Here is a 144,179-nt window from a genome sequence, read left to right as displayed (position 1 = left end):
ATAAAAGAAGCTTGAGCAAAAGTCATCTGTGGTGATCCATACCTGTATGTCTAGCATCTTGGAAGCAGAGGCCAAAGGATCATGAGTTCAAGGCCATCCTCAGCTACACAAGAAGTTTAAGGTTAACCTGATCTACATGAAAGCCTGTCTCAAAACACTTAAACAAAACGGGAAAGGGGTGAGAAGAAAAATGAACAAAAAGAAAAAAGAAAAAGAAAAGAAAACATTAAAAGAGAAGCAGGAATGAAGGGGACCCTGTGGGAGACAAGTTGATAGCTGAACTCCAGCATTAGGTAATGTAAGGGGTCACAGCACCTTCAACTCCTGTGTTTCGTAATGTAATGTGGCCACAATACTTTGCATACGTGTGGTAGTTAATGTAAAGGCCACAGCACCTTGAACACTTTCATTTCTCAGATCTTATAAATGTCCTATAAATCTCATTAACTTAGTAAATCTCTTTAATTTATACTGTAATTCCATTGGAAAAATTGCATTGATTGTTTTTAAAATAGGGCTGGTAAGATGGCTCAGTGGGTAGAGATGCCAGCCACCAAGTTTGATGGTCTAAATTAGATTCCTGTGATCTACATGGTGTAAGGAGAGAACTAACTGCTAAAAGATTTCCTCTGACCTCTACCACCCTTGAGTTTAGCTAACTGTGGGAGACTTTCATTTCACCCTAATTACTGGTTTTAGTGGTGGTTTGAATAAAAATAGCTCAATAGGTTCATTTATTTGAATGCATAGTTAACAGGGAATGGAACTATTTGAAAGGATTACAAGGATTCAGTTTGTGGCCTTGTTGGTAGAAGTATGTCACTGGGGATCAGGATGCCAAGCTGGGTCAGGATGTAGCTTTCTGATACTGTTCCAGTTCCATACTCCCTACCACAATAATAATGGACTAAGCTTCTAAAGCTGTAAGCAAGCTCCCAATTAGATGCTTTCTTTGGTAAGAGTTGCCTTGGTCTTCATGTCTTTTCACAGCAATAGGACAATGACTAGGATATTACCCTAATAAGGTGTATTAGGCGATTTACATTGTCCCAATATCCCTTTGGGATAAACCAGCTAAGGAACCTTAAGGCAATCTGTTGTCATTCTTGGGTAAACAAAGAGCACAGTGATTGGCTATTCCCAGGACTCTTTATAGCAATATAATTCCTGCGCCTGTGGGTACCCTTGAGTGGGTCATAAAATTTAAATGGCAAGAAATTCTACAGTAGAATAAGTGACCATAATTGGAAGTAACTTAAGTAGAAGGGGTATAAAAAAGTGACCTTTATTATTAATTTTCTTCCTTTTATAATGTAAATGCTCACTTGTAACATGGGTATATTTTGACGGTAGTCCAGGACTTTAAAAATGGCCCTATGAGCGGGATATAAAATGTGATCATCAATTTCTTGGTGATTATACTGATTAAGAAGATTATTCATGTACTATATTTTTCATCTAGGATATTTTTCAAACGTCACTTAAGCCTCTTAAGCTTAAAAATCTTGCCATCAGACGGTCCACACAGTAAATGTAAAACTGATGGCACAAATATTATGAGTCGTGCCTCTTAGGACAGATTTGATTTGTTTGAAGGTAGATGACATTATAAAGTATAGTCAGGATGTCAGGAAAGCGACTTGGTATGCAACTTGATTTACTTAGCATCTTTGTCACTTTATAGATTGATGTTTGATTGATGACAACATTAATATAGAAAGTATGTTAATATTAGAACAGGCTTTAAGATTACCTACCAGAGGATTCTCCCCTTCCTCAAATTGCTATAATTTGCAATAAGATGCCCTAAGGATACAATGATTCTGAAGCTTGCTAACCCTCTTGATGTAAGCATTCTTAAAAAAAAAAATAAAAAAGTTAAATCGTTTTTTTCTTCATATACAATAAAATGTAACCATTTTAAGTATATATATATCTCAATAACTTTAGACAAATTTATATAACCATGTTACCACCACAAAATCAAAGTATAAAACATTTTATTACCCCAAAAGTTCTCTTTAGTCCTAGCTCCTATCCTCCCTCAGCCATAACCAACCAAGTACTATGCTATCTTATCACCAAAAATTGGGTTTTTCTTTTCTCCAGTTTTATACAAAGATGTCTGGCTTATTTGACTCAACAAAATCCTCTTGAGACTCAACCACATTACTGTGTGTATCAGTAGGGTTTCCTTGGTGAGGCAAAAGGGCTTTAATTTTTATTAGGTACCTACTGTTTGCATGTTTTTGATTATCAATATTCTTAGTTTGCTTAATGTAGAGATTATTATAAATGAAATTACTTTATATCTCCATCAGAATTTTTTGTTTGTTTGTTTTTGTTTTTGTTTTTGTCTGTTTGAGAAAGAAACAATTTCACTAAGTAGCCTGGGCTGGCCTTGAACGTAAGATATTCTGACATCCACCTTGCAAGTGCAAGGATGCTTGATCATACCCATCAGGGCTGAGTTTTTGCATGGACACACGTTTCTACTTCTCTAGGACATGTGCATAGAAATGGTGTGGTGGAGTTATGGTTTGTACAGAAATGCCCGCTACAGGTTCAGATTTTAAACACTCATTGCTCTAACTGATGGCTCTTTGAGGACACTGAGGAGTCCTTGAAGGATGATTCTGGCTGATGAAACCAGGCCACTTGAGCAGACTCTGAATGGTTCCATTTACACTATCCCTGCTTCTAGTCTGGGCCGTAGGAACCAACTGCCTCATCTCTAGCCATCAGGTCATGACAGCATCTCTCTCTACTTTGTTTTCCCTTCCATAATGGACTTTAACTCTCTCTTTGAGTTCCAGTAAGCTTTCCATTTTGAGTTGTTTCTGTCAAGTAATTTGGTCACGGAGACATTAAAGCAATGAATATAGTTGGGTACAGTAGTGGGGTACAGCATAACCATGGATTTAATTTCATAAGATACTTCCAAATTTCAAGTTGGACAGTTTTATATTCTCACCAGCAGTGAACAAAACTCTAGTTTTATATATATATATAGTCATATATATATATATATATATATATATATATATATATATATACATTTGCTTGCACTTGATGCTTCCATTTGTTGTTGTTGTTTCTAAATTTGGTTCTTCTCAGTGCAGTGCAGTGTTACCTGATCATGGGTACCAGTAGATTACTTTGTGTGTATTTTCATGTCCTTATTTATCATGCATATGCCTTCTTCTGAGTGTTTCTATCTTCAGCTCATGATTTTAGAAGAAGAGATATAGCCAAGTATGTCAGATATGCAGTATATAGTGCAATTGTTTTCTTCAGGCTGAATATTGCCTTTTTTTGTTTTTTAAACATTGAAGACCAATGTTTTTGCATTTTGAAGGAAAGTTGTCTTTTTTTTATGTCTCTTTCTTTGCCTCTCCCACTGCTTCAAACTTTGAACACAGCTTTTTGAGCACAAAAGTCAACCCCCAAAACACATTAGCTCTGAACTTAGAGCTGTTTTAAATACTGACATTTGGAGCCCTCCAAGTAAATTATGCGAATGTTTGAGAGTAGGCCATGAGGTAGAAAACATTAGAAAAAAATTGTTGTTCCCATTTTATAGGCAAATAGTAGGAGGGGTCAAAAACGGAAGACTATGTGGCCCAAGGTAATGAAAATAGTCAAGGTCAAGAAGGAACATGGTGAGACTAATTGATCACAGTGATGGGTCTAATCTAAGCCCTTTGAGGGTCCATGCCTATTGCTCGAGCCCACTGATCCAAATAATTACAAGAGGACTGGGGCCTGAGGGGATTAACTCAGGTCCACTGCTATTGACTCTCCTCATTTCACTTTGCTTCCTTTGGAATCCACACTCCCTGGCTTTTTTGTCTCTGTGCATCTTTTTTCGGGTGATTTTGGTTGTAGTTCTTGCTCCTTCCTCCTTCTCCTCTTCTTCCCTCTTCTTCTTCCTCCCTTCCCTTTCCCTGTCTTTTATCATTAGCTGAAGCTCATTCTTACATTGTGCACATGAGCTACATTTACTTAGGTCTGTACAATCTCTTGGTGGTGGTGGAGCCAAAAGCAGAGGCCAGCATCCACTTCAGTACTGCAGGTCCTGGTAAAGGTGAAAGTTCAGGCTGTAGAGCCATGCCCATGACTAAAAATATCCCACTCATTTCAGGGAAATTTCTACATGCTCTACATATTTGTCTTTATATTGAATTTACTAGAAATGATCATTTTCCTACTACTAAAACCTTGACAAGGTAGCAGCTGCCTTAATAGATCTGAACTGCAAACTCATGCAAATTGCATTAAAAATCTACACATCTTATTTCTAGTGTGGATAAACTGCCAAATCCTTAGGACACCTGCAAGAATCTGTATAAGTAGGATCTCTCTGCTCTCACTTCCCATTGACCAATCCCTCACAGGCCCTCTGTGGGCTCCATTATTTAATTGTTATTTCTGTAGGATCTCTCTGCTCTCACTTCCCGTTGACCAATCCCTCACGGGTCCTATGTGGGCTCCATTGTTTAATTGTTGTTTCTGTTTGCTATTTTCCCACCAAGCCCCTTCTACTACTGCTCCATCACTCCACATGACTTTTTTCTATTCTTTAGTTGACTTCCCAGCCATCATTCCTTTCTTAATGTGAGAGAGAGAGAGAGAGAGAGAGAGAGAGAGAGAGAGAGAGAGAGAGAGTGCACATATGCTAGAAACAAACTCAAATATATACAGTTTAAAAAATCATTTAACTCCAGTTGGGTCCATCTGGAGCACAACCAGCAAAGCCAGGAGCCTAGCATAACTGTCCTCTCAGTGGCTCCATTCAGCAGCCAATGGAAAGAGATGCAGAGACACACAACTGTTGTGTCTGGCCAGCAGACCACAACCTGGGTTCTAGCCTGGAAAGGCATTTTGGAAACCTGGAAGAGAAGAGGGGCTAGGTGGCGAGAGAAAAGAATGTAGCCAAGACAGTTACTCTGATCAAGGCTCAAATTTTATTGTTGCGACACTAGTTATGAAGGAAGGGGGAGGGGACCCGATTCCCGCCGCCGATTCCCAGTAGAAAGGTGCACGTGTGTGGCTCCGCAGGTTCCAGCAGTGGGCGTGGCAGAACGAATGAGCAGGAAGCTCCACCCCTGAGCAAGCAGGTTTCAGGCTGGGGGAGGGGAGACTACACACAACTAAACATAAGATGAAGCTTAAGGAGGCATTGAAGAGTTGAGGGGAAGGATTGAGGGACCCAAAGAGGACAGGGACTCCATAGGAAGACCAACAGAGTCAACTAACCTGGACCTTTGAAGACTCCTAGAGACAGAACTGACAACCAAACACCTATGAAACTGTGCTTCAGTTCAAGAGCTTCAATTTACCCTGATCTCTCTACAATCCCCTCTGGAACCTTTGCAACCCCCACTTTCCTTACTCTCTGTCTTCTGGCACCAGTCAAGCACATGTAATTTCTCAGAGCTCAGCTCCTGATTCCCAGAGTTCAGCACAGCTGGTTTACAGTTTGTACTCCTTCTTTGTTTTCTGGCCTAACTTATTTTAGTTAGCACGGTTCTGCTGAGCACGGTTCTGCTAAGCTTCCCTGAGCTACTGCACAGGTCAGTTTATTCTTCTTCCTTTCTCACACTATTACACTGAACTGATGGGCCGCAATCTGTTTATCCTACCTGCAGATGGTTGTTTGAGGTGCTTTAAGACCAGACCTGGGGATAGGATATATATTTACATACATACATACATACATACATACGTACGCACGCTACACACACACTTGCAGATATTTGATAACAAGTCTTCATCGAAAAAATATGTATTTCCCAAAATTCAATAAGAAGACAGCCATCATAAGTTTTAAGCTACACGTTTGTTTTCAACAGAGCCTGTTAACTCCTTGCTGTCAGTGAAACAGCTGGTGGTTACTCACCCTCCTCTGCATCCTCCTTCCTCTTTTTTTTTTTTTTTTTTGTAGTTACATTACTGTTTTACTTGTTCGGGTTTTTGTTTGTTTGTTTTTGTTTGTTTTTAAACATCCACACTGATCATGGAACTCAGGTGCCCTTGCTTATAATGCATCAAGCACTCTATTGACTGAGTCCCTATTCACTCTTTTGATCAAGCAGGGTATATCTCACTTGTTGGCCCTCCAGACTTAAGCAACTGTAGGCCATATGAATTGTGCACACAGTGTTTTAAAAATGTGTGTGTGGCTACTACATTACACATTCTAAACAGTTCAAATAGTTGAAGGAATAATGTATTAAAACTTATGAACTGATTGAGCAAGTGCGTCACACCTGTCATTGACAAATGAATGGAACTCTAATATACCTTTTAGTTGTTGCTTTGCTTACTCGTTGATGTGAATGAAAGCATCAACTGGCATTTGCATCAGAACTGTGCTCACTTGCTTGTCGTCTCTTGGCATAGACAGAGGGCTCCATCAGCAGCACCGTAGAGAATCACTTGGCCTGAGTTTGAATTTTATCCCCTCACAGAATGATCATGTGCTCAGAATCAAATGGCAGATATTCTGTATCCCATGTTGGTTTGCAAGAGAATATTTTTTTTTCAAGTGGTCGGCTTGCTCCTGTCCCAAGGGGAGCCATGGCAGATGCTTATTTACACAGCACTGCTAATGATTTTCTCTAGCAACACCGAGAAAGGCCGCCTGTGTACATTAGAACTCACCAGTGAGAACAAGTCTATAATGACCCACTATCCACCCTTGGACACTGTTCATTTCTAGGCTTCTGATTATGAGGTACATCACACTGATAGGTCCCCCCTTCCCTGTCTGTCCATGGCCACTGATGGGTAAGGCTGCTGGCTAGCTCTTGTGTTCCTGTTGCATTCCAAACAGTTTGCTTTTATAGAAACAAAGAGTTCACCAGAAGTATTAACCTAAAGTCCAGGAGACTATTTTTATTATATACACACACATGCACACACACACACACACACACACACACACACAATGAGAGAGAGAGAGAGAGAGACAGAGAGAGAGAGAGAGACAGAGAGAGACAGAGAGACAGAGAGAGAGAAATGTTAAATAAAAGGTCAAGGCAACAGTCTAGTTGGATTATTGAGCTTCTGCATCTAAGCATTTTTTATGTGTAAGTTTAAGCCTGCTATCAAAACCTACCATCAAGGGATAATAAAGTAGACATTTTCCTCACAGTCTTAGAATGTAGTTCCTCTGAGAAATTGTCTCTTCTTTAACGCAGGATTCACCGCATGGACAGATGATTGGCTTTCTGAAATGCCTTATCTCCATTGTATGAGAAGCATGCCATGCATGTGGACCTGTTTGTCCAGACTGAGATTGGTAGATTCAGGCCACTGGTGCAAGTTCCTACTGATGATAGGAGAGATTGATGAAGACGACGTAGATGTCTCCTTCAGGGCCCCCAAACTGGCTTAGCATCCAGTGTTAAGAACCAGTGATACCACCTATAGGGTTGCAGACCCCTTCAGCTCCTTGGGTACTTTCTCTAGCTCCTCCATTGGGGGCCCTGTGTTCCATCCAATAGATGACTGTGAGCATCCACTTCTGTGTTTGCCAGGCACTAACAACAATATGAACTAACCAGTACCCCAGGAGCTCGTGTCTCTAGCTGCATAGGTAACAGAAGATGGCCTAGTCGGCCATCAGTGGGAAGAGAGACTCCTTGGTCTTGCAAACTTTATATGCCTCAGTACAGGGGAACACCAGGGCCAAGAAGTGGGAATGGGTGGGTAGGGGAGTGGGGGGTGGTATAGGGGACTTTTGGGATAGCATTTGAAATGTAAATGAAGAAAATACCTAATAAAAAATGGAAAAAAAAAGAACCAGTGATACCAAAGATTTATGGTGGCATAGATTAAATAGTTAAATTTTGCTGGAATTTCCCAATTATATATATTTCCATCCCAAAACTCTCTATGTGCTATTTTGCCGAATATAACATCTCAGAAGTTCACTACTAACCTAGAAGTATTAAAGCACTATGGTTAATAGCCTTGTAGTTCTGACTTGGGTCATACTTTACAAAGACAATTTCATTCATATATATTGGGTTTTTCAAGACAGGGTTTCTCTGTATAGCCCTGGCTGTCCTGGAACTCACTTTGTAGACCAGACTGGCCTTGAACTCAGAAATCCTCCTGCCTCTGCCTCCCGAGTGCTGGGATTAAAGGCGTGCGCCACCACGCCCGGCATCAATTTCATATATTTAAATAGGACACATGTACACATGAGTATGTCACTCACAAAACCGGCAGGATGATCTATCAACCAAGACCTAGAGGTCAATCCAAGAATCAGAAACATTTAAAGGATATGATTATCAATGAAAGTGATGGATTAACCCGATATGTAACTGATGACTGATTGTAATGAGCTTACTTGAGAACATGAGGACCTGAGCTTAATCCCTGGAACTTGGGAAACACAGCCTATTATGGTCACACATACCCAAAATATACTCCACCATATCATGTGCTCAACTATGTTCATAGCAGCCTTATTTATATTAGCTAGAAGCTGGAAACAACCCAGATGTCCCTCAATAGAAGAACAGATTCAGAAAATATGGCACATTTACACAATTGAGTACTACTTAGCTATTTAAAACATGGACAAATTTTGCAGGGAAATGGATTGAACAAGAAAATATCATCCTGAATGAGGTAACATAGACCCAAAAGGACATACATGATATGTACTCACTGATAAGTGGATATTAGCCCAAAAGCTAGGAATATGCATGATACAACTCACAGAGCATATGAAGCTTAAGAATAAGGAAGAACAAAGTGTAGATGCTTCAATCCCACTTAGAAGGGGGAACAAAATAATCACAGGAGGCAGAGGGAGGGAGGGACCTGGGTGGGAGAAGGGAGGGGGAGAAAAAGAGAGTCAGCTGTGGGGAGCGGGTGTGGCGGCAGTCCCAAAGGCGCCAGGGACTGCAGCTAAGTCGTATGACTTGCACCTGACTTCCTCATATAAGCCACAAACATCTTGAGAGCTGCGCAGGTGTACCAGGATACCGGTGAATCCATTTTGATGGAGATATGCCCCTGCTGCCCTGATTAGCTGAAGCTGCGTGCCTGGTGAGGTGGCGTGGCCTGCTGTGTGTGGATGGGAACTGAGAGTATAAAAGAGTAAGAGACCCAGGGTTCGGGGGAGATATAAACAAGGGAGATATAAACAAGAAGAAACAGGACTGAATAAACGTGTGCAGAAGGATCCTGTTGCAGCGTCGTTCTTCCTGGCCAGTTGGGCACGCGCAAGAGTCAGTGGGATCAGGTAAGGGAAGAGACAGAAGAGAAGTTCAAGAGCCAGAAGAAATAATACAAACATGTAGCAGTGGCGTAATGGGGAACAGGGAGGAGGAACCACTAGAAAGTCCCAGAGGCCAGAGATGAGAGAAGTTCCCAGGATCCAATGGGGATGGCATTTGCTGAAATACCAGAGGAGAAACCTGAAGAATCCACCTCCATTTGGCCTCCAGTTGAGGTATGAGGCCACCCACTCATCCCAAATTTTTAACGTAGAATCGTTCCTGTCTAAAGGAAACACGGCACAAAAAAATGGAGCAGAGACTGAAAGAAAGGCTACCCAGAGACTTCCCTACTTTGGTATCCATCCCATGACACTAAACCCCTACATTACTGCTGATGCCAAGATGTGCTTGCAGACAGGAGCCTGGTATGGTTGTCCTCTGAGAGGTTTTGCCAGCATCTGACTAACACAGATGCAGATATTTACAGCCAATCATTAGATTGAGCCCAGAGCTCTGTCCCAATGGAATAGCTAGGGGAAGGACTGAAGGAGCTGAAGGGGATTGCAACCCCATAGGAAGAACAACAGTATCAACTAACTGGACTCCTCAGAACTCCCAGGGACTGAACCACCAACCAAAGAATGGGTCCACGGATACCACTACATATATAGCACAGGACTGCCTTATCTGGGTTCAGTGGGAAGAGAGGCCCTTGGTCCTGTGGAGGCTTAATGCTCCTGATAAGGAGGATGCTAGAGGGGTAAGGTGGGTGTGGGTGGGTGTGGGAGCACCTTCTTAGACACAAAGGGGAGGGGGAAAGGGTGGAGTGTTTGTGGCCCGGAGACTGGGAATGGGGACAACAGTTGAAATGTAAACAAAGAACATTTCAGCACTCACATACACACACGTGCATACATATGCATGCTCGCACACATACACACACTAATGCATACACTCATATACACACCGCACATACAAACACACACATTTGCAGGCACACACACACATATACACACTAACACATACACTCATGCACACACCACACACACTCACACACACATGCACATGGGTACACACTCACACACACACATACACCACATACACACAAACACACACATGGGCACATAGGAACACATTCAAGCACACATACTAATACACTCACATACACAAACACATACACAAACACACAGAGACACACACACACACACAAACTCACATCTTGAATTCAGCTTAAGAATTTTACCTGTTTTACCTAAAAACTTGATATGAAACTTCAATTTTTTTCTTTTATATAGAGGGTTCTCAAATAAAGGCAATACCCTGATTGTCTAGGGAACCCAGTCATGCTTTGAGGGGATCTGGTGAGCCCTCAGCCCCCACTTTCTTCTCCAGTTTAGACATGTCCTTTGGGAATGTCACCTGACCCTAGGGAGTCAAATCTAGCAACACACTCAATATCCCTCACACCTGTAGCCTTCCCAATAAACTTAATAACCTGGACAAGTGCCTGAGAACCTTATAAATAAATCCTGTTTCATCAGTAAGCTGTCACGAGCAGCTTTAGTTGACTTCCAGGCCAAGAAAAAGAATGGCACCAGCCACGGTGTTTCCCTGCAGCTTTCTTGTTATGTGGCTGCAAAGATTTCTCATGTCTCAACATGGACACATCCATCTCCACTTATGGCGAAATTACACCCACAGGCTGTTGAAAAAGACAAAAATTTGTCCTCAATTCCTGCATATCTTCTAGAATGTTTCCGGGTGTCATCTCTGAAATTCCACATTCCTTTGTGTCTATCCTTTGATGCATAGTAGACCCACTGTTACCTGCTATCTAAGTTTCTGTTCAAATGTCCACCTTGTATCTTTATTTAGAGCTAATATTATGTTACTCATAATGGCTGGCCTCAAACCATACTCTCCCTAAACAAACCAAGCTGGCAGGAAACAAAGAATATTTATTCTTTTAAATAAAGTTTTATTGGAAGACAGCCTTCTCACTGATTGCATTGCCTGTGTGGGCTTTCTTGCTAATATGTAGAGTAGTTACTACACAGACTCTGATTCATTTCTTAGTCAGGGTTCCTATTACTGTGATAAAACACCATGACCAAAAGGCTAGTTTGGGAAGGAAAGGGTTTATTCAGCTTACATGCCCACACTGCTGTTCATCACCAAAGAAAGTCAGGACAGGAATTCATACAGGGCAGTAACCAAGAGGCATGAGCTGTTGCAGAGACCATAGAGGAGTGCTGCTTACTGGCTTGCTCCCTGGAACAGCTTGCTTAGTCTGCTTTCTTATACAGTTCAGGACCACCATCCCAGGGATAGCACCACTCACATTAGTGATCATCATGGATTACTAACAGGGAAAATGCCTTATAGCTGGATCTCATGGAGGCATTTCCTCACAGAGACTCCTTCCTCTAGTCCACAAAGCCTAGATATCCATTACCTGACACAAAAACTTTGATGACCACTGCTCTAAAGTCTGTGGTCCTGTTTAATGGAATCTGGATGTTGGATTGAGATTATGCTTAATTTATTCACTCTCTGGCCTGGTTCCTGTTTTGTCAGCTTGACACAAGAAAAGAGTTATTTAAGAAGAGGAAATTTCAATTGAGAAAATGCCTCTGCAAGATTGGGCTATGAGCAAACTCACAGAACATTTTCTTGATTGATAAGTGGTGTGGGGGGTCCAGCTCATTGTGGGTGGTTGTATAAGAAAGCACACTGAGCAAACTACAGGGAGCAAGCTAATAAGCAACATTCTTTCACAGCCTCTGCTCTATTTTTTTTCTTTTGTCTCCAGGTTCTTGCCTTGAGTTCCTGCCCTGACTTTGCTCATTGATAGAGTGTAACCTGAGAGCTGTAAGCTAAAATAAACCCCTTATTCCTTAAGTTGCTTTTGGTTATGGTGTAGTATCACAGTAATGTAAACTCTAATTACGACACCCACATAATCATAGTCTTAGGTCTTCACAATATAGACTACAAAGAGGAAGGCCTCTGGTGGTAGACTACCTAGTTACTCAGTTCAGTTGTTACTGTATGATCTTGAGGAAATAATTTATGTCTGGATCACAGGTTTCTCGTTTGCTTAATTTGGAAGAATAATGACCTCTAAGTCACTGTGGGTTAAATACATTATTACAAAGGAGCTCACAGTAGTGTTTGGGTCAAATAATGTTAGTTGCTAGGAATCTTTCCTTCCCGTGGGCTACTAAACTTTTCCATACTATTACAGTACCTGGAATCTATGCCTTTTCCATAAAGGTTTCTTGCAGTTTTGGCAGGATAGCTGAAGTAGAAAAAAATGCATATTCCTAGAAGATTAAAATAATGGCAAGTATCCAAAGTTGTAGACAGATCCCATGCATAAAGCAAAAGTTTGGCTCAACATACTTCCAAGAGGTACAATAAAGCAAAACATAAACATCTTCATAGAAAAGTGGGAAAGGGAGAAGGGAGAGAGCTTTTTTTAGGTAATGTAAATCCTCCTTGTGTTCCATGGTCCCTGCATTAGTCATCTTTCCCTTACTGTAGCAAAATACCTGAGGTAGCCAACTAAAATAGAAAAGGATGGATTGGTTTTGGTTCAAATTTTAGAGATTTCTGCCCAGCTCTCTTGGCCCCACTGATTTGGGCCTCAGCCGTGCAGAGCGTCCCCAAGGGAGCTCATGGTTGGCAAAGGACTGTCTAGCTTAGAGTAACCAGGAAGCAAAAGAGAAAGGAGGGGGCCAGGGTTCATATACCCCTCCAGGACATAACTCCTAGCAACGCTGTTTTCTCCCCTGCCACTACACCCCTGCCCCTTAGCTCCTCCACCGTGTTCTAATAGCAGTGGGCTGGGCTTGTAACCTACAACATAGATCTTTAAGGGAAAATCAATATACAAACTCTAGCGCAGATCTCTTTTTTTAATAAGAGGAAAATTATACATATGTTGTAGAAAGTCTGACCTTCCAGTACATTTGCTTCTCTGAGTTAAAAGTAAGGAAGCCATGATGGCAACATAATTTTATTTTACAGTATGTAAAAAATAATAATAAGTACAGTAGATATCTCATGGGACAAATTTCTAAATCTTCACTACTTTATTTTGAATTAATTAAGTTATTTCCTAAAGAAATACCCATAACCTGACTGCAAAAGCTCAAATGCTCGTCTAGTTTGTGCTCTGTCTGGTGCCTCGGCTGCCTACCTCTTTCTCAAGCAAGGGATTTGTATGCTTTTTTAAATCTCTGAACAAAAGTCAAAACACAACTCCAGAGGCCTGTCACTACTGAGGGTGCTCTGCTAATTTGCCCTGATTAGAAGATCTTTGAAGGCCTTTGCCAGTTTTTATCAAGGCATAAAAAGGAATTATTACAATTAATGCAATTTACCATGTGTTAGCTTTCCAGAAAAGCTATTTCAGGTTAGGTGCCATCTGTCCCTTTCAGAATGATGAGCATTGTAATTTAACTCTGTCCTGAGTTTGGCTTTGGATTTTCAACCTCAGAGGGCTCTGCTCCAACATTTCCTCCATGTGTTCTCTGTGGTCTTAGGCCTCAAAATCAGCTTCTTGTCCGTTGTGAGAAAGAAAGACTGCTGGAGGAGGCCAGTAAGAAAAGTGGCCAGCCACTGAGTGGAATCTCTGCCTTTGCTTCCTATAGAAAGAGCCCACTCCTGGCAGAGGGAGCTTCCTTTTTGCCACTCCAACCCTTTTTCTTAACACAATACTGCTGCTTAAAGATAATGTCCATCAGCATCACTTCTGACAACCAGGAGATGCACTGGGAATGCCATAGTTGGCATTTGTTGTTACGGAGCTACCGAATACATGCCTGCAATTCCAGTACTTGAGAGGCAGAGGTAGAGGCAGGAGGATAGTGAGTGTGAGGAAGGCCTTACTACATGATGACACTCTGATGACACTCTATCCATCGTGGGTGGAGGATGAAGCTCAGTAGTAAAAACGAAACAAACAACAACAAAGATAGCCCTGGAAAGGCATATGGTCCAATGTTCAGTTTCTGGTCCCAGTAAAAGATCAAAGTCCAAGGCTCAAAGACATAAGCCAACTACTTCCTGTTATTGGTCTTTTATTAAATCAGACTGGTTCTATTTCTTTTAAAGGATGTTTTTATTGACTACTATATGTGTGAGTCTTTCTCTGTGTCTCTGTCTCCCTATGTCTCCCTTCCTCTTCTTTCTGCCTCTTTCTCTTTTAGTCCCTCCCTCCCTCCCTCCCTCCCTCCCTCCCTCCCTCCCTCCCTCCCTCCTGTCTGAGCCTCCATTTAGGATGGGTGATCTACACACTGGCATGGTGAGTGTCAGAGGACAACTTTTTAGACATTTTCGCTTTTGTCTTTTCTTTTTATTTTCTTTGCTTTTGTTTTATTTTGTTTTTGAGACAGGGTTTCCCTAGGCAGACTTGGCTGTCCTAGAACTTGCACAATAGACCAGGCTGGCCTCACAAAAGAGATCTGCCTGCCTCTGCTCCAGTGTTGAGGTTAAAGGTGTGCGCTGCCACCACCTGGCTAGAATTGGTTCTTTGCATGGCCTGTAGAGAAGGAACTCCAGCCTTGGTGATGGAGCCCTTTGCTTACGTGGGTTGTTATAGCACATAGTGCTGAGTTTTATAAACACCTATACTCACACGGCCAATGTCTCCTTCCTCCCACAATCCCTTTTCCTTCTGCTGAGCTTCTAGATTCATGATGGGGGTGGGGCACAGTGTATGGGTAAGATATGTACAATCTCGGGTCAACAAACGAGAGAAAGTGTGTTATTTGTCTTTCTGAATTTGGCTTATTCTGTGTAATACAGTCCAGCTAGTTCTGTTTTCTAGCAAATGCCACAATCCCACTTTGTTGTTGTTGTTATTGTTCATTTTGTTATTTCCAGTGTCTTATGACAGCCAGGGTGGTTTTGAACTTGGTATATAGCTGAGGATACCCTGATCTCCTGACCCATTTGTCTCCACCTTCTAGGCTCTGGGATCACAGATGTATACCACTATTCTTGGCTCATTTACTTATTATGCTGGAAAGAAACAAAAAACAAAAAACTCCACATGCTCTTCATTCATCTGTTGAGGCATACCTGGGCTGATTCCATGACTTGGTCACCATGAAACTTGCTGATATAAACAAACTTCTCTGGTGTCTATTGATAGAGCAAATACTTGGGGATACAAACAAATACTTGGTTGCTGTGTTATCTTTCTTTCTATTTTAAATAGATGTTGCAGGAAGTTAGGAAAATAAAGAATAACATAATCATCCAATTTAACAAGCACCATGCCAAACACATGACTGGAAATCCCACAATTTGCCTCTCACCCTTCTCCCTCTTTCCTCTGTAAGAAATCTGGCTTCAGGAACTGCTAAGTGTTCAGCGAAAAGAGAAACAGGACAGCCTTTTCCTGGTGGGAACAGGCTTCAGAGAGGAGGGAGGAGAAACCAGCTTTTCTCTTGTTCACACATTTGGTGGAAGCTGCCATTTCCCAAGCTTGCCACCTTTTCCCTTTCCAGTAACCAAGATGATCTCATGGAGAAGGCATGTGTGTGTGTCTGTAGAATACTGTCGGCATCAGTTTTTCTAAATATGAAATATTTTGCATTTTTTAACATTCCTGTGCGTTGTCAATGTGTTACATGGAGCCCTTGGCTTTAAGAAAGGTTGTGGGATAACAGATGCATTGCTTTGGGACATCTTTGGAAACTCTTTGACTTTGTTTATCAGGAGACAGGTTTATCCCTTCTTGGCTACCTTCAGATGAAGCCAAGGGACTGGGATTAGAACATTGTCTGAGATACAATGACAGTGACAGTGTGTCCTTCTGCAGTAGAAAGGACAGGAGAGAGGCAAAGAGTCATGCTTACTGCCCTGGAAACTTTCCATTTTCTTCCAGTCCTGTGAGCCACCACAAGCTTTCACTGATGTGGCCAGGGAAACAGGGATGTTCTTTTACAGTACAATTCCTTAGCAGATGGTTTTTCTTACAATGCTTTAACCATGTGTTTCCTGGTACATTTTACAATTACTTAAAGACTTTTATTTACAAGATATTTAAAAAGCACACTCCAGATATTGCATGAAAGTTATTTAAAGTTATTACTTCTAGTAATCAAATTTGAAGCTCCATAAATATTTCCTTTTGAGTGTCAAATATTGTATGCAAATGGAAGATAATCTTCAAAGCCTGGTAAGGAAGAGAAACGAGCTCCAGAAGAACCAATGGAGAGAGCACCATGGTTGCTTTCAGTTTGTGTCCATTTCTCTGTCATGTTATTCCACTGATGAGCTTGAGGTCTCCTGTGATCACCGAGAGTCAAGTGGAGGAACTGCAAAGAACAGATACCCTGCCTGTAACTATCACAGTCAACAACGCTTCTGCAAGGTGACTGCCTGCTGACAGGTAACCTCAGCTCTGAATACAACCTGTGGAACTCCAAGAAAAGTTCCCAGCAAGTGGTCCCAAGTCTGTCTACTGACCCATAGGAAGGATCTCACCACAAGCTACTACTATAATTACTAAGCAAAGAAGATGTATCACCTATCTGTAATGGCATGGTCACTTAGGAATCAGAGGAGAAAGGAGCCCACGTCTGGAGAGGTTCCTGGAATGAACAAGAGAGCAACCACTCCCTTCCTGGGGGCTGACAGATACTTTCCTAACTCCCATCTGATGCTTGAAACTGTATCATATTTAATAATAAAGAAATCAATAGATTTTTTCCTATATATGCATATCTGTGACAAAGTTTAGTTTATAAGTTAGATATACGTTTAGATTAATAATACCTAACAATAAAATAGAACAAAATTAACACTATATTATAATAAGTTATTTGGTGTCTGTGAAATTTTTGCTCTTAGAATTTTCTGTTTAATATTTTTTCAATATACAGTTGATGGTAGTAACTGAAAACTCAGAGAACAAAACAAAAATGGATTCAACTACATTTTAGGATGAAAATTTAGCAGGGAATAGGGGTAAATCCAGCACTGGGAGGCAGAGGCAGGCAGATCTCTGTGAGTTCAGGCCAGCCTGGTCTACAGAGTGAGTCCCAGGACATCCAGAGCTACATAATGAGACCATGTCTCAAAAAGAAAAAGAAAAAGAAAAAGAAAGGAAGGAAAGAAAGAAGAGGAAGGAGAAAGGAAAGGGAGGGGAGAGAGAGAGAGAGAGAGAGAGAGAGAGAGAGAGAGAGAGAGAGAGAGAGAGAGAGAGAAAGAATGTGCAGACACATTAACAAAACCAGCAGGTCTCTGAAGACACTGGGCTTTCTGAAGGGTTTCTCTACAGTCTTGTATGTGGTTAAGACACACACCCTTTTACTTATAGTACTTGAGAAAGTGTTTCTCAATAGATCTACGACCAGAAGTGGAGAATAGTACAGTCTAATCTAAGCTGGGGTTGTAGTGCAGAGGTAGAGCACTTCCTGGGCATATACAGGTCTCAGAGTTCCTCATAGCAGGATGGACATACATACACTCAAGTACACACACTTACACACACATACTCACATGCACACACATAGGCACACAGACATGGGCAAATGCTGTGTGCCCTTAAACATCTCATAAATCTGCTTTTAAATGATGCAGAATAAAAATGACCACTTTTAATTGTCCTGTAATACTCTGTAGGCTTGATTTCTAGGAGCAGAGCCTGCCTGCCAGCACACATGCCACAGATGATTAAGCGGGGATGTAGGGAATACATCACTGGCTACATCCCCTTCTAGAGCATCAGATGCACTGAGAATTTCTTTACAAAAAATAATGGTGAGGAAAAAGAAGCCTAGATATGTTTGCATATAATGGAACTTCTTGTTTTGTTTTTCTCTATAGCTTTGCAAAATTCATAATTTGACAAAATTAAAGGCAAAGAAACATCAAAGAGCACATGGCATTTTTTCAGACCTATTGAATATATGAACATCCACATAGGATTCAATTTCGATTATGCTGACCCCAGTGCTACTGACATTTTTGCTGTGGTTTTCTTTTTTACTTTTTTTTCTTTTCAGTTTGCTACACAGCCCAGGCTGGCTTTGAACTCACAAACTTCCTGTCTCACTCTCTTGAGTGCTGCAATTATAAGTTTATACCAACACTCATTGTGAGTTTTTTGTTTGTTTGTTCATTTTTCACAAAATAGTTAAGGAGTACAATGGCATGCTTATATATTACAATATGAGGAGGTAGAGGCAGGGGATCAGGAGCACAAATCCAGCTGGGCTACTTTAGTTAGTTCTGGATCATTCTGGCTTCATAAGAAATGAAACAAGCAAACAAATTTTAATGCATCATTAGAAAATAAAAGTAGACCCTGGGCACGAACTCGGCAGCCAGTCCCACAATGCCTAGAGGAGGCTCCACTCTCAGGGGCTCTAGCACACTCAGGATCTTAGGATAAGGGGACAGGAGAACAGAACATCTGTTCCAACACCACCAGGAGTGACTAGGACCAGCAGGATCCGGGGAAACAGGAACCCTGCCTGACCAGTGGCCCAGGTTGTGCCAGGTCTGTGCCTGTATACTTTGGGTGCAAACTCAGCAGCCAGTCCCACAGTCCCCAGAGGAGGCTCCACTGCCAGGCACTGTAGCATGCCCAGGATCTTAGGATACCAAGATCCCAGGAGCTTGGTCACACCAGGATCTCAGGGTCTCACAGGCAGCCTGACTTCCAGGAACTCTGACACACCTATAATTTCAGGATCACAGGATCCCGGAATCACACTGAACTCTGAGGAGTTCCAACTCAGCCAGGATTACAGGAAAGACAGGCTCCAGTCAGATATAGTGAGGGCAGGAAGCATTAGAGATAGTCGGATGGCAGGGGGCAAGCATAAGAACAGAAACAACAGAAAACAAGGTTACTTGGCATTATCAGAGCCCAATTCTCCCGCCATAGCAAGTCCTGGATACTCCATAACATCGGAGAAGCAAGATTCAGATCTAAAGTCACTTCTCATGATGATGATGGAGGACTTTAAGAAGGACATAAATAACTCCCTTAAAGAAATACAGAACACAGGTAAACAGCTAGAAGCCCTTAAAGAGGAAACACAAAAATCCCTTGAAGAATTACAGGAAAACACAACCAAACAGGTGAAGGAAATTAATAATACCAATATTCTTCAAACTGTTCTGAAAAATAGAAACAGAAGGTACACCACCCAATTCATTCTATAAAACCATAATTACGCTTATACCTAAATGACACAAAGACTAAAGAAAGAAAGAGAACTTCAGACCAATCTCCCTTATGAACATTGATGCAAAAATACTCAATAAAATTCTTACCAGCTGAATCCAAGAACACATCAAAATTATCATCCATCTCAATCAAGTAGGCTTCATCCCAGGGATGCAGGAATGGTTCAATATACAGAAATCCATCAACATAATCCATTACATAAACAAACTCAAAGAAAGAAAACCACGTGATCATTTCATTAGATGCTGAAAAAGCATTTGAAAAAAATTCAACATCCCTTCATGTTAAAAGTCTTTGTAAGATCAGGAATTCAAGGCTCATACCTAAACATAGTAAAAGCAATATACAGCAAACCAGTAGCCAACATAAAACTGAATGGAAACAAATTTGAAGCAATCCTACTAAAATTGGTGACTACAAAAGGCTGCCCACTCTCTCCCTATCTATTCAGCATAGTACTTAAAGTTCTAGCTAGGGCAATTAGACAACAAAAGGAGGTCAAAAGGATACAAATTGGAAAGGAAGAAGTCAAAATACCACTATTTGCAGATGATATGATCACGTACTTAAGTGACCCCAAAAATTCCACCAGAGAACTCCTACAGCTGATAAGCAACTTTAACAACGTGGCTGGATAAACAAATCAGGAGCCTTCCTCTACTCAAAGGATAAACAGGCTGAGAAAGAAATTAGGGAAATTACACCCTTCCCAATAGACACAGATAATATTACATACCTTGATGTGACTCTAACCAAGCAAGTGAAAGATCTATATGACAAGACGTCGAAGTCTCTGAAGAAAGAAATTGAAGGTCTCAGAAGATGGAAAGATCTCCCATGCTCATGGATTGGCAGGATTAATATAGTAAAAATGGCCATCTTGTGAAGAATTCTACCAATTCAGTGCAATCCCCATCAAAATTCTAAATCAATTCTTCTTAAAGTTAAAAACAGCAATTTGCAAATTCATTTGGAAAAACAAACAAACAAAAGAAAAAACCCCATAAAACCAGGATAGTGAAAACTATTCTCAACAGTAAAAGAACTTCTCGGGGAATCACTATCCTCGACCTTAATCTGGATTACCGAGCGATAGTCATAAAAACTGTATGGTATTGGTACAGAGACAGGCAGAAAGATCAATGGAATAGAATTGAAGACCCAGAAATGAACTCAAACACATATGGTCCCTTGATCTTTGACAAAGGAGCTAAAGTCATCCAGTGGGGGTGGGGTGGGGGGGGAGGACAGCATTTTGAACAAATGGTGCTGGCTCAACTGTAGGTCAGCATGTAGAAGAATGCAAATAGACCCATTCTTATCTCCTTGTATAAAGCTCAAGTCCAAGTGGATCAAGGAGCTCCACATAAAACCAGAGACACTGAAACTTATAGAGGAGAAAGTAGGGAAGAGCCTCGAACCTATGGGCACAGGGAAAAATTCCTGAACAGCACATCAATGGCTTGTACTTTAAGAGAAAAAAAATCGATAAATGGGACCTCATAAAATTGCAAAGTTTCTGTAAGGCAAAGGACAATGTCAATAAGACAAAAAAGCAACCAACAGATTGGGAAAAGATCTGTACCAACTCTACATCCAATAGAGGGATAATGTCCAATATATACAAAGAACTCAAGATGGTAGACTCCAGAGAATCAAATAACCCCATTGAAAATGGGGTACAGAGCTAAACAAAGAATTTTCAACTAAGGAATATTGAATGATGGAGAAACACCTAAAGAAATGTTCAACATCCTTAGTTATCAGGGAAATGCAAATCAAAACAACCCTGAGATTCCACCTCACACCAGTCAGAATGGCTAAAATAAAAAACGCAGGTGACAGCAGATGCTGGAGAGGATGTGGAGAAAGAGGACCACTCCTACATTGCTGGTGGGACTGTAAACTGGTACAACCACTCTGGAAATCAGTTTGGTGGTTCCTCATAAAATTGGACCTGAGGACCTAGCTATACCACTCCTGGCCATATACTCAGAAGATGCTACAACATGTAATAAGGACACATGCTCCATTAATGGAGTACTACTCAGCTATTAAAAAGGACGAATTCATGAAATTCTTAGGCAAATGGATGGAATTAGAAAGTACATTCCAGAGTGAGGTAACCCAATCAGAAAAATACACAGGTAATATGCACTCACTGATAAGTGGATATTAGCCCAAAAGTTCCAAATAACCAGGATACAATTCACAGACCACATGAAGCTCAATAAGAAGGAAGAACAAAGTGTGGGTGCTACTGTCCTTATTAGAAGGAGAACAAAATACTCACAGGAGCAAATATGGAGATAAAGCGTAGAGCAGAGACTGAAGGAAAGGCTACCTAGAGACTGTCCCACCTGGGGATTCATCCCATATACAGTTACCAAACCCAGACGCTATTGTGGATGCTAAGAAGTGCATGCTGAAAGGAGCCTGATATGGCTGTCTCCTGAGAGGCCCTGTCAGAGCCTTACAAATACAGAGGCCGATGTTAGCAGCCAACCATTGAACTGAAGGGTCCCTAACAGAGGAGTTAGAGAAGGGTCTTAAGGAGTTGAAGGGGTTTGCAACTCATAGAAAGAACAACAATATCAACCAACCAGATCCCCCAGTTGCATATGTAGCAGGGGATGGCTTTGTCATGCATCAATGGGAGGAGAGGTTCTTGGTCCTATGAAGGCTTGATAGATGCCCCAGTGCAGAGGAATTCAGGGCAGGGAGGTGGGAGTGGTTGACTGAGTGGAGGAACACCCTCATAGAAGCAGGGGGAGGGAGAGAAACCGTGAAAGGGATAACATTTGAAATATAAATAAAGAAAATATCCAATAAAAATTAAAATTATAATAAATAGAAAAACACACAATAATAAACAAAGGAAGGAGGGAATGAAAGCAAGAATGAAGACAGGAAGGAGGAAGGAAGGAAGGAAGGAAGGAAGGAAGGAAGGAAGGAAGGAAGGAAGAGACAGACAATAGAAAAGGAAGAAGAAAGGCAAAAGAGAAAGAAAGAGGAAGAAGTGAAGAAAGGAAGAAAGGAAGAAAGGAAAGAAAGAAAGGAAGGAAGGAAGGAAGGAAAGAAAGAAAGAAAGAAAGAAAGAAAGAAAGAAAGAGAAGGAAAGGAGAAGGAAAGAACCAAAAAGAATGGAGAAGGGAATACAGAGGTAGAGAGAGGAATGCAGGGGTGGAAAGAGGGAGAGAGAGAAGAAAGTGAGAACAAGAGCAAGAAACTAGAGAGAAGTTGAAAATTAATTCTATCAATTCTCCTTTTCAGTTTGAGAAAAGAAAAAATCCCACGTTTTCTAATAGGGTCCTGACACATGGATGAAACGTACATAGAGAGATCAGAACAGTCACATACTTACCTAATTTATTTGACAAATATTTATTGGCTGCCACTATTTCAAATAATGAAAGCAAATTTCTTCTTTCCTCCCTTCTTGGAGTTTGCATTTTGGCTGAGAATTTCTAAAGAGTAGTCTACTAATGCTTTAGAAAGTCCAGAGTCAGTAGGTAGAAGAGCCCTTCTGATTTTAGTTATTAAAAACTCTTTCGTTGGGTGAGATTACTCTGTACAGCATGTTGAGCAGTTTACTAGAACTGTGGTTCCAGAGACTGGCCTAAACATGTTTTTTTCCAGTTTCAAGGTACAAGTGTCAACTGGGTTGGTGGCTACTGAAGCTCTAAGTGAGGAGTCAGTTCTGAGCTCTGTCATTGGCATGAGGTGACCTTCAGGCTTTCTTTTTTTCTTTTTCTTTTTCTTTTTCTTTTTCTTAGTGAGGGGTCAGTTCTGAGCTCTGTCGTTAGGCATGAGGTGACCTTCAGGCCGACGCCTCCTCCTCCTCCTCCTCCTCCTCCTCCTTCTTCTTCTTCCTCCTCCTCCTCCTTCTTCTTCTCCTTCTCCTCCTCCTCCTCCTCCTTCTCCTCCTTCTTCTTCTTTTAATGTATGTGAGTACACTGTAGCTGTACAGATGGTTGTGAGTCTTCATGTGGTTGTTGGGAATTGAATTTTAGGACCTCTGCTCACTCTGGCCTAAGATTTATTTTTATTATTATACATAAGTATACTGTAGTTGACTTCAGACACACAAGAAGAGATGTCAGATCTCATTACGGGTGGTTGTGAGCCACCATGTGGTTGCTGAGATTTGAACTCAGGACCTTCGGAAGAGCAGTCAGTGCTCTTACCCACTGAGCCATCTCACCAGTCTGCCATTAGGCTTTCTTGACTCACTTCCTCTGCTAAAAGTTCCTCCTTTTGTAAAGGTACTAGTCAGGTTGAATCAGGATCTCCTCTTATTCCAATATGACCTCATAAACTGTTTTTGAGAATTTTGTAATGAGAATACTATATTTACCTGGTTTCCAAACTTTCACCTACCAACTCCTCCCATGTTTCCCCCATCACATCACCTTCTCTAATTCATGTTCTCTTCTGTAACTATTATTGTTTACACACACACACACACACACACACACACACACACACACACACACTATAACCTACATAGTCCAATTAGTGTAATGATTCACCAGTGTTGATATCATAACAAATGGAACACGCAAATGACAAGATGTTAGTAAAAGAGAAATTGTGTGAGGAATAGAAGTATATTGGAAGCCTATGTTTTCTGTCCCATATTTTGTTGTATAAACTGTTCTTAAAACTGGTCCTTTAATGTGTGTGTGTGTGTGTGTGTGTGCGCGTGTGTGTGTGTGTGTGTGTGCATAAATGTGTGTTTATGTTTATGTGGATGCATATGTATGTGTAACTACACATAGAGATGGTCGTAGCTAGGGTTTTCCTGCTATGAATAGACACCATGACCAAGGCAAATTTTATTAATTTTTTTTATATTTTTAATTAGGTATTTTCCTCATTTACATTTCCAATGCTATCCCAAAAGTCCCCCACACCCTCCCCCCCACTCCCCTACCCACCCACTCCCATTTTTTGGCCCTGGCATTCCCCTGTACTGGGGCATATAAAGTTTGCATGTCCAATGAGCCTCTCTTTCCAGGGATGGCCGACTAGGCCATCTTTTGATACATATGCAGCTAGAGTCAAGAGCTCCAGGGTACTGGTTAGTTCATAATGTTGTTCCACCTATAGGGTTGCAGATCCCTTTAGCTCCTTGGGTACTTTCTCTAGCTCCTCCATTGGGGGCCCTGTGATCCATCCAATAGCTGACTATGAGCATCCACTTCTGTGTTTGCTAGGCCCTGGCATAGTCTCACGAGAGACAGCTATATCAGGGTCCTTTCAGCAAAATCTTGCTAGTGTATGCAATGGTGTCAGAATTTGGAGGCTGATTATGAGATGGATCCCTAGATATGGCAGTCTCTAGATGGTCCATCCTTTTGTCTCAGCTCCAAACTTTGTCTCTGTAACTCCTTCCATGGGTGTTTTGTTCCCAATTCTAAGAAGGTGCAAAGTGTCCACACTTTGGTCTTCATTCTTCTTGAGTTTCATGTGTTTTGCAAATTGCAACTTATATCTTGGGTATCCTAAGTTTCTGGGCTAATATCCACTTATCAGTTAGTACATATCATTTTAGTTCTTTTGTGATTGTGTTACCTCACTAAGGATAATGCCTTCCAGGTCCAACCAACCAAGGCAAATTTTATAAAGAACATTTAATTGGGGCTGGCTTACAGGTTCAGAGGTTTAGTCCATTATTGTCAAGGCAAGAATATGACAACATCCATGTAGGCACAATGTAGGCAGAACTGAGAGTTCAATATCTTCATCTGAAGGCTACTAGTGAAAGACTGACATCCAAGAAGCTAGGGTGAGGGTCTTAAGCCCAACCCCCAGTAACACACCTACTCCAACAAGGTCACACCTCCTAATAGTGCCACTCCCTGGGCCAAGCATATACAAACCATCCCAAACATATACACACATGAGCATTCATCTGTATGTAGAGACCAAAAGACAGCCTTAGGTGTTATGTGTCATTTCTCGAATCATCCCATCTTTCTGAGGGGAGAAGTGGAGGTCAGGTTCTCCTACTGACAATAAGAGTATGCTGATTGGCCATGGAGTGTCAAAGATCCACCTATCTTTGCTTCCCCTGCCCAGGATTAGAAGTGCAGGCCACAACAGTTTTTTGTTTTTTGTTTTTTTGTTTTTTTTGACTTTGTTGTAGTGATTTAACCATGTCCTCATGCTTGCCAGGGGAGGACACACCCTTTACCAACTGTGCCATCCCTGTAGTGGCCTATTATATAAAAGGTTTTTATTTTATTTTTATCTTTTAGTAAGCCAAATCATACCTAAACAAGATAAATGACCTTCTCTGTCTGCACATATTCAGAGCCAAGAGTCACCCATCTGACTACCTGTAAGCATGTTTCGCCGCTGGCCCTAATGTGTGCCAGTCATTCCCAGTTTTCTTTTGACTCTGGGGCCATCCTATCTCCTCCAGTGTGGAAAATCTGCAAATTGTTTCCACAGCCTAAGACCTTTTTTCCTTCTTTCTTTTCCAAGTTTTCTATTTATGTAATGCACCCATAGAGAAGATGATATATTGGCTCCTGCCTTTATGCTCTTCGTTCTCTCTGCTGTGTGGTTGTTTATATTTCCACCATCAATATCTTCCCTTTTTAACCCCAATTCTTCCTCTCACTGTTTCTGCACTGACTACCGATTATCACCTCCCCTGAGAATGCTGCTTGACTTTATCCTCATAGTCAGAAAGAGGCAGCTATAATGGATGAAATCAAATGGTACCAGATAGAAGCTATAAGTAAACTTCATACAGCGTGGCTACACTATTCTCACCAACATCTCTTCTTCCCGAGCAATGTTGCTTTAAACACAGGAAAAACATGAATGCCCTCTTTCCGTAGAGACCTCTGTTTCAGATTTAGCATCCTGGAATTGATGGGTAACCACCTGAGTTCATCTCAGCTGGGAGAGTTGAGAAAAGTGATCCTGAAAACAGTGAGAATTTAGGAGGTGATTTAGAAGAGAGGTTTGAAAGGGTTGAGTGCTCCTGGTAGAATTTGGAGCACAGGTGTAGAACCTTCCATTTGGAAAGAGATGCTGTCCAAAGCTGTAGATTAGCTAGTATGGGTGATGGCTTCTCAATTATCTCAAAGTAAACAGGCTTGAATTGGTGATCTGAGAGAGGAGCCGTGGGGTACGGCTTTGATGCTTCTTTTTGTGGTGAAGGAAATCACCACAATAGCCAAGAAACAAAACAAAACAAAACAAAACAAACAAACAAAAACCAGACCAAACCAAGCCAAGCCAACCAACCAGAATAACTAAAGAAGGAAGAGATGCAATGGCTTTATGTTTGCTTTTGGTTTTATTTTTATGTCAATTTTGTTTCACTTTTAGAAATTAAATATAACCAAACCATTTGAGCAAGAAGAGGGGGATTCATGGTGAGGATGCAGGCCTGTGAACTGGAAAGCAGAGTGGCCCTGGAAGCTGGCCCCATGAAACTTCTAGAAGGTTCCCAGGGCTGCTCCCATCAGTCCAGCTACACCTCTTGTTTTTCTCCCTATTGTCCTCTTTCACTTTTCCACAAAGTGGGCACTGATTGTCTCCAGACATTGCCTAGAACAATGGATGTCGATCTTGCAGCAGAAGATGCCGTCATAAGTCTCTCAGTCACAATCTATGATCCCGGAAGATGTAATCTGTAAGGTATATTGTTCCCCTGTGGCCCAGGATGCAACCAAGAGAAGGAGGCAAAAGCATATGGTACAGATTTCCCTATTTCCATGCTGATGCTCTGTGTACTGCAGAGGAAGCATGAAAGGATGGGGAAGGGAGAGGATCCTCAAACAAGAGGAATTGTTGGCAGCTACATTCACACTCCACCAAAGTGTCACAGAACAGGCACATGGAACAAATGCAAGTTTTCAAAATGCATCATGAAAAATTCAGCAAACATGTCAATAAGATCTTATGGAGTAAAATATTTGCTGAGTCCAAACCACTACCAAGATGCTCTAGGGTGATGTCAGAAATCAAAAGGGCTCATACCCGGCTTCCTTCCTCCTTCCTAACAATGCAAAGGAGACCAAAATACTCCCTTCATTCCCAGAACTGGGAGGATTCTGAGCTGCAGATTTTATATGCAGGAGAACTGAAGAAATTATGATACTGAAGTGCTAGTATTAATGAAGCAAAGAATATCAGAATGACATCTCAACTATTGAATATCCATCATGTGACAGCTGCTTCTCTGCTAGTGAGGTATAGTTTCAAATGAACTAATTTTCTGACCTTGGAGGAACTAGACATACAAAGAAATACTTAGATGTTAACTTGCCATAACAAGGTATCATAGATCACATAGGTTAAAAACAACATCAGCGGATTTTCTTCCAGTTCTGGAAGCAGAAAGTCTGAGATTGTGGTGTCAGCCCCATGGAATTCTTCTGGAGATCTAGAGAATGACCTATTCTAGATCTTTCTTTTGGTGTATATATTGGCATCTTTTCTCCAGTCTTCAGATATGTTTCCTTGATTTCCCAGTATATCTCTGTACCCTAATCTTTTTTTCTTCATAAGGAAAATCCAGTCATTGTGAATTGGAATCCATCAAAATGGCAATATTATAATTTAATCACTTCTCTAAAGAATCTATAAATACGGAAACAGTCTCAAGGACTGGAATTAAGACTTCAACGTAATTCAGCTCAGGCAATAACACCACCAAAAAAGAAAATATAAGAGAACTGCAGCCCCACATACACACTTTGTTGCTCAGTGCTAGGTCTTGGGTCTAGGGCCTCCTACATGTTGAGACAGCAGCTATAATCCTTGCTTATTTATTTTGAAATTACATTGTATTTGTTTTGTTTGTCGGTATGTGTATGTGTGTATGAGTAAAGAATGAAGGGCAACTTGTGGGAGCTGATTTTCTCCTTCTATATCTGGGACCTGGGGATTGAACTCACATCACTGGGCTCAGTGGCAGGCTCCTGGGTCCACTGAGCCATCTTGCTGGCTCTGTTTTTCCTTTTCTGGTCAGCAGCTAATTAAGATGCCTGAGCTGATCTTGAACTTGAGATCATCCTGACTCAGCTTTCTTAGTAGCTGGGGTTATAGGCCCACACCAGGTCAAGTTCAGGCTAAAGGTTCTTTATCTATGACACACTAGTCCAGACAAGAAAGAGAAAAGATGAAAAGTCAGAAAAGATATTTCTGAGGAAGCACACATTTTTAAATGAAAGTTTTGCTAAAAGACAGAGATAGACAATAGATAATAGATAGATAGATAGATAGATAGATAGAGAGAGAGAGAGAGAGAGAGATAGATGATAGATAGTAGATGATAGATGATAGATAAATAGATAGATAATAGAAACTCATTAGAGCTGGTGGCCCCTGAAGGCATGCTTAGCAGTGAGTGTAGCACTAGCAAGGCTCCATGCCTGGAGACATATATTAGAGTCAGTGGAAGAAACAGAAATTGAACCTAGTCATGACTGCTGGTAATAAGAATTAAAGTCTTAAGCAGGCATACAGTATAATTAGTGTGACATTATGAATTAGAGATTTATTTTGAGACTCTGAGACAAAACGATGCCTTTAAAAATCTCTATTAAGTGGGAAGAACAATGATTAGCATCTCTTGGGATGAGGAATCTCGGCTTGGTATGTCAAATAAGAACTGGGACAAGCTGGAGGCCAGGAGACTAAGCTCGAAGCTATGAACCTGGAAGCTATTATGAACACCCCTTCATATCGTCACAAAGACATGCTCTAGAAAGCATTTTGAAGGAGAAAAAGACAAAGTGGAGGTCCTTTCAAAAGAAGAATCTGAAAGAGTAATCATTGAAATCTCTTAGTTACAAGAAGTAAGCCATGCTCATTAAAGGCCTTGGACATGGTAACCTGGAGGAGAGCTATGTGGTATCTCCAACTCATCTGATACTGCAATTAAAATGCATGAGGTGAGGCCAAATGTGGACTGGAAATGCTGATGGAATGTTCTGGCCTTAGTGGATGGCCTGTTTCTAGCTGTGCTAGCAACCAGAACATTCTTCTTTGCCTTTGTCTCTCAGGCATATCCTTGTCTAAGTCACTCTTTCTTTTAGCTCAGTTGTATCCTGTTCCTGCAAACCCATTATGTTGAAATTCTATTCCTAACTCATAAAACATGACTGTACTTGAAGTAGCTATGATATGATGATTCCACATGGGTGGACTCTAATCTGACAGGTCTGGTAGTTTGTAAGAGTGGAGTAAGATGCTGACATGGAGGGAAATCATGGGAAGGCCAAAGGAAAAGAAAGATGGGTTAGCTTTTTTTTTTTTTTTTTTTTTACTATGATACAAACACTGAGATGAGACATGAAATGATAAGGCTTATTTCAGCTCTGAATTTTGGAAGTTCCAGTCCATAATTAATTGACCCTATTGCATTGGGTATATAATGAGGGAGCATGTCATGAAAGAATACATACACCCACTGTATTAGTGTGACTTTTCTGTTGCTGTGATAAAACATTATGACCAATGGGAGTTATAGAAGAAAGGGTTTATTTGTCATCTGGTTCCAGAAGATTAAAAGTCCATCCCAGCGGGGAGGCATGGCAGCAAGCAGCAGCATAGCAGGTGAGGTGGAAGCCCAGGACTCACATCGTGAACCACACGTGCCAATCAGAGAGAACATGCTGGAAAGTAGTGCTGTTCTCTTTACTCTCAAAGCACCTTTAGACATGTGCTTCCTCCAGTCAAGCCACACTTCCTAAACCACCTAAACAGTACCAAATATCAGAGACTATATAGGAACCATCTCAACTTACCCAAACCACCACATCTGCCATGATGGAGCAAGAAGTCATTTACCTCCTGGTGAAGACCAGGAAAGAGCGAGATGGATAAAAAGAGATCACGTCCTACAACCTTCTCTTCTTTTGGCATGCTCCCAAGACTCAAAATCTTCTCATCATTACCTACATCATAAAAGTTTCTATTTCTTCTCAATAGTACCAAGTTGAGGACTAAGCCTTTAGCACATGAGCCTTTGGGGAAACATTCTGAATTGACACTATCAGAACAGCCATTCACAAGCCAAAAAGAAAGACCTTAGATATAAATCAATGTACTGTTATTTGGGTGTCAGGGTCTCATAGCATCAATAACTATGAGAAAACCAAGTCCCATTAAGCTACACTGTGTTATACAGGCTTCAGCTAAACCATATACCACTCCACTCATGGCTGTTTCTGAGTGTGTGCTGTTTCTAGGAGGCCTTTTGGATCCCCATTTCATGAGATTTTGCTCACAGCCAAGTAATGTTGCTCTGTTTTAGTTTATGTACATTTCTTCCTTGTTCTGTCCTTCCCTGAGACAAAGAAAGCTTACCAACTGAACACACCACTCCACTGAACAGAGGGATACTAGTTACCTCCTTATAGCTAACACTATTAAATGAAATATAATGATAGGGTTACTTTCCAGTTTATACTAGTTATATTTGAAGTGCTGAACAGTCTCTTGTGATTAGAGGCTACCTTAATGGTCATAACAAATGCAGAACCATATCTATCTACTAGAAAGTTCTAGTAGATAGTATTGTACTGGTAGAGAAGAAAATGTAAAAGCCACACAAAACACTAAAAGTTCCATCATGGCTGATGTATTCTTAGGGTCTACATTTGTCAGCAACACAAAACTATTTAAAGTAGTATAATAAAGAATAGGGAATAATAGCCAGAAGCTGGAAAGTACCCAGATGTTCTTCAACAGAGGAATGGATACAGAAAATGTGGTACATTTACACAATGGAGTACTACTCAGCTATTAAAAACAATGAATTCATGAAATTCGTAGGCAAATGGATGGAATTAGAAAATACCATCCCGAGTGAAGTAACCCAATCACAAAAGAATACACTTGGTATACACTCACTGATAAGTGGATATTAGCCAAAAAACTTAGATTACCCAAGATACAACTCACAGACCATATGAAGCTCAAGAAGAAAGAAGAGCAAAGTGTGGATGCTTCAGTCCTTTTTAAAAGGGGGAGCAAAATACTCACGGGAGGAAATACAGAGACAAACTGTGAAGCAGAAACTGAAGGAAAGGCCATCCAGAGACTGCCCCACCTGGGGATCCATCCCATAGACAGACACCAAATCTAGACACTATTGCAGATGCCAAGAAGTGCTTGCTGACAGGAGCCTGATATAGCTGTCTCCTGAGAGGCTCTGCCAGAGCCTGACAAATTTAGAGGCAGATGCTCAAAGTCAACCTTTGGACTGAACATAGGGTTCCCAACGGAGGAGTTAGAGAACAGACTGAAGGAGCTGAAGGGGTTTGCAACCCATAGGAAGAACAACATTATCAACCAACTAGATCCCACAGAGCTCCCAGGGAATAAATCACTAACCAAAGATTACACATGGAGGGACCCATGGCTCCAGCCACATATGTAGGAGAGGATGGCCTTGTTGGACATCAATGGGGGGGGGGGCTTGGTCCTGTGAAGGCTTGATGCCCCAGTGTAGGGGAATGCCAGGGTGGGTAGGGGAGGACCCTCATAGGAGCGGGGGGGGGGGTGGGGGGGAGAGATGGGATAGGGGGTTTCCTGAGGGAAAACTGGGAAAGGGGATAACATTTGAAATGTAAATGAATAAAATGTCCAATTAAAAAAAAAAAGGAGTGGTGGTGGGCCCCATCAGCATATCCCACAGGGCCTGAAAGACAGGTGAGAGCTCCCTGTTAGTAGAAGGCCTTTGTGGTCATTTCTCTTTGGACCAGCTAATGGTCCACACATTTGTTTGTTTGTTTTTTGTTTATTCATTCATATCAGGTCTTACTATGTAGCTCTAACTACCCTGGCCCTTGCAGTGCAGAGACCAGGCTAGTCCAATGGTCCACACATTTATTTATTTATTTATTTATTTATTTATTTATTTATTTATATGGGGTCTCACTATGCCAGCTGTGGTCAGCCTGGCACTTGTAGTGCAGAGACCAGGTTAGTCTTAAACTCACAGAGGTCCTCTGGTCTCTGTCTCCAAAATGTTAGCGTCAGTAGCTAGCCCATGATCTTTATATTAAAAGTCTGAAAAATCAAGTAAGAGAACCCAATGTGACTAGCCCACGTGGAGGAGAGGATCCACCCAGCCAAATGGGGACTGAGGAAAAGGTGGGCATTAGAGACTCGGGGACAAAGGACTACAAGTGTCCCATCCCAGGGTCTTCCCAATGAAAAGCTGCTGTGGGCAGGATGCCCTTACAGGTTCTTATGTTGCAGCTATAGGTGTTCTTTAGTGGTTGATCCAGAATGTTCCATTGAACAATAACTATAGAATATGCTCTGACCTTTGCTTTTAGTGTGGCACAATCAGCAAATACCTTTCTCTACTTATTAAAGAAATAGTTCCTGGAGGTTACCTGGGCACACAGATGCTGGTATCAGATGCTAGAGAAGATGTAAAAGAAAGTAAGCTGTGCTTGGTTCAAAGTACCCTAGCCCCTTAAGCTGGTTTAACACATCCAGAAGAGCAGTCTGAGAACTGAAAAGGGCGTGGGCTCCCTAGTTTCTTGGTCCTTTCTTTAGTCTTAATAATTTTAAAGATATTATTCTTCCTTTAGCATCAAGGAAAACAAAACAAAACAAATAGGCTGCAAGTTTGAGACCCCCGTCTTCAAAGCAGCCATCTTATTTTCTGTAACAAGCTCTTACTGCCGAGATAAACTTTGAAAGAGTCTTCTCATAGCCCCACATGTTATGTTACTGAGACAAATCCTGTAATTTTCCACTTTTATGAACAGTTCATCTAAAAAGAGTTTTTCAGTTTCAATCTTGAACATTCTATTTGAGTCCATGTATATACCCCTCAATCATCTCCTAATCCCAAGCTCTGGAACTGCACGTAAAAGGCCACACAAAGACCTGAAATCCTTTTAAAACACACGGTCTCCCACAAAGAGGCCACTTCATTTCAGAGAACTCGCTTTCAATTAAAGGTGCGTCTATGTTACATTTTAAAAAGGTTTAAGAAATGAATGATTAAAATGAATTGCATTAACGGTTAAAAAAAATCAGTTGCCAATAATTCCAGAATTAATAGTCAGGAGACAAAGGGTGAGATATATGGAGGAAGTGTCAGCCCCAAATAAATCTCCCGAACGACAAAATAGTGCAGGTTTTAATTTAGAATTGTGTCCCACCCAGGTCTGCGGTGATAGCATGCATCCATCAAGTTCCGGATGAAGACAAGAAGAGGGTTTTGCATGCCAGCCCAGAACTGAGTGAGGCTAAAGGTGCACTCCCACCAGGTAGAAGGAAAGAGGAGCCACGGTCTGGCAGATCCTCACCGTTCCTTTCCCTCGTGCTCATTGGCCATTCTTAACTGTGTTGAAAAAGAAGTAATTGTTGCCTCAAAGAGCATGCAGTCCGATAGATTCTCCCACAGTGCTTTAAAATCATCCCCTGACGATGAGGCTACCCGAGGGCTGAACTTAAACGCACCGCCATATTTAAAAACGGAGTTATTCCGAGAATGGCTGGTGTGTGAAGCATTCAAAGAAAGGAAATCTGCAAATCGTTTTTCTCTCTCATTCACGATCCCCTTTCACTAGTTTAAACCACCTGTATTTATTCTTGCATTTTTTATCTCCCTGGTTCCCTTCTCTTTTGTGTCATGTAAAAGTATTTATTTCTGCTGCTGAATTATGTCCTCTTTATTGCTTAGGAAGAGCAGCTTGCCTGTTATCTTTCATGGGTGGGAAAGTGGTACCTTTTGAGTGGTTTCTAGTCGTGGGTATTAATGCAGCCATCATCAGGACGGCATTATCATCCACTGAAGCCACTTCAAGTTCATTTGCATTGTACAATATGTATTTCTATATTTGTGTGGATCTAAGAAGAGCTGAAACTCATTAAAATTCAAGCTATACTCCCTGCTTAAAACTTCAGGAAATTCACCGACTGTCTCAAGTGTGCTGTGGTATCTTACCTTGAATGCATTGTCTGTGTTTCTGGAGCCAGTGAGGAGTTATGCTGTAATGCACTATAGACTAACAGAAGAATTTACTGGGGTTGAAGTAAATGGTCTAATTATAAATAACAGATTAGGATGTGAAGGGGGAAATGTAATGTTCATATGTGTATTGAGTAGATCTGTGTTTAGGAATACACTTAGGAATTCATTTGCCCACACTTGTTAGGGAGACTTTAGGTAACTGAGTAGTTGTGGGTTTGCAAGTATCAGTACCAAATAATGAATGAAATGATTTGGGGGGGGGGGGAGAAATGTGGCATGGGGGAGAGGATAGGAGAGGGAGGGGGAGGGAGGGAAGGAGGGGTATATACATATTCTTGATGGTATGTGTGCAAGCCTAGGCAGGTCTGAGGTTGATATCAAATGTCCTCTCTTGCTCTCCTTGTGTATTCGTTCCCTTTCCCGTTACCATGATAAATTACCCAGGTTAAAGGGATTTGTTCCAGGTTGCAGTCCATCTTACCAGGCGAAACGAGGAGACTGGAACTGAAACAGTCCTATCTGCAGCCAAGGTCAGAGGACGGGGGCGGTGGCGAATGACTACATGCCAGGGCTTAGCTGCCTCTCCCTTCCCATCCAGCCTCTGAAACTGTGTCACCCACATTCAGAGTGAGTTTTCTCACTGTAATTTAAGCTGATTAAGAAAATCTCTCACAGGTGTGCCCACAGGCTAACACAATCCAGACACTCCCCAATGAGATTCTCTTCCTAGCCGATTCTAGACCATATCAAGTTGACTATTAAAACTAACCCTCATGGGGCTCAGAAGTTAGGCACTTTTCTGGCTCTTCCAGAGGACCTGGATTCTATTCCCAGCACCAGCACAGGGTTGCTCACAATCATGGTAACAGCAGCTCCAGGGATCTTCCTGTCCACCAGCCAGCCTTTCCCGTTGGTGCTTGGATTCAAAGTCGAGTTGTTTCTTATGCTTGGATAGCAACTGCTTATCCACTGAGCCATCTTCCCAGTTCTTGCTTTCTGTTTTAAAAATTGGATATTTTGGCATGACTAGTAAGCTTCTTATTTCCTCAAAGATTTTTTTTTCTTTTTAACAAAATGCTAGTAGTAATACATCCCTGCCTGCAATGATTTACAGGTTCAGATATTTGTAGGCATGATATGGGAATACATCTGCCAACTGTTTAACTCACTTCCTTCCATTCTCCTCTCTTCCTCTCTTCCTCCCCCTCCCTAGAAGTCTGCACTTGGCTCCCTTCCCTTTTCTCAGCTGTCTTCTAACATGGGATGCTGCTACAGGAAGACCCTCACTAGATACTGAACAGATGGCAGCATTATGCCTTAGATTTCTGAGTGTTTAGAACTATGATTAAATAAATTTCCTTTCTACATATATTACCTAGCAGGTAGCATTCTTTTAGGCCAACCCCAAATGGACGAAACAAAGCAGTATGCCAGAGATTAAAAAGATCTTGCAGGTCTTGAGATTACAGGGGAAAGATGGGGGGTTAGAACTAAGCACAGAGATCTGGGTGTTGTAAGAGGAGCAATAGCATGCTTGAGAAATCCAGAGGGAGAAGGGCCTAGTGAGGGAAGGGGCTCGGGCAACTAGAGATGGAACAGGTGTGAAGAAGAGAAGAAAGGAGAGGAAGGCATTGAAAGGAAACTGCAAGGCCATTTCAGGAATGATTAAGTGATAATTGGCCAATGACGTGCAAGATAGGGCCAGTTATGCAAATCAAGCCTGGGAATTTAAAGAAGCTTTGCACCAGTCATCAGAGCTTAGGGAATTAGAGCCTCTGACCTCCAGGACAATGGGAAGTCCTTATTTCTGTGCAGTGGTGATAGGCGTTGAAGGATTGCTGAAAGGGATGAGAGGAGCAGAGGGCAACAGGACTGTGTTTCATTCCCTTTTCACGTGTTTTATACTAAATTGAATTGAATCGAATGGAATGTTTTAATGAGACGATAATAGAACTGATTTATCCAGAGAACTTATTCTCACCCGTAAAGTCTAACACCGGATAAAACATTAGATTACAGTCTGTGAGCCAGTTGTAATTTCAGAAGGAAAAGCTGACATGTAGTCCAGACTCAACTTATTTTTTTTCCCGAGAAATATACTTTTTGTAAAATTCCTTTTAGTTGGTTCCTTTTGTCCTATTCTAGGACTTTAAACCAAGAGGTATGTGGACACCAGACTTGGCCCTGGAACAATGGATGAGAAGGGGTAGTCAGAGGTCTGCGTTGTTACCACAGCACACAGGCTCATTTGACAAGCCAAAATTAGGGGATATCAAACAAGAGACACCATCATATTCAGTATTTGGCTTGCTTTACAAGTCATTTGGACCTTCTGTCCATCTATAAAAACAAATAATTAAGGTTAGATATAAATATCATATATGTATATATACATATATATATACTAATGTGTAAATATTTACCTATTGATTTGCAAGATTAGATAATATATAATGGGAGACATACTACATACATAATGGAGACTACTGTGTAATGGATATGTTTAAGCAATCCCTAATTTAATAGACGATCTTAACAGTTTTTCACAAAAACATCTATTAAGAGCACAAACCTGTGCCTCTTCCTTTGGGAAGTTGCTGTTTCATAGGAATGGTGCAAACATAGACAGGTAGAAAAGGCAAAAATAGGGCTTAGGAGATGGCTCATTGCACTAAGTGCTTATTATGCAATACTAGGAACCTTGGTTCAGATGTCCCAAACTCACACAAAAAGATGAATGGGCATTGGCCCACCTGTAATCCCAGCACAAAGGTAGCAGAGACAAGGAATCCCCTAAACTAGCTGACTTGCTGGATTAGCCAAAAATAGCAACTCTGAGTTAAGTCAGAAACTTTGACTCAATATGTAAGCAATAAAGAAAGGCATGTCAATCTCTGGCATGCACAGACATATACACGTGTGAACCTGTACATGCATGTGCCCACATACCTGCAAAAATGTACACATAAATACATATACAACACACAGAGATACATATGTAAAATCAGACAGAAACTCCTGGGGCCATTTGCATATCAGATAAGGCCCATATGAGAAACCCAAGTTACAGACATGTTAGAAGGGTGTGATTGAAAGCCAATCTCTTCTGTGTGTGAATGCCGACAAATGGAAGGATTTTCATTTGACTGTAGCTAAAAGAAAAAAACCACAAACACACAAAAAAACAAAACAACAAAAACAAAAACAAAAAAAACCCCACCACTACCACCACCACAACAACAACAAAATAAAAATAAAAAAACAAAAAAAATAAACAAAACCCCCACAAGGTTGTGATTTAATTATAATTTTTACAGACTTTTCACATAATCCAGAGTCCAAAATAAAGTTATTCATTAATTAACTAATTAAATAATAAGCTGTTTGACTACTTTCAATGGAAAGCAGCACAGTAAAGTTATCGCTACTTCTCTTGAAAGCCAAGTTACTTACAATGGGTCACTTCTGTCCCCGGTTCACTCTGCATCTTATTACAAATCTAATACACCTTGACAGTTTATGTTTTAGGATTAAGGTTTAAAAGTAGACCACTTGTGTATAGCTGAGAACTGTCTCTACATTAGGAAAAGTTGTTATGTCTATTTGACATGTGAGTACTCCAAAGCATGGTGTATGTTCACAGACTATGTTGTTTACATGCATTGTTCTGAGGTTACACATGTATTGTCTCATGAATTGTAAGATTACAGTCATGTAGCTGTAAAACCAATTACATCCACCATTGGTGTTCATACCTTCTCTGGGTTGAACATTCTTATGATCAGTTTCTAGAATATCAGGTGCTGATATCATGATGTAGCTCTATGGAAAGCCTTCTCTGACCTTTTCTTTCAAAATGAATGACATGCCTGGATTACTAAACAAAACGGTAAAGCCATTACAATTTCCATCATTACCTTCCCACTAGACGGGTCTGTGGCAGTGCAAGTTGTCCCTGTAGTATCTTCTCTGCTTTGCTACTCAGCTAATTTTACTTTCTTGAGCTGACCCATTGTCTTTGGATGACTGTATTCACGTGACCATGGCTGACGAGGGGGTAATGGTTTCTTTTGAATTGCTGACATCAAGCTACCAGAGAATAACCTAAAAGGAAGAGTCATTTGCTTTGGCTCTTGATTTCATCCCAGAATAATGGGGAAAGCATAGCAGAACAGCTCTGTTCATAGCAGTGGAAATGTGTGCTAGAAGCTGTTCACATCCTGTTGAGCTAGGAGGCAGAGGACAGGGAATTGCTTTGCCAGCTTTTTTTTTTTTTTTTTTTTTCTGGGCTTCTAACTCATGGGATGATGCCACCTACATCCAACGCTGGTCTTCTCACTCAGCTAATTCTTTCTGAAGACACAGATACACCCAGATATGTGCCTTATCATATCCTGGGTGATTCTAAATCTAGCCAAGTTGACACTGAAGATCAGAAATCACACAAGAATGATTCATAGCTCATCCTTGGTAACTTTCCCTTCATTCTACATCAGCAGGCTAATAGGGATCAAGCACTATATTTATGACAAGCATAAAACAGCACATTCACGCTGGAGGTTATATCCTCTTATTGATACAGTTAGGATCTGAGACCAGTCTGAACACTGGTGTTATAGGTACGTCTTCTGCAATGAGTCAGTTGCTACTTCCAGCCACCTATTCACTAATTTGGTCACAACTGCTCTGTCAAACTACTTTCCCAACTCATTTTCCTGTGTATTAAAAATTCTCAACCTGATGATATGGTACTGATTTAAAAGCCCTTCAAAGTAATTGAACTTCTGGCTGTTGTGCAAGCAGCCCTAGTTGGCATGTTTGAGAATGATCATAAACAGGCGTAATTCCCAAGTAATTACCTCAATAAAGTAGGATCTTGACTTGTTGGCTTCACCATGGGTCTTCCTATAGGATAAAAGGGCTACCTCTTTAATCCTCCATCTGAAATCAATGAGTTTAAATAGCCTTGATGTGAAACTTTTTTTTTTTTCCTTAGAGAAGCCACCCTCGCTTTGAGTTTTGTCTTGCTTTGTCTTAGATGAAGGAAGATGGCTCATGATGACTCTACTGGAGAACCTAGATGTTCTTTCTGGTTAACTAAGTCCTTAACACTATTGCCCATCGTATGCCATTTCTCTTAAGTTGCACTTGTATCCCACTTATCCAATGTATGGATGCATGTACTGCTCAGATTCCCTATAATACAGAAGTATGCAAATTGGTATTTGTTTAGCTCTCACAAATTGGGTACCATTTTGATTATCTGTATTAATTCTCTAATATCCATAACTCTGTGATTTAGATATTAGTGTTATTCTCGTTTTATGGAACAGGAAGTTGAAACTCAGAGCCACTCACAGCTACATAATGAAGATGTCTAGGGTCCAAATTAAGACCCAACTAGTTTTCAAACCATAAGGATTTACTGTTTCTTTACATATTTTCAAACAGACCCTTTGAAGGTAGAAACTTAATAGTTTTCAGTAAAAAAGAGCATATGTTGTCAAACACAATTTGGAGACTCAACGTTAAAGGTAAATAGCTGGTCTAGTTCCAATTAAACGAAAAAAAAAAAAACCCACTATTTCTTATGCCTGCTTTTCTAGCACCTATTAACATGCTATTTTTTCTTATTAAAGAAATGATATTTATGGGTAAGTATTTCTAGATTTGGAAGTCATTCTCATGACTAAATATTTGTTTGCTTGTAAGAACCCAGGCTAGGGCTTTGCTGCCAGTGAGTGTTCAATAAAGATTAATTGATGGCCTTGCGTGTCTGTGTGGGTAGGATCTGCTCAGCTCTTCGAAAGTGGCACAAAGAATGTGGAAAGATGAAAATCACAGATCACTACCCCACCAAAATCATGGGTTTCTGGACTGGGCTCTTTGAGTTGAAGCATCCCAAAGGCTCAGATACAGTAATAGGAATGCCAGGCATGTTTTTGTTTTTGTTGTTTTGTTTCTTTTCTTCAGAAACAGCAGAAGGATGCTGTCCAAAAGAGACTCCATTGTCATTTTCAAGACCAATATCAGTTGTGAGAGAAAAATTGCTTTTCTCATGAGCACTAAAGAAAACTAAATATTTTTTAATTGACACATATTCTATTATTATATACATAAAGAAGATGAGTAATAAGCCACATCAGACGGTTTATTCAAACTGTCAGAAGAAAGGATGAAGCATGAGTAACTCTCCAGAGAAGCGTCTGCAAACTGGAGCAGTAGAAAATGACAGCAAGCAGCCATACGTTCGTTTACTACCAAGTCATCCCTGAGAACCTTACAGACACAAAGGCTGCTTCCCCTTCCAAGTTCATGGTGGGGTGTTTCTAGAAAAGAGGAAGGAGGGCAACAATTCCAACTTACTTCATGAAAAGCACAGAGTATGGGGTCAGCCTTGGGACTCTGGAGAGGATCCTGTCACTCTGAACAAGCAGCACTAGACAAACCCTAGCAGTCTTCCAGGATGTCAGGGCCCTTGCCTGAAATGTCAAATTTTGCATTGTCCTAAGAAGAGGTTAGTGGAGGAAAGCCCCCATCTTATTACTCCTCTCAGGTGGGGCTTGGTGCATTAATATTTTGTAGAGCTTATCCCAGCAGGGTCACCAATGGCCCTGATTCTCTGCACAGCTCTGGTTCTTCCTGCCTGTATGAGCAAGGTGAAAACTAATTTCTCAGGGTTGTCTTGACTCTAATATTTCACATTTGCATTGATGGGTTCACTCATAAAATACGCATCTTTCATAGGAAAACTCTTTGTGTTCTGGGCTTTTGATGAGCATTTATTTATTGCTATTAAACAAAAACCTTTTCACCCCCTTCTACCAAACTCTTCTTAGTAATGAAAAGGCTCCGTGGACTGAGATATCCAGGAACAGGATAGAAGGTTCTGTTGCATTAGTATATTTCCTTCCATTATGGACATCACAAGCTTACCATTTTCTCACCTCAGAGAAAGTTCTCTGAGAAATAACTCAGAAGGTGTTAGAAAGGTAGGTGTTGATATTATGATCTGGAATGTTTGTTCTCCATGCTAGCCAGTGGGGGGAAAAATACAGAAACCAGGTAGTTCACATGAGCAAAACTGTACAGAATATATGTGTCAAATGTATCCTAAAACAAAAGCTAAGGTTTTGAGGGACGGAGGGGTCATTCCTCATTACCAGTGGCTAGAGCCCCACTTCCTTAGTGTTGACTCTCTCTCAGTTGCTGACATTCCTCTCCAGGAAGCCAATGAAGGTTTCTATGTCTGCCCACTTGACTTTGCTTTGAATCAGAGAAGGAACTTAACTGTTGGGATGGGGCACAGTGCAGAGGGGCTGTGGAATCTTGAAGGAGATACCTTGCTGTGGAGCCTACAGGCAAGACCAGAGTCTGCTGATAGTTACCTAGCATGTACTACTTGCTTGTTATATTATTATTTGTTCCTGCTCCTTATTTCAGATTCTCACCCCGTTGTAATAAGTAACTGTCTTCCCAGCCATCGTTCCGTATTGACAAGTAAATGTCATCCACGTTTGATTGACATCTATTGCTCCTGAATGCAAAAGTGTGATTTAGGAAACCAATTCTACTTACTTATTTAAACCCTTCTTATATGTCAAATGTATTTGCCAGTGGGGTAACTCCCCTAATACTCACTCTGGGGCCCCTCTATTAGTATTCTAAATTCAAGTGGTTTCTTCTTCCAGCTCTTCCACTGTTAGGGGTGGTGGCTGTTCTTTGTCATAATTTCCCTATTTTCCCTCCCCTAATGCATATCTGGGAAATCTGCTATGGTACCTACAGAAAGAACTCTGTCTCATGAAAACCAGCACTTTCGCAAATACCACTTGCTTTATTGTAAGACCTTCAAAGGCCTTTGGACAAGGGATGACTTCTCCTGCACGCTGCATTTTTAAGCAAATGCAACTTCAAGTCCAATGATGGTGTCTCCTGAAGGGCTCTGCAACTGGAAGCCTCTGAGTCAAATGCACATGCATGCTCAAGCCCTTGGCACTTGTGAAAAGAACCAGCCCTCCTCCTTTTGGGCGGTGGGCAAGTTCATTTAAATCAAGAAATGTCCTTTGGTTTTTAAGTACACGTCACTGTTCTCATCTTATTTCATCTAGAAGGCTATGGAAGCAAATGCTAAGGTTAAAAAAAAAAGCACGCACATCTACTGTCTGGAAAATTGGAGAGAGCCCTCCTTATGTTAAAAGTGGCATTTTGAAAAACACCTGAAGCACTGATTGTGGATGAGCCAGAGGAGAAATGTTGTCATCAAACCTCCCTCCTTTCAACCTTCACTTCCACCTCCAACAAGAGCTGTTGGCACTGGGGAAATAGATTTAGGTGTGACCCTTGAGTCCTGAGAGCAGTTGCGCAGCTGTCTCCCTCCCCCTAGTATGACCAGCTAGGGCGCTGCCATCGTCTGGGCTAGACAAGGAAGTATTCAGGGTTTCACTGTTCATCCCTTGCTGAGAGGGGGGAGAGGCCGAAAAAAAAAAATCCCACATTGTCAGAGTAATGCCAAACTCTGTGTGAGTGGGATGAGCAGAGCAGATGCTGCAGAGAGATGCCAAAGCGGCTCCCCTTCCTCTGTGCCTTGGGTTCCTATAAATTGCTCCGGCGCGCGTTTGTCAGCCTCCTCTTCTCCTGGCAGGTGGTACCCAGGCAGAATTCTGCGTTCAGCTCTCTCGTTCAGCTTTTCGGCGGCGAGGCTCTCGATGCTGCTGGCTAGCTCCTATCTCCTCTGTCCCTGAGCTTCTCTGAGCCGCGGATCCTGCGAATTGCCATTGCTCCGCGCATCTCAGGGGCCTCCCGACCCCAAGCAACCGCAGCCCTCTAGGGTTGGGGGGTGCGTTTCTGTTGGAGTTGCAGGAGAAAAAGAAAGAAAGAAAGAAAGAAAAAAAAAAGAGACAAGGACAGACGAACCAAGCCAACAAAAGAAAAGCAAGAAGCAGAAAAAAAAAAAAGGGCAACTTCAGACAGAAAGTTGGTGAGAACTGGCGCAGTCTGCAAAAAAGGAAAAGTCGATCACGGGCAGCAGCGGCATAAAAGTGTGAGCTGCTCCGGACGAGCGCAGCAGGCGGCAGCTGGCTTTGCCCTCCGGGTGGCCGCTCCGGCACCCGCCGCAGCCACAGGTGCGAAGGGGCTGGCAGGAGGCGAGAGGGCGCCCTGAGCACCCCTCCCCCCAACCCCCACCCCCAGCTCGGGACTTCAGTTCAAGTCACTTGGCGCCCCAGCTCCCTCCCTAGCCGCAGCCTCAGCGGGGGGGAGCAGGAGCCGGTCAAGAGCGACCGGCGCGCGCCCGCCCAGGGGAGTTGGGGTTCGAAGGGGGATTGTTTTCGGCTCTGAAGAGGTCCCCGCCCAACCTTCAAAATTTTGTCCAAAAGCAGACAAGAGGATCGGCCCGCGCTGAGCCGGCTCGTGGGCAGCAGGAGGCGCCTGATCGCCGCCGGGGCGCTGGGGGTGGTGATGGTGCTTCTGCTGGTCATCCTCATCCCGGTGCTGGTGAGCTCGGCCGGCACGTCGGCTCACTACGAGATGCTGGGCACCTGCCGCATGGTCTGCGACCCCTATGGGGGCACCAAGGCTCCCAGCACCGCCGCCACTCCGGACCGGGGCCTTATGCAGTCCCTGCCCACTTTCATCCAGGGTCCCAAAGGCGAGGCCGGTAGGCCGGGGAAGGCAGGCCCGCGTGGGCCCCCGGGAGAGCCCGGACCGCCGGGCCCCGTGGGGCCCCCGGGCGAGAAGGGAGAGCCGGGTCGCCAAGGCTTGCCCGGCCCGCCTGGGGCGCCCGGCCTGAACGCGGCCGGGGCTATCAGTGCAGCCACCTATAGCACGGTGCCCAAGATCGCCTTTTACGCTGGCCTCAAACGGCAGCACGAAGGCTACGAGGTGCTCAAGTTCGACGACGTGGTAACCAATCTCGGAAACCACTATGATCCCACCACGGGCAAGTTCACCTGCTCCATACCGGGTATCTACTTCTTCACCTACCACGTCCTGATGCGCGGAGGGGACGGCACCAGCATGTGGGCTGATCTCTGCAAAAACAACCAGGTGAGCGCGGGCAGGCAGTGGGGAGGGCGGAGAAGGTGCTGACAAGAGGGAGGAGACCCCGGAAATGGGGGTGGGAGCCCGCGGAGGAAGGGTGCGGCAACCCGGCTCCCCGGGCTAAAGCGAGGGGGACTCTGTGACATGCTGGAAAGGCGGGGGTCATACGCAGAGGAGAGCGCCTTGCAGCCCAGACAAGGTAGTTTTAGGGTGCCAGAACCGTGCTCGGCGCGTGCAATTGAGAGCATAACCCTCGAGGGGCGAGAAACTGGGATCTTGGCCCCGGGGCCAACTCGTGAACTTGCAGCAACTGTCTTACAGCAGGCCGGGAATCCCTGGTCTGTGGCATTATCTGCAGTTTAGAGTCGCTTCCAGCCTTTTTCTGAGAATGTAGAAGGTTTCAGAAGCCCGAAATGGGCGTGTCAGGGCTCCAGATTCAGAGGAGATAGACCAGCATTCCGGGGAGGATGGAAGGACCCCAAGAGCGAGTCTCAGACAAGGCTGCCCAGGGCTCAGACAGCACTCTGCCGCGCGCATGTAATGGCATGGCCTTTGAGAGGCTTTGGGCGGTGAAACTCAATAGTCACTTTACACTCCAGTTAGTTTCCAAAGGAAGAACTGCTGGGAACAGAAAAAGTTGCATTTACACTGTAACAGTATAGCAGCTGGCATGCAAACACAGGAACCCCCACTCTTGGAGTAGGAAAAGGAACAAGAAAGTGGTCCGGGAAGTTGCCGGGTCAGAGCTCAGCCCTTTCACCACCCACTATCTCCAGGGCAGCGCGGCAGAGGCCCTTCCTAATCCTAGCCTACTTGATCACAGCTGCCTTGCCTGGCTTTGCATTGGCTGCAAAATAGCCTCATATGAGCCTGAATCAGGACCTGCTCTTCAGAGCTGGTAGGTGGTGCCACAAGGAACACTGGCTTGCAGTGCGGGCCAGGACTACTTTGCCTTTGTTAGAGTCAAGTCAGTGCAAAACCGAAGCATCTTTGTTCTTGTAGCCGCAGGGAGAAAATACACTTCTAACTACCTAAAAGTGTAATCAGACCTTCTGCACAGTCCAAGTAGCAGGCACCCGGTGGTGAGGCCTTCGTACTGGTAGCCAACTGTGCTAGCTGAGTTCCTGAGCCCTACACTTTGCTTACTGACCAACAAGAAGAAAGATCCCGCGTCCCTGTCATCACCTTCAAGATACCTCGTTTCACGCAGTAATTTTGACTTATCAAGGGCCGGCGTGCTCTAGGTCTTTGGTCCCCTGAAAATTCAGATATTATCTAGACGCAATTTTCTACTGAGCACCTTTAGGGCTTTCTTTCTTTCTTTCTTTCTTTCTTTCTTTCTTTCTTTCTTTCTTTCTTTCTTTCTTTCTTTCTTTCTTTCTTTCTTTTCCTTCCTTCCTTCCTTCCTTCCTTCCTTCCTTCCTTCCTTCCTTCCTTTTACTCAAGACTCATTTTAGTGTCAGATTTTTTCCAAAGGTAAAAGATGAATGTCCTAATTATGATACACTTTTAAAAGGTATCTTCTTTTCTGCAAATCCCTTCAAAGAACACCCAGGACACTAGGAATAATACAAAATTTAAAAAAAAATTAAAAATGAAAAAAAAATAAAAAGAAAACATGGCCACCAGGAGGCACTGGCAGGGTTGTTCATTACAGTTATTATGCATGAAAGCAGTATTAAGAGAAATAAAAATTGTTCCCTGGACAATGGGCTAGGTAGTTGCAGGAATGTGGCTACAAAGGACATGACTCACTATACGAAAATAGATGTGCTGTGTCTGGCTGACCAAATAACTTATGAAGTGGCCCCCAGCAGGTAGCTCTCAGACTCAAAAGTTAGGTCTGTAAAACACTACTATACTAAAAATATGTTTTTAGAGTCACTCATTAAAATGTACAAATGGTCTCATTTTGTCAACAATATAGAAATGGTAATTTAAAAAAGAGCTGGAGATTGCAAATGTAAGAAGCCTTAGGAAGAAGCGCAACAGAGTCAGACATTGGTAGTTAGATTGTAAAGTCTATGCATGTAGCAGCGAGTAGAAGTCCTCAGAATATGAGTTCTAAAATTAAAAGGTACATGTGTTTTCTTTTTAAGCCATTTCATTAGGGCATAAGCTGCTTCCTGTAACACTTGAACATTCAGGTCTATGGGAATCAGGAAAGCACCTGGGTAAAACCCCTCTGATGCTCGTCATTGGCTGCTTGTCTCAAAAAAAAAAGTGGGTAATAGGTAATTCAGAAAAATATATGAAGAGTGGTAAACAGCAGCATGCATCCGAGTTCAGTGTGGATCATCTTAGAAAGTGGTTATTGTGATATTACAGCTAAGGAGTTTTGTCTTTAGAATAAAACACTTTTGTAAAGTCTGGCTGCAGCCAGTGCCAAGTGGAAAATCTTGTGTAAAAAAAAATCTTTTTAATTAATTTTAAAATAAATACTTTATTCTTGATTTTCAGTCATAGTCTGTATGCTTGTTTATTAGTCACAGTTTCCCCCTCTGAGATAACTTAATTTGTTTTTATAAAACATCAACTCAGAGATCCGTGCCAGAGTGATGTTCTGTGGATTAGGTGAATTTTGAGAAGCACAGATATTAACAATGAGGGAGGAATGCAGTGTTTCAATCTCGGAGGGAGCAATGTCTCTGGACCACAACCATATGAGTGCCATTTTATTTATGCTTTGTGTTGAATGGAGGGTCACAGATGGAAACATCAAAGGGCAATAAATTAACCTGATGTACCACTTAACCTTTTGTTTATGGTTCCACTGGAGTACAATGAAAATCAAATTTCCAGAACATCAGCAACGATTAATTCAATTAGTAAATGTTGCCATAAATATTTTGTACAATGATAATCCCTCAGTAATAAGACAATGCTAAAACTATACAGCTTACAATATTCTTACAAACATATCACTCACTATAAAGCAGTACATAACCCCCATGCAACCATTAGCTACACTTCATCATATCATTTGTTGAAAGCCCATCACAGTGCATATGAAAGGTAAAAATGGAGCTCAAATAACTTTACATAAATACAGGAAAAATTTCTAATGCTTGGATACTTGTAGTTAAAAACCTGAAGGAATAGTTTCTGAGCACAGTTACGATAATGTCATTACAGTAAACCACCATAATAAAAACTAAATTGCCAGAAAATGAGTCATATACAATAATTAGTGATAAGCCTTTCACTTAGAATTTATTAGTTATGGTAACAATGGATGTGAACAACACTGGAAAGAGTAATACTGTGGGATTTTATATTTATTTTTCAGAAAGAGTGATGATGTGCTATATCAAATTAGTATTCTCTTTAAAAGCAGAGAAATGCATACTGAAGATAAAGCCAAGAAACTATATAGTTAACATTCTAAAAAAGATACTAAAGTGAATTTAGGAAGAAGTAGGTATATTGGGCCAGAAAAGGATGCATTATACTCCCCCGACAAAATGTGGAAATCGGTGCACATTTAGGAATCTGAAAATAGCCTTCAAGGCGAACACATTACCTTCCTCAATAGTTTGATGGCTTCGAGGAAGAATTGCTGAAGTCAGTGGGATAGATATCAGAGCTTGAAATTCCACGTCCCATTATACTCTTAGAGTGTGATGGGTGGACAGGCTACTGACATCACGGCCACTGGCAGATGGTGGGTATTTAACTGGGAAGGTCCTCGACTGTCACATAGGTTCGAATGTTAGGAAATTGCTTTCTATGATAAAGCTACCACACTGGTTTTATTCAACAAAGGAAATAAGAAGTGCAAAGGATAACCTTCTAGTGTGTGGATTCACACCAATGCATTAGCAGGTTTCTCTGGTTGTGCTTTCTGGACTCAAAATGGCAACACTTACTTCATTTAGTCTAAAGAACAAAGACCTACATTGTATATTTTCAAAAGGTTCCAATCTCTAAATCAATGAGTCCTGGGTCCTAAAGTTTGCGTGTAGAAAACAATGAAGATGGACAACACTCAGAAAGCATATAATAAAAATGCTGTATAAACGCTATTCGTATTAATAATAATAGCTGGGAAGTACATTAGTTTGATAATAAAGCAAATATTGTTAATATAGATAGTTGCTAGTTTGCATTTTAATTTTTTCACATCCATTTAAAAATCCACATGTTCTAATAGTCAAGCCAGAATGATGATATTCTCATTGTGTAGATTTCCTTCACGAAGAATTAGTAACTAGATGAAATGAGTAAATGAAAACCTTCAGCTTCTACAAACTAAAGATTAATTCCTAAAAACATATTATGAAGTCCAAGGACATTGTTACATATTGGTTAAAATGGATCACCTCACCAGTGGCAAACACATTTGAATCAAAGCTTTGAGTGTAATCACGCAGCATATTGGTTTCATTATATTAATGCTAGCATAGTGATGAGCAATTCCAAATCCTTTAAGCCCTTCTCGTTTTTTTGCTATATGATACCCAGAAAGGAAAAAAAAATGTTAAAATACTACTCAAATTACATTCCAAGCATAGGGTGTCAAAGAGCCTTCTCCTTTTGTGGCATTTCAGCATTAATGTGAGAACATATCTTCCCATGAAAATTTAATTTGAAAACCCACCATTTACATTCTGAAAGACATATATGGAAATTCTTGACTTATGTCCGATTTCTTTCTTTCTGCCAAGTGATAAAAGCTAGCATATTATACCCCAAGCCATATATTATTACATCATGCAGGTTTACAAAAGCCACTAAATCATTTGCTATGCTATTCAGGGAAATATCATTACAGTAGAACTGAAATAAGCCACAGAGTAGAAGACATGTTACTGAAATAAACCACACACAAGCCTGCCTTTTGAAACATTTTCCCATGGCAGAATCAAAATATGTCTAAATGAGGCTGAGGCATAGCTTGAGGAGGGGTGGTGGCAGAATGTCCATATGATATGATATGATATGATATGATATGATATGATATGCAATTTGACTGTTTGCAAATGTTGATCAACCCTCTAATGAAACAAAGGCAGAACATAAGCAGATTATAGTTTGCTCCCATCCTCAAAGCCAGATACATTGACAATCTCATAAAAAGGAAGAGCAATTCAACAATAACCTCCAGCAATCCTAGAAAACTGTGCAATCTTAGGTCACACATTTAATCCCTTCTATAACTTTTTGGATTTGGTGAACTTAAATCGTTGATTTAAAGGCATTATATAATTATATGATAAAAAGACACAAAAGAAGTAAAAAGAAGTTTGAAAATATGGGAGATGCAAACAAATATGCTTAAGTGAGTCACGCTGTGTCTGAAGTAGCCTGGATAAAAGGGGCTTTGCATGTGTCAGATTTCCAAAGCTTTCCAAACCGAAAGCTTTCTTTCTTTATTTTCTCTAGGTCTTTTACCACTCGAGATATGAGATTTCTAATAATTAGGATGACCCATTGAAGTACACAGTTAGTCGGGATGCTGTTATTTGATTTAAATTAAAATGCAAAACAATACTGCTATTTCCATTTCAAAATGTGACTGGATGTGGAGATTCGAGGAATCAGAAAAAGCAGCAATTGAAGAGAAAATTAGATTGGCATGCTTTATTTACAAGGATAGAAAGGATGGCAGCAATGTCCCTTATTAAAGCAACATTTTTTTTCTCTTTTCTCTTTCCAGTAACATAGTTGAAGTTGTTATGGAAATTCCTTCTAAACCTATGGGACCAACAGCAACATCAGTGTGCTACATTGTATGCTATGGCTGCAAGTCTGCTATTATGTAAAAGGGGCAACTTAAGGATTCTCTATTTACAAACTAACTCTTGTCTGTTTCACATAGGTGCGTGCTAGTGCAATTGCTCAAGATGCTGATCAGAATTACGACTATGCCAGTAACAGTGTGGTCCTTCACCTGGAACCAGGAGATGAAGTCTATATCAAATTAGATGGTGGGAAAGCCCACGGAGGAAACAACAACAAATACAGCACATTCTCTGGATTTATTATTTATGCTGACTGATAATGCAGAGACTGAGCTTGCTGTTCTGAGTTTGAACGCTGGATTCGTATGGCTAACGTCAGTGAATCAAGGATCCCAGGGGATGCCCATTGCTGGGCATCTCAGTTGTGTAAATGTGGGGAGATCAAATGCTACCTGACTCACATCTGTATCACTCAGACACATTATGTAAAAAAAAAGTATTTAACGCAAGATAAGCAGATGTGTGATCCACTACCGCCAAAGCAAATACTCCTTATTGTTAGTGTCCATGTGAATGAAGTCCTATATAGACCACAAATTTTTATAGAAAAATCTAAGACACTGAGTTATTTCTTCAATATCTATGATACTTTGGTGTCCTGTGATCTTGCTGCTTTATTCACGTGTCAGCTTTGGTTCTTGTGAGTTTACCTGCTTATTATTAAGCTACTTGGAGTCTATTTGTAGTATAGGGAGGAGTCATTTTTCCCTGCAGGAGAAGGTCTAATTGAAGTAATGCTGCTTGTCCCCAAAGATACTGTTTGCCTTGTACTCTGGTTATCTTTAGAGCTAGACCTGGGAATGATTCAACTTGAAGCCTTAACCTGGAATTTTCTGGATTTGTGGAATTCCCAAGCCTGTGATCATTTTCACATTTTTTTTCTTTTCATGTGAATTTTCTTTTCTCTCTCTTTTCTGGTGATGGTCTCTATCTTTTTTTTTTTAAATAGAGATTGAAATTGTATCATAGGATTCCCCTCTAAGTGTGAAAATGTATAATTATGTACGGTATTTAGAAAAAAAAACCTGTGTGTCCATTTCTCCAATAGAATACATTTAGACTCTCTTGAACAGTCAGAGAAATTTATTCTTTGGTATGAAGTCAGATGGAGGCTTTTGCCTTCTTTGGAACAAAAGATCGTTCATAACCTAAGGCACAAAAGTTTAACTTGAGCTACTGCATGCGTCACCAAGGGGACACTAAGTAAGGCCTTCAAACAGTTACCACAAATCTGTAGCCTGAGGTTATTTCAAAATTAACAGTTTCACATAGAACCGACATGACAACAAAGTGTATATATTTTATATAAATATCTGCCACACACTTATTTATATACATATATGTTAGATGAAAATATTATATATATATATGGCTTCAGTCCACTAAGCACAGTGGCTGTACAGCTCAAAAATGAATTTAAAAAGTATATATGTATACACACAGAACCATGCACAAATTATTCGACTTATTTTAGATCAAAATATATTTTAGATGATACCAATACATAGAGTAGCAAAATAATAAAGGTGACTTCTCTTTAAGAGTTATTCAGAAAGTCAAATCACAGTAGATTCCAGTGCCCTATGTCACACATGAGACCTAGTTGATCCCATGGTAACTGTGTTCCACATGCAATCCATACTTCATCTGCATTCTTTGGCAGACGACTATTACAGGACTTTAGGAAGCAAGTAGCTCTCTCTTACAATGGTAATGAAACATACACATTTGAGCAGCCAATTATTTTTTTCTTTCTGTTGGATTGAAGCTGATAGTGTAGTGCGAACCCATTCTCGCTAGTTACAACACACTGCCAAGAGCCATCTCTTTGGTGTAAGGGGAAGATCAAAATGCATACGAACATGTCCTACTCACACACAATTCCCCCTCTTACAGTGGAAAATCTGTTCCCCTTTCAGTTGCCTTTAAACATTCTTTGACAAGTAGATTTCAAAGCCAGAGATTTAAAACTCTGCTTGGTTTACTGGGGAAGGACATTTGCATTTTAACCTTTAAAGGAACTGGGCTGTTCTTTTGGCTCACTCAACTTTGGTACTTTCTGTTCTAATATACAGAGAGCTTGATCAGCTATGATCAACAGAAATAGCTTTAGTTTAGCAAACCTTGACTTTTCCAAGAGTTATGCATGGTGTTCCCATCTAAAGGTGGTGTTTGCTGTATTTAAATGCCTTGGTCTGAGTAACTGTCGTGATTTATATGATAAAAACACTTAGATCATTCATCAAGAATAGTGACTAATTCGATTTGGCCCTTCTAATATGTAAGGTAATTCACCAATGAATTGCTACACTTTTAACTTCTATTTAACAGCATATACTTATGGATTGCAAGCAAGGGATTAAAGATTTGTCTTGGGTACCAAATCACATAACGAGGATTCAAAGGATTAACTTATAAACAACAGTGTTCATCAATTAAGCATTTTAACTAACATTTTGAAAAGGCTTTATTAGAAAAGAACTTCATGGCTGGATCTCTTCTAAAGAGTAGTGTTTACAAACAGACTGTCATTTCCAATAGACCTGACCTTTTCTTTAGATAAGTAAGCATTATTTTCTCTGTTTAGGCCGGAGAAAAAAAGAAATAAAAGGTACATGAAATAAAAGGACTATATATAAGGCAAGCATTTCTCTTTTTCTTTGCATTATAACATGAATTAATTAAATTGTGGCCTTTGTTATAATAACTGTAATGATTCATTAAACTATATTATGTAATATATTTTTACTTTTATAATTGCATTTTTTATAATTCACTATTGTTATATGTTCTTTGATAGATTTTCAAAAACACAACATAGTTAACAGTAAAAATGGAGACCAGAAAGCCAAAGTCAGAAAAAAAATGATATATTTTGTTTACATAAATAAGTGGAAAACACATAGGTAACCTTCGAAATTTCTTTATTGTTGTGAATTGGTAATTTTATTGCAGTCTCCTTTGGGAAAAAATGTCTCAAAATTTAACTTCCCTTGTTGCAAAAGTGATTTTAAAATGCCATATTATTCATTAAGCATTAATTAAAGAACAGCAGGATAATTAGTAGGATCATCAATATTACAAGAAACATTAGGTTGCTCCAGAAGGGGCAACTTAGCTAGAAACACTTTCATTTTTCTCAAGTAGTGCAGATCACAGAGTCAGGGTTGGGGAAGACATCCAAAATGATTCTTAGGGGATATAGTTTTAAACTACTGTTTGGAAACATGCTCTTTTATCAATATTTATTTTATTAAGGAAAGACAATGGGACTCACTTGAGCCCTGTGGCCCCCACCAGAGATGTCCCTGTGGTAGTTATCCAGCTTCTCATAGGAGAGAAGTGACCATTCACCAGTTCTATGTAGACTGGATTAATGTCTCCAGTAGATTTGAAATCACCAACTATTCTCTGCTCATTGTATCCTCCAGGTCTGGGTTCGTGAACAGCCATCCTATTTAAAAGTCAGCCATTGTTTAGGGTTTTCTATGAGTATCTTGTCAAGCACCCTCTCAGTCAGACCTCTAAGGAGCATCTTAGGAACAATGTTGGTAAGGATGTGTGAGTAGCCGTGACCTCCGTACTTCATCAACCGATGCTTTGTGTGTATGTCATGTGCCATGAGAATCCGATCTTCATAGCCCTCATCCACTAGAAAATGGACCCTGTGTAAAAACATTAACTCATTACATAACAATAGTTTCACATGTGAGATGTTACCTTTCACTCCTGTACATGCTGTGCTTGTAAAGGTTCTGCCTTTCGCCGTGGCATAAGTACCAGGGGATTCTAAGTGAATACCAAGGAGGCATTACTTCAACCTGATATGAATGAGATCCTCATTCTGTGCACACAGAACTTTCTACCGAGTCATATCTCTGACAGTGTCTCCTCTCTCTAAAATGCTCATCGTAGGCTCAATGTTGATTCTCCCTCCCCCCAACCCAAGTCACTGGGCACTTGTGATTAAAATATAGAAACAAAAGGAATCTTCAGATGAGTAAAGTCAGCTGATTTCCAAGTGCAGAGTATGTGCTAAATACAGTCAATGGAAATGGTCTGGCAAAGTTCTCTGTATTCGAGCCATATGCTCCTCTGAAGTCTGCAGGAATTTTGACTTAGTAGTAGTCCCTTAACATTAGATGAAACTGACCAAAAGATCTTTGTCTTCCTTGTCAAAAGGCTGCTAAAATAGCAAGCTGTTCCTTTAAATCTATAGTCAGTTAACTAAAAGACAGCTCCCTAGCTGAAAAAAAAATGTAATCCTCTTTGCCTAGTTAAGAGCTGTAATCTGCAGCATGAGTCACCTCCTGACAGCCACCATCTGTATATGTCTGCACTCTGGACAGTGTCTGTCCCTGACCACTGTGGGCCTTTGATGTCAGAGGTACAACTTGCAAATGATGGTTTTTCCTTGGGATGCTTATATACAAAATCTCGTGAGCATCAAGAGTATCACATGCATGTAGGTGGATGGATCAAGCTCGTCTCTGGGAGCTGACTATTTGAAAGGTCTTCTGTTTTAATAGACAGATAGAGCATTTCTTGGTATTCTCAGGCACAAGTCCTGTTTAATAACTACTGTGATACTCACGGGACACTACACACAAAAATCCAAGGCACGAAAATCTGCCCTCTGAGAACCTTTAAAATAAGTTACAATTGAATACTAGGCCGATTTAAAGGTCAAAGGAATGTAAGTGCCAGAAAGAAGATCTAATTTGGGTGCTCAGTAAAGAAACAGAGTTCACAGGCACACATGGATACCATGTCTGTTTTACAGCTGTATGGCACCTATTTACACCATTTATGCCATTATTTGGCTTCTTAAAACTGGTCCTGGAGTCCTGGTCTGTAGTTACTTTCTAACAAACTATATTTCAGGTGTTAGCTAAGGGAGTTTAATGATCATTTTCCATACAAAGGGAAAAGCCTCATAGGAAACCTGTGCCATTCCGAACCTCGGAATAACATGAACAGAATGGAATGTTCAGGAAGGGCAGCTTTCGGGGTGCTCTTGCTGTCTGATTGATTTTCCTGAGCATTCTCAATGTTTTACATCTTCTCTTATTGTCTGAGAACTGTAGTGCAGATGTAGCTCAGCAAACAAGGTAGCACTCAGGTTTAATGTACCACAGGCACTGGGCTCAAGCTCCAGCACTGCCTAAGAAAAAGTGGTGGAGGCACACAATCCCACTCCGGAGGTTGACACTGGAGGAGCTGGAGCAAAGGGGGACTCCAGGCTCACCATTGGCCTCCAGCCACTTGGGGACCACCCTGGGCTATTTCAGACTTCTTTTGTTGTTGTTATTGTTTTCAAAATAACAAAGGAAAAGCTGGGGTATTTCCTCTTCAAGCTCAGGACATAGCTCAGTGGTAGAGTAGTTGCTTCTCTGAGGACTTTGATACATCATTTCTGTGATAACATATGGTCAGACAAATTCCTGTGACATACCTTTGTTCCACCTTGACACACAATAGTCTTAAGTTGGGAAGTTGTAGGAGAGAGTATGATGGATAAAATTGTTGCAATTAAAAATAAGAACCCTACAAAACTGTAACACTACCCCAGAAAAGGAGAAGAGAAATGACTTAGAAACAGAATCATATGCTGACCATTGGAATGTGCCTGGACATGCCTATGCCAAGGGTTCTCAGGGGATGGCATCATGCAGAAGAATGGGAGTTACAAAGAAGCTGCTAGAAGGGAGGAACCACTACAGACGAGAAGACAAAAAAAATCATAGCAATTATAGCATTACAAATGAGTTCGTGTTTTGCAAACAAATATTAGAGAGAGACTCCAAAGTGTGAAAAAGGCAGAGATATAATAAGATTTGAGAAATGGAGCGTAAGATTGAAAACAGGTGTTAGACACAGAATTTCTGGTGCTGAGAACCAGAGGTAGGCAGAAGCGTGTATCTATGTTCCTGCATTTTGGAGACTGCAGACTCCCATAGCTGTGAGAAGACTATGGATGAACAATGAAAAGCAAGTGCTCAACTCACAGGGAGAGGGGGGCTTGGGCACACACACACAACCCCAAAAGCCATTCAGTTGTTACCATTAGCTAGGTACAGTGAACAAATGCATGGTATTGATTTAAGAACAACTAAGCAAGAAATACACAAGCATACTTACAGCCTATACATATATTTTTTTATGCATACACATACATATTATTCAATATTTAATACTTAAAGTGCTTACATTTGGCTCAATGAGAAATAACCAAAACTAATTATTGTTTTTAAATTAATAGCCCAAAGGAGTTAAGAAGGATTAATTGGGAAGCCATCAGGCATTTTCCCACCACCATGTCCCCCTTTACCAGCCCCCTTTCCTGTTCCAGAAGGCCTGGTCGCCTCACAGAAGGCACAGTGATGCAGAAGGCCCACCCCCACTCAGCTTCAGGAATTAAAGGGAGCTCCAGAGTGGAAACTCTCATCTCCAAACTGAATTAAAATTATACTGAGGACACTCATCATGAAAGACTTATAGAAGATCTATTTGAAAAAACAATTGGTGTGTGTGTGTGTGTGTGTGTGTGTGTGTGTGTGTATTTTGCTGGGAACCAAACCCAACACTTTCCAACAGAACCCTGCATTGCCATTGCTCTAGCACCACGTTTGCTTGTTTTGTTTTGAGATAATGAAGGATGATGACTTACTACAGCGCAGTATTTTAAAATCCAAGTCTGTGGACAAAAAAAGATTCACCTATGGGTGTGGCACAAATTGGTAGGACCTTAGAGAAACCTGTTTGTCTGTCCTAACGGTGTTCCTGACCGTGGAAATTAAAATTACGATATGAAATCAACTATAAGAAGCCACAGAGTCTGAGGAGATGGCACAGCAGGCAAAGCACTTGTTACATATGCACGAAGAGCAAATGTTCAGATCTTCAACACCCACATAGAAAAGGTGGGCACATAAAGTGGTCCACATGTAGTGCCAACCTTGGAAAGTGGGGTCGGCGAATTAGAGTAGCTGAATCCGCAGGCTTTGGGATCAGCAACAGACCTGTTCAGTATATAAGGTGCAGAGCTAGCAAGAAAGACACTCACCATTGGCCTTTGACCTTGACATGTGCATACGTGCCTTGTAGGCATGCATTCTACACAGACATACATAAAAGGAAACAAAAAGAGGCAAAAGAATTTGTTTGCCAAAGAACTTATGCAAGTATCAAAAACAAGTAAGACAGCTTCATTGGCCAGATTGAGGATGCAGTTTGCTTCTGTGGAATAAGTGTCACTTTACACAACTAATGTAAAATGTAGCAACCGGCCCTCTCAACCTAGTGGCACTGAAATGGAATCAGATTTTACTATTACTGAGATCACTGTAGACACATGTCAATACGTCCTAGTCTAGGAATGCACAAAGATATCAAAGGTCACCATCCTCAGGGAACAGCCTTCAGCTTCTTTGCTAGAGGCACGGGTTTCGGGTATTTCCCTCAATGCTGCTGTGTACATGTCCGATTCGTGCTACCTCTCTCTCTGCATGGGCGTCCGTTCTCAAGTCTAGTGTTTCTTACTCCCATCCCAATAGTTTCCTTCTCAGATCCTACACTTCTGTCCTTGTTATCACAGGATCTCTGTTCCTGACATCTTAGCCTCCCGTTCCCCATGTTTCTGTTTTCTAATAGCTCTAACACATATACTCATTCACTTCTTAAAGTTTCTAGCACAACTTTTTCATTACGTCATTCCTAAGTATGTACATATTTCTTCATATGCCTTACCTCCAGCTTTGACTTTCCAAACTTCATTCCAACCCTTCCTTTGTTCCCCTGGCTATCAACTACACCTTTCAGATAAAAGCCCCAATCCTAGATTTCTTTATGAGTTCTCATTTAGTGCATCTACCCACAATGCTTCGTGAACACTATCATCAATATTAAAAATATCTTTTGGCTAAATGGTCAGTAAATCATACAGCCATGCAGCCATGATTTCCAGCCTCACATAGGTCTAAGAAACTCGCATCAAACCCACAACTGTTCCTGTTCGTCCTGACCTCGGCAAGATCCTGCCTCTCATCTGGTCCTCCTTCCTAGGGAAACAATCATGTATGCCTTGCAGGAAGATTGGAAAACACAAAGGTATGTGGCCCCAGTTCTTGATCTTCTTGCTAAGGTCTTTATCCATACCAACAACATTGCTTGCCTTCTGCTTTCCCTCAGCTACCTTTCTAAGCATCCCCGGCTTCCACCTATTTGTCTCCTTAGGAGTCTGGGTCGATACTGCTTATCTTTTCAGTATATTTGAGTAAATATTCATTTAATCTTTCCATATTCAGTACCAGACATTCCTATAAAAACTGCATAGTCTATTTTATAGAAATTCTATATCAATCTCTGTGGATTAGCTTTCTTTCTTGGGCCCATTCTCTCTGTCTCTGTCCCTCCCAACTTCCCATCTCAGCTTCAGAAACTGTCCAACTTTGGAATCAGCCTCCCTGGGTTACCTGTTGTCTTCCAGCATCGGCCTCACCTCTCTTCTCTCCACTGCCTTACTGTGTAGCTTTCACATGCTCCACCCCTTTCTCAGCTCCTATTCTTCCCTCAAGCCTTCGACTAGACCACACTTACTGATTATGAGTCTCTTAATCTGAAATCCAGTGTTGAACCTTCAGCCGTGGTCCTTCCTGAGATCTGCTGCATATGGTAGGTGTTCAAGTCTTTGACTTTAAGCCTATTTTCTCACTGAGATTCATCACATTTCCCCTGACAGTATCAGCTTGAAAATCTTTCTACCTGTCCACAAGACACTGCTATTGGCTGTCTATTCAATATTGTGTCCCTGTGTCTCTCTTTTCTTTCTTCTCTCAATGATCTTATCTATTCTCAAGATTTAACAATCTCCTAGAAACTGATTAAGTCAACTCTATGTCTCAGCCCAGATGATGCTCTGAACTTCATGCTCCAATGTTAGTTATTATTTTAGGAATAACAGTACTTAGATACTCCTAAACTAAAGTCTTCTTTGCCAATCTCAGATGTATTTCTCCTTTCAGATTTCCCATCTTGGTTTATTTAATCTTCAGTCTTCACGCCATCCTGTTACCAAGACCAAACAATGTAGCTAGCTATCTTTGACTCCATCGGAAAATGATTGCAGCCGTGGTTTTCCTCATTACTCATTAAACAATGTTGGGAGGTTACGCTGTATGGTGTTCATATATGACATTTCATCATTTAGCTATAATCACCACTTTAATGGATACTTTTAATAAAGCATTTTAAATATCAGTTGTAGGAAACCTTGGCTTTAGTGTGATCAGCCTGAGGAAGGAAGAGTGGATTTCATTACAGGTAAAAGGGGAAATGGCTTTTATTCTGCTCTTCTCATGGCAAACACGGGGTATTATCTGTTTCTTTTCAGCTGTCCATCTGCACGGAACATCTAAGGCTCTTCTTAGCTCGAGCCTACTTACTATGACTCATTTTGTTCTTGAAATAATATATAGAGATTTTCTCCATGGACCAGCTCAGACATAATTTTCTCTACCAATGCTGCTTCAGCCTGCTTACTATGTTCCAAATCTTTGCTAATACTCACCCAGCTATGACATGCCAAAAGGGCTGGCAAAAGGGAATGTGGTGAAAGACTCGGAATATTTACCTTCTAATTCTTTTGTTATCATCAGGCATATCAATATCTGGGCTCAACTGGTAATTAAGGAGTTCCGTACCAAAGAGATCGTATTCCAAGTAGCAGCCAAGTTGAGCAAACTCCAGCAGCTCTTTCTTATCAAATATAGTCCTAGAGACAATAAGAGACATTGATGTTATTAAAAGCATATTTTCTATGTGTATATATGCTGTGAATGTGTAATAAACTATATACAATAAGTATATATATATATATATAACTTTAGGAACTGGAGAGATGACTCAGTGGGTATCATAAGCAATTGCTGCCAAGTTTGTTGACCTCAGGTTAATCCCCAGAATGCACGTGGTATAAGAAAGGAACGGATTTGCACAAGGTGCCCCCTCTGAACTCTGAATGTTCTCCACGGGATGAGCATGCTCACACAGACACTAAATAAATAAATAAATATCATTTTAAAAACCCCTATGAGGTGACTTTTATTATGTTCAAGTTCAACTGAACAAGGTCAATTCATTACCAGAAATATGGAAACCTATCTAGCCAAAATAATTTTACCATTCTAAAGTCCTTAGGAATTCTATGCTTACACTAATTTTTCAGATATTATCCAAGCAGAATTTTATAACACTCCAACAGAATTTTTTTTGGATATGTTCCATCTTCTAAAAATCTTTACTAGCCTGTATCTATCCTGAAGCTATCAAAGATATTTGATATCAGGTCTCGCCAGACCAGTTAGACCAGTAATGCCAATCTGGCTGAATCAGGAAGCTCTTGTTGCAAGGTGGCAGCAGGGTGATTTTCTTGAAAAATGGTTCTGAAATTAATTTCAAAGTGTATGTGGGTATCATTCCAACATATTTCAAAGGGGCAATATTCATGAGATTAATATGTTTAGGGGGTTGGGGAGAGGAACCAGTCTGTGAAGTACTTGAAACAGAAGGATGAGGTCTCAGATGGCCAGCAACAAAGAAGTCCTGATACAGACGATCTGTAACCCCAGACCTGGGGGCAGGGAGGGGAGAAGCAAAGATAGAGCCCTATGTCTCAGTGGCCAGTCTGCCTCCCTGAATTGATGAAGTCCAGTTCTGGTGAAAAACCACGTCTCACAAAATAAGATGGAAAGCAATTGAGGAAACTCCTTAACATCAACCTCTGGTCTCCACATGCCCGTGTCCATACATGCATTTGCCCAATATGTACACACACTCAAATGACCACATACATACACCACTCACATATATGCGTATGTTCTCTGATGATTAATTTTGAAATAAAATTTATTACTTGTCAATATTTTATCAAATTAATCAGTATATTAAACGTCTCTCTATTCTATGACACAGCCATGTAAGTGAAGGGCAAGGAGAATATAGAAGCAGAGAATACAGACAAAGCATCAGAGAGCAGAGTAACATATCTCAAGAAATGTAGATTATAACAGCTAAGAAGGGATCCATTATAGTATCCCCAAATAACTTTGTAGACATTCAATCACATGTGGAAAAAACAGGAAAGGATGAATACATCCTGACAGAGTGCAGTGTGGGAAATAACTCAGAGAAAGAAACTCCATTCAACATGGTGTGAACGCCTAGAGAAAAATCCCAGAGAACAGAAGTGTTTGCTTGGGGGCTCAAACTTGGCCCAGAGAGAAAATAAATATGCCCGATTATCCTTGTTTTGTAGGTTCTTACACACTCTGGCAACTCCCGGATCCAAGGATTAGTGCATGATTACACGTCTATGAATCTACTGCTAAGCAATCAGAAGTATTTACAGAGCCTTTCTCCCAAGCAATGGGACGATCAGTGAAGTTTCCATGAACCACATGTACAAGAGGTGCCTGCCTGCTTCCCTCGGGGTTTCCAGGGAGTAGACCGGACAGCTATCATGGCTGGCTCCTTTTTCTTCTTTTCACCAGTTTATCACAGTTTCACAGTATTGATTTAGGAGGGAACATGGCTAGGGAAATTTTTCTTTATACTTTGAAATGTGAATTGCCACTGTGCTAAGTTTTATTAATACAACCCCCTTTCCCACCTTCTTACCATGGAGACAAACTCATGCTTCCAAAATTACTAAGCTAAAGGAATATATGTTTTTCTGTAGTAAACATATTCTGTTTTCCCCAAAGAACCATGCTTAAAAACAAAATACTCACAACTAAAATAACTGGAGGGAGAAACAATTAAGTTTAGTGTTTTGTCTTTTGAATCAAATCAGAATTAATTATACAACATGGGCAAGCTACTGAATGGGGAAGCCAGAGGGGAATGGAGGCATGGACAGGTCAGATTAGACTCTTGTTTCCATTCCTAATATTCCCCCTTTCCCCCTTTTCTTTTGGCCCAATGCTCTGGAATGAAGTTTTGTACATTTTAAGTGATGTATTAAGGCATATACTTAAACACCAACAATAAAAAAATGCAGTAGGTTGGAACCACAGGAAAATCTTTAGTCTTAGTACCAGTTGAAAGTAAAAACCTACAGTCTGGGAAGGTAGCTCAAGTTGGTGCCTTGTTTGCTGAGCAAGCATGAGGATATGGATCTGATCCCCAGCATCACATCAAAAGTCATGCATCATGGCAGATGCTGGTAATCCAGGGCTGAAGAGGTAGATGTAGACAGATGTCTGGAGCTTGCCATCTATCAAGCCTAGTCTAATGGCAAGCGCCAAGTTCCAGAGAAAGATTTGCTTCAAAAAGCAAGGTGATCAACCCTTGAGGAATTACATCTAAGATTGATTTCTGGCCTCACATGCATGAGCATACATGTTCAGGAATATCCAGATGTGTATTCCCCAACAGCTGTGCTATTTTATAATCTTATCTAATGTTTTCCACAATTCTATCAGTTCTTGAATTCACGGATGAACAGGATAGGTGAAGCCAATGTAATGTACTAATGTACTAAATGCAGTTCAAAGTTGGAAGCCATTCTCTCAGACATCACTATGTATGCATCTTGTCCCATTGCCATTATTTATTTACTTAATGGAAAAACTAGGAACTATATGGAATTCATGCACACATAGCATTTGTCAGTTTTAAGCATGACATCTCATTTCTCCCTAACACCATCCTTAAACTATGTGAGGAAAATATAAACACCAAAGGGGAGAACATAGGTAAGAATGGGAAAGCTCTGGAAAGAGAAGAAAACGTGAGCTTATAGAGCACTCTAATTCCCAGTTAGGAGCATAATTAATATGGTAAGAATAATAGTAAAATTAATCCTTTCCAGTTATCTTAGACACACTCAAGGGAGGAGAAGGAACCTTAGACACGACTATTGCTTTCTTTCTTTTCATGAGTCTCACATCGCTCTACATTCCTTTGAAATGCATCTACTTTCATCAGGCTAGACAAGATGGCTGTTTGTGATAGATGTACCACCCATATTAGCTGCCCCCACATCTTTCTCTACCTCGATCAATGTTAACTCTGCTATGGTTTGATTCAAGGGCATGCTCCCCAAAAGCTCATGTGTTAGAGCTTGACCTCCAGTAGAAGTCTAGAGAAGTAGAACCCGGCAGGAGGCCTTCTAGTCTCTGGGTGTCTTCTAGGCATTGTGGTGATGCCTTTGCAAGGAATATACTGGGATGTCAATCCCTTCTTCTTCCACTCTTAGCATGGCCATGAGTTGAAGATCTTTGTCTTGCTAAGTGCTTCCACCATGGCATTCAGTATTCACAGAAGAGGAGTTTCAAGGAAATATATCCTCCTGACTGTGGACTCACTATCTTCATAACTAAGATCCTCCTCCTCTTCCTCCTCCTCCTCCTCCTCCTCCTCCTCCTCCACTTCCTCCTCCTCCTCCTCCTCCTCCTCCTCCTCCTCCTCCTCCTCCTCCTCCTCCTCCTCCTCCTCCTCCTCTTTTTTTTCCCTTTGACAGTATTTCACTATGTAGATCTGGCTGTCTTGGAACTCACCAAGTATGCCAGGCTGGCCTTGAGCTCACAGAGATCAGCCTGCCTCTGTTTCCCAAGTGCTAGGATTAAAAGTGTGTGCCACTACATCTGGTGGACCCGAATTCTTTATAATTTGATTCATTTCACACTGTTGCTGTCTGTCATCATAGAATGAAACACAGAGAGAAAAATAAAGGGTCTAGAGACAGGATATATTCATTAGGAAATGTCCCAGGAACGTATTTCTTCCAATCAGTTACCATCTTCTGTCAGTCTATCCAGCAGTAAAGTCATCAATAGACTATGGGTGAAGTTACGCTCCTGGACTCTATCACTTTCCAATGATTTCAACACATGGTGATCAAACACATGAGCCTTTAGAAGGAACATGCATATCCAAACTATAACATAGGCATTTGATAAAAATGTATGTAATAAACACATCTCCATTATACAGACTGAAAAGACAAATCTTCAAAAAGATAAGCAGTACCAGTGGTGTTGTGAAGAAACTCAGACTGCTCTGTGTTCAGGAGTCCTGGTCTAACAGCCTCATGAATGCTGAGAATATCTGCAGCACCAGAGAAGCCCTGCTCCATGCCATTGACTCTTACTCTGTGGAGAAACAGGCTCACCCACCTACTGCTCCTTGAATGTCATTTTCCTGTGTAAAACTGATGTTCAGTTAGTTGGATGATTTCCAGTGACTGGAGTTGTGTTACTGCAGTTTTGTTTGCACAAATGATTTTCTTTCATCTGAAGAAGGGTTAATGACAAATGTCAATATGGTTCCCTGGAAAAATGGACTCTACTTGAAGTCTGTCAGGTGAGATCTCAAATCTTCCAGCCATTAGTTATCACAAAGGGTCATTTGCTAACCTCAACCAGTCCTCCTCATCCCATAATTTATATCCACGAATAATTCTATATTCTTTTCTATTCTAACAGTCTTAAAATTTTAAGATAAGTGATCCAGAGTAACTTAAAATCTATGGAAAAGACAGATGTTTTAAAGTAATAATTATGATGAAGTGTTTCAGAATTTTTATAATGCAGAAAAATACAAGGTATTATGAAAACAGTGAAGGAAGGGATTCACTTGAGCTGAGTCTTGAAGTATCTCATTTACATAAAACTTGGTTCAGGTGTTGCATAAGAGGTGCATAATACAGAGGAACATCTGTTAAGAGTTAAGAACAGAGCTTATTGCTCTTTAATGTAAGGCAATATTTTATTAGATGCAAAGTACATCCATCCATCCATCCATCCATCCATCCAATCATCTATCTATCCATCTATCTATCCATCTACCCATATGCCCAGTAAAACATCCATTCATCTATCCAATTAGTAAGAAATTAATGACTTTCAAAGACAAATAGCACACAGCCTGGTCCTTTGAAAAATTTAGTATCTATAAAGGGAAAAAAACACCTAAACAAATAATTGTTTTACAGAATTTACAAAGAATCGTGATAACAGTACTTCTAAGAATGAGGCTAGCAAGAAAACAAAAGGCATCTTGACTGGTTTTGGGAAAGCTTTGATGAATTGCATACTGATGGAATATTCTTCCAAGTAGACACCAGGAGTGGAATCAGACAGCACCCTAGAGTGCCACGTTTGTATGAGAGCCTGGAGGCTCAGGACACTTAAAACAGTTATGGGGAATTATGGGAGATCATATAGAGCATGAGGTCAGCACCAGGGACCAAGATGTTTGGGGTCTTTTTCTAAGCAGATGGTCCTCACTAAAGGATTTTAAGTCAAAGGACAGGAATATAGTCAGGTTTGGATTTCGGAAGATGTGTCTAGTTGATTGTGGAGAACAGATTATGGAGGCAGGCTAAGGAATCGAGTCCTTTTGGGAAACTCACAGTAGTTCAGGGGACAAAAGAAGGCAACAAGAGAGGAGTGGATAGGAAAAGCTGTGTTTGGAGATCTTCAGGAGGTGGGTAAGTGGTAGCATGGCCAGACTCCAGAGATAGAGAGAAGCAAGCAAGTATTCAGAGGGAACAGTAATGCCACTGGTCAGAATAAGACAGCAGCACACATGGTTTACAGGAGTAAACCACGGGGCCCATCAGTACAGTGAGTGGGATGAAGAATAAACTCAGGGCAGCTAACTAGTTGAATTAAGTCATTCCAAGAACATGGGAGGAGCAGATTTTGAAGCACACAATACACTGAAGATATAATTATGCCACATGAAAATGTCATTACACAAAAAAAGAAACTAAAGTTTGGATCCTGCAACGCATGGGAAGCACCTAGTCCAGTGCCTTCTCTGCACCAGGCATTCAGATCTATGGATTCCTGAGCCTAGAGATTACGAACTGTGAAAAGGACTCGGTCTTGCTCACCAAGCCAGTACATAAGGAAGTATGGGCTGCATTTTCCATGAAAACATATACTCTCTTTTTTTGTTTGGTTTGGTTTTGTTTTTTCGAGACAGGGTTTTTCTGTATAGCCCTGTCTTTCCTGGAACTCACTCTGTAGACCAGGCTGGCCTCGAACTCTTGATCAAATAAAGTTAGCAAGCCAACGCAAAAATAGACATTTGTATCTACAATTGATTAAAAACTGAGTTTTGATGAATGCCCACTATAAAAACGAATTACCAAAACAGTAATTTATTTATCCCCAACCCCTTGAACAGTTTAAAATCAATGGATACTTTGTACAAATAGAATATGTGGAATATTTATTTTATAAAAGTTTCCAATAGCTACTTTAAATTACTAAACTCAACTAGAAATATTCATTTAATAGACTAACACAAATTTTGACATCTATGATGATATTTTAAGCAAATATATGTTATTATCATCCAGTGACAATAATCTAATAAGTTAATACTGAAGTCAGGCCTGGTGGCTCATGTCTATATTTCCAGAGCATTGAAGGCTGAGGCAGGAGAATGAAGACTTCAAGGCCTCTCTGGGCTACACAATTGATTTCAAGTTGGCTTGGGTAGACTACATTGTGAGGCCTATCTCAAAAAAAAAAAAAATCCTCAACGTAAAGTAATTGTGAACATTGTCCTCCTGTATGTTCTATAATGCTAAGGATAGCCTTACCCCAAAGGAAAGTTGGAACAACCTTTAATGTGGGGCAAGGTTCTGGGGACTGAACCCAGGGCATCACACATGGACTGTATTTTTCTTCCGCTACCACTGAGAGGGTAGATATCAGTTGATGCATTTTAATTAATTAAAAGTAAATGTCAAAAAATACGAGGAACAATTACTGCCAACAGATTTTAAGACAATTTTCTATTTCCATTGAATGTTTACCAAAAATTTGAGTTTCATTTAAATGTATCATTTAGAATGGTACATTAGATTAATATATTGGTTTATGGTTATCTTTGGAAGTATTTAAAATATCAATTTACATGTTTTTTGTGAGATTCATTTTGGCATTCTATTATGGGCCAGCGTGATCAATGTTAGTGACTAACTGGGGATAAAAGCCAAGAGGAAAATAATTCCAACTGCCATTATCTACATTTTAATAAGCACCTTCCACACTTCACAGCTCTGACTGGTTGAGTCACTGTTTGATGACATCATAGGAAGAAGTGATGTCACTTAAAATGTTATTTATGACTTAAGGTTTCAACAACAGGAATGGAAGGCCACAAGGAAGAAAAACCCTTGCTTAAATTAGACTAAACCCAGAAAGTGGCTCTGGATGGCAAACTGTAATTAAAACTTTTATTTGAAAAGACAACTAATAGTTTATAAACCCGAGGAAGAGCTTTGTGCCATGAACTTTTCAGCTGCCACACAGCACAATAAGAGGCTGCATTTTTCATGTTCAGGAGAACATGGTTAAGGGGGTGACGGTGTTGAGGACGGGGAAGATAAATCTCATAGACACGGCTATCCTATTTGTTAAAATGTCACCTTTCATGTGAATGGTGTCAGAGTCATGACAAATCACTTCAGGGAAAAAAATTACTAGTGGAAGGTTTGGGTGGGTAGAATATGCTGAGTAGAGCACATGACCAGGGATGCCTTTCACTCAGATATTGGCAGATCTACAAAAAGCATTTAGAATACTCAAAATCGCCAAATGCCATTATAATATAATTTCATTTTATTAGACAGTATTTGTCCATAAAAGTTGAGATGCCTTTCAGTTTGTGAAAGGCTTAACTGGACTTCATTCTTCTTTTCTTCTCTTGTGTGCCTTTTAAGTAGGCACACCTTCAATGGAAATCCACTATAAATAATAACAAAAAGATACTTGCATGACACTTTAAGAATTAAAATAGTTTTCTTGTCTGGGGAAAAGGCTCAATGGGGAAGAGCACTTGCTGTGCAATCAAGAAAGGTTGAGTTCAAATCCTGAGGACCAATGTAAAAGGCTAGGTGTGGCAGCACACCTATCTGTGTCTATGGTGCTGTGGGGGCTGCAGACAAGAGAACTGCAAAATTTGCTGACCGCCATCTTAGTGCCATGTTGAGTGACAGACCCTGTCTCAAGGAGTACAGGCCTCCATGCTCACCTGGGCATCTGCACATACACAAATAATTTTTCTTAATCCCTTTGACATAGGAACAAACCGATGTGGAGGCATAACTAATTTACTGAAAGTCACTTAGCAAGCACATGAAACATGAGACCAGGATCCCAAACTCACCTCCTTTCCCCAGGGTCCAATCTGTGTTGCATGAATGAAAGACTCTGGAGCCAATGTCATCACATAATTTTAACTTAAAATATATTCAAGGTTTGTATCAGTATGGGCTCCATTAAAATGTTTATTTCACGCAAAATGTATTACTGCAATCCACATGCACGTAAAAGCAGCAAAGATGTCATGTTAAAAGGTATCTAGTTTACCATGTATGTGATCTACACACACATATATTACACAGTGATATCCCATGTTACACAGTGAAAACAGATGTGTCAGCTAGCCTTAGTCATTATAGGAAATTGTTATTAGTAAATATTTTCTGCTAAAATTTTTCACTTGCTCATCCTTTGTTGTCTGCATCAATTTTTGACTCTGGTTAGATCCAAGCCAAATTGAAGGATTGTTTTCCCTGTATGTGAGCTGCCTGTGGCACATGCTACACTTTGCACACTCATTTTTCCTGATGCGTTTTGTACAACATGTCTGCAATGCATGCACATGCATCCTCCTCATTATAAGTGGTTAAGAAATGAAGCTGCAGCCAGGTGGTGGTGGCACACGCCTTTAATCCCAGGAGGCAGAGGCAGGTGGATTTCTGAGCTCAAGGCCAGCCTGGTCTACAGAGTGAGTTCTAGGACAGCCAGGGCTACAAAGAGAAACCCTGTCTCGAAAAAGCCAAAAAAAAAAAAAAAAAAAAAAAAAAAAGAAAAAAAAAGAAATGAAGCTGCATTTATAGGATTCTAAATACCACAGACCATGGTGGGTGCACAGCGCTCCAATTATTCTTTTTAAGAATGCTTCTGTACTATTTAGCAATACAAAGATGTTTTGTTCAATTCCCATTTGCTAGACATTTACTTGGAACTGTTTCTGAATGACTTCAAATTAATTCATTAGAATTTATGGGAATTAAATGGGTACGGCTCCCTGGATCCTGCAGAAGTATTTTTTGTGCTTTTCAAAGAAAATCTTCAGGTTAAAAGTCATCATAATTATAATTAAATAATCACTTTGAAAGAATTTCAGCCCAGTGTTTGATATATACATATGGTAATTAGTCACTCAAATATTTGTTGAATGAATGAAGTGATATTTCACTCTTTTCATTTAATTAACAGCATGGAAGGGGAAAAAGTGTCAGATTTGTATCCTTGCAAGGGTTCAGCCAATTTGGCATGTGTGATCAAAGGCAAAGAGAACAAAATATTTTTGGCCCATTCCTGAGTTTTTCCTTCTGGTCTTTTAGATACGCTTGGGTCAAATTCCTTTCCCTTCCCCAGGGAGCAGTTTTCAAAGAGACTGATTCACTCTTGTGCTACCCTTAATTATCATGCCCCTAATCAGACCCTGATGTCCATCAAAATTCCCTGGCTTGTTAAGTAGATATCTACAAAGATCTAAGATTTAGGCATAGCACCTGCCTGTTGCCCTCCAGGAAGTTCAGAATTTGAATTGGTGAATAGTTGCTAAATATTTGTCATTTGGGCCATGATTTGTCTGTTTCTTTTGTTTTAATTTTTTTCCACTGAGCTTGTTGCATCTACTCTAATATGGCATTCATGGTAAGCCTTGTTTGAAAATAAATGGCAAGAAGAATAGCTGGGAGTGGGGAGGGCCATTCTTTAAAGCACTCACAACCTATAACAGACCCACCCCAAGGTGGTGCTGCCATCGAGAAATGCAGGTAGAGTTTTAGAAGGTAGAAAAATTATTATAAAGGTTAAATGGTACAAAGCCATTCCCATAAAAAGCCCAAACAAGAACACAGGGGCCGCTGTTGTTGTCTAATACATTTTGACTTAGGGTGGCTATCACTGTCAAGACAGCCCCCGCTGGTGTCCCAAAGGGTCAAATTCACTGCAGCCAACCTGTTTTTCAACAGACTCATGCGCCTTAAAGGAAGCAGATGGATAGGGGAGGCTTGGAACATAACAGACTTATAAAGTTGTTGCCTGTTTAATGACCTTAGGCTTGTAACCAGTGGTCACCTGATAACAGAGTGGTTTGGAGGTCTTTAAGGAGATGGTCATCCATTAACTCTTTATTTTATTTTATTTTATTTTATTTTATTTTATTTATTTTTCTTTTTTCTTTTATTGGATATTTTCTTTATTTACATTTCAAATGTTATCCCCTCTCCAGGTCTCCCCTCCAGAAACCCCCTATCCCATCCCTCCTGCCTCTATGAGGGTGGCCCCCCCATCCACTCACCCATTCTTGCCTTCCCGCCCTGACATTCCCCTACACTGGGGCATCAAACCCCCACAGGACCAAGGGCTGGTCCTCCCTCTGATGTCTGACAAGGCCATCCTCTGCCATATATGTCCTTCCATGTGTACTCTTTGGTTGATGGTCCAGTCCCCAGCGGCTCTATTAACTCTTCTTTCAGCATCCCAACTGCCTCCTTCTGATAACTGTGTAACAGGTTCTTATTGTGGGTGTGTGCATTTGTGGGTGTGTGTGCATTCGTGTGTGCATGCACGCGCATGCCTATCTATCTCTCTGATGTCCTGCCTGTCTAGGTAAATCCTATGCAGATTCATAAACCTTCCAAAATATTTGACTTCTTCCATAGGATTGTGAACACACTAAAATATTTTTATGTTTGTGTTCTCCTAAATTAAATATACATTTGAAGGGAAAAAAAAATCAAAGTAATTTTGCAGGTAGTCAAAGCTGAAGATTACCCCAGCACTTCAGATCCCTTGTGTTATGAAGGGAGTCAAAGGCACAGCGGCCACCCAAAGCCACCACCTCCCAACCTTAGCAGAGCACAGCTTCTGAATCTTCTGCCTTTGCCTAGAAATATGGGGGAGAAATGACATGGCGGTATGCTTGAGCATTTGAGTTGGGGGTGGGGTGGGGGTTAGAGGCTTGTTTTAGGGCATCTTTTTCTTTTTAAATGCCTGTTACATTGTGTCCAGCCTCTTTTATGAGTTGTCCCCATTACAAAGAGCTGAAGCCCCTGCTCTTTCCTCACAGATCAGATTGTATGCACTGTCCAGCTGAGCTCAGACAGCCTGTGGAAAGCTGACCTAGTCAGACTTCAGCCTGGTGACTCGTCTGCTCTGAACAGTCACTTCAAATAGTTCCCACTTCCTACATCTGCCTCCTGATCTTTTCTTGTTACTTTATTTGGTTTGTTTTCAAAAGCCATTTCCCTGGTTGCTTCCCCATGGAAATATATATATATATATATATATATATATATATATATATATATATATATATATATATATATATGTGTGTGTGTGTGTGTGTGTGTGTGTGTGTGTGTGTGTGTGTGTGTGTGTGTGTGTGTATTGCCACACACTGGAATCCCAAATAATCCATACCATGGGTTCAGAGTGGGTGACTGTCTAGGGATTGCCTCAGGATGTGCCAGAGTGCTTGGGTCTTGTGTGGTGTCAGGCCAACAATTCCATTCAATCCTGGGAAATACTGAACTTATAGTCAATGGATATCAGGTAATATATCCCTATCATTTAAATAAGAGTATATTCATGTATGTATATATATAAAATGTGTATGTAAGTCTATTGAAAACATATGTGCATACCACTAGGAAATAAATAATAGTACTTTTTATATTGTTTAATTTTTCATAAGCCAGGAAATATCATTGTGGTAACACAGGTTTATTTCACAATTTATAATGAAAACTTATTTTCTATTTGTGCCAAGCATAATTTTCTAACTTAATGTCTAACTGTGAAAAAGTAGGGATAGTTAGATTCTGCTTTAAGGAACATCTTGGTTGAGTTTCAAGCAGTGTGGCAGAGTAAATGTTCACAGAAAACCTTTCCAACAGAGAATAAAACTGAAGGGAAAAAAGTCTCTGTTTTTAAATGCTTGGTACCGACTACTAGTAAAGTTAAGACTCTTTCAGGGGCAGAAGCAATAGTGAGGTGAGAATGAGCAGCAAGGGAGTCAAGCAAGCATTATGGGAAGGGCTTGGAGAGCCAAGGAGCTTGGGAAAAATAAGCAGGGAGATCGGCTTGGAGATACACAGGAAGCTGCCCCATCACTAACAACAGCATCTCTCCCTGTCCAGGAACAGGGAGAAAGCTTGAGGCAAAGAGTTCTCTAGAGTATATACTTCTCTGTCGAAGCTGATGTAGGAGGAAAGATGAGAGACAAGTCTTGAGACTCTATAACCATGACTTTTATCCAGAAAGTGCCAGGGTGGTAATTCCCGTTATCTGTCATTTTTGACAGTCTCTCCCATCAAAACTGTAATCACAGAAAAGCTACTTGTGTTTCCATTCATTTGAAGTATTTTGTGTTCAGATTCATGGAGATGGAGAGTAGAATGTTCTCCACTACAATCTGGAGGAGGAAGTCTCCTAAACTGGATACTCCAAATATTTAAGGTAATAAATTTTATGTTATGTGTATTTGTAAGACAAACAAATTTTCTTCATCACCACCACCACCACCACCACCACCACCACCACCACCACCACCACCAGCAGCAGCAGCAGCAGCAGCAGCAGCAGCAAACCCCAGCAAAAGCAATAAAAGGGTCAAGAATAGATGTGCATGGCTGCAGTCTAAGGCTTGGAAGGCTGAAGTGGGAAGGTCTGGAATTCTTAAGTCAGCTGAGCTACACTGTAAGAGTATTTCAAAAACAAGTTTGTCTCTCTAATAAAATTAACCTAAAGGTTTAGGATTAGCATCGGCAACATTGTTACATGTTAGTGTACTAGCAGTAGCTAAGCATCAGTTTACATAGTCAAGCCTCTAATATGACAGTTGCATGGCACACTATAAAATTACATCTGAGTTTTAACCCTAGGAAGCTCTGAAAGTGACTTTAATGAGAAAAGGGGTTTTATAGATATCATTAAGGATCTTTACCCAGTCTCATTCTGCTACATGAGTGGGTCCTAGATTCAATAGCAAATGTCCTTAGAGGTGAAAGAAAAGACAGCCATACACCCAAGGCTGTGGGAAGCAGAAGTAGAAACTAGCCAGCCATGCAGCCACAGGCTGAGGGACACCAAGGGCTGCCAGACAATGGAGTGAGTAAAGTGAGCATTCTTCCTGCAGCTCCTAGGTCTTGATGACATTTGATTTCAGACTCCCGGCTTCAGAACCATGAGACAATAAATTTCCAATGTTTTTTTAATTGCTTGGTGTGCTGCAGTTGTAGCAGCCATGAACACTATTGTGCTGTAATGGAAATACAATATTTACCACTATATTAATAATTTCAGTTTCTGAAACCAAAAATAGGCAACAGTAACATAAACCCTTACATTTTTGTTTTCCTTTCAGGGTGGAACCATTTGTCCTCTTTGTATTTATATTTATAGATGCATTTATGCTCCAATTGTTGGCCAATACTGAACTAGCAGGAGTGACATGTTCATGACATCATATCATAAGACAAAAAAATTGAAGCAGACAGTAGTACCTGGGCCAAAGAGTTATGGATGATCAAGAAAGTGCCTTTTTAAAATGTCTCAGATAGGATGTGACACACAAAAGGAATAGACTACAGCACTGATTTTGATTTATGCTCATTTACAAGGATTCATAGACACTGTCTTCTAGGGAACTGTGGGTATAATTCAGTAGTAGAGTGTGTGATAATTGTATGTGTGAGACCCTACTTCCAACACTCAGTATTGGGGAAAATCATCTTCCAGGTAGCCACTGCAGATACCTACCAGATTAGTATTTCATTACTCTCCCCACCAGTGATTTCCCATTTGACAATCCCCCAGTTGTACACTGGTCTACTCCAGTTTGTACGGTGACCCGCTTACCTGTCAAGGTGGGACATGACTGTTTTGGAGATGTCTGCTCCTGCTTCTTGCAGTATACGGATTATCTGGAATGGTGCACCTGGGTTCCGTCCAGGATGGATGATGACAGGACAGCCAAGCTGAGCCTGGGCGTGAGCTGTAGCCTCAAGTATCTTTCTCTCGCTGTCAGTCAAAGGCCAGGAGCAGCCAATTTCTCCAATAACTCCACACTTGATGCTGGTGCCATCAGCTCCATGGAGAATTTCATTAATAAGGACATCTGTAAGCTAAGGAAGAATGAGAACAAGTTTATTTTATAGATTGTGAACTATTTCCAAATTAACTCATACTATACAAATTTTGGATGTGTTTAGAGCTGGGGAGGAGGAGCAGGAAGGATGAAGCCTCACAATTATGAAGATCCTGGTTCTATCTCCAGACTTCACAGAAGAAAGCTCGGTGTGGTGGTGTGAGCTGTCAATCCCAGCACTGGGGAGACAGAGATAGTTGTATTCCAAGGGCTCACTGGACAGCTGGTATAGCATTTTGCCAATTAGCTCCAGGCCAATGAGAGACCCCATCTCAAAGGAGATGAACAGTTTTCCTAAAGATGATACCTGAGGTTGTCCTCCAGCTTCCACATACGTGTCCCCTGCCATGCACATGCACATATATTAACACTACACACAGACACACTCAGACACACTCAGACACACACACACACACACATACACACATACACACACACACACACACACACACACACACACGTATGCATGCATGCACACACATCCACACTTGGACACACAAAAAACAACACTGACTTAGTGAGTACTGGCTAATGAACATAGAATTTTTTTTCTGACTAATTTGCAAATTCAACAAGTTATTATAAGATTTATGATCTTATAGCTTGAAGATGCAGTACAGAGAAAGAGAAAGACTGTGTGTTAAGAATGAAAAAAAGGAAGACTATACTTCAGGGATCATTTCTATAGTTCGTTACTAGAGAAGGTTTTCTTACTGTGCAGAATGAAATCAAGGGGGTTTCTTTATTTTAATCTGGGAGCAGCACCTATAGATGCCACTGAATCTGCCAACTGAGTCAAATACTTCTTTAATTCTATCCTACATTCCGCTTAGAAAACTCATAACACAATATTTACATTACTTGCGTCAAAGCATGGTTTGACAAGTATATTACCCTTCTCATTAGCTCAGTCTCCAACTAATATAAATGTATGTATTTAAAAGCATATTGGGATATAACACAGATGAAAATATTTTAAAAGTCGTTCTAAATACTAACAGATATTTTACCAAGAGTTTACCTGACATTTTATGCCTGTGAAACAAGTTATGGGAAATAATATAGGAATACATACCATATGTAAATGCATGTAAAATGACACACATGTTTAATAAGAGAACACACACATGTGCAACAGAGCCCCGAAACTTCTTTCTTTGGGTCCTTGCAAACTTTGCTCCTTTCTGCCCATTCTTACTTAATATTACAAATAAGAGAACAGACCTTCTCCCATCCCTCCTGGCTTGTAATAAGAGAAGAAGCTGTGTTGGCAAATGTACCAAGTCTCTGCCTGCCAAGTCTCACCCTACTGTGAATTTTCATTGCTGGTTATTATAAAAACCCGAGGGGAAAGCTGAAGCAGCTGATGGTGGGAAAACGAGGTTTACAAAGAGACTGAAGCAGAACCACTGAGCTCTGATAGGGTTCATACAGACTGAGCATTAACACATTGGAATTGTCAATGACGAGTGTGTCCAGAGCTCCTTCCTCATCACTGGGAAGACACGGAGTCCGAACACTCTGGGGTCCAGTTACCAGATGTCTTTGCGAGCTAGCTATTTTTTTTTCATGTATCCAACTACTTCTGAACCAATTGCATTTAGGGTGTCCTAAATGTATATACAAACAGCATTCTAAGTAGTGCTTTTTACCTGCTCCACTGACATGGCTCTGGTTGCTGCAGAGTGAGTTGCATCAACATAAAACCCAGCTCCAGCTATGATGTGGACTCCAGTCTGCTCTGCCAGCCACTTCAGCGTATGCACGTCCCTGCTGAGCCCAGTTGTCGTATTCTCCACCAAGGCTCCTCCGCCCTTAGCCTTGAAATACAACAGCTCTTCTCTTATGGCTCCTACCTCCTGATTCAACTGAAGGTTCTCTCGATGGGAATAGGGGTTTTTCTGAATCCAAAATAGATTTTTCATCATGATAGGTTCCTTGGAGGTGACTTCGTGGCATGGAGGAGGTGGGCAGTAAAAACTGTCAAAGGTCATTGTCAGATGCTCGTGGGTCAGGGTGCGTCCCAGTTGGCTGGGTTCTACAAGGCCCAGAACTGTTTGTACTTTCCCACTTAAGGAAGACATTCCTGATAGTGTCTCAGGGATTTTCTCTAGAGAGGAAAAGGGAATATGGAATTAGAAAATTTAACACAAGCATGTAGTCTGTCAGTGGAGAGTGGGGGTTGTGGATATGCCAATGAAACTAGAGAATGAATCAATGAAACTAGAGATATGACCTCATTTGTCATCTGCCCCAAGTGGGATGCATGAATAAAATGTCCCCAGTCCCTTCCATCAGGTCTCCTCTGACAGATCAGCTCTAAACTTATTTATTGGAAATATTTCTTCAGTTCAGTTCAGATTTATATTTCTTTTTTTTTTTTGTCTCAGTTTTAGCTATGCTTTTTTGGATACTTGAACAAAAATCATATAAATCCCTCCTCCCTTTGTTACCAAAAGCTCCTATTAAAATCAGCCATGCATTAATACCATTTCCCCCTTCTTATCCAAATGAAATATACTGAGGCTTCTACTCACGGTACTACCCATTTGCTCCTGAAGTAAATGAACTTCCGCTCACGGCCTGCTATATGCCCGAAGCATAACACAGAACCTCTAACCTGCCTCACTTCATAGGGGATGGCCACAAAATCATTGAGGAAAGAAGAAATGCATAAGTAGGTTTATTAATGTCAAAAATAAGAAGAAACAAGCCCTTTCACTTTCAAGGGGGTTTATTGCATAGTGCAAACTGAAAGTGACCTTTCAATACATAAAAGGAAAACTTCACTGTTACAATGAAAGTGACTACGATGTTATCTGTGATGGTTAAAAGCTGAATGTCAACACGACGCAACCTAAAGGGAGACTCAGTGAGGAAGTGTCTTCACTGAGTTTGGGTATTTCTATAGGGAATTCTCTTTATTACATTAATGGGCATGGAATGACCCAGACCATTATGGATGGCAACACGCATTCCCTAGGTAGGGGATCCAGAACTTTATCAGAGTGGAGAAATTGAGCTGAGCACAAGCAAGCAAGCAAGCAGTGTTTATGAGCTCGCTTCTCTTTGCTTTTGACTGGGTATGCTGTGACCAGCTGTCTCAGTGCCTGTCTCTGTGACTCCTCTACAATGATGGACTGTCGTCATCTGGAACTGGAGTTAAAATGAACCTCTCCCCCTCTAAGCTGCTTTGTGTCGGGGTATTTTATCACGGCAACAGAAACAAGCCTAGAATGCTGCTGAAACAGGAATCAGCTGCCATCTCTAGAAGGAGCAAAAACCTCTTTATTGCTCACATAATTTCCTTTCAGACACAAAGAGTATCTGCCCAGGTTTTTCTCTCAGTGACAGCAAGAATTCCTATTCCAGCATTCCCATGTTCAATGTGTACCCCTAATACAGCAGACTGAATGGAAAAGGTGACAGTGGACTTGGTGAATAGACACACTGTAGCCACCGCCGCCAGAGCACTGCCCGAAATGAAGCTCCACCCAGAGGACCTGGCAGACATGATCATGAGGCTGGAAGAACAGAGTAGCTTTGAAAGCTTTCAAAGTGTTCCTACCACAGACATTCTAAAATTAGTCCCCCCATATCTTTGGAAGCCTTCTCTGTATGTGGGGAGGGGGGTAGTGCATCATTTCGAGCCTGTGCATGTGGAGATCAGAGGTCAACCTCGGGTATCAGTCCTCTGAAGCCATTCACCATGTTCTTTTGAGACAGAGTCTCCCCCTGGACTAGAGCTCACAGAGAAGGCAAGCTGCAGGCTTCTACCTATGACTAACCCTGATTATAGGACTCCTAGTGTCTACTAACATACCTTTTCAGTCCCTAGGACCCACATACAATGTATGTGGGTTCTAGGGACAGAATTCAGGTCCTCATGTCTATAAGGAAAAGACTTTAACAACGGAAGCATCTTCTAGTCCCTATCTATGATTAGCTGAGCATCTTGTTTCTCATAAATAAATTAGAGACTATGCATTACTTAGGAATCAAAATAAGTAGGAATTAAGGCAAATGCAAGCGAATACTACACATAAAAATATTGTCAAAAGTGGAACACAGTCTATAGTCAACAGAGAGCAGAATTATTCTGCACTTTGACTACATCACTTCTTTCTACAAAAGAAAGGTTGTGGATCTGGTTCTGTTTTCTGGTTCTGTGGAAAAGGTTCTGTTTTCCCTGTAATAGGTCAGGGAAAAAGGAAAAGGTTTACAAATTATAAGTCAATCTTTGTCCAGCCACTTCAATGACAGTGAACTTAGCTGTCTGGGATAGTTTACTGACAGTCATAAGTGACTCATTTATATTTTTCACAGAGAACATGAGAGTTGTGAACAATGTGACTACTGAGCTTTGCTTGACAGTGCTCTTGGGCAAGCCATGCTCTGAACATTAGGCTGGACACATGAAAGCCAGCAGGGACAAAATGGGATCTGCTCAGAATTACCATACAAGTGCCAGTCCCTGCCCAGGCAGTATATTTTTTACTGATGACCTCACTGTTCAGAAAAGACAAAGTGCATTGGAGGTGGTATAGCCATAGACTGGAATGTACTGTTCAAAGCTTTATTCTTTTCTACTCAAAATAATCAGTATGTGATTACTCCTTTGGTAGAGGAGATCACAACACCATTAATAATAGATTCAACCCTCTTGGTGGGTTAATTTTCTGTTTTCTCCCTTCAGCATTACAGATGTGTTCTGGAAAGCCACAGATGGGGGCAGAAATTAGGATGAATTGATAAAACACTACCACCAAGTCTGCCAGAAAAGTAACAAAGTACACACTTAATTGATGTGTATTTGAAAGAGCAACATGGTATGTTTTATCCTTACAAGCTGTGAGCCTTTGTAAAAAAAAAATTATTTAAGAAATGTCATCCCTCCTGGGACACTCCTCTAATGCTCTCAGACACAGTTGGCTGGCTCTTCTGTGATCACATACGATGTAACACACACTTAGAGCATAAGAAAAGATTAAGGAACAAAAAGCAGCCAGCACCCTTTCAAGGGAGAATGTATCTTTGAATGGAGCAAGACAAAGATCTGGAATTTGTGGTTTCAGTGTGGCTAGGAAGCCCTTTTTTCCTGTGCTCCATCTGGAATTCACTTTCCCTACACAGGAAGAGGGTTTTCATGCTCCTTCATCATAAGGATGCACAACTGTAGAACCAGCAAAGACAATGGATGAGAGTGCCAGTGCCCATCTGTGCAGAGGGAATGACCACTGACACAAAAGGAGGCTTCCAGCATTTTCCAGAGCTTCCCACAGAAGGTTCAGTATTGAACCCATATTAGACAAGGATAGCGGGAACTATCAACACATTTGACAAAAGTTTTGTCCCACATCAACTGTGAAATCTGCGTCATGTGTGAAAGGATAGTCTGCAATTATTATAACAGCCCAGCCAGAACCCACAGCCTATGGTAGTTAATCTTCAACTTGGAGATCTGGAATCATGAAAGGGTCAAGCTTTTGGGCATATATCTGAAGGATTGCCTAGATTAGGTAAACTCAAGTGAGAATTCCAGGTCCAAATGTGGGCAGGTCAAGGATGAACTAGCTGAACAGCACCACTCAGCTTTCTCTGTTTCTCTACAGTGGGTGCAGTATGACCCATTCAGGCACTTCTGCCTTAATGAATGGTATCGCTGTAACCCAAATTAATCCTTATTCCTCAGATTGCTTCTCTCATGTTCTTTGCCATAGCAACAGGACAAGTAGCAAACACATAACACTTCTAACCTTTTGAAAAGTTTGTTTTTGTTTTATGAGACCAGGTCTCAGTCTATAGCCTATACTAACTTGAACTCATGGTGATCCTCCTGCCTCAGACTCTCAAGTTTCAGAAGTACAGGTATGTCTTCCTGCTCTTCTAGTCTTGCTGGACCTAGAATAAAAAGAGAATATTGAATAAAAAATAAAAACAAGAAGAGAATTAGAAAAGGGGACAACACTGTTGTACTATGAAGCTGAAAACTGAAAAAATAAAAGGGATTTGATTACTTACAAACATATGCATATATTGTCTTTTATAATATTTATAAATAATTTGCATGGTGCATAAAGATCTGGTGAGGAGGAAGTTTCAATGTACCTTTGGTTTCCATTTAGGCTTTGAGAGCTGTTTTGGTCTGACTACTATGATTAAGAGTACTCTGTCTACTCAAGTTGACTATCCTCTCCAGTTACTCTGATGGTTAATTTATCAACTTAATTGGACTTTGAAGCACTTAGAATATTGGTCAATCACACACCTGGGTGTGTCTTTTAGGAACTTTCCAGACATAATTAGATCATAATGGCTGCGGCTCAGTGAACAGATTAAGCCCAGAGGGCTTCATAAATAGTGGCATTGGGAGAGTTGACGGGGTGGGGCCAACATGGAAGAAGCAGGTTACTGGCTTCATGCTCTTAGAGGCCATAGCTTATCCTGGCCCCTTCCTGCAACTCTTTATCTCTCATTCCTGGCCACAATAAGATTTACAGCACATTTTCTCAGCTGTGGAGTTCAGCATTACCTTGGTAATTGGTAGTGCTGTGGATGGTGTGGTTTGAACTCTCTGAAACAATGTGATGTGTTGAAACAAATGATTCCCCTTCCTGGTGGCTTCTGTCTTGTTTTGCCACATTGATGAGAAAGTAATGGGCACAGTTGCCTTCACATAGATTTCAGAGGAGAGAGGATATCTAGAAGTCCTGATGCCCTGTATGTGCAAGTGGGAACTCTTAAGGCACATCCTATGCATGTTGTAGGCAATCATACGTTGCCCTGGACCTGACACCAGTGTGCTAGTCTTAGAGCTGACTGAAGCTGTTAGTACTTCAACTTAGATATAATGGCCAAATTGGCAAACTGACTTTTTTTTTTACTGACATGATTTAAAATTCCTCACCCCGACTTCCTCACAACAGTGAAAGGTCTGTTGCCTTTTATGAAACCCTCTGCTGAATTTCACTCACTTTCCTCTGTGAATAAACCTTTACTGATGAGGAGAAGAGATGGAGCCGAGGCCATGTCCCTGCAGAGACCTGTAGGGTGTTTCTATAATGTAGGGAAAAAAAAATTTAGATGGTGGGTTGGTCTGAAATGACACCAGTTGAGATGGCAAAAATGCAAAAAAGCAGATGGGACTTTCTAACTGGACTCACTGGTACTAAAAAATACCCTGCAAATAAATGGCCCAAATATATCAGCATTTCTATTTTTTATGTGTTACATCACAGTTCAGCACTATACTCTATAAACACCGCACTTACAGATGACACTTGATTTGCAATAAAAATATTTTAACAACTATACGGTATTTTTTAAAGCTTGTTTGAATACTTCCATCATGTACAGGTTCAAAACTGTGACACATCTTCTCTCAAACAGCATGGATCTGACTGCTGAACAATGGCAACCACAGGAGTCCATCTTGCAAACAACATTGGTCTTCTCTCTATTCCATGTGCTGATGCTCGAGTAAGGAAAACTTTAGTAGGGCATGGTGACTCAAGCCTGCCATCTCAGCTACTAAAGAGGCTGAGGCAAGAGGGTCCTAAGTTCAAGTCCTGTCTGGGCTGTAGTGTGAGTTCAAGGCCAGCTTAGTTAGTGAGACTTTGTCTCAAACTAACAATCAAAAAGAGCTAGAGAGCTAAGTCAGTGGTTGATAGAGCTCGAGGATGAACTAGCTGAACAGCACCACCCAGCTTTCTCTGCTTCTCTACGGTGGGTGCAGTATGACCCATTCAGGCACTTCTGCCTTGATGAATGGTATCACTGTAACCCAAATTAATCCTTATTCCTCAGATTGCTTCTCTCATGTTCTTTGCCATAGCAACAGGACAAGTAGCAAACACATAACACTTCTAACCTTTTGAAACGTTTGTTTTTGTTTGATGAGACCAGTTCTAATAGCCTATACTAAGTTGAACTCATGGTGATCCCCCTACCTCAGACTTTCAAGACTCTGAAATACAGGTATGAACCACCATGTCTGCATGAGACCTAGGTATCATGTCCTGTGCTAGAGGTGGGGGAGGAAGTGGGGAGAGAGGAAGAGCTGGAAAGAAATGCTATCAAACATAAGGATATAAATAGAACCCAGCACTCTTCAAAGAGATAAATAAAAGAAAGTAGCTCACCAAACAAATGTAATAGCTTGAGGAAAATAATTTCATATCTTTTTATTACCTGTAGACTTACAAAGTTGACAATGTAGAAATATTATGAAAGGGGGAAACCATATAAGGGTGCATAGCTGAAGATGTAGCTTGGGTCTTAAATGACTCTGAGTCCATCAAAATGGGCCATGTGGTCAACCCTCCATGTCCCTTGTTGCTAGACTGTGGTAACTGTCTTGATTTTTTTTTAGTTCACTATTCAGTGAAAAAACTAAAAAGGTACTCTTATGAAGAAAAAAAAGATGAACAGGGGGAATGACAGGGGAGGATAGAAAAGTAGAGAAAGAGGGGGAAGAAAATGGCATCTTAAGTCAATATGAAGTATGACTACACCAGTGACATTCTAGAGTCTGGGGAGTTTAACAGTCTGTCAAAACACTGTCTTGCAGACTCATCTTATAACCTTGCCTTTAGAAGAAGGCTCCACTGTGGATGCTGGAAGATGACTTGGGGGAAATGTTTTGATTTCAATACTAACATTAGTCCTGAAAGCAAAACATACACCAGTCACCAGACAGGCCAGGTGCATCATTCCTGTTGCAGAGCATGCTTCATACTGGGACTGCAGGCTTTCGTTCAGTAAGTAGAATGCTTGCTTAGCAAGCAGAAGGCCATGATACTCTGGTGTAGTTCCTGTGCACACATGCATGCACGCACAGGCACACTAAAGAAAGAAGGAAAGAGAGAGAGAGAATGTAAAGAAAAGAAAAAAAATCTCTTCATTGAATTTAGTTCTCAGATTGTATCTCAGTCACTAAAAAACTTAAGTGTTTACATTTCATTCCTGGAAAACCACAAATTAATATCTAAAATGTGTAAAATATCTCTACTCCTTTCTCTATTTTTATTCTTTGTTCTTTCATTTTATAAAACAGGATCTTAGTAGCCCAGGCTGGCTTAGAACTCACTAGGAAGCCTAGATCTTGAACTCGTGGAGGTCTTCCTGTCTCGGTGTCTTACGTGCCAGGATTAAAGCAATGGGATGCCACCCCAGCATCTTCACACACCTTTACTTAGAAATCTATTCTTGAAGGGAACTAATGAAGGTGGGAGATCAGTGGGTTTCAGAGTCTGTAGTTTTTGGCTGTTTCACTAAACAATGGTGTCACTTTGGAAAAATGGCATAAGTACACTGAATCTACTTTCCCAACTCTGAAAGATGAATTCCCAATGCAGCCCAAGCTTCGCTGGGGATGACTTTAAAATATATGTATTTACACACACACACACACACACACACACACACACACACACGCAGAGAGAGAGAGAGAGAGAGAGAGAGAGAGAGAGAGAGAGAGAGAGAGAGAAAGTGTAGCAGGATGGATTTCAGCGTCAGGCCCTTCAACATGTAAGAAACCTCCAGAAGAATAGGTTCTGGTCTCACGTTTCTGCTCTGTGTGCTTGAGGAAAATTTAAAAGCTTCTGATGAGTTAGTTTCCTCACTTAAAAACTCATTCTTCTGAACTACGGCCTAAGATTAAAAGGAAAGGGCTAGCAAGAGAATACCCCGAAGCACTATTTAAATTATAAAGCACCATCTAAATGTTTGGAATTAGTATGAACTTTGAATTATTTCCCAAATATTTGCTTAGTATCCACAGCCAAATGGACCTGAACTTATTCTTTTTAAAAACTAACAATAGGGGGTTGAAGTTTATGAATCAAACTAAGGCTCTAATTTGCTTATAAATGAATTCCTGCACTTGAGACCCGGGATTGTTGGACGTAGATTGACTACTGCGATTGACATCAGGGCTCATTAGGTTTTTGGAAATGCCCACCAAAGTGATTAGAGCTGCGGGAGGTCCTCATTAGCCACAGGGAAGTGCAAGTAGAAACGCCTTTTAAAATGAATGTGTATACTACAGCGTTAGTTTCCACAGATGGCCTTCAGTGAGCATGCCTCCTGACAGCACCACGCCTGTGCAGTCCCCAAACACTGTGAATCTGAGCTGGCCTGTGACTCACTGTGACCTAAACAACACGGGGTATCTTATGGACTGACTGGATGGCAGTCTGATACCAAAATCTTACGAAGCATCGTCTTCCATTGTGTTTTGGGGAACAGGGTTAAAGTATAAGAAGTCTGCTTATGTTTGCATGTGAAGTACAGGTCCTGAGAGTTCATGGAAGGAGGAGGCAGTCAGACAGTCTGCCCCTGTGAACTCAGCCCTGTGGAAGTAGCAGACAGTTGCATGACTGCCATAGATGCCTTTTTCCACAAAGATCCCAGTTGACTGCAAGCCCAAACTCAGTAGAGTGTGCTAAGCCCAGAGAGTTGTGTGAGATTATAAAATGACTATTGTATGAAGCCTCTGCCTTAAGGTAGTGCTGTGGACTGAATCTTGAATCATGTGATCTCCAGACCAAACTTAAATACTGGAGTCCTCATCACCAGTGGTGGTATTTGGGTATGGTGAGCTTTGAAGAAGCCATGTGGTCATGAAAGCCAGGCCCACTGGAAGGAGACTAATTCCTTTATCAAGAGATCACAGGATCTTTGTCTCAGTTATCATGTAAAGGGATAGCAAGATGATAGGCCATTTACAATCCATAAAGAGAACAAAAATCTGCAAGGACTGTGTCTTAGACTCTAGGTTTCTAGAGCTATGAATTCTCATGTGAGACTCCATGCCTATCAGCTAGGACACAAAGTCTGTGTTACTTTGTACTTGAACACCAAATTGATGAAGAGAGGCAATATGCTTTTCTGCAAGAGATAAACACATGTGGAGAGTAATGTTGAATACAGCATTATAAAAAAAGAAAGAAAGAAAGAAAGAAAACTTTAATCAAGCTGTGCATGGTGCCATGCACCAAGAATTCTAGCTCTGGGGAGACTGAGGCCAGCCTGGGCTATACAACAAAAGCTTGTCACAGAAAGCAAAACAAATCAATAAAGGGCTCCAAAAAAAGATTTCAAATCTGAAGAATAAAAATGCCATCCAAATACATTATAATTAGAAATTTGACCTTGTTATAATAAAGATTAGCTGAGTGTTGGATATGAAAAAGGGCTGGGGTAATTTTTCTGATAAATATATGGGATATTGAGTTCTTAACTTATGCAGCTCATTGACGAAAAAGGTTAGCTTTGTAAAGTTTGCTTGTGTCCTGTCAAATGTTAAATATTGTCACTGACACATTTAAGAAATGGGGGACTGGAAAGGTATCTCAGCAGTTAAGAACAGTTTTTACATTTGTAGAGAACCTGGGGTCAGTTCTTAACACCAATATGATGGCTCATGATCCACTACCACTCTAGTTCCAGGGGATGTGGTGCCCTCTTCTGACCTCCTTGGGCACCAGGCACACATGTGGTACATATACATTCATGCAGGCAAAACACTCATACACATAAAATACTTTTTTAAAAACAAGAACAAAAAAGTATAATATAGAGATCAATGTAGTGCCAGATAACATTCTGATACACTTATACATTGTATGCTATTTAAATGAGGTTAACATTTTATCATTTCTGTATGGTGAAGCTACTGAGATGCCTTTCATCAAGCTTTGTGAGACATACACTAGACTACTGTTGCCTTAGTCACCCTAGTGTGCAGAGGCACACGATAGCTTCTGTCTCCTCTCTCACTGCAGTCCAGCCCCTAGTGATCTGTTTTTCTTGTCCCTCTGCTCCCCTTTAGTCTCCCCAGTTCCTGGTGACCACCTTTCTAATCTCAACTTCCATAAGATCACCTGTTTTGTATTCCACATATGCATGAGATCTTGTGACATTTATCTTTGTTTTGGCTTTAATATGTTTCCACATCTGCTACCATGAAAGACAGGGTTTGGCTCCTTTCAGTGTTTAGATAGCACTTCGATTCCTCTGTGTTTGGGTATCTGAGTTTCACTATATGCCCACATGCATTCCTTCACCCATTAATCACTTGGGTTGTTTCTATTTCTTGTTTATTGCAAACAGTGCTGCCATAAACATGGGGTTGCTGACATGTCTCCACATCTTGACATCACTTCCATTGAATATCTACCCACCCATAAGATGAATGCCAATTTTAGTCTTGGGTTTGTTCTTATGTTTTCCACTACGGTTGACTAATTTCCATGCCCCACCCCCAGCCATAAACCAGAGTCCCCTTTCCTTCCTATCCTTGCCAGTCACAGTTTTGCCTTTTGATAATAGGTATTCTAATTGGAGAGAGGTAGTATTTTATTGCAATTCATTTACATTTCCCTGATGATCAGAGACATGGAGAAAAAAATTTCATAAATCTGTTAGCAATCTGCACATCGTGTTTTGAGAAACAACAGTTGAAATCTATCACTTTCAATCAGATATTTTAAAAATCTTCAGTTCTTTGTACATTCTGGGTGCCAACCGCCATCGATAGTTTGAAGACACTTTCTCTTACTTCCAGAGCTCTCTCTTCATTGTGCTGATCATTTCTTTAGCTATGATAAAAGCTTTTCAGCTTGATGTCATCTCACTTGTGAATTTTTGCTTTTGTTCTGTGCTTTTAGAATGTATCTTTAAAAAAAAAAAAAAAAACAATGCTTTCCTGTTTCAATGTCCTAAGGAATCACTTCTGTATTTCCCTACAATAATATCTGGTCTTACAGTTTGACTCCCTTTTTGATTCCTCTATATTTGTTGCTGATTTTCACAGCATCATTCATTGAAGTCTGTCCTTTGCCCAGTGCACATTCTCAGCAGCCTTGTTGAAGATCAGCAGGCTGGGGACATGTGGGTTTCCTTCCAGGCTCTCTGGCCCATTACACCAGTATGTGTGTCTGCTGTCAGGCAAGCACATGCCACTGTAATTACGGTAGTTTGTACTGTATTAAGCCTGTAAGGTCTCCTACTTTGTTCTTTTTCCTCAGAGTTGTTTTGGTTATTGGTCTTTTTATTAGAGTTGCCTTTTCTTAGCTCCATGTAGGAAGTCATAGATATTTTGAAAGGGATTGTACTGATTGGACAGAGCATTTTGAATAGTATAGATGCATAACAGTATTTTCTGAGGTTCAAAAGACATGTTATATTAAAAACAACTTCCAAGGAGGGGCCAACATATTGTAACATACCCTAAATTAACAGCTATTCAAAGGCCCCATTGACAGATAAATAGGGCATTGAATTGGGATTGATGTCACCAGATAAAAACCTTAAAACATGATAAGAGCAAAAGGCCATGGAATTTCAGTTTGGTGTGAACATTTCTGTCTTAGTCAGGGTTTCTATTCCTACACAAACATCATGACCAAGAAGTAAGTTGGGGAGGAAAGGGTTTATTTGGCTTACACTTCCATACTGCTGTTCATCACCAAAGGAAGTCAGGACTGGAACTCAAGCAGGACAGGAAGCAGGAGCTGATGTAGAGGCCATGGAGGGATGTTCTTTACTGGCTTGCTTCCCCTGGCTTGCTCAGCCTGCTCTCTTATAGAACCCAAGACTACCAGCCCAGAGATGGTCCCACCCACAAGGGGCCTTTTCCCCTTGATCACTAATTGAGAAAATGCCTTACAGTTGGATCTCCTGGAGCCATTTCCTCAACTGAAGCTCCTTTCTCTGTGATAACTCCAGCTGTGTCAAGTTGACACAAGACTAGCCAGTACAATTTCTAAAGAAGGCTCAGAGTGGGAGAAGACTCAGGGAGTAAGAGGACTTGTTGCCAAGCCTCATGACCTGGGGCTTGTGAGGTAGAACAGAGCAGATTTCTAAAAGCTGTCCGCACATTTCCACTTGTGCGTCGTGATGCATGTACACAAATGGCTGTCGGTGATTTTCACAGATAGAAGTCTTATTTCAGGCTCCAGAGAAAAGCTTTCCATTCGAAATGGTAACTTAGTTCTTAAACATTGGCAAAGCGGGCATTGCAGGGTTCCTTCAGAAAAATTCCCCTGGAAGGAAGTTACAACTAATTTGCCATTTCACTGAGGAGTTTCTAAAAATCAACACCACCACCATGAAGTGAGACATGGCACAGCCCCTTTTCTGTAGTAATGCCGCAGAAGGGAAGGTTTCCTCAGCAATATCATCCACAGTCTGAAACATGTTACTTTAATAATAGGAATCAGTTTAAAGGAGAAGCTTAGGTACATGTAAACAGCTACTGACATACAAAGATTTCATTGATGTCATTATCTAGAACAGCACCAAGTTCTTGGGGGCTGGAGAGTTGGCACAATGGTTAAGAGCACTTATGTCTCTTGTATAAGACTAGTGTATGGAAACTCACAACTGCTTGTAACTCCTAACTGTCTTCTGGCCTCCCTAGGCCTTGCAATGAACATTATACACATATTCAACTACCCACAAACACACATTAAATGAATATACATTACAAGAGAACGGTGATATATACTATGGCATTTTATACAACAGTGAAAGCATATTCAAAGAATATTTTCCCATAGTTGTCTGTGTATGTGTGTGTGTGTGTGTGTGTGTGTGTGTGTGTGCATGAACATGTGGGGGCGCAAGTTTGATGTCAGGAGTCATTCTTCATTACCCTGCTACCTTATTTACTAACACAAGGTCTCTCAATCAAACCCAGAACTCACCAATAAGGCTAGTCTCCCTAATGAACTCTCTCCATGTCTCTCTTCTGAAGTAAGGGTGGTTTGCCATGCCCACTCAGCATTTACACAGCTTTGGGGACCCGAAGTTTGGTCCTCATGCTTGTATAGGCAGCACTTTAACCCCTGAGCCATCCCCACAGCCCACATTTTCAAAGAACACTGAATGACTTAGAAAGATGTTCATATTATAATATATTGAAAGGAACAAACTATACTAAGTATGATAAACGAATGCACAGTCTATGTATTTGCACGAGAGCTTACAACTAGACATATTGAATTATTGTGTTTATTGTAGGCTGGTAGAATACACAATGATAGTTCATATTTTTCTCATTAAAACAATATTTTCCTAGATTTTTTATGATTTATATTTATAAATCAGTAAAAGGAAATAAAACGGAATAAAGGTCAACACCTATACTAAAATCAAATGTAAAAATCAGTTTGTATCTTCCAACTTGAGCACGAAGATAGAGAAAGGTTAACTATGTCAAGCCATTCTTCCCTATTGTTTGGTATTGTCTCTTACGCAATATTTCAGATCAAATCTCTACCTTTCACCTGGCTGTACTTAAGTCTGACTAAATTCCACTGGTTTCACTGAGTGGACTGTCCCAGAAGTCACCTTGACATGAAAATCCTGACCACCAATTTGGAAGAGTCAAAGCTTTGCCACATTTTTTTTTTTTTGCCTTTTTATTTTTTAAACAAATAATAGATATTCTTTTTATTGATTGTACAAAATAGTTTTAGCTTGTTACTCACACGTTTTAGTTAAATTCTCCTTCTAATACAGATGAGCAGCATTTTTCTGAAGATATATTTTAATCACCATGGTATTTTTTTCTTATATCACAATCAACTCATCTAAGAACCACAATTCTATTTGAGTGCTTAAATACATTCCTATGCATGACTAAGAGTGCAAATGGGGTTATCAATGAAACATTTTTTTCAAAATTTGTTAGGAAGAGCAAGTATATGTGAAAAACAGAAATCAAGCAAGAGAAATTTCAAGTAAAGACAAAGGAAGCCCAGAGAGAAGCCTTTCCTAAGGATAGGGATTGGTAGATCAGAAAAACAAAACAAAAAAAAAAAAACCAAAAAAACTAAAAACCAAAAACCAAAAACCAAAAAAACCCCAAGATGACACCAAAACAAAAGCAAAAACAAAAAAGATGATATATATAAAAACAGCTGCCACCGATGTGATCAAATTTATTATTTAGCAGCTATTAAGTGCTAAGCTAGATAAAGAATGGGAGCTGTGACAAAATACAGGAGGGAAGCTCCATCCTCACTCAGAGGCTCAGAGACCATTTGGTGCTTATTCATATTCTGTGCCATGTTTACTGAGTTCCTTCCATGTGTCAAGTACCCATGAGTCCGTATCTCCTCCAGTCTTGAACGTTTGCTAATGCTTCTAGGTTGATGTGACAGGAGGAAATGGAAGCCAAGGAAAGTTAAGAAATGTGCTAAAGGTCTGGCAAGCTGAATAGGGCATATATTGAAGAATGTCGATATTAATTTTGAATACTAGTTCACAGGCAGTTTGCTCCTGGTTAACGACAGGAGATTAGACTCTGATGAACGTAATGGAAACCTTACGCTATGGTCAGCCTGCAACAAATGCAGCACTTAGTCACTTACATGGGACATGACAGTCCTGAAACAGTTCATGCGTCTACATTTCTTCTGATACTGCATCTACAAACGCATAGCTTACTGTTTTAAATTCATCCTTCCCTCCCAATCTTGCTTACTATCTTGGCGGAAATCACTATCACTATCATCATCATCATCATCATGTTATATTACATACTGACTATATCACTACTGAGCTTATGATGGCTTTTCCCTCCTTTGGAACCCATCCAATAAAGCACCTAGATAGCAGACACAAACTGTTCTTTGCCCAGTCTTCCTAACTATAAAAATGTGTCTTTTAAAATAAACTTACCGAGAAGAGGCTTCATTCTCAGGTGCTCTAGCACACTCAGGATCTTGGGATCAGGTGTGAGTAGGACACAACATCTGTTCCAACACCTCTGGAAGTAACTGGGGCCAGCAGGATCCAGAGATGAAGGAACCCTGCCAGACCAGTGGCTCAGGTTCCTTCTGGTCTGCACCAGTTTACCTTGAGCACAAACTCTGCAGCCAGTCTCATAGCACTCAGAGGAGGCTCAAATCCCAGGTACTCTAACACAGCCAGGATGCCAGGATGCCAGAATGCCAGGAGCTTGGTCCCACCAGGATCTCAGGGTCTCAGAGGTAGCCTGACTCCCAGGAACTGTGACACACCCAGATTCTCAGGATCACAGAGACAGCTGGGCTCTGAGGATTTCTGATACAACTAGGGATACAGTAAGGACAGGTTCCAGTCAGATAGCAAGGGCAGGTAGCACTAGAGATATTTAGATGGTGAGAGGCAAGGGGAAGAACAGAAGCAACAGAAACCAAGGTTACTTGGCATCATCTGAACCCAATTCTCCCACCATAGCAAGTTCTGGATACACCATCACCCTGGAAAAGCAAGACTCCAATCTAAAATCACTTCTCGTGACAATGATGGAGGACTTTAAGAAAGACATAAATAACTCCCTTAAAGAAATACAGGAAAACACAGGTAAACAGGTAGAAACCCTTAAAGAGGAAACACAAAAATCCCTTAAAGAATTAAAAGAAAACACAATCAAACAGGCGAAGGAAATGAACACAACCATCCAAGATCTAAAAATGGAAATAAAAACAATAAAGAAACCACAAAGGGAGAGAACCCTGCAGTTAGAAAGTCTAGGAAAGAGATCAGGAGTCATAGATGCAAGCATCATCAACAGAATACAAGAGACAGAAGAAAGAATCTCAGGGGCAGAAGATACCATAGAAAACATTGACACAACAATCAGAGAAAATGCAAAATGAAAAAAGCTCCTAACCTAAAACATTCAGGGAATCCAGGAAGCACTAAGAAGACTAAACCTAAGGATAATAGGTATAAAAGAGAGGAGAGATTCCCAACTTAAAGGGCCAGTAAATACCTTATTATAGAAGAAAACTTCCCCAACTTAAAGAAAGAAATGCCCATGAGCATACAAGAATCCTACAGAACTCCAAATAGACTGGACCAGAAAAGAAATTCCTTTTGTCACATAATAATCAAAACACCATGTGCATTGAACAAAGAAAGAATATTAAAAGCACTAAGGGAAAAAGGTCAAGTAATATATAAAGGCAGACCTATCAGAATTACACCAGACTTCTCATCAGAGACTATGAAAGCTAGAAGATCCTGGGCATACAGACCCTAAGAGAACATAAATGCCAGCCCAGACTACTATATCCAACAAACCTCTCAATTACCATAGACAGAGAAACCAAGATATTCCATGAAAAAACCAAATTTACAAAATATCTTTCCACAAATACAGCCCTACAAAGGATAATAGATGGAAAACACTAACACAAGGAGGGAAACTATACCCTAGAAAAAGCAACAAAGTAATCATTCAACAAACCTAAAAGAAGGTAGCCAAATAAACATAGTTCCATCTTTAACAACAAAAATAACAGGGAGTAGCAATCACTTTTCCTTAATATCTCTTAACAACAATGGACTCAATTCCCGGAAAGAAAGACATAGACTAACAGACTGGATATGTAAACAGGACACAACGTTTTGCTGCATACAGGAAACGGCACCTCAGGGACAAAGACAGATGTTCCTCACAGTAAAAGGCTGGAAAAGAAACTTTTATTTATAAAAGAAACTTTACTAAAGCTCAAAGCACACATCACACCCTACACAATAATAGTGGGAGACTTTAACACCCCACTCTCAGCAATGGACAGATCATGGAAACAGAAAATAAACAGAGACACAGTGAAACTCAGAAGTTATGAACCAAATGGATCTAACAGATATTTATAGAACATTTCATCCTAAAGCCAAAGAATAAATATACTTTCTTCTTAGCACCTCATGGTACCTTCTCCAAGACTGACCATATAATTGGACACAAAACATCCCTCAACAGATACTAGAAGATTGAAAGAATACCATGCACCCTATCAGATCATAACGGACTAAAGCTAGTCTTAAATTTCAACAAAAACATCAGAAGACACACATACACATGGAAGATGAACAACACTCTACTCAACGATAACTTTGATCAACGAAGAAATAAAGAAAGAAATTAAAGACTTTCTAAAATTTAATGAAAATGAAGACATATCATACCAAAACTTATGGGACACAATGAAAGCAGTGGTAAGAGGAAAACTCATAGCTCTAAGTGCCTCCAAAAAGAAACTAGAGAGAGAGATTACCCTAGCAGACTGACAGAACACCTGAAAGCTCTAGAACAAAAAGAAGCAAAGACACCCAAGTGGAGTAGATGGCAAGAAATAATCAAACTTGGGGGTAAAATCAATCAAATAGAAACAAAAAGATCTATACAAAGAATCAACAAAACCAAGAGCTGGTTCTTTGAGAAAATAATCAAGATAGATAAACCCTTAGCCAGACTAACCAGAGGGCACAGAGACAATATCCAAATTAATAAAAGCAGAAATGAAAAGGAAGACATAACAATGGAAATTGGGGATATCCAAAAAAATCATCAGATCCTACTATAAAAGTTTATAGTCAACTAAATTGGAAAACTTGGATGAAATGGACAAGTTTCTAGACACATACAAGTCGCCAAAGTTAAAACAGGATCAGAGAAACGATCTAAACAGTCCCATAACCCCTAAAGAAATCGGAGCAGTCATTAATAGTCTCCCAATCAAAAAAAAAAAAAAAAAAGCCCAGGACCAGATGGGTTTAGTGGAGAATTCTAACAGACTTTTAATGAAGACCTAATACCAGTACTCTTCAAACTATTCCACAAAATAGAAACAGAAGGTACATCATTACCCAATTCATTCTATGAAACCACAATTATACTTATATCTAAACAACACAAAGACCATATGAAGAAAGAGAACTTCAGACCAATCTCCCTTATGAATATTGATGCAAAAATACTCAATAAAATCTTGCCAACAGAATCCAAGAGCAGATCAAAATGATCATTCACCACGATCAAGTAGGCTTCATCCCAGGATGCAGGGATGGTTGAATATATGGAATTTCATCAATGCATTCCACTCTATAAACAAACTGAAATAAAAAAAAAAAACCATGATCATTTTATAAGATGCTGAAAAAGCATTTGACAAAATTCAGTATCCCTTCATGTTAAAAGTCTTGGTAAGATCAGGAATTCAATGCCCATACCTAAACATAGTAAAAGCAATATACAGCAAACCAGTAGCCAACATCAAACTAAATGGAGAAAAACTTGAAACAATCCCACTAAAACCAGGGACTAGACAAGGCTGTTCCCTCTCTCTCTATCCATTCAACATAGTACTCAAAGTTCTAACTAGAGTGATTAGATAACAAAAGGAGGCTAAAGGGATACATATTGGAAAGGAAGAAGTCAAAATATCACTATTTGCAGATGATATGAGCATATACTTAAGTGACCCCATAAATTCCACTAGAGAACTCCTAAAGCTGATAAACAACTTCAACAAAGTAACTGGATATAAAATTAACTAAAATAAATCAGGAGCCTTCCTCTACTCAAAGGATAAACAGGCTGAGAAAGAAATTAGGGAAACAACACCCTTTACAATAGTCACAAATAATATTACATACCTTGATGTGACTCTAACCAAGCAAGTGAAAGATCTGTATGACAAGAACTTAAAATCTCTGAAGAAAGAAATTGAAGATCTCAGAAGATGGAAAGATCTGCCATGCTCATGGATTGGCAGGATTAATATAGTAAAAATGGCCATCTTGCCAAAAGCAATCTATAGATTCAATGCAATCCCCATCAAAGTTCTAAATCAATTCTTCAAAGAGTTTGAAAGAGAAATCTGCAAATTCATTTGGAATAACAAAAATCCCAGCATAGCAAAAAACTATTCTCAACAATAAAGAACTGGGGAAATCACTATCCCTGACCTCAAGCTGTTACAGAGAAATAGTGATAAAAACTGTATGGTATTGGTACAAAGACAGGTAGGAAGATCAATGGATAGAATTGAAGACGCAGAAATGAACCCATACATATATGGTCACTTGATATTTGACAGAGGAGCTAAAACCATCCGGTGGAAAAAAGAGCATTTTCAACAAATAGTGCTAGTACAACAGGCGGTTAGTATTTAGAAGAATGCAAATTGATCTGTTCTTATCTCCTTGTACAAAGCTCAAGACCAAGTGGATCAAGGACCTCCACATAAAACCAGATACACTGAAACTTATAGAAGAGAAAGTGGGGAAGAGCCTGGAAAACATGGGCACAAAGGGAAAATTTCCTGAACAGAATACCAATGGCTTATGCTCTAAGTTCAACAATAGACAAATGGGACCTCATAAAATTGCAAAGCTTCTGTGAGGCAAAGGACAATGTCAATAAGACAAAAAAGCAACCAACAGATTGGGAAAAAATCTTTATTAATCCTACATCTGATACAGGGATAATATCCAATATATACAAAGAACTCAAGAAATTAGATTCTAGAAAATCAAATAACCCTATTAAAAATGGGGTACAGAACAAAAAAGAATTTTCAACTGAGGCATATAGAATGCCTGAGAAGCACCTAAAGCAATGTTCAACATGCTTAGTCATCAGGACAATGCAAATCAAAACAACCCTGAGATTCCACCTCACACCAGTCAGAATGGCTAAAATCAAAAACTCAGGTGACAACAGATGGTAGTGAGGATCTGGAGAAAGAGGAACACTCCTCCATTGCTGGTGGGATTGCAACCTGGTACAACCATCCTGGAAATCAGTTTGGTAGTTCCTCAGAAAATTGGACATATTACTACCTGAGGACCCAACTATACCTCTCCTGGGCATATACCCAGAATATGGTCCAACATGTAATAAGGACACATGCTCTACTATGTTCATAGCAGCCTTATTTATAATAGCCAGGAGCTGGAAAGTAACCCAGATGTCCTTCAACAGAGGAATGATACAGAAAATGTGGTACATTTACATAATGGAGTACTACTCAGCTATTAAAAAGGAAGAATTCATGAAATTCTTAGGCAAATGTATAGAACTAAAAATATCATCCTCAGTGAGGTAACCCAGTTGCAAAAGAACACACATGGTATGCATTCATTGATACGTGTATTTTAGCCCAACAATTCCAAATAACCAAGATACAACTCACAGACTACATGAAGCTCAATAAGAAAAAAGACCAAAATGTGGGTACTGTGGTCCCTCTTAAAAAGGAGAACAAAATACTCACAAGAGCAAATATGGAAATAAATTGTAGAGCAGAAACTGAAGGAAAGGCTATCTAGAGACTGTCCCACCTGGGGATTCATCCTATAAGTTACCAAACCCAGATACTATCGTGGATGCCAAAAAGTACAGCCTGATATGACTGTCTCCTGAGAGGCCCTACTAGAGAGCCTTATAAATACAGACATGGATACTTGCAGCCAACCATTGGACTGAGCATGAGGTCCCCAAAAGAGGAGTAGAGAAAGGACTAAAGGAGTTGAAGAGGATTGCAACCCCACAGGAAGATCACCAATATCAACCAACCAGTCCCTGAGAGCTCCCAGGGCCTAAGCCATCTACAAAGGAGTATACATGGCTCCAGCTGCATATATAGCAGAGGATGGCCTTGTCATGCATCAACGGGAGGAGTGGTCCTTGGTCCTATGAAGGCTAGATAGATACCTCAGTGTATGGGAACTGAGGACAGGGAGATGGGAGTTTGTGGGTGGGAGGAGGAACACCCTCATAGAAGCAGGGAGAGGGAGGATGGGATGGGGGCTCTGGGGATGGGGAACTGGGAAAGGGGTTAACATTTGAAATGTAAATAAAGAAAATCTCCAATAAAAAAAAGGGAAAGAAAAGAAAATGAAAAAAAATAGACTTACACGCCCCTCTCCATGGGTGTGTGTGTGTGTGTGTGTGTGTGTGTGTGTGTGTGTGTGTGTGTATGTGTGTGGTATGAGTGCAATTGCTCTTAAAGGCCAGAGGAGAGTATTCTATCTCCTAGAGTTAGAGACAGTTATGGTGTTTAATATGGGTGCTGGGAATTGAACTCTGGGTTTTGTGAAAAAGCAGGAAGTGGTCTTCACCACTGATCAGTCTCTTCAGTCCCACAGCTAAATTGTACCCTAGAGTTTGACAGTCTCCTAAGATCTCCCTCCCCTACACCCCATACCTATGCTTTGGTCCCCAACCCTAAACTCCCTAAACTTCCTGCTCTCTCTGGACTATGCAAATTCTCACCTGGATCAAAGCTGTGAATGGGTGGCTTCCTCTGAATCACTCTGTAAACTCAACCTGCTCATATCCTTGATTCTGACCTGGCTAACTTGATTAGCCTTTAGGACAGGGTTCAGGCATCATTTCTAATAATAATAATAATAATAATAATAATAATAATAATAATAATAATAATAATAAAAAACAACCCTTGATATTTCTTCACATGGTTCAAGCAATCTGAGCATGTGCTAATTTTAGGTGCTTGGGTAGCACCTTTACAGTGTATTTCCATTTTATTTCTCTATAGGACTTTGACCTGTGCAGATAAGTCTCTATCTAATCTGCTCTCAGCTCTCTTCATTGCTTGGCTCACAGGAGCAATTTTTATCTATATGCTTTTGTTATAACCAAGCTGTAGTCTATAAATGACTTACATAAAGAAAACATAATGAAGAAAGGCAATTTTAGTAAAGCAAAACTAAGCAAATTTTAAATAGACATACTTAAGATCAGAAAAGGGTATTTTAAGCTGATTGTGGTGGCTTGTTTTTATAATCCTAACACTTGGGTTGGCGAGGCAAGAGGACTATCTTGAGTTTGAGGCTGGCCTTGGCAACCTGATCTATACCTATAACCAAGACTCTATCTCAAAATCAAATAAGACAAAACAAAACAAAAGCATGAACTAAACAAAAAATTCAACATATATAGTTCACAGATGTTAAAAACTGTTAAGAGAATATGCTTTTTTCCTAAAATGAGTATTTAGTATGATTCTGACAATAGAGAATTCTCAGGTAACAGATTCCTTTTCTTGAGAATTTCATGAGTTCTCTAAATCACGTTGAAAGTTAATTAAAAGAATGGAAAACGTTTTCTATCAGTATCTGGGTGACAGATTTTAAAACCATGTTTGTTTCTTCAATTTGCCTGTATCTTCACACTCTAAGTTCTTGGAAGACAGGGAACACAACTTTCTTGCTCATTCTCCTATGCCCCACACAATACTATATAGAGATACATGACTTTTGTACACTTAAAAATAACAGTAAGTGACTTCATCTTGATTTCCAGCTAAAGTTAGTGGAAGCCAACTGTAAGCCAGAAAAGCACAAAAACCAAGGACAGTCTCAGTGGTGGTGTCTGGCCAGTGATGATATTATAAAGAGAAAAATGGGACCTTGACTTTTAGGCTTACATTTGGGGTGAGCATTTAGGTGGGTGCGGGAATGATTACAGGTTGATGCTGCTGACCTTCCTCTGCCCTTCCCCCAGCCTTGAGCAAGCTACACAGACCTTAATTGTTTGCCACAGGTGGTCTTCAGCTAACCTAGGTGGGGGTCTTCCACCTTGCAGCACCTGCAATTTCCTATGGGAGCAGACTGCCTGCTGAGCTTGCTTTGTAACATAATCCAGCTGAAACAAAGGATGGGTCTTTGGGTTTTCCCTATATAAAAGCAGAGCTGAAAATTAAACTTTGAGCCTTAATCAGAAAAGTTTGTCTTGGCTTCATCCTTCTCTCGCCCACCTGTCCTTTTTCATTTCCAGCCTCCATTTTAGGTAACCCAGTTCATCCATGGCTGCTGGACGGCTACATTCCTCCATCGTTTTCTACCTTAGCCTTTGAGATAGGGTCTCTCAGTGAACCTGAGACTTAACTGATAGACCAGACTGGCTAGCCAGTAAGCCTTGGGGATCTGTCTGTCTCTATCTTCCCAGCCCTGTAATTACAAGTCTGTGTGACCAAGTTCGACTGCTTTAAGTGAGAGTTAGGGTTTGAACTGGGGACCTCATGTTTCCATGGCAAGCACTGTACTGACTGAACCATCTCTCAAATGTCCCTAGATTGATGTTTTTCAAGGTATTGAACCTAGACAACACCACTAGTATCTCTTTGAGGCAGTTTAATTTTGAAAGTTTTCTGTGAATCACAGATTCAACTGCATAGCTGTGTATTAAAAGATACTCCCTACAAAATCTTCCCACATCCTTTAATTTGAAGATGAGGTTGAAAAGGCTTGAAATTTGTTACTCTGTTTAGCCAATTTAGAATTTAATAAAGAATCAGTGCCAGCTACATGGTTTTAGGTAGTCTGGCTGAGGCAGTTTGATGCAAAATTGATAATAATAATAATAATAACCAGCATAGTTATAGAGAAAAACATCTAAGAGACACAGCGGGGAGCCTTAAAGACCCTGCCAGCCTTCTTCTAGCCCTGGATCTCTTTATCTGGGAGCTTGTCTGCTTCTTAACTAGACAATTATTAGACAAACATCATGGAATGCGAGAAAGAGACTTGAAACTAGACTTGCTTTGATAACTATTAGAAGTCCATTCCTGCTTTTGGATCTGTAGATACCAGTGCTGAGCTATAACTGATTGATAACTAATAGGCACTCAATAAGCAAAGAGCTGATATTTAGGCTTATATTTACTATCTTTCAGTTCCATTGCAATGGCATGTATTTTAGGCATATGCTCTTTAGTATTATGTTGTCTTTGCAGGCCTATTACCAGCCATTGCTAGTCTTAAGATAGTAGGAGGTCTTGCTATAATTTATAGCAGATACCTTGACTCTTATGTCCATAGCATCTAGGAAGACAACAAGAGGAATCCAGGATTTCCAGACACTAAACAATTTTTACCTGAATAAATTTCAACTTTCAACTCCATGGAACAGATGTTTGCTGAGGATCTCCCATGTCCAATGGTTGATATTAGGGAAAATGAAATGAAAGTGATAATGTTTTTTTTTTTTTTTTTTTTTTTTTTTTTTTTTCCATTTTTTATTAGGTATTTAGCTCATTTACATTTCCAATGCTATACCAAAAGTCCCCCTTACCCACCCACCCCCACTCCCCTACCCACCCACTCCCCCCCTTTGGCCCTGGTGTTCCCCTGTACCGGGGCACACAAAGTCTGCGTGTCCAATGGGCCTCTCTTTCCAGTGATGGCCGACTAGGCCATCTTTTGATACATATGCAGCTAGAGTCAAGAGCTCAGGGGTACTGGTTAGTTCATAATGTTGTTCCACCTATAGGGTTGAAGATCCCTTTAGCTCCTTGGGTACTTTCTCTAGCTCCTCCATTGGGAGCCCTGTGATCCATCCATTAGCTGACTGTGAGCATCCACTTCTGTGTTTGCTAGGCCCCGGCATAGTCTCACAAGAGACAGCTACATCTGGGTCCTTTCGATAAAATCTTGCTAGTATATGCAATGGTGTCAGCGTTTGGATGCTGATTATGGGGTGGATCCCTGGATATGGCAGTCTCTACATGGTCCATCCTTTCATCTCAGCTCCAAACTTTGTTTCTGTAACTCCTTCCATGGGTGTTTTGTTCCCACTTCTAAGGAGGGGCATAGTGTCCACACTTCAGTCTTCATTTTTCTTGAGTTTCATGTGTTTAGGAAATTGTATCTTATATCGTGGGTATCCTAGGTTTTGGGCTAGTATCCACTTATCAGTGAGTACATATTGTGTGAGTTCCTTTGTGATTGTGTTACCTCACTCAGGATGATGCTCTCCAGGTCCATCCATTTGGCTAGGAATTTCATAAATTCATTCTTTTTAATAGCTGAGTAGTACTCCATTGTGTAGATGTACCACATTTTCTGTATCCATTCCTCTGTTGAGGGGCATCTGGGTTCTTTCCAGTTTCTGGCTATTATAAATAAGGCTGCTATGAACATAGTGGAGCATGTGTCCTTCTTACCAGTTGGGGCTTCTTCTGGATATATGCCCAGGAGAGGTATTGCTGGATCCTCCGGTAGTACTATGTCCAATTTTCTGAGGAACCGCCAGACTGATTTCCAGAGTGGTTGTACAAGCCTGCAATTCCACCAACAATGGAGGAGTGTTCCTCTTTCTCCACATCCTCGCCAGCATCTGCTGTCACCTGAATTTTTGATCTTAGCCATTCTCACTGGTGTGAGGTGGAATCTCAGGGTTGTTTTGATTTGCATTTCCCTGATGATTAAGGATGTTGAACATTTTTTCAGGTGCTTCTCTGCCATTCGGTATTCCTCAGGTGAGAATTCTTTGTTCAGTTCTGAGCCCCATTTTTTAAGGGGGTTATTTGATTTTCTGAGGTCCACCTTCTTGAGTTCTTTATATATGTTGGATATTAGTCCCCTATCTGATTTAGGATAGGTAAAGATCCTTTCCCAGTCTGTTGGTGGTCTTTTTGTCTTATAGACAGTGTCTTTTGCCTTGCAGAAACTTTGGAGTTTCATTAGGTCCCATTTGTCAATTCTCGATCTTACAGCACAAGCCATTGCTGTTCTGTTCAGGAATTTTTCCCCTGTGCCCATATCTTCAAGGCTTTTCCCCACTTTCTCCTCTATAAGTTTCAGTGTCTCTGGTTTTATGTGAAGTTCCTTGATCCACTTAGATTTGACCTTAGTACAAGGAGATAAGTATGGATCGATTCGCATTCTTCTACATGATAACAACCAGTTGTGCCAGCACCAATTGTTGAAAATGCTGTCTTTCTTCCACTGGATGGTTTTGGCTCCCTTGTCGAAGATCAAGTGACCATAGGTGTGTGGGTTCATTTCTGGGTCTTCAATTCTATTCCATTGGTCCACTTGTCTGTCTCTATACCAGTACCATGCAGTTTTTATCACAATTGCTCTGTAGTAAAGCTTTAGGTCAGGCATGGTGATTCCACCAGAGGTTCTTTTATCCTTGAGAAGAGTTTTTGCTATCCTCGGTTTTTTGTTATTCCAGATGAATTTGCAAATTGCTCCTTCTAATTCATTGAAGAATTGAGTTGGAATTTTAATGGGGATTGCATTGAATCTGTAGATTGCTTTTGGCAAGATAGCCATTTTTACAATGTTGGTCCTGCCAATCCATGAGCATGGGAGATCTTTCCATCTTCTGAGATCTTCTTTAATTTCTTTCTTCAGGGACTTGAAGTTTTTATCATACAGATCTTTCACTTCCTTCGTTAGAGTCACGCCGAGATATTTTATATTATTTGTGGCTATTGAGAAGGGTGTTGTTTCCCTAATTTCTTTCTCAGCCTGTTTATTCTTTGTGTAGAGAAAGGCCATTGACTTGTTTGAGTTAATTTTATATCCAGCTACTTCACCGAAGCTGTTTATCAGGTTTAGGAGTTCTCTGTTGGAATTTTTAGGGTCACTTATATATACTATCATATCATCTGCAAAAAGTGATATTTTGACTTCCTCTTTTCCAATTTGTATCCCCTTGATCTCCTTTTGTTGTCGAATTGCTCTGGCTAATACTTCAAGTACTATGTTGAAAAGGTAGGGAGAAAGTGGGCAGCCTTGTCTAGTCCCTGATTTTAGTGGGATTGCTTCCAGCTTCTCTCCATTTACTTTGATGTTGGCTACTGGTTTGCTGTAGATTGCTTTTATCATGTTTAGGTATTGGCCTTGAATTCCTGATCTTTCCAGAACTTTTATCATGAATGGGTGTTGGATCTTGTCAAATGCTTTTTCTGCATCTAACGAGATGATCATGTGGTTTTTGTCTTTGAGTTTGTTTATATAATGGATTACATTGATGGATTTTCGTATATTAAACCATCCCTGCATCCCTGGAATAAAACCTACTTGGTCAGGATGGATGATTGCTTTAATGTGTTCTTGGATTCGGTTAGCGAGAATTTTATTAAGGATTTTTGCATCGATGTTCATAAGAGAAATTGGTCTGAAGTTCTCTATCTTTGTTGGATCTTTCTGTGGTTTAGGTATCAGAGTAATAGTGGCTTCATAAAATGAGTTGGGTAGAATACCTTCTACTTCTATCTTGTGAAAAAGTTTGTGCAGAACTGGAGTTAGATCTTCTTTGAAGGTCTGATAGAACTCTGCACTAAACCCGTCTGGTCCTGGGCTTTTTTTGGCTGGGAGACTATTAATAACTGCTTCTATTTCTTTAGGGGATATGGGACTGTTTAGAAGGTCAACTTGATCCTGATTCAACTTTGGTACCTGGTATCTGTCCAGAAATTTGTCCATTTCGTCCAGGTTTTCCAGTTTTGTTGAGTATAGCCTTTTGTAGAAGGATCTGATGGTGTTTTGGATTTCTTCAGGATCTGTTGTTATGTCTCCCTTTTCATTTCTGATTTTGTTAATTAGGATTTTGTCCCTGTGCCCTTTAGTGAGTCTAGCTAAGGGTTTATCTATCTTGTTGATTTTCTCAAAGAACCAACTCCTCGTTTGGTTAATTCTTTGAATAGTTCTTCTTGTTTCCACTTGGTTGATTTCACCCCTGAGTTTGATTATTTCCTGCCGTCTACTCCTCTTGGGTGAATTTGCTTCCTTTTTTTCTAGAGCTTTTAGATGTGTTGTCAAGCTGCTAGTATGTGCTCTCTCCCGTTTTTTCTTGAAGGCACTCATAGCTATGAGTTTCCCTCTTAGAAATGCTTTCATTGTGTCCCAAAGGTTTGGGTACGTTGTGGCTTCATTTTCATTAAACTCTAAAAAGTCTTTAATTTCTTTCTTTATTCCTTCCTTGACCAAGGTATCATTGAGAAGAGTGTTGTTCAGTTTCCATGTGAATGTTGGCTTTCTGTTATTTATTTTGTTATTGAAGATCAGCCTTAGTGCATGGTGATCTGATAGGATACATGGGACAATTTCAATATTTTTGAATCTGTTGAGGCCTGATTTGTGACCTATTATGTGGTCAATTTTGGAGAAGGTGAAAGTGATAATGTTACCATAAGGAAGCCACAGAACCTATGGCACAGTGCTGGTACATGCCAAACAATGATGAAAAGTTAATTGGTTGTTTGTATTAATAAGGCATTCATGAAATGCTGCAGTATGCTGACATCAGGAAGGAAGTACAGGGCAGATTCCCTGATAGATGTGCCTGGACAACAATCACCAACATGAGAGGTAGCAAGAAAGCTTCCAGGAAGAGGAGGAGGAAGAGGAACCTGGCATGATCCTAAAAAGGCATACTGGGACCTGCAAGCAGCCTGCAAGGCCTCACACATGGACTTCATGCCTGGTTCATTATGAAAACCAATGACCCATGGGCATGGCCCAAAGATGAGCCCTGTGTTGGAATGGCAACCAAATAGGCAATGTAGGGCATGGACTGAGTGCTGGAGAGAAGAATGCAGGAGTGGCAAGTTAGGAAAAGACACTAACAGATATGTCTTGTACCTTGGGGGCAACATTTCAGGGTACACACAAGCTTGGTTGGCATCTTCTTTTTCCAGTAACATGGAAAAGTGTTAAAATTATTACCATATAAGAAAAAAACTGCTAAGTCTTAAAAGCTGACTCAAACCAGCATTACTTGGTGATTAAATGTTCTCTTTAACATGTTACTTAGTGTTGACAGAAGATAAGTCACATAAAATGGCCAGAAAGTTCCTAGTAATTCAACTCTGAACTCAGGTTCAAAGTGACTTAACTCTGAACTGAAAACCCACACATTAATATAGCATTGGATGAATGAGTGTATTTTTATAAAACTATTATAACCCCAGCTTTCTATATAGCGAGTTTCATTGCCTTTAAGAGCTTACTGAGCATCAAAACAGTTATTTACAGTAATAATTTCAGGGGTTTCTCTGAAGAGCTTAATACACTCCTGCATACTTTAATTAACTCTCCTAATGTCCAGGGCAAGCAGGCAAGGGATGAAGGTGAGTCATGGAAAAGTACCCAAGAGTGGAAGACTGGACCACAGGATGTGCTTTGAGATGAAACCCTCTTATTATTGCTCCCATTTCAGCAATGAGGAAATGGAGTTCTTGTTCAGACAAGGGTGAGGAGCTACAGTCCATTTTCACTAAAGGCAGAGCACACTGCTGCAGGCTCTGGAAGCGTCCCCTGCGGGACCTTCAAAAATAGTATCACAAGCATGACCCATGAGGCTTGTCTTTTGAGAGTCGACCAACACTTATTAACAAAGACCTAAAATGTGTGCCAAAGAGAATATACATCAGTTTGCCCTTGGAAAAGAAACACGGAACATGAATCCCAACATGTGGTACACAACCTATCAGCTTTGATTGATTGCTTATGGTAAGTGTCTTAAGTCCCCCCCAACCCCCCTTCTCAGTACAACAAAAAAACAGACAGAAAGAATTTACAGGAATGGAGATTCATTTTGACTCCTGACTTCAGAGGAATCACTCCATGGTTTCCTGGTCCTGTGCACTTAGGTAGATCGTCATGGCAGAATATATGGCAGAGACCATTCTTCCCACATTGCATTGAAGGGGCGGGAACATGAACAAAGCAGGGCACATTGTAACTTCTTGCCAGTGGAATCTACTTCCTACATTTTACCGCCACCTATTAATACCATTATTAATGGTCCAACAAGGGATCAATCTACTCACTCTGTCAAAGTCCTTCAGCTGTGTCATTACCCAAAAGGCGCATGCAGACACTTCTAGCAGTATGCTCTACCCACCACTAAAATAATCTTCAATCCAGTAAACTTGTCAACCAAGACTACAAAGCACAGGTAGCTTATACAACTTCATCTGTCTAGAGAAGTTCTTATTCTATCCTCGTGTTAACTTCAGCTCCTGGGAGATGACTGTGTATTCCTTGGTACCAAGGATTGTATTAGGGGTAGGGTTAGTTTTTGTTGCAAATGCAGTACAGATTGTAGGGCTAGACATTGGAAAGACTATGGCATGGTTTGGCTATGGTTTAAACATATCTCCCTAAAGTTCATGAATTGGTAACCTGGCCCTCGTTATGCCGATGTGAAAAGCAGCATGGCCTTAAAGAGACGGAGCCTAGGGAACATAACTGGCTCACTGTGGGAAGTTCTCTTAGAATCTCTTAGTTGGCATATGATGGATGTGCCAATGAGTAAACCTGGAGCCTTCCTAGTCTCTCTGGTTTTCTCTCTCACTAGGAATCTTTCCAAGTTACAATGATGTCATGATAGCACACATGATAATGTAACAGTCATGGCGATCCACATCCAAACCACGCAGATTTGGGGTCATGCTATTGAATCTCCAAAACTGCAAGCTATGTAGATTTACTTTCTGTGCAAATCACCCACTTTCATGTACTTTGCTGTAGCAACAGAAAAATGGTGTATTGCAGACTAGAAAACTGAACAAGTCCTTCCTATTACTTCTTCCCCTGCTATGTTGGTGCCAACTTTAAGTCAGGGTTGAAGAGTACACTTATGTGCAATTGTCATATATAATCTTGTACTAACCAACTTAGCTTCTTATGAAGAAAATTAAGGACCCTAACTGCTTTATCAGACCAATGACATTCACTCAATCCAATGCTCCTTGTAATGTTCCAAGAGAAAACTGTGAGCTATTTCCCATAAACATAAAGGATACCAAATCTCTTAGAAAGGTTTGTTTATGGGGTAGAGATGGCCCAGCAGTTAAGAATGTTTATCTGTTCCTCAAGAAAACCAGAGTTTGGTTCCCAGCATTCAAGCTTAGTGGCTTACAAACACCTGAAACTCCAGTCAGAGGATCTAGCACCCTCTTCTGTTCCCCTAGACACTGCATGAATGGAGTGCATGAGTGCATATGCGTACACACACATGTACACAAGACATACACACAGACACATACACATATACACGTGTGCACACACACAGATGCATGCACACACATGACATACATACACTTATACACACAGAGGCACATGTGTGGGCACACACACAAGACATACCCACAGAGATAAACACATGCACATACACACATACACAGACACAGGCACAGAAGACATACACATAGACTCACACACATATACACACAGAGACACCTACACATGCATGCACACCCACATACATCTTGAAAAGTTTGTTTAGCACAATATTTTGTCTTGTGCATTTTTTTACTCTTTTTTTAAATTAGGTATTTTCCTCATTTACATTTCCAATGCTATCCCAAAAGTCCCCCATACCCTCCCCCCCCACTCCCCTACCCACCCATTCCCACTTTTTGGCCCTGGCGTTCCCCTGTACTGGGGCATATAAAGTTTGCAAGTCCAATGGGCTTCTCTTTCCAGTGATGGCCGACTAGGCCATCTTTTGATACATATGCAGCTAGAGACAAAAGCTCCGGGGTACTGGTTAGTTCATAGTGTTGTTCCACCTATAGGGTTGCAGATCCCTTTAGCTCCTTGGGTACTTTCTCTAACTCCTCCATTGGGGGCCCTGTGATCTTGTGCATTTTTATTAATGCTTCCTAAGATGTTGTAGACTCATATATTTATTTATTCTTATTACTGAACATAATTATTTAGCTATATTCTTAAACAATTGCGAAAGAGAAAGTTCCATTAGTTATAGTTTATAATATACTTTATCAAAGTCATTGAAATACCTAAGGACTGTAATTTTAATCTCTTTTTTTGGATTTGATTTATGTCTGTAACTTTAAGAATTTTACTATGTTTCTTGAATAAAAAAAGTTATTTTAAGTCAAATCACAAATCCACTGCCAAAACATGTCAGATGCTGAAATGCCATCCAAGCAAAGTATGGTTTTGAATTTAGATCAATGATTTCAAAGTAACAAAAATATTGGATATTTTTTATTATGTATTAAAAAAATCTGTGTTTACAGTGATGGTGTCTAAGTTTCAATCAACCTTAAATGTTATGTGCTCAAGAGTTTTTAAGCTGAAAGGGACTACGAGGGTATTTCAATCCCATGTCTTTGTTTTACATATATGAAAACTGGACCCTTGCTCTTTCAAAGATCCAGTAATCTAAACCAGAACCAAGTCTCTCAGCCTCTCAGCCTCATAATCTTTTTTATTAAGCCATAGGAACATCTGCTATGACTGTCACAACGAGTTTCCATGGTCTTTTTTAATATGGAAGTGCTATTCCAAAGAAAATATCATTTATTGTTGTAGAAACACTGCTACAACAATCAAATCCCAACCGCACTGCTCTTGGGGTGCCATGAAGCAGCCACTGGATAGCAATGTTAGCCTTTTCTTAATTATAAAAACAGGGATTTCAGTAATTTAGACTCACCTACTTAATTTGGTTGTTGCAAGAAGCAATAATAAAAATAACCCTAAAGCATACTGCATAGCTAAATGCAAACTAAATGCTTAACAACAAAAGCCCATCTCAACTATATTTAAACCAAGAAGCAATAACCAGTTGGAGTCATAATTAGGAATGAGTAGCATGAAGCGTCTCTATGTCCTTAGAACCTCAGAATGTGCTAACACAGCTGCGCAGCTGAGAGGCTCTAGAGTTCTTTGGTTTTCCTGATTCTCCGTATTCCGGGTTTGTGTTCACCTAAGCCATGTAACAAGTATGGGTTGAGACCAAGTTCGAAGTCAGTGCCTCTTCTCAGACAGCGTTGCCAGGCAGGAGGCAGTGTTAAGTCAATACCTTTGGCAGATTTAAGTAAGTACCTTTGTTGTTGCTGATGCACCCTGAAGAATCTGCCTTGGATTTCTCCTGGAACAGAGCAGAAGCTCTGCCAAAAAATCATTTGCTAATAGTAAAATATGGCTTCCCAGGTGACATGCAAAATTGTCTAGCTTGAGCTGACCTTTAAAAACACAAACCAACCAGACAGCCGGCCACCTTCCTGGTGAGAGCACGGGGGTCTGCCCGGCCTGAGAGGTTTGTGGCACAGGCGCCGGCGGGAGCCTTCTTGGCTCCGGGACTCCGCGGAGGGCAGGCTGCACGGGTGACCGTGTGGAATACAGAGTGCCAGCCGTTTCTGGGACGGGCGAGAGTCGCAGAGCTTCTGGGCGGCGCCATCTTCAGCTCCAGACAGCCGGCCACCTTCCTGGTGAGAGCACGGGGGTCTGCCCGGCCTGAGAGGTTTGTGGCACAGGCGCCGGCGGGAGCCTTCTTGGCTCCGAGACTCCGCGGAGGGCAGGCTGCACGGGTGACCCTGTGGAATACAGAGTGCCAGCCGTTTCTGGGATGGGCGAGAGAGTCACAGAGATTCTGGGGCGGCGCCATCTTCAGCTCCAGACAACCAGCCACCTTCCCGGCAAGAGCCACAGAGCTTCTGAGGCAGCGCCATCCTCAGCTCCAGACGGCCGGCCTCCTTCCGGACAAGAGCCACAGAGCTTCTGAGGCGGCGACATCTTCGACTCCAGACAACTGGCCACCTTCCTGGCCAAAGCAACACAGCTTCTGGGAAAGATCCTGTTTTGGGCCTTCACCTTCAGCCAGGAGGAGGTCCAAACACCAGATAACTGTACACCTTCCCTGAAAGAGGAGAGCTTGCCTACAGAGACTGCTCTGACCACTGAAACTCAGAGAAGAGAGCTTGTCTCCCACGCCTGCTGATAGAGGGTAACAAAATCAACAGAGGAACAATCTCTTAACAAAGACAACTATAACAACTAACTCCAGAGATTGCCAGATGGCGAAAGGTAAACGTAAGAATCCTACTAACAGAAGCCAGGACCACTCACCATCATCAGAACCCAGAACGCCCACTTCGCCCAATCCAGGACACCCTAACACACCTGAAAAGGTAGACCTGGATTTAAAAGCATATCTCATGATGATGGTAGAGAACATAAAGAAGGAATTCAATAACTCACTTAAAGAAATACAGGAGAACACTGCTAAAGAGTTACAAGTCCTTAAAGAAAAACAGGAAAACACTGCTAAAGAGTTACAAGTCCTTAAAGAAAAACAGGAAAACACAACCAAACAGGTAGAAGTCCTTATAGAAAAACAGGAAAACACATCCAAACAGGTGATGGAAATGAACAAAACCATACTAGACCTAAAAAGGGAAGTAGACACAATAAAGAAAACCCAAAGTGAGGCGACGCTGGAGATAGAAACCCTAGGAAAGAAATCTGGAACCATAGATGCCAGCATCAGCAACAGAATACAAGAGATGGAAGAGAGAATCTCAGGTGCAGAAGACTCCATAGAGAACATCGGCACAACAATCAAAGAAAATGGAAAATGCAAAAAGATCCTAACTCAAAACATCCAGGAAATCCAGGACACAATGAGAAGACCAAACCTACGGATAATAGGAGTGGATGAGAATGAAGATTTTCAACTCAAAGGACCAGCAAACATCTTCAACAAAATTATTGAAGAAAACTTCCCAAATCTAAAGAAAGAGATGCCCATGAACATACAAGAAGCCTACAGAACTCCAAATAGACTGGACCAGAAAAGAAATTCCTCCCGACACATAATAATCAGAACACCAAATGCACTAAATAAAGATAGAATACTAAAAGCAGTAAGGGAAAAAGGTCAAGTAACATATAAAGGCAAGCCTATCAGAATTACACCAGATTTTTCACCAGAGACTATGAAAGCCAGAAGAGCCTGGACAGATGTTATACAGACACTAAGAGAACACAAATGCCAGCCCAGGCTACTATACCCAGCCAAACTCTCAATTACCATAGATGGAGAAACCAAAGTATTCCACGACAAAACTAAATTCACCCATTATCTCTCCACGAATCCAGCCCTTCAAAGGATAATAACAGAAAAAAACCAATACAAGGACGGGAACCACGCCCTAGAAAAAACAAGAAGATAATCCCTCAACAAACCTAAAAGAAGACAGCCACAAGAACAGAATGCCAACTTTAACAACAAAAATAACAGGAAGCAACAATTACCTTTCCTTAATATCTCTTAATATCAATGGACTCAATTCCCCAATAAAAAGACATAGACTAACAGACTGGCTACACAAACAGGACCCAACATTCTGCTGCTTACAGGAAACCCATCTCAGGGAAAAAGACAGACACTACCTCAGAGTGAAAGGCTGGAAAACAATTTTCCAAGCAAATGGTCTGAAGAAACAGGCTGGAGTAGCCATTCTAATATCGGATAAAATCGACTTCCAACCCAAAGTTATCAAAAAAGACAAGGAGGGACACTTCATACTCATCAAAGGTAAAATCCTCCAAGAGGAACTCTCAATTCTGAATATCTACGCTCCAAATGCAAGGGCAGCCACATTCATTAAAGACACTTTAGTAAAGCTCAAAGCACACATTGCACCTCACACAATAATAGTGGGAGACCTCAACACACCACTTTCATCAATGGACAGATCGTGGAAACAGAAACTAAACAGGGACACACTGAAACTAACAGAAGTTATGAAACAAATGGACCTGACAGATATCTACAGAATATTTAATCCTAAAACAAAAGGATATACCTTCTTCTCAGCACCTCACGGGACCTTCTCCAAAATTGACCATATAATTGGTCACAAAATAGGCCTCAACAGATACAAAAATATTGAAATTGTCCCATGTATCCTATCAGACCACCATGGCCTAAGACTGATCTTCAATAACAACATTAAGAATGGAAAGCCAACATTCACGTGGAAACTGAACAACACTCTTCTCAATGATACCTTGGTCAAGGAAGGAATAAAGAAAGAAATTAACGACTTTTTAGAGTTTAATGAAAATGAAGCCACAACGTACCCAAACCTTTGGGACACAATGAAAGCATTTCTAAGAGGGAAACTCATAGCTCTGAGTACCTCCAAGAAGAAACGGGAGAGAGCACATACTAGCAGCTTGACAACACATCTAAAAGCTCTAGAAAAAAAGGAAGCAAATTCACCCAAGAGGAGTAGACGGCAGGAAATAATCAAACTCAGGGGTGAAATTAACCAAGTGGAAACAAGAAGAACTATTCAAAGAATTAACCAAACGAGGAGTTGGTTCTTTGAGAAAATCAACAAGATAGATAAACCCTTAGCTAGACTCACTAGAGGGCAAAGGGACAAAATCCTAATCAACAAAATCAGAAATGAAAAGGGAGACATAACAACAGATCCTGAAGAAATCCAAAACACCATCAGATCCTTCTACAAAAGCTTATACTCAACAAAACTGGAAAACCTGGACGAAATGGACAAATTTCTGGACAGATACCAGGTACCAAAGTTGAATCAGGATCAAGTTGACCTTCTAAACAGTCCCATATCCCCTAAAGAAATAGAAGCAGTTATTAATAGTCTCCCAGCCAAAAAAAGCCCAGGACCAGATGGGTTTAGTGCAGAGTTCTATCAGACCTTCAAAGAAGATCTAATTCCAGTTCTGCACAAACTATTTCACAAGATAGAAGTAGAAGGTACTCTACCCAACTCATTTTATGAAGCCACTATTACTCTGATACCTAAACCACAGAAAGATCCAACAAAGATAGAGAACTTCAGACCAATTTCTCTTATGAATATCGATGCAAAAATCCTTAATAAAATTCTCGCTAACCGAATCCAAGAACACATTAAAGCAATCATCCATCCTGACCAAGTAGGTTTTATTCCAGGGATGCAGGGATGGTTTAATATACGAAAATCCATCAATGTAATCCATTATATAAACAAACTCAAAGACAAAAACCACATGATCATCTCGTTAGATGCAGAAAAAGCATTTGACAAGATCCAACACCCATTCATGATAAAAGTTTTGGAAAGATCAGGAATTCAAGGCCCATACCTAAACATAATAAAAGCAATCTACAGCAAACCAGTAGCCAACATCAAAGTAAATGGAGAGAAGCTGGAAGCAATCCCACTAAAATCAGGGACTAGACAAGGCTGCCCACTTTCTCCCTACCTTTTCAACATAGTACTTGAAGTATTAGCCAGAGCAATTTGACAACAAAAGGAGATCAAGGGGATACAAATTGGAAAAGAGGAAGTCAAAATATCACTTTTTGCAGATGATATGATAGTATATATAAGTGACCCTAAAAATTCCACCAGAGAACTCCTAAACCTGATAAACAGCTTTGGTGAAGTAGCTGGATATAAAATTAACTCAAACAAGTCAATGGCCTTTCTCTACACAAAGAATAAACAGGCTGAGAAAGAAATTAGGGAAACAACACCCTTCACAATAGTCACAAATAATATAAAATATCTCGGCGTGACTCTAACTAAGGAAGTAAAAGATCTGTATGATAAAAACTTCAAGTCTCTGAAGAAAGAAATTAAAGAAGATCTCAGAAGATGGAAAGATCTCCCATGCTCATGGATTGGCAGGATCAACATTGTAAAAATGGCTATCTTGCCAAAAGCAATCTACAGATTCAATGCAATCCCCATCAAAATTCCAACTCAATTCTTCAACGAATTAGAAGGAGCAATTTGCAAATTCATCTGGAATAACAAAAAACCTAGGATAGCAAAAACTCTTCTCAAGGATAAAAGAACCTCTGGTGGAATCACCATGCCTGACCTAAAGCTTTACTACAGGGCAATTGTGATAAAAACTGCATGGTACTGGTATAGAGACAGACAAGTAGACCAATGGAATAGAATTGAAGACCCAGAAATGAACCCACACACCTATGGTCACTTGATCTTCGACAAGGGAGCTAAAACCATCCAGTGGAAGAAAGACAGCATTTTCAACAATTGGTGCTGGCACAACTGGTTGTTATCATGTAGAAGAATGCGAATCGATCCATACTTATCTCCTTGTACTAAGGTCAAATCTAAGTGGATCAAGGAACTTCACATAAAACCAGAGACACTGAAACTTATAGAGGAGAAAGTGGGGAAAAGCCTTGAAGATATGGGTACAGGGGAAAAATTCCTGAACAGAACAGCAATGGCTTGCTCTGTAAGATCGAGAATTGACAAATGGGACCTAATGAAACTCCAAAGTTTCTGCAAGGTAAAAGACACCGTCAATAAGACAAAAAGACCACCAACAGATTGGGAAAGGATCTTTACCTATCCTAAATCAGATAGGGGACTAATATCCAACATATATAAAGAACTCAAGAAGGTGGACTTCAGAAAATCAAATAACCCCATTAAAAAATGGGGCTCAGAACTGAACAAAGAATTCTCACCTGAGGAATACCGAATGGCAGAGAAGCACCTGAAAAAATGCTCAACATCCTTAATCATCAGGGAAATGCAAATCAAAACAACCCTGAGATTCCACCTCACACCAGTCAGAATGGCTAAGATCAAAAATTCAGGTGACAGCAGATGCTGGCGTGGATGTGGAGAAAGAGGAACACTCCTCCATTGTTGGTGGGATTGCAGGCTTGTACAACCACTATGGAAATCAGTCTGGTGGTTCCTCAGAAAACTGGACATAGTACTACCGGAGGATCCAGCAATACCTCTCCTGGGCATATATCCAGAAGATGCCCCAACTGGTAAGAAGGACACATGCTCCACTATGTTCATAGCAGCCTTATTTATAATAGCCAGAAGCTGGAAGGAACCCAGATGCCCCTCAACAGAGGAATGGATACAGAAAATGTGGTACATCTACACAATGGAGTACTACTCAGCTATTAAAAAGAATGAATTTATGAAATTCCTAGCCAAATGGATGGACCTGGAGGGCATCATCCTGAGTGAGGTAACACATTCACAAAGGAACTCACACAATATGTACTCACTGATAAGTGGATATTAGCCCAAAACCTAAGATACCCAAGATATAAGATACAATTTCCTAAACACATGAAACTCAAGAAAAATGAAGACTGAAGTGTGAACACTATGCCCCTCCTTAGAATTGGGAACAAAACACCCTTGGAAGGAGTTACAGAGACAAAGTTTGGAGCTGAGATAAAAGGATGGACCATGTAGACACTACCATATCCGGGGATCCATCCCATAATCAGCTTCCAAATGCTGACACCATTGCATACACTAGCAAGATTATGCTGAAAGGACCCTGATATAGCTGTCTCTTGTCAGAGTATGCCTGGGCCTAGCAAACATAGAAGTGGATGCTCACAGTCGGCTATTGGATGGATCACATGGCCCCCAATGAAGGAGCTAGAGAAAGTACCAAAGAAGCTAAAGGGATCTGCAACCCTATAGGTGGAACAACATTATGAACTAACCAGTACCCCGGAGCTCTTGACTCTAGCTGCATATGCATCAAAAGATGGCCTAGTCGGCCATCACTGGAAAGAGAGGCCCATTGGACACACAAACTGTATATGCCCCAGTACAGGGGAACGCCAGGGCCATAAAAGGGGAGTGGGTGGGTAGGGGAGAGGGGGTGGGTGGCTATGGGGGACTTTTGGTATAGCATTGCAAATGTAAATGAGCGAAATACCTAATAAAAAATGGGGAAAAAAAAAGTTGAACTGTGGGCTAAAAATAAATCTTTGCTTCCACAAAAAAAAAAAAAAAAAAAAAAAAAAAAAAAAACACAAACCAACAAGAACCTATCGACTGGATTCTCTTGGATAAGAAATAGACTTTATAACAGGGAAGGGTGGAAAGGAATAAATAATTATATTATAAAAGTATTACAAATGCAAATTTTTGAAGAAAGGAGAGGATATTGGGCATAGAAAACATGGCCATGCGGGAATGCCTGGATAAAGTGCATGCCTAGCATGCCAAAGTTCCTGGGCTCCATCTCCAGCAGCAGGGTGTGTGAGAGTCATCTGGGGGTGGGGGGTGAGATTTGTCAGTCATTGCTGGGAACTTAACTCAGTGGGACAGCACTTGCTTAGGAAGTGCAAGGTCAGGCCTCAGCTCCAGAAAAGCAGGAGACCAATTTCCCAGCTAAGCTCACACTGCTGCACTGAGCTACAATCTCGGGCCTCATTTATTTAAAAAAAAAAAAAAAAACATATTTTATTCTATGTGCACTGGTGTTTTGCCTGCATGTATGTCTGTGTGAAGGTGTCAGATCTTGGAGTTACAGACAGTTGTGAGCTCCCGTGAGGGTGCTGGGAATTGAATTGAACCTGGGTCCTCTGGAAGTACAGTCAGTACTCTTAACGACTCTTAACCTTTGAGCCATCTGTCCAGCCTCAGGATGGGATTTTTTTTTTAAAGCAATTTAAAAAAGAAAGAAAGAAAAAAAAGGACAAGGACAAAAAAGGGGAAAATAAAAGTCTCCTTTTCCTTTGTTCTTACCTCTTTCAAACATGGATTGTTTTGGGTCTAGGGATCACCTACCTAGCATGCATGAGATCTTGGGTTCAACCCTCAGGATCACAAAATAATAAGTATAAATAAACAAACATGGGTTGGTTTTGCGGTTCACATACAGATGCACATATGTAATTTTCTGTGAAAAAAAAAACATATTGCTTCACTCTCTTCTACTTGGCAACATAAAGTATGATGTCTACAGGAGAAATGAAACAAGGGAGTTGGGAATGTGAATGGCTGGGGGTGACCCCACGGCGACTGGAGCCAGTACCTTGGATTGGATGCTTGGTCCCAGTTCTTGATGATGCTTTCTGAGAGAAGCCACTCCATGCAGTTAGTACTGAGAGGTACAGCTGAGAACGGCTCCTAAACATTTTTAAGCTTACGCTCAATATGCTTTTTTTTTTTTTTTTTGAAAGCCCACAGTTTTCCTTTCTGAATTGTATGTCTCCATCTCAAATTTAAACAAGCATTGCTCTCAGTGTTTAATTACAATTTAATGGAAATGGTACTTGCATTCCAATTAGCTTTTAGTTTTCACATCACGAATGTGCATCCAAGTTATTGTGTTATTATAATCTCATGTTATAATGGCTTCATAATGCAAGTCCCTGTAGGGTTGAATTAGTAGTTTCCTATGGTAATCACCCATCACTATAATATCATAATCACATAAGCACAGTCCCCGCATGCTCTGCGGCAATCATTCTGACATTGTAAGAGCAGTTTAATAGTATTACCATAGATCCTCTAGAGAAATCATCTCACCGTCACTGCATCGCCACACAAGATTAATTACGATGGAGCCAAGTCACTGTGATATAAGAGCTTGAAAAGGAAAAAGAGTGTCACACAGCATCATGGTGTCCACCTTCTCCAAAGGACAGTGCATTCCACAATAAGGCCATCAGACAACCCTTGGCTACTTGTCATTTCCTAAGACGTTAAGGTTTGGGTTTGTTTGTCAGGACTCAAGCAACAGTAGCAAGCTGGATCAGTACTTTTCTGGCAGACAAAGTAAACGTATACAGGGTTCCTCTCTACAAGGAGTTTGCAATCAGGTTTGCAACGAATACTTTCATGATAAGGGACGTACTCTGAAGTGACTGGCTGAGATTCAATGAAGAACTCATTGCTGTTGTTTGTAGTGTTGATGGAGCCCAAGCCCTTCGGCATGCTAGGCAACTGCTCCATCACTAAAGTACATTCCCCAACTAGAAGAAATGGCTAATAACTAGGAAAAGAGTTGAGTGTGGTGAGTACAAGCATCATGGCAGGAAATGGAGTACTTGTTATGAGCCCCTGGATGGTCTTTTTGTATTCACTAATTCCAGGAAGAGAAAAGAACTCTAGCAGAATACATACCCCAGGGCATCTAAGGAGTGTTGTGGGCATACCCCCACATTTAACAGTATGTAAGGGGGCTTGAGACCTTGAAGAGTGGGGCTTTTGTTGGAATGCCTGGATCAGGACAATCCTATGAAGGAACTAATGATGGCTGAGCTTAGAGGAGTAGGTTAGTTTCTAAGAGGATGGGGTGTTTAAAAGAGGTGAGCCAGGGCTGGAGAGATGACTCAGTGGTGAAGAAGATGTACTGCTCTTACTGAGGGCCTAGGTTTGGTTCTCCACAGAAGCTCATAATTGACAGTAACTCCTATTTCCTGCTACTGTATTCAACAGTCTGGGTCGCACACATATGCAGTGAGAATTTTGGTTTCTTTAAAAAAACACAATAATATGTTCTATATTATATTTTATATTATAATTATAATAGTATTATATTTTCTTTTTTTATCCCAGATGTTGGAAAATAAGGCTGCTTCAGATAGTCTGCAGTACCTGACTATGATTTGCCTCGTGCTCTAGCAGAGGCATGGTTCTACCACCTGTAGATAGTTTGTGTGATGTTTAGCATTCATGGGACTTTTCCTAGGGTATATCAGTGCTATGGCTCCAGAGACAGTGTGTGTTGTTGGTTGGTTGCCGTTGGTAGTGGACTGGTTAAGTAGTCATGCACAAAGAAGAAAGAAGAAAAAATTAGATATTCTGGCTGCGAAGATCAAACTTGCCTCAAGGAACTTGATGCTCCTAATCAGCAGGAGTAGTCTAATGATAGTGCCACCCCCTTCCTCCTCTATCATTTTTATCACCTATCTAGTGTTAGGGGGTTAAAAGAGTAGAAAAAGGGGTAGAGAAGGGTGGGAGAATGAACACACAAAGGAGTGAAAGATAGTGACACACAAACACATTGAATGAATGAATGAACGAATGAAGTAAACTATATTCTACCTTATTCTTTACTTTTATTTTATACACATACAGAGACAGACAGACAGACAGACAGACATGCACACACGCACACACACACACCTGGCTACAGCCTGGATGAGTTCCCTCTTCAGATGGTGTAACAGTGGGTTTTCTCGTGACCAGTGTCACAGGCCAAATAAACTCATCTTTTCCTCCTCTAGTGTTTTCCATGCAGGGAATGGAAACGGCAGTGTTCTGGATTGTTAGGGGAAGAAGAAACAGCTTTTCTCATGTAGCATCAGATCAAATACCAGGAAAAATAAAGTATCATGGAGAAAAATGCTGCCCATCCCCCCAGAAGTCTCCTTGGTTTCCATAGTTGATACCACTGTGTAAAATGACTGTCATAGTGTCAATGACAAATGGCACACATGGCAGGGACTGGCAGAATATTGTGTTCATTGGAGGGGCCTCTAATCTCCTAGTATTCTCGGGGGATCCCACAGGAGAATTGCAAACAGATTCTCATAACTCATGAAGAATCTTCCCTGCTCAATGTTGAAGTGAGAACAACGTCATTGCAGCACTTAGCACCATGCCTGGCCCAAAGCAGGCATTCTATAAATGTTTATGGATGGGTGAATAAATTAACTTGACTGGAAAGGATGTGCTGGGTTTCAGAGCCACTGTGGGTCTGAAAACACAGGGAACAGATTTGAGATATGTATTCTCTGATGACATTAACAGTAGAGGAGTTACCAACTGTCAGTGCCTCAGATTATTGTGTGTCTTCTTGGTCATGGAGCAGTGTACCATTCTGACCGACAGTGGTGTTTAGTCTTCCCTTTCTGGGACTGTGGACACCCAAAAGACCTCAAAATTACTCCAAGGCTCTACTTTCCAAAAAGAAGCAATAACACTTTTTTAATTGGAACACAGAAAGGATAAAGATATATTCTCTAAGTACTCAAAGCTACTTTTACCAACAAGCTGTGGAGCAATATAAACCGATTACATAAACAGAATTAGCTGTCCTTCCTTTGAAGTTATTTTTAACTTCATAGGTAAAATCTTTACAGCCCTCACCACCCCAGACTGCTTTGGGTCTTGTTTAGGCCTCCTATGAAATTAAATTTCATTTCCTGGCTTATTCTTTCCAGTAAATTTATCTCATGAATTTTCCATGATGTACTGGTATAAAATGTGCCTTTATTATATTTGGTTATCAGTTTTTATCATTTGCTCTACTACTAGATATGACTGAAGGTTTAAAAAAAAATGAATGTTGGGGGGCTAGTAAGATGGCTCAGTGAGTCAGGGTCCTTGCCACCAAGCCTTAGGACATGAGTTCAAATCCCAAGATCTGCATGGTAAGACAGAAATGACTACTGATGCTGCTCTCTGATGTCTACTGCAAGTCATGTCATGCTCACACACAGAGATATAGACACATAATAAATAAATAACTGTAAATTTTCAAATCATGTTTAAAACCATGTATACTTGATATAAGAAGAGAAATCGTATTTATTATACATATCTTGCCATTTAGAAAAGTATTCGATTTTGTCCTCTCAGAATTCTGAAAGCAATGGAAATAATTCTTGATTTATTAGGTGAATTCCCCCATCCAAAAAGTTATAGTATATAACACATATTAAATGATGAGAGAGAGACAGAGACAGAGAGATGGAGAGACAGAGGAAGAGAGAGAATGAGATAAGATTGGGAGAGAGAGAGACACACACAGACAGAGAGCAAGACATAGACAGAGTGAGAAGAGACAGAGACAGAGAATATATATGTAATAGGCAACTATATATCTTCTCTACAAGAAATATGAAGCCTACTGATGCCTTTTCCTAAAATTCTTCTTTTACAGTATGGAAATCACACATTACTACTAAGAGATGAATGAAATCAAGTGACTTTACAACCCAGAACTTCCAGGCTGTTAAGTATCTGTTCCCCTTTACACTGCTCATAAGAATAAAGCAGAAGTCAGGTTCACATAATGACAGCTCCATTAGCCCTCAACTAAGACCTTCCAGGGAAGCAAGTCAGAACTATCATTTCCTAAGTACTGTGAAAGTGATCCATGGTCTACCTATGTACGTGTGTATGGACGCACAGTTTAACAGCAATTTCTGGTCATTATAGTAGAAACACAGAAGCTATTCTGAAGGTTTAGCTTCAAACAACAAATAAATGTTTTATTACTAAGTGGACAGTGATGTATAGTTTTAAAAAGTCAATACAATACAATAATCCACTTGGGTTTTGTTAATGTTTTATGAATGTTTGAAAAAAATGTTTCATATTTTTCTCATTGCTGTTTTGAATTGACATTAGGTGATGCATGAGCATTTTAAAATGGTTTAATCGAGTATTTATTTCATTCTACTCCAGGAAAATATAATAAGCGCAATTGTGTGGCAATTTCATATATATTAAGGTAAAGCCATAGTTAAATAGTGTATTGGCTGACAAACAGCATATAGAAATAATAGTCTCTTGAAGGTGATAGGACAATGAACCCAGTTTCATTGGAATGGGTAAAACTTGCATTGTTTGTGAAAATTCAGACTGACAACATGTCTACAGCATTTTATAAGGTTCATTTTCAAGCCTGTTACAGAAGTAACTACCAACACTGCTCCCAACTCATCAGAAATATAATCCTGACTTCTATCTGGGCAGAGAAAGCTATTATCCAATTTCAACTCTCAGACCTGTTTATTGATCCTATAATTGTGGACATTATTTTAAATGATGTTTGTTTAAAGACATAAATATGATATATGATTTAACAAATATGGATTAAGGTATTATTGTCAGACAGAATAGAGTTACTTATTAAGCTTTGTAATATGTATAGACTAAAACTCCAAAGTTTTGTCCATCATTCTCTATACAGAAACTACATACAAGAATTTGCTATAGTGTCTGAGGGTGAGAGTTTAACACTGTGGTAAGCATAGTTCTGGTCTTGATCTCCAGCACCAAAAATAAAATCAAAGACAAAAATATCAAGCAAAATATAAAAATGCTGTGAAACTATTGCATTGAAAGTAGTAAATAATATAAACTTATTTTGGATAGGGTGTTACAAACAAAAATTTAATAAAATGGAAACATTCTTACACACAACCACACACACACACACACACACACACACACACACACACCCTACAATGCCATTATATTGTATTTTCAATAACATATTGCAAAATTCCATTTTTTTAAACCATACTATAGAGAAGACAAATAGTAGCACAGGCTTGTGAAGATCCTCACTGTACCAAAATTGATATGGCACAAGCCTAATGGTTAATTGAAATTTAATAGAAGAGAAATCTACAGACCCTTCAAGAAAAGTAATTTAAGCCTGGAACTGTAACTTTGAACTGTTTCCCTCTGTCTGCCCCATAGACTCATAAAGAAAGAGGGAAAAGATCCTGCTGAGGAGAATGAAGGGTGACTAAGCCAGTCGAGTGACACTGCAATACTGAGCACAAGAGCCGTCCCCTTCTGCCTCATCAATAGCGTAACAAAGGCTCAGTAATGCCAGAAGTTGAAGTAGAAGATCCTACCTTACTAAGGAACTGAGTTGCTACAAGATATCTAGTTGAGAGGAGAAAGAGGACAACTCTTGAAAACGTGCTTGACTGAGTGCTAATAAATCAAGTTCAAAGCAGCATAGAAATCAATGGAACCCTACATCAGGCATGAGAAACAGGAGACCAGTGAGGTCCAGTGGGAGTTTCCCTCGAAGACCTTGGAATACACTGCAAACGACAGAAGCGGACTGGGCCTCAGAAAAATCGCCCCTCTGAGGAACACACTCTTGCCTAATGTCAACCTCTAAGACTGCTCTTCCTACAGCAGAGAGTAGTTTCTAGACAGCCCTGGGCAGAAAGCTCAATGGTTGAGATGGTGGTGAATGAACAGGCTGCTAAGTCAAAGACTGAATTCAAGAAACCGCATCCCAAGACTCTGAAAAGATAGCAGAAGAGTACTGAGTTGTGGAAGTCATGGACATCACATTTAGCTATGAAAGGCATTATCAGAGCCTCCTTACATAAGGGTTCCAGCAGTGCTTTCTAGGTGGAGCAGCTGTTAATGTGTACTGGTTACACACTCTTCATTGTTGTGACCTGACCAGAAGCAATAAAAAAAGGGAAGAAACTATTCTGGCTCATGGTTTGAGAGTGCATCCCTTCATAGTGGAGAAAGCATGCCAGGAGAATCGTGAGGCAGCTGGTGGCATCGTGGCACAATCAGGAAGCAGAGAGTGATGAATGCTGGTGCTCAGCTTACTTTCTCCTTTCTCTCTCTCTCTCCCTCTTTTTTTTAAAGATATTTTCTTCATTTACATTTCAAATGTTATCCTGAAAGTTCACTATACCCTTCCCCCGCCCTTCTCCCCTATCCACCCACTCCCACTTCTTGGCTCTGGCGTTCCCCTCTACTGAGGCATATAAAGTTTGTTTGACCAAGGGGCCTCTCTTCCCAATGATAGCCAAGTAGGCCATCTTCTGCTACATATGCAGCTAGAGATTTGAGCTCTGGGGGTACTGGTTAGTTCATATTATTGTTCCACTTATAGGGTTGCAGACCCCTTCAGCTCCTTGGGTACTTTCTCTAGCTCCTCCATTGGGGGCCCTGTGTTCCATGCTATAGATGACTGTGAGCATCCACTTCTGTGTTTGCCTTTACCTCTTTTTATTCAGTCTGTGACCCCAGGCCAGGAGATGGTGCTGCCCACATTCAGGGTGAGTCTTCTGCACTTAAGCTTCTTCAGAAATTCCCTCAGTAAAAAAAATGCTTGTATGCCTACTAGGTGATCCCAGGTTCAATATGGTTAAAAATGAAAATTGACAATCACAGAACTAAAGCCATTGTTCTTATGTAAGAATTATTTGACTTATGCATGTAAACTTCATCTCATTCAGGCTCGTAAGTGTCATATCTTGTATCACTGAGGGCTACACATATCATCCCTTTCTTTTTCTCTCCTTTTGTTTTCTTTTTACTTACTTAGGCCCAACCTAGCTTAGAATTTACTATGTGCCCAGGAGAACATTTGATTTAGAGAAAAAACTTGGATAAAAAATGCTTGCAAATTACTAAAAAATAAATAAATAAATAAATAAATAACCGTTGCTAAGGCATAAAGTTGACTATATATAGTATACTATATATATATGTAGAGAGAGAGAGACTGTCTAATAAATTCTGCCTAATTCACTGAGTGATATTGCTTCATTTTTATCTAATTACTTCAATGTTAAGTCACAAGCATAAAGTTTCCTTTCAAATAACATTCAAGAGAAGTTCCTGAATAAAGTACACTCCAGAGATTTGCATTCATCACTTAGCAGCTTGCAAACCATAGTACACTGGAATTACCCTGTCCCCCAGTATCCACGCATTTGAATTTCTGACCTGCAGTGCCTCAGAACAAGAGTACTTGTTGAAAGGGTCTTTCAGAGGAACTTTGCTGAACAATGTTGCCAAGGTAGCACTAACCCAACAGGACTGGGTGTTTTCATAAGAAGATATCAGAACACAGACATGCAGGGGGGAGGGGGCGATGCACAGACACAGGAAGAAGTCTGCCAGCCAAAGAGAAGGGCCCCAGGAGAAGACAATCCATCTGAGTGGAGCTTGAACTTCCAGTCACTTGATTGTGAGAAAATCCAGTTCTGTTTTTTAAGCCACCCAGTTTGTGGTATTTTGTTATGGGAGAGTGAACAAACAAATGTAGTCCAATACTGGGGGCCATCTAATCTAAACTACAGAAAAGCCCTTTAGCTACTCCTGGATGTCTAGAGTTCTATAAATGGAGTGTTGATGTTGTAGGAAAGGCAGGCCAGACTGTGTCATTCAATGGAACACAATGTGACAGATTTTGATGGCATCAGGTGGGAGTTGAAGGCATGGCCTTAGACAAAATAAACCAGGAAGCTAAGTAGAAAGTTAAACAGCTATCACATAATGTAAGTATCAATGGTATGATGGGAACTGGACAGAACTGGGGTGAGGACTATAGGCTATTAGAGATAAGACTGAAAGCATTTAACTTCCCAGATGTGTAAGCTACTAAAAAAAAGGAGATGCTAGCAGTGTGATGGCGTGAGTGAGAAATAGATTTAAGAGTTCAGGAAAATACTTAGAATGTTTTAAAGGTCAGTACATATATAGTTTGTATACAGAGTTAATAGTAAGCAACATCAGGATAGAAATTTTAGTTGATTCTCAATAATATTGAAGATTTTGTGGAGGCATGGTTTAAATACACAAAAGAGCATTAAATTAACAACAATATTTACCAATGTTCTGTTCAAAATGCTTTTCAAACACTAAATAATTACCCAATTAAGCCACTGTAGGATAAACTGTTACTACTGCAGATTTAGTGAAAAAGATTAATAATTATTATTTTAACAGTTTCTGTGAAGTAGGACAGTGTTTACTGTATAGAACTAAGCTCACCTCACACCATCTTAATGAGGAGGGAGCAGAAGAAACAAAAGGCTGATTATCTACATGAACTCAGTAAAATAAATAAATAAATAAATAAGTAAATAAATAAATAAATAAATAAAGAGTTGCTTAAGAACCAAGAGCCATGGCCTGTAACAGAGAATTTAATATGCAAAGCTGAGATCAAAGTTGGCAGAAGGCTGTTTATGAATATTGTCAATACTGGATATCACAGACTGACAATAGAGAATCTTTGGTCATTCCCTGAACAACATAATTCATCAAAACAGTGCTCGGGGGCACTCACGTCCAAGCGATTTATCACCATCTTATCACTCGTTTGAATACAAGAAGGGGGAGTGTTGATTTTTGACCCCTAGGGAGGATGGATTTATAGCTGGCAACCCTCAGAATGCAGCCAGGCTCTGCCCAAAGCAAACTGTTCTTGCTTCACTTTGGTTTAAGTTCCAGTCAAAGAGAGCACAATGCCTACAGGATTCAAGGAGCAAAGCCCAGATCGGATACTCTCATATCCAAGTAAAGGTAGTCAGGAAATCATATTTTAAATGTCGTTTAAACTGCATTGGAAAAATAATATTAGTCAACGGTGAGTACACATGATTCATTTCAAATGTCCTTTGGTGACGAATCAGTTTTGGAAATGCATCAACTGGTAACTACATTTGGGAAGGACTTGCTCTTCACAATTCATCCATGATTATTACTCCCTATTGGAAAATGTGGCAGCATGCTAAATAAATAATGTGTGTTGTGTGTGTGTATATATATATGTGTGTGTATATATGTATATATGTGTATATATATATATGTGTGTGTGTGTGTTTAAATAAAAATGGGAGCCTTGATTTCTACCCTTACTAGGTATTGAGTCTGTATGTATTTTTACTTCAACCTGGTTATGTTTGAAGAATATAACTAAGCACCTAAATGTTGTTCATTCTCCCTTTGTTTACAATCATAAAGGTGACTAGGGAACTGTGGGATCCAGTGCACCCATTATTCTCCCAACGCTGAAATGAACAACTGTCACAAGAAAAGTCTTGTACAGCACCTTCCATGAGGCTCTCTGGGTATCTGGTAAATTGGGTACAGAAATTCCTGGATGCATGGGGCTCGGACCTCCTGCAGTCTTAAAGGCAAGGCTCTCTGGGTGAGGGTGCAGGAACACATTCTTCAACCCCAGAGGTCAAAGACAACAAAAGTGTATTTGCAAGCCACTTCATATATCTAATGCTATGTGACAGCACAAGTTGTCAACTTGATAAGAACCTAGGACTGCTTAGAAGACAAGGCTCCAGGCACATTTGTGAGGAATTAGTTTGATTCGATTAGTTGTGGGCCATGCCTGTCTGGGATTCTTTTGATGACCCCTCCTAGAAGTGCTATCATTTCTTTGGCTAAGATGCTGACTGAGCACCAGCATCCATGATCCGTGTTCTGCATGCTGACCATAGTTGCAACACAACCTGGGATCTTTCTGCCCTGCCTTCCTCACTGTGATATGAAGTATCCTAAACTCTGAGCCAAAAGGAACCCAGCTTTCCTTCAGTTGCTTTTTCCAGGGTGCCTCAACAATAAAACTAAGCAATTCCCAGAGAGTAACATGTGGCTCAATGAATCTCTTTCATCTTAATCTTGCTCTGTGAGGGTGTTTCCAGAGAAGAGAAACTGATGGGGGAGCCTTCCCTGAGTGCAGGCAAGCAGATTTTCACTGGCTAGGGTCGTAGACTGAATAAAAGGAAGAAAGGGAAAAGCCAGTTGAGCAGCAACATTCATCTCTCTACTTCCTGACTGTGACCACAACATAACCAGTTATCACATGTTTCTATTGCCATGCCTTCTCTGTCTCAATGAACTGTACCCTCAAACTATGAGCCAGAAAGGAAAAAGAAAAGCCTCCTCCTGCAGCAGGATTTTTCCTGTCCAACTATATTAGGGCAGCAGGAGGCCTGTGATTGGACAGGGAAAAGGGAAACAGAGTTAAGAGTTGCAGAGTCAGAGAGTGTCTTTGGAGAGAAAAGAAGGCCAAGATAGAGGTGGATGTGAGCCAGTGTGGCTTTAATCAGTCACAGGTAGTTATGATATCATTAAGATTAGAATAATTTGGATAAAGCTTTTATCATCATTAATTGGTTCTGAAATTATTGTATTGGCATCCTGTAATTGAGAATTTATTGATACATAAATCTGATTGGTTAATTATACACTTTAAGAGTTAATTATAAGCTTTAAGAGTTTTCATTCTACCAGGTAAATGGGTGTTGTTATGGCTGACTGTAGGGTGGACAGTCATTGTGTGGGGCTGGCGGCATCGGCTCAGGAGCTCTGGTCCAGAGAGACCGCCAAGTTGAGATCACCCAGCTGGAGCAGAAAGTAGCTCTACCTAGTGTGGGAACTTGTCGCGATTTGTAATATTTCCTGCAAAATCTTTCTTTTACTTGCTTCTTGTCTGGTATTTGGTCAAAGAGACAGAAAAAAATGAAACCTACACATTACAGGTCTTACTATGAACCACATGTCTTCTATCTTTTCCCCTATTGGTCCATCTTTTTAATCATTATTAGCCTGAATATCATGGTTTTTGAAGTGGCAAACTAAGACTAATCTTTGATTTTCCCCATTTTCTTTCCCAACCACACTCAACAGTAAGTTCAATGGAATCAAGATCTAAACTACTCAACAGATGCGCTCATTCAGTAAATCCTTAAGAGCCTCATTTACATATGACACAACATCAGTCAGGAGAAAATAGTCCCAGGTCACAGAAAACACAAGGAGACTTGAGCCTTCGGCCAGCTTGGGCTCCATAGTAAAGTATCAAACATCAGGGTCTACATAGAGAGATCCCATCTCTCTCATGCCTACTACAGTCCTCAAAACAAGACGTTCTTATAAGAGGGAATAAATAAATAACAAGGTTATAGATGCAGTGTGCGGTGGGGGAGTTAGCAATATGGGGGGGGGGAGAAGGAGGTCATCGGGAAGACAGCGAATGCCAACTCACAAGAGGGCACAGTGGGGTTAAAGTAAACATGGCGATGCTCTAGCAATCATGTGACACTTCACCTCCACCACCACTGACATCACCTGAGCCACCCTCAGCTTCTGCTTTTTCTTCAACATACCCACCTTCATGTCACTCCTCTGTGCCATGATGAACACTGAAATATACAGTCCTTTCCGAATGGCACAAATCCCTACCTAACCTGCTCCCACTCGAATCTCCAACTTCATTTTGAGTCAGACGCTGAAACCTTCCAGAAGTTCCTAGAATCCCTCAGATTTGCTCATGCTTTTCCTGCCCTAGTCGGTCCCAGTAAAAGGGACATCTCTAAGTCCTTCTGATCTTCCTACATCTGAATCTGAATTGGTGAGACCATTCCATCACCAAACCTAAAGCGCACACTCTGCTCTTACCCATCACAGCCCCTGACTTACAGGTTGGAGCTGCACACTAATTTAATCTGATATTAATATGTACATTTATTTGGTGGCTCCTTCACTCCCAAACAGAATATAAACTCAAGAGTCTGCTGCCTTTATTTCTCTTGCTCTCATTACAATCCCCAGGAGCACTCAGGCACAGAATACATATTTATTGATTGAATAAAGTAACCCTTTCTGGCCACCTTGTAATTTCAACACCAGATGTGACCAAAACACCATTAACTAAAAGCAGTATCTTATTTTCATAAATCCATAGAGTATTAGGTTGAGTAACAACTTGGAGATCAATGAACGTCTATGTACCTAGGAAAGATAAGCAATGTGTACAGAGCTCTGTGACTACAGAACTGGAACCAGAGAGAGGCCTCATAGGTCCAAGTTCTTCCAATCAGCAGCCATTTCCTTTCTCTTTAAAATAAGATTATTTTATTCTTTTATTGTTGGGGTTGCACACTGGGCTTTATGCATGCTAGGCCAGTACAGCACAGGGTCTTACTCTGTAGCCCAATCTGGCTTGGGACTTGAAATTCTCCCTCCTTAGCCTCCTGAGTAGCTGGCATTGGTGTACCAAGCCAGAGATGATTCTTATATTGTAGCCCAATTCATGATATATACATTGGAGGGAGGACCTGCCAATAATATTCAAGGTGGAGATAGTCTAAGAGATAAGAGGACAGGCTTTGGAGTCAGGAAAAACAAAACAAAACAAAACAAAAACCACTCCTCCTAACACCTTCCAGCTGTATTGCTTGAACATTCTGTATAGGATTTTGCTCATCCATACCATGAAGCTATCTGGCAAGGCTGTGTAATTAATTAGACTTTAGAGTTTAGGTAAATTTCAAAAAATAAGTACTTGGACATCCCTAGGATTCAGGAACCAGGAACAGAAATAAAATCTGTTTCCTCTTTGACTCCAAAACTACATATACTATGTTTCAGTTACTTTGATAATTTTAAAGTAACATCCAGCCTCCATAAATAAAATCATAATTTCATAAAGACACACTAGCAGAATCTGGTGTTCAAATTATCCTTTTGAAAATTGTCATCTGACTGATTGATAGTCAGAAATAGTCTGATCTTTTTCTTTTCGGTGCGCACTGCGATTCTCTCTCTTTCTCTCTCTCTTTCCCCCTCTCCCTCCTTGTCTCCTCTCTTCTTCCCTTTCCTTTTTCTTTTCTTTCTTTTTTTTTTTTTTTTGGCGTGAATTCATTATTTATAGAATGGCACCAGGCCTCAAGGATACTGTTGGACATCCATCCATCCCTTCTGTCTATGTAAACTAAAATGGAATGGTCCAAGTGGTTGTCTAGTCCCCGGGACCACTCATTCTTTCTTTGTCGCAACGAAAGCAGTATCCTTGAGTACAAAAAGTAAACGCTTGTTAGTCACTCCATGTCGGAGGAGATTTGAAGATGTCTGCCCTGGCAGGTATCACTATATCTAAGGCATCTTTACAGCCACCACTCAGAATCAGGGCGTATAAACTTTGCTCAGATATCTAAGGAGTCACATTTAAGTGTTGCAATACAGCTACAAGAAGGTAAACAATCCAGGAGAAAGTGGATTCTGCTGTTGAAGTTTGTTAAAGAAACCGGAGCAGGGAACAGATGCCTCCACCTTCCATTTCAGCCCATGTAGGGAGAGCAAAGCTACTGCAACAGGTCCCTAGAGTTCAGCAGTCAGACAGAACCGAGCAAGTACAGCACGGGACCTGCTCAGGGCCTCGAGCTTTCAAATCAGACTTTGGGAGACCTGAGGTTGGGGGAAGGTCAGCGCCCTCTGAGCCCAAGTCAGTTCTCCAAGGCTCCTGAAGCCAGGCCCCATGGTCTTTGCAACTCCGGGACCTCCAGAGAAAGGTGGCAGGGCCGCTTCCCCTTTCCCAGGGTGCCGCTCCACGTGGCTGCTTGCAGGACAAGCCCTGAGTTCCAGGCCTAAGTCCTCACCTTTCCTACCAGGTCCACAGCTACTTAACCAGCTCCGGGGCTTCCTTCATTCCGCGCTGTGCGCCGCCTTCTCCCCCTGGGAACTTGACTTGAGCTAGGTCGGCTTCCCCTCCCTTTGGGAAGTTGTCTCTCTCTTCCACCCCCACCCCCACCGCATCATCGCCTCACCCTGCCGCCGTCCCCTCCCTCCGATCCTCCCACTTTGCATGTCCACTAGCCTTTTCCCCGCCCACTGACCCTAAGTCACTCCCACTCAGATTTAAAACCACTCCCTGTGAGCCCGCGCCAGCTCTGAAACCCCGCCCATTAGGTTTCTGCTCTGACAGGGAGGATTTTAAGTCCAGGCTGAACTCCCACCAGCTGGAGGCCCTACTCAGGAGCAAGCCTGAAGTTTGCAGCTAAACTGCTCTCAGAGGCTGAGTTAAGAGCCCACCCAGTCTACATCCTAATTATCCCATTTCTCTTTGGCTCAGCTGATGTGAAATCCCCAAGGAGAAAGTAAGCTACTGGATTTTGCCCAGGTCTCAATTACAGACTCCTTGAGTAATTTTTTTTTCCTGTGTCCTCCAAGACAAGCACTGCCAATTTGATGTCATGCTGCGTTTTGTATCCCTATGATTAACACAGGGAATTCTGGCTTTCTCTCTTTTGTTGATTGTTTTGTTTTGGTTTTTTTTTTTCGTTTTCCTGGACCTGCTTGCTGCATTTAAAACTTGAGTGCTGTACTAGACCACATGAAGCAGCCCTACTACTTGGCATCACTGAACCAAGCTCAGTCAATATGCACTAGTCTGCAAATCATGGTCTTAGGAGCCGCTGTCACCATACAAAGTCTTACCTGTCTGCATTGAACTCCCATTTCATTTTAATCTGAAATCCGAGGAAGAGGAAGAACTTAGAGCAGTCATTTCTAAGGAAGACAGGTTTAGAGCTAAGAATCAATGGCTTATGAAGGCAGTTCTGTTACACTTGGAAACCAACCTGTTTCTGCTTAACGTTTAAAAATAGAGTTTTACTTGTTTAAAGGTTGTTACATTGTATTGTGTGTAGGTGAAAACGGTTTTCCTCGGAATTTCTTTCACTATATGGGTTCTGGGATGGAATTCAGATGGGCAAATCACCTTTATCTGCGAAGCCAGTCTGCAGGCAGTTTTTCTCTGATTACAGACAAGGAAACAGACTTAGAGAAGGCTCTTCAAGTTCTAGGCCAGGACTAAACTGCAGTTTAGTTTATATCAACCATGGTACCATATCTTCTTAGGGAGCTTTGATTGGAAGGCAGAAAATACTTTTATTTAAGTCAGAAGGAAAGAAAGAAGGAAAGTTACACAGTTCCCTTCTCTTTCTTTCCTCGATTACTTCTCTTTTTAAGCAATGCTACAGTAGGAGAAGCCCTTGATAAGGGGGTTAGTAAGGGGCAGATATTGAGAAAAATTTAGCTAGGTAAATCCTAGAATAAACATAGGGTCTCAAACTAAGAGAGGGGGAGAATAAATGTGGAAGTTAGGAAGAGCAGAATGCCCTCCCATGAGTAAGTCTTGCCTTTGCGTCCTGGGAGACTTGAATATTGTTCCCATGAGTGGGGCTCACACTGGGATGATATAATGAATAGATGGGTCGAGGGAGGCTTCTGGCGTGATTTCAGGGCTGGCTACCACTGTTCATTGCTCACACGGTAACCATGAAGCCGTATAAAAGTGTGCCTGGCAATGGTTGTTACGGAGAGGCCTAAGAGTCCATTACTTATTATGTTCTGTATTTTAGCAGTCCACTCTCCCAGGGATGAAATTATGCACAAGGTTCATGTTAAAAACGGACTTCAGTTTTTTTCCTTTAGGGAAATGATAAAGTTCTCTACCGCCCACATTAAACCCACCGAGCAGCATTCAGATTTCACATGCGGACTCTTTCTTCTGTGGCATTTTACACCTTAAAAAGATCGCAGGAAAGGAGAATGACCATAAGCTTTCATTATCATTAAGGGAATCATGAAATCGCAAATTAATATGTAAACCATTTATTTATATTTAAACACCCCTCCCCTCAGTAAAGTGCGACCATAGACAACTGTGAAACACTCTAGCATGTTGGGTCTAACTGTATATTGTTGTCTTGATGTATATTGTATGTTATTTGTATGCTGCTGCAAGTTGAATAACGAATAACGTCGAAGTTTAAAAATAAATTAAATAGTGGCTGGAGAGATGCTCATCTCTTACTCTTATAGAGGACCCCAGTTCAGTTTCCAGAACCCAGGCTGGGCATCTCACAGCTTCATGTAACTCCAGTTCCAGAGGCTCCAACATCATTCTCTGACTTCCTTAGGCACCTTTACTGACACGTACAGACCCATACACAGACACACATATATATAAAAATAATAAGATATTTATTTACTGTGATTTCATATATAAGTATTATATTGGCATTATTTCCCCTGTCTTGTTCTCCCTACAACTTCTCCCATGTACTACTCTCATTTCCTTCTCAAATACACGGCTTCTGAATTTTTGATGATTATTTTCATATATCCACATACATTATAAGTATAATCTGCTGAGTTAGCTTAGTTTCACTCATATGTTATATGTTACACTCATATGTTATATGTGTGTAGACCACTTGGGTTGCACCAGTTGTTTGGGAGCTCTTTCCTGGAAAAGATTGGTTCTTCCTCTCTCAATAGTCATTCATTTTAACACTTCATCTATGAGTAAGACCATGTGAGATTTCTCACACTCATGTGGGCATGTCACTTGGTATTGTCATTATTGAGCCTTGTTTAGGCAGCCACGCTGTTGACATTTTATGGGTGGGCACAACTTCCCTGTCACATGTAGAATATGCTATGTCACAGCAGATATCCTGCATCTGTTTAAAAATATAAAATAAAAAAAAAAAAACCAAACCCTTTTGCTGACCTCAGAATCTATTAGCTTTGTATATAATGAAACAAGAATAACAGCCGTGAAATGCTGTGCTGTTTAACTCTCAATGGTAACCTAACATCAGCTTGGGCTCCTCTTCAGTGTTTAGTCTTTCTTTCTGGGGAAACTTCCCTTGGACATATGTTTGAATCCTGGGGTAACAATGCCCATGATGAAATACTGAAGTTTAAAAACTCACATCATTAAGGAACCAAAGGTTTTTAAATCACCCTCACAGTTAAGGATTCAGTTCAAACGCATTCTCATTTCTACAGTGTTTGCTTTCCACTTTCACTGGGTCTTTGACTTTCAACCGTGCCTGTACTCAGCCATGCTAAATTGGCAGAGAGAGGATGAGATCAAACCCAGACCTTCATAGCCCCTTGCTGTCTGGGTTAACATGCAAGAAATACTCAGGTTTTTCATAATCCGGGTGAATTGTTTTAATTATGTACACAGTTTCTAGAAACACTCAGGAAGACAAAACCTAGAGTAATCCAGAAAAGCATCAGGAGACGAGATGGGGAGCACAGACGAGGTAAAGCGCATCTGCTGTAAATGCTGCCACTGTAGAGCATAGTTGTTAATTAGGCATTATCGTCTATGGCAGCTTGAGATGTTCTTAGTTTCAACTTTGATCATAGTGTAGTGAACCTCGTGAACCATTCCTATCATTTCTAGGAAACGTAGTGGCGACCAATGCATAAAAGGAGCAGAACCAAACGCTCAGCATGTAATTTTTATGTTCAATTTCTATTCATCATATAATCTTCCCCAGAGTAAGTATTTAATGTATTTTTATCTTCCTGTTCAATAATGAAGTAAGGCTTGTGTGTTCAGGATCCTGAATTCAATCACCAGTACTTCAAATAATAATCATCATAACAATGAAATAATGGAAAAATAAATTAAAAATCATTTTGGGTATTAAAATTAAGTTGAAAACACATAATCTTCCAGTTGAGTGAAACTTTTACTGAGTAGAATGTCTGTAGGTAATTAGACAATCTTTCTTAGGGATCATTGGCCAGTTTGTATTAAAAGATATTTTGGCACAGCCAGGAACATCAATCATGCCTCTAATCCCAGCACCCAAAAGGCCAAGGCAGAGAGAATCACAAGTGATTTTGAGGTAAGCCAGGGCTGCCTTGGAAAACCAAACCACACCCTCTTGTGAAAAAGTTCCTTAAGAAAAGAAAGAAAGGAAGCAATGTTACCACATAATTCAGCAAGTTCTCTTCTTGGTATATAGCTGTACTGGCTAGTCTTGTGTGTCAAGTTGGCACAAGCGAGAGTCATCAGAGAGGAACAGGTCTCAGTTGAGGAAATGCCTCCATGAAGTCCAGGTATAAGACATTTTCTCCATTGGTGATCAGTAGGAGAGGACCCATCTCATGTTGGGTGGTTCTGTCTCAGGGCTGATGATCGTGAGTTCTCTAAGAAAGCAGACTGAGCAACACATAGGGAGCAAGCAAGTAAGCAGCACCCCTCTGTGGCCTTTGCATCAACGGCTGCCTCCAAAATCCTATTCTCTTTGAGTTCTTATCCTGATTTCCTTCAGTGGTGAACAGCAAATGTGGAAGTTTATGTGGAACACTTACAGATGGTCCCGCCTCTGGCTGAACTTGGCTTTAATGCCTAGCTCCTCTATTTGCTTGCTGTAGGACTTTACTTTTCTTACTATAGTACCCTCATAATGTTACAATTAAGAATGGAATTCACCTCTGGGAGAAGACATATTACTGTTTTCCTCCTTAAAGTTAATGGAGTTGGATCTGAACCAGTCAGTCACATGGCAAAGGGGCCACTCCTCAGGAAAGCAGGTCCACCTGGGATGAATAATTATCCCTTAATGTTTGTATTGGGAAATCTGCACCCTCAGTGAAGTTGCTTCCTTCCTGAATCCTGACACAGAAAGGTGTAAATTTACCTTCTTCTCTTCTGTCTTTTTGTCTTATGTGCTGTCCAGAGCCTCCATGTTTGGACTTTTCCATCCTTTTGCTAATGCTTTCCACCCATCATTCAGCTATTTGTCTGCCATGTGGCCAAACTCCATGTTGGCTTAACTCAAATAGCTGGACCTTTTTTTCTTTCTCTTTTCCATCTTTCTTCTCTAGGCAGCTGCAGAGATTTATCACTGTCTGCCAATGGGGTTTTCCTTTTAAATTCTAATGAAATTGTCTTAGAACTTTCTTTTGAATTTTTTTGTAAAGTCCATTATTAATGAAATTAGGGACCCAAAGAAGGGTCCCTCATTTTCCCAATAATGTGTTTTAACTCTTCTGGGACTCCCCAAAATTCCTGATAACATTATAAAATGGAAGTACTATTTGGGATAATTTCTGGTTGCCTTTAAGTTTCATTCTTCTTTTCTATCATAATGGTAATATAGTGGAGTTCATGGCTGCTCCATTAAAGATTCTATTTCCCAGCCTTTGTCCAGTTAGGCCTGGCCATGCCACACAATGAGGAAAATTTTATATGTGCTCCAGCTTATGAGGGATGATGAGAATCTAAGAAGCTGCCCTGGGGCAACAGAGAAACTTTACATGTTGAAGCTGGACAAGAGCTTATACCATTCGAGACTGGTGTATAAATTAACTGATAAACTATGTGCAAGCAACTTGTCTGGAATCATCAGGGCTGTATCTGATGTTTTGTAGATGGGAAGAGCAATTACAGTTTAAATTTAAAGAAGTTGAAAAGATCAAGCAGAATTTCATAAGCCATGTGGTTTGAGAGGAACAACTGGGCAATCCTTGAGATAGAGAATTCCAAGAAAACACAATGCAAGGAGTGGCAGGCAGAATCCCAGGGTCCAAGGACCATGAGAAGGTACCTGACACCTAGACTGGCCACAGAGAAATTACAGATTCTGGACTAAGAATATAGGAGTAAGGGTTTAGGAATACCGGCCAACATGTTTTCAGTACAGTGGCATTTGCATAATGACAATAAGAGTAATAAAAATATCATTTATTGGCTGTCTGTATCCCACTCCATATTCTAAAAATGATAGCCTTGGAGGGTGTCTTACAAATACTATTAAGACTTGTCTTTTATAAATTATCAGAGATGTAGAAATTTTTTTTGCCTAAAAATCTTGTAATTAAATTGAGGTTCCAATGTAGGATTTGCTGAAGCTATAGTTAAAACCCCAAGAGCTAGTCAGAAATTCTAGTAATGTGTTCAGTACAGTGCACAGCAGAGGGTTCAATAAAAGTGTGTTATTATTTAGACAGGGGGTTGAATATCTGGTAGAGAAGGCCAGAAGCAAGGTAAGAGTTAACCTGGAGACACAGTGAGGTCAGGCTCCTAATACCCAGTGTGTGAGGTATGGGGTGTGTAGAGGAAGAAGGATGATGAGGGGTAGGAGTTGGGACAGCTCCGTCAGTAAGGAAGGTTGGCTCACATTAAAGAAGCAAGGAGTCACATAGCCAAGCAAGTATTCTTTCTCTTCTATACTGTAGAGAAGAATCTTGAGATTTTGATAACAAGGATGTTAGAAAATCAAGCTAACACTTTCCTTGATTGTCTCAGAATTGGTCACTTTTAGAGCCAGAAGATTAAAAACCAAAACCAAAACCAAAACAAAACAAAAAACTAGTGTCTGGTCATTTCCTCATGGCAGTAAACAAAGAACATCTTTGGGATTTTTTTTTTATTAGATATTTTCTCTATTTACATTTCAAATGTTATCCTCTGTCCTAGTTTTCCCTCTGAAAATCCCCTGTCCCCTCATTCTCCCTGCTCCCCAACCCACCCACTCCCATTCCTGGTCCTGGCATTCCCCTATACTGGGGAATAGAATCTTCACAGGACCTAGGACCTCTCCTCCCATTGATAACCAACTAGGCCATCCTCTGCTACATATATAGCTAGAGCCACAAGTTCTACCATGTGTTTTCTTTGATTGGTGGTTTATTTCCAAGGAGCTCTGGGGGTACTGGTTAGTTCATATTGATGTTCCTCCTATGGGGCTTCAGAAGATGGAAAGATCTCCCATGCTCATAGATTGGCAGGATTAATATAGTAAAAATGTCCATCTTGCCAAAAGCAATCCACAGATTCAATGCAATCCCCATCAAAATTCAAACTTAGTTCTTCATAGAGTTAGAAAGAGCAATTCTGAAATTCATTGGAAAAATTAAAAATAAAACCAGGATAGCAAAAACTAATCTCAAAAATAAAAGCACTTCTGGGGGAATCACCATCCCTGACCTAAAGCTTTACTACAGAGCAATAGGGATAAAAGCTGCACGGTACTGGTACAGTGACAGACAGGTAGATCAATGGAATAGAATTGAAGACCCAGAAACGAACTCACACACCTATGGTCATTTGATCTTTGACAAAGGAGCTAAAACCATCCAGTGGAAAAAAGACAGCATCTTCAACAAATGGTGCTGGGTCAACTGGCGGTAATCATGTAGAAGAATTCAAATTGATCCATTTTTATCTCCTTGTACAAAGCTCAAGTCTAAGTGGATCAAAGAACTCCACATAAAACCAGAGACACCAAAACTTATAGAGGAGAAAGTGGGGAAGAGCCTCAAAGATATGGGCACCGGGGAAAAAATTCTTGAACAGAACAGCAATGGCTTGTGCTGTAAGATCAAGAATCAACAAATGGTACCTCATACAATTTCAAAGCTTCTGTGAGTCAAAGGACACTGTCAATAAGACCAAAAGGCAACTAAGAGATTGGGAAAGGATCTTTACCAATCCTAAATCCAATAGGGGGCTAATATCTAATATATATATAAAGAACTCAAGAAGTTGGACTCCAGAAAACCAAACAACCCTATTAAAAAGTGGGGTACAGAGCTTAACAAAGAATTCTCACCTGAGGTATACCGAATGGCTGAGAAGCACCTAAAAAAAGTTCAACATTCTTAATCATCAGGGAAATGCAAATCAAAACAACCCTGAGATTCCACCTCACACCAGTCATAATGGCTAAGATCGAAAACTCAGGTAACAGCAGATGCTGGCGAGGATGTGGAGAAATAGAAACACTCCTCTATTGTTGGTGGGAATGCAAGCTGGTACAACCACTCTGGAAATCAGTTTAGTGGTTCCTCAGAAAATTGGACATACTTCTACCAGAAGATCCAGCAATACCACTCCTGGGCATATACTCAGAAAATGCTTCAATATGTAATAAGAACACATGCTCCACTATATTCATAGCAGCTTTATTTATAATAGTTAGAAGCTGGAAAGAACCCAGATGTCCCTCAACAGAGGAATGGATACAAAAAACGTGGTACAATTACACAATGGAGTACTACATAGCTATTAAAAACAATGAATTTATGCCGTTCTTATACAAATGGATGGACCTGGAGGATATCTTCCTGAGTGACGTAACCCAATTAGAAAAGAACACACTCTGATAAGTGGATATTAATTAGCCCAGAAGCTCAGAATCCTTCTCAGAAGGGGGAACAAAATACCCATGGAAAGAGTTACAGAGACAAAGTTCGGAGCAGAGATGAAGGCATGACCATCCTGAGACTGCCCCCCTTTGGGATCCATTCCAGAAACAACCACCAAATCCAGACACTATGGCAGATGCCAACAAGAGCCTGATGACAAGAGCCTGATATATAGCGGTCTCCTCATGGGCTCTGACAGTGCCTGGCAAATACAGAAGTGGATGCTCACAATCATCATTGGATGGAGTTCAAGGTCCCCAAAGACATAACTAGAGAAAGTACCTAAGGAGCTGAGATCTTCTTCAATTTCTTTCTTCAGAGACTTGAAGTTCTTGCCATACAAATCTTTCACTTGTTTAGTTAGAGTCACACCAAGATATTTTATATTGTTTGTGACTATTATGAAGAGTGTCGTTTCCCTAAATTCTTTCTTTCTCAGCCCATTTATCCTTTCAATAGAGAAAAGTTACTTATTTGTTTGAGTTAATTTTATATCCAGCCACTTTGATGAAGTTGTTTATCAGCAGTAGGAGCTCTCTGGTAGAATTTTTGGGGTCACTTAAGTATACTATCATATCACCTGAAAATAGTGATATTTTGACTTCTTCCTTTCCAAATTGTATCCCTTTGACTTCCTTTTGTTGTCTAATTGCTCTAGCTAGAACTTCAAGTACTATATTGAATAGGTAGGGAGAGAGTGGGCAGCCTTGTCTAGTCCCTGATTTTAGTGGGATTGCTTCAAGTTTCTCTCCATTTAGTTTGATGTTGGCTACTGGTTTGCTGTATTTTACTATGTTTAGGTATGGGCCTTGAATTCCTGATGTTTCTAAGACTTTTAACATGAAGGGATGCTGAATTTTGTCAAATGCTTTTTCAAAATCTAATGAAATGATCATGTCGTTTTTTTCTTTGAGTTTGTTTATATAGTGGATTACATTGATGGATTTTTTTTTATATTGAACCATCCTTGCATCCCTAGGATGAAGCCTACTTCATCATGATGGATGATTGTTCTGATGTGTTCTTGGATTTGGTTTGTGAGAACTTAATTGAGTATTTTTGTATCAATATTCACAAGGGAAATTGGTCTGAAGTTCTTTTTCCTTTGTTGGGTCTTTGTGTAGTTTACTTTAGCCAGAGTAATTATGGCTTCATAGAATGAATTGGGTAGAGTACCTTCTGTTTCTATTTTGTGGAATTGTTTGAGGAGTATTGGAATTAGGTCTTCTTTGAAGATCTGATAGAACTCTAAACCCCTCTGGTCTTGAGCTTTTTTTTTTTTTTTGGTTGTGAGACTATTAATGACTATTTCTAATTCTATAGGGGATATGGGACTGTTTAGATCATTTATCTGATCCCGAGCTTAGTACAAAGAGATAGGTATGGATCGATTTAACTTTATTACCTGATATCTGTCTAGAAAATTGTCCATTTCATCTAGATTTTCCTATTTAGTTGAGTATAGACTTTTGTAGTAGGATCTGATGATTTTTTGGATTTCCTCAGATTCTGTTGTTATAGCTCCCTTTTCATTTCTGATTCTGTTAATTAGGATACTGTCCCTGTGCCCTCTAGTTAGTCTGGCTAGGGGTTTATTTATCTTGTTGATTTTCTCAAAGAACCAGATCCTGGTTTGGTTGATTCTTTGTATAGTTCTTTTTGTTTCCACTTGGTTGATTTCAGCCCTGAGTTTGACTATTTACTGCTGTCCACTCCTCTTTGCTGAATTTGCTTCCTTATTTTCTAGAGCTTTTAGGTGTGCTGTCAAGCTAGTGTACGCTAGCTACAGCTTCTTTTTGGAGGCACTCTGAGCTATGAGTTTTCCTCTTAGGACTGTTTCCATTGTGCCCCATAAGTTTGGGTATGTTGTGGCTTCATTTTCATTAAACTCTAAAAAGTCTTTAATTTCTTTCCTTATTTCTTCCTTGACCAAGTTATCATTGAGTAGAGCATTGTTCAGCTTCCACGTGTATGTGGGTTTTCTATTATTTATGTTGTTATTGAAGATCAGCCTTAGTCTGTGGTGATCTGAAAGGGTGTATGGGATTATTTCAATATTTTTGTATTTGCTGAGGCCTGTTTGTGACCAATTATATGGTCATTTTTGAAGTCGGTACCATGAGGTGCTGAAAAGAAGGTATATATCATTTTGTTTTAGGATGAAATGTTTTATAGATATCTATTAGACAGATATATGTTATTGGGGAATTGAGTCCATTGATATAATATATGTTAAGGAAAAGTCATTGTTGCTTCCTCTTATTTTTGTTGTTAGAGCTGGAATTCTGTTCATGTGACTATCTTCTATAGGTTTGTTGAAAGATTACATTCTTTCTTTTCCTTGAGCTTAGCTTCCCTCATTGTGTTGAAGTTTTCCCTTTATTATCCTTTGAAGGGTTGGATTTGTGGTAAGATATTGTATAAAATTGGTTTTGTCATGAAATACCTTGGTTTCTCCATCTATGGTAATTGAGAGTTTTGCTGGGTATAGTAGCCTGGGCTAGCATTTCTGTTCTCTTAGGGTCTGTATGAAATCTGCCCAGGATCTTCTGGCTTTCATAGTCTTTGAGGAGAAGTCAGGTTTAATTCTGATAAGTCTGCCTTTATATGCTACTTGACCTTTTCCTTTATTGCTTTTAATATTCTTTCTTTGTTTTGTGCATTTGGTGTTTTGATTATTATGTGTCAAGAGGAATATCTTTTCTTGTCCAAACTTTTTGGAGTTCTATAGGTTTCTTGTATATTCATGGGCATCTCTTTCTTTAGGTTGGGGGAAGTTTTCTTCTATAATTTTGTTGAAGATATTTACTGGCCTTTTAAGTTGGAAATCTTCCTTCTTATCTATACCTATTATCCTTAGACTTGGTCTTCTCAGTGTTTCCTGGATTTCCTGAATGTTTTAGGTTAGGATCTTTTTGCATTTTGCATCTTCTTTGATGGTTGTGTCAGTGTTTTCTATGGTAGCTTCTGCCTCTAAGATTCTCTCTTCTATCCCTTGTATTCTGTTGGTTATGCTTGCATCAATGGCTCCTGACTGACTTCTTTCCTAGGTTTTCTATTTCCAGAGTGGTCTCCCTTTGTGATTTCTTTATTGTTTCTACTTCCATTTTTAGATTCTGGATGGTTTTGTTCAATTTTTTCACCTGATTGGATGTGTTCTCTTGTGTTTCTTTAAGGGAGTTATTTATTTCCTTCTTATCGTCCTCCATCATCATCATAAGAAATGACTTAAGATACATATCTTGCTTTTCTGATGTGGTGGTATATCCAGGACTTGCTATAGCGGGAGAGTTTGGTTTTGATGATGCCAAGTAACCCGGGTTTCTGTTGTTTCTGTTGTTATGCTTGCCTCCTGCCATTTGATTATCTCAAGTGCTTGCTGCCCTCAACATATGTGATTGGAGCCTGTCCTTCCTGTAATCCCGATTGATTCAGAACTCTTTAGTGTCCAGCTTTCTCTGTGATCCTGTCATTCGGGGATTCTGTGAACCTGAGATTCTGGGTGTGTCAGAATTCTTGGAAAACAAGCTTCCTCTGAGACCCTGAGATCCTGGTGTGACCAAGCTCCTGGGATCCTGGGATCCTGGATTCCTAAGATCCTGGGTGTGTTACAGCATCTGGAAGTGGTACCTCCTCTGGGGATCGTGGGGCTGTTCACTGTGTTCAAAACCAAGGTAGACCAGCACCAACCAGAAGGAACTCGAGCTGCAGGTCAGGCGGGGCGTCTGTGTCCTTGCTCCTGCTGTCACAGGCCCCTCAAGATAGTTTTGGGACAGATGTTGCATTCCAGTCACTAGTGATCCTAAGATCCTGGGTATGCTAGGGCGCCTGTGGCATGGAGAGTCCTCTGGGGTCTGTGGGACAGTCCACGGAGTTTGCGCCCAAGGAGGCCCGGGGTTGATGCCTACCAGAAGCCATCTTTGGGATTTAAAACAAAAAACAAACAAAACAAACAAACAAGCAAACAAAGCAGACTCTACAGGACTTTTAGCTCAAGGAGTTTGGAGTCTCAGCAAAAGGTTTTGATCTTGGAGAAGCAGGATGAGCCAGAAGGGACCTTGCAATCAACAGTGAACAACTTGTTTGTCATTAGTAAGCAGAGTGCTATGATAACTGGAGGATTTGAATGTTAATTTTCTGAAGATTCTTTAGATCACCTAAACAGATGTGTGTGTGTGTATGTGTGTGTGTTTTGTTTGTTTGGTTGTTTTTTTGTTGTTGTTGTTGTTGTTTGTTTGTTTCATTTTGTTTTGCTATTGTGTTATTTAGATAGTAATTTAATGTGAGGATAGTTTGGAAATTTTCATAAAGTACTGTTTTTTTAATATAAGATATGTAGGTATATGAATACTTTGATAGTCATATACAAATATTGGACAATCCTATGTTTGAAATTATACAGAAGAATGTATCAAATGCATGGTAAGTGTGTTACAAAGTTCAGCAGTGAAATGAATCATCTGCCAATTTCACTAATACCATTGATATCTGTGACCTGCCTCATTCTGCTCTCATTCCACATTCTACCCCACCTGCCACGGGAGGTGATAAGTCTTCTGAATTTAGTGTTAATTGTTCTTTTATAATGCTTGGAGACATCTCTGTACTTCAGGCACCTCTACTCCCCTCACCTTGTGCATGTATAGTCCCATGGAGGAGAAAAGTATTGCTAGTAGAAAGCAAACCAGCAGAATGATAGCAAATGTATATTCTTTTGTATCATCTTGCTCATACTTAACTTCAGTGGGTGAGAGCACGTGTTCTGTCAGCATAAGGACCTGGGTTGAAATTCACAGGTATGGCCACTAAACTTGATTTGTAAGCTCAGGACTCTAGGGGCCAGAGACAGAAGGAACTGGGGCCCCCTAATCACTAGCTGTCACAGTCTAGTTTCTATCACTGTGCTAAAAAACATGACTGAAATTAACTTGTGGTGGGAAGGGTTTACTTTACCTTACAACCTACAGTCCACCGTGGAAGGAAGTCAGGGCAGGAATTCAAAGCAGGAACCTGAAGGCAGGAATGGAAGCAGAGACATGGAGAAACACTGTTAACTGACTTGTTCCTCCTGGTTTGCTCAGTTTGCTTTCTTATACATCCCAGGGCTGCCTGCCTAGGGGTAGCACCATGGACAGCAGGAAGGGCCTTTCCACATCAATCAAGAAATTACTCCACAGGCTAATCTGATTTGGGATTTTCTCAGTTGATGCTCCTTCTTCTCAAATGACTCTATTTTGAGTTAAGATGACAAAAATCCAACCAACC

The 144,179-nt window shown here is 40.5% G+C and overlaps 2 protein-coding genes and 1 pseudogene across 7 annotated transcripts; 2 read left to right on the top strand and 1 right to left on the bottom strand.

Moving 5' to 3' along the window:
* Positions 1–43,880: 43,880 nt before the first annotated feature.
* On the top strand, positions 43,881–52,858 carry C1ql3 (C1q-like 3). Its single transcript, NM_153155.2, has 2 exons — positions 43,881–44,485; positions 50,301–52,858. The coding sequence occupies exons 1-2, from the start codon at positions 43,898–43,900 to the stop codon at positions 50,478–50,480; spliced, it is 768 nt and encodes a 255-aa protein (NP_694795.1). The 5' UTR covers positions 43,881–43,897; the 3' UTR covers positions 50,481–52,858.
* On the bottom strand, positions 51,291–130,708 carry Pter (phosphotriesterase related). 6 transcript variants are annotated; one of them, NM_001305437.1, is made up of 6 exons: positions 130,547–130,704; positions 80,292–80,376; positions 76,128–76,585; positions 74,187–74,452; positions 59,855–59,995; positions 51,291–53,888 (listed from the first exon to the last, which is right to left on the bottom strand). In NM_001305437.1, exons 2-6 carry the CDS (start codon positions 80,299–80,301, stop codon positions 53,678–53,680), a joined length of 1,086 nt encoding a protein of 361 aa, NP_001292366.1. In that variant the 5' UTR covers positions 80,302–80,376; positions 130,547–130,704; the 3' UTR covers positions 51,291–53,677. The 6 variants fall into 6 exon arrangements, with proteins under 6 accessions (NP_001292366.1, NP_032987.1, NP_001292365.1 ...); XM_006497401.2 differs by having other exon boundaries at positions 53,078–53,888; positions 76,332–76,585; positions 130,547–130,708; NM_008961.3 differs by lacking the exon at positions 80,292–80,376.
* On the top strand, positions 75,134–75,209 carry Gm52597 (annotated as a pseudogene).
* Positions 130,709–144,179: the final 13,471 nt, after the last annotated feature.

This window comes from Mus musculus, chromosome 2 (genome assembly GCF_000001635.26).
Source record: "Mus musculus strain C57BL/6J chromosome 2, GRCm38.p6 C57BL/6J".
Classification (NCBI taxonomy): domain Eukaryota; kingdom Metazoa; phylum Chordata; class Mammalia; order Rodentia; family Muridae; genus Mus; species Mus musculus.
Note: the sequence above shows the minus strand (reverse complement) of the source record. Positions and strands in the feature narration are given on the sequence as shown.

Excerpts from the sequence above, each read along its gene's own strand:
- C1ql3 (NM_153155.2), top strand. The coding sequence starts at position 43,898 with ATGGTGCTTCTGCTGGTCATCCTCATCCCGGTGCTGGTGAGCTCGGCC. Across the intron at positions 44,486-50,300 it reads ATCTCTGCAAAAACAACCAG|GTGCGTGCTAGTGCAATTGC; the intron begins GTGAGCGCGGGC and ends TGTTTCACATAG.
- Pter (NM_001305437.1), bottom strand. Across the intron at positions 59,996-74,186 it reads GTCATGTCCCACCTTGACAG|GACTATATTTGATAAGAAAG; the intron begins GTAAGCGGGTCA and ends TATTGTCTCTAG. Across the intron at positions 53,889-59,854 it reads GATAACAAAAGAATTAGAAG|GGTCCATTTTCTAGTGGATG; the intron begins GTAAATATTCCG and ends GTTTTTACACAG.